At 42.1% G+C, this 144,179-nt stretch overlaps 4 protein-coding genes and 1 long non-coding RNA gene across 9 annotated transcripts; 2 read left to right on the forward strand and 3 right to left on the reverse strand.

Annotated features, from left to right (window-relative positions):
- Positions 1–12,831: 12,831 nt before the first annotated feature.
- Positions 12,832–15,670, forward strand: LOC133446414 (uncharacterized). Its single transcript, XR_009782836.1, has 2 exons — positions 12,832–13,141; positions 14,890–15,670. It is a non-coding gene; the product is annotated as an uncharacterized LOC133446414 (long non-coding RNA).
- Positions 15,671–18,948: 3,278 nt separating this feature from the next.
- LOC133445869 (poliovirus receptor homolog) lies at positions 18,949–111,016 on the forward strand. Of its 4 annotated transcripts, XM_061723369.1 has the most exons (9): positions 18,949–19,070; positions 47,484–47,822; positions 47,913–48,221; positions 65,960–66,056; positions 70,449–70,597; positions 83,068–83,188; positions 83,273–83,348; positions 86,059–86,112; positions 110,759–111,016. In XM_061723369.1, exons 1-8 carry the CDS (start codon positions 18,977–18,979, stop codon positions 86,068–86,070), a joined length of 1,197 nt encoding a protein of 398 aa, XP_061579353.1. In that variant the 5' UTR covers positions 18,949–18,976; the 3' UTR covers positions 86,071–86,112; positions 110,759–111,016. The 4 variants fall into 4 exon arrangements, 3 of the variants coding, with proteins under 3 accessions (XP_061579353.1, XP_061579352.1, XP_061579354.1); XM_061723368.1 differs by lacking the exon at positions 110,759–111,016 and having other exon boundaries at positions 86,059–88,283; XM_061723370.1 differs by lacking the exon at positions 110,759–111,016 and having other exon boundaries at positions 83,071–83,188; positions 86,059–88,283.
- On the reverse strand, positions 23,065–33,317 carry LOC133446265 (uncharacterized). The gene is made up of 18 exons (XM_061724275.1): positions 33,309–33,317; positions 29,222–30,647; positions 28,946–29,085; positions 28,641–28,845; positions 28,431–28,535; positions 28,069–28,259; positions 27,825–27,966; positions 27,057–27,701; positions 26,901–26,960; positions 26,403–26,617; positions 26,168–26,287; positions 26,047–26,094; positions 25,869–25,946; positions 25,707–25,784; positions 24,198–24,242; positions 23,998–24,062; positions 23,483–23,687; positions 23,065–23,271 (listed from the first exon to the last, which is right to left on the reverse strand). The coding sequence occupies exons 1-18, from the start codon at positions 33,315–33,317 to the stop codon at positions 23,065–23,067; spliced, it is 3,984 nt and encodes a 1,327-aa protein (XP_061580259.1).
- Positions 92,357–95,886, reverse strand: LOC133445870 (uncharacterized). Of its 2 annotated transcripts, XM_061723373.1 has the most exons (5): positions 95,756–95,886; positions 95,507–95,587; positions 94,387–94,698; positions 93,284–93,404; positions 92,357–93,184 (listed from the first exon to the last, which is right to left on the reverse strand). In XM_061723373.1, the coding sequence occupies exons 1-5, from the start codon at positions 95,757–95,759 to the stop codon at positions 93,085–93,087; spliced, it is 618 nt and encodes a 205-aa protein (XP_061579357.1). In that variant the 5' UTR covers positions 95,760–95,886; the 3' UTR covers positions 92,357–93,084. The 2 variants fall into 2 exon arrangements, with proteins under 2 accessions (XP_061579357.1, XP_061579355.1); XM_061723371.1 differs by lacking the exon at positions 95,756–95,886 and having other exon boundaries at positions 95,507–95,718.
- A 12,657-nt stretch (positions 111,017–123,673) lies between the features above and the next one.
- LOC133445867 (gap junction alpha-8 protein-like) lies at positions 123,674–128,281 on the reverse strand. The gene is made up of 2 exons (XM_061723367.1): positions 128,001–128,281; positions 123,674–127,464 (listed from the first exon to the last, which is right to left on the reverse strand). Exon 2 carries the CDS (start codon positions 127,447–127,449, stop codon positions 126,127–126,129), a length of 1,323 nt encoding a protein of 440 aa, XP_061579351.1. The 5' UTR covers positions 127,450–127,464; positions 128,001–128,281; the 3' UTR covers positions 123,674–126,126.
- Positions 128,282–144,179: the final 15,898 nt, after the last annotated feature.

Raw genomic sequence — 144,179 nt, forward strand, 5'->3', positions numbered from 1 at the left:
TGAGTATAGGCATATAATACAGGCAAAAAGGAACACAGTTGCAGCTGCAAAATCCAGGAAAGACAGCTGACAAAAGATCGCTGACTGTATAAATGCGTAAATTCATAGGGATATAAACATATATTTGAATATTCTGGGAATCTTAATCTTAAACTGCAAACCATGATCAGCAATATTAAAATAATAAAAGGCTCGCAATATTTCAGTTGATTTGTAATGAATCCAGAATGTATGACATTTTTTTGTTTTTGTGTTTGCATTACAGAAAATCACAATATTCTAATTTTTCTGAGACAGTCCTGTATATATTGGTTCTATAACTATTGTTGTTGACCGATAACTTGTGCTGATGCTGTACCAAAGAATTGGGTTTATTTATTTATTTTATTTTATTTTTTCAGGAGGGGGGTGTTTAGTATTTTAAAGTGACTTCTCAGAATGTTCGAGGGACGAAATTGAAAATCCCTTTTTTGCTATCCCCTTACAAATGCATCTTCTTTTTGATTTCTTCTTGATTTATTTATTTAATTGGTATTAGTTTTGGATTGACTGTAGATCGGATTTTGGGTGATGATTTGTTTTATTTATTCATTGATTGATTTATTTTTTATTTTCTCCTCCACCTCTTTTTTCTTTTTTTCCTTTTTTTTTGGCTCGTTCATACTGGTACTCATCAGGGAAAGCAAAGGGGTTTTGGCGGTCCCTGAATACGCGTTCTCTTCGGAGGGATCCTCTCACGATCCGCGCATCGAGCTCCACTGGATTCATTTTCCAAGAGAGCTGATTGGTCAGTGGGCGGTGCTTTTATACCCGGCGATCTGTATCTCGAACATAACCTGCTCCGGAGCAGGTTAGTGAAGGGTTTTATGCCGTCCACTAGGGGGCAGTATGAGCCTTACTGTCCTGTACAAGGAAGTAACAGGCTTCATTGTTGTGTGTGGGTTCACGTTCTTTAAAAGATGCACGTGGTGTTCGGTGGGAGCTCTCCTCATTATAGTTGTAAGTTCAATATATTGCTCATTGGTTTTATGCAACTATATGTTATAGGTTCTGTTACTTTGTTTTGTTATTTTATTTCGTGATTTGCTTACTTATATGTTAACAGTACAATGATTAAGATATATTCTAATGTTATTAAGCAAATTCCTATATTCATTTCATGTTAGATTCAGCCTGCTTATGTTTATTGTTTATTATTTCTGCAGGGCTTCTTCATCTCTGTCAATAAACTATATAATTGACATTGAGGAGTATATTTCTTCATGAAGAAGCCATGGTTGTGGTTAGATGCTCTGTGCCTGGCTGCGCCTTCACGACTCTCGACGTTTCTGAAGCTCTCGCCATCGCTCTGTTGAATAATCACGGACTTGGCCATCAGAACGCACCGCCTGCCGCTCCAGCCCAGGCCCCAACCCACCAGGCTCCTAGACTAGATCGGCCCACGGTCGACGTTGGCGTGTCTATTGAGGAATGGAACGTATTCATCCGTCGTTGGGAGGTCTTCTGCACCGGCTCAGGCATGGGTGCTGCCCAGGCACCTTTCCAGCTCTTCCAGTGTGCTGGACCTGAACTTGGAGACAGCCTGTTGAAAGCCAATCCCAACGTCGCTTCAGGTACTTTGCCAAATCTCATCGCCGCCATGCGCTCGCTAGCGGTCATTCCAGTCGCCACGTGTGTACTGCGCACCGAGCTGCTTCAGCTACGCCAAGAGCGCGAGGAGACCTTCCGCGCCTTCGCTGCCAGGGTGCGGGGCAAAGCAGAGACATGTGCCTACGTTACAGTGTGTGGGTGTGGCATCAATGTGGACTATACCGACCATATTATCCGCGATGTTCTCATCAATGGGATTTATGACTCAGACATACGGCGTGAGATGCTGGGGATGCCTGACATCCTCGATAAGCCGATTAACGACGTGGTTGCGCTTGTCGAGAACAAAGAAATGGCTCGTAATGCTCTCCCGTCGTCTGCCCTATCGGCCATGTCATCATTCCAGCGCTTGAAGAAGAGCCCACAGGCATGCCCCACCCCGACCCCAGGCCCGGTAGACAAGGCGAGACTCGCCTCATGCTCGGAGTGTAGGGGCACCTTTAATGTCTTCACAGAGGGGCCTCGTGGATGGAACACCAAGCCTCACCAGCTTTGTATTGACTGTTATAGGGCCCGCCGACGCAAGAGGCGACCTCAGCTATCTGCAGGCAGTCAGCAGGCCGCCATGGAGTTGGAGCCAATCTCCCAGAATTCGTCTATTCGGTCCGGTGCCAGCCGGCGTCGCAGGGGCCATGTCGACGAACCCGTCAGGCTGGAGCACCACATTTTCTCGAAGGGCGAATGGAGGCGAGCCAGGATGAGGGACCATCCTCGTGTGCTGATCACCATCTCTCTTGACAGGCCGGTCGCACTGAGTGACAGCCCTAGTGGCCATGACTCGGCCGGCGTGGTCGAGGTTTCTGCCATTGCGGACACTGGGGCGCAGTCGGACCTTTGGTCCTTGGAGGACTTCCTTGCCTGCGGTTTCTCACGTGATGACCTGCGCCCTGTCCGCCTCAGCATGTCGGCCGCCAACCGCTCCCCCATTGCTGTCGAGGGCGCCTTCTTCGCTAGGCTCTCGACGGCCTCCGGCAGCGGGGGTGCGTCGTCCTGCCGTTCCATGGTGTACGTGAGCAGCTCCGTCCGGGCCATGTACCTCTCCTATGACTCGTTGCTCAACCTGGGCCTCCTGCCTGGCGGCTTCCCGTCGGGTGGCATCGGTGGGGGACCTGAAGACGAGAATGGGCCGGATGTTCCTTTATCCGTCTATGCTATAAGGTCCACCAACGGTGGCTGCACCAGTCTGGGTGATCATCACGGCAACCAGTGTTTGTGTCCGCAGCGTACAGTCCCTCCGTCACGCCCTGCGACTCTACCGTTCCCTTGCTCACCGGAGAACAACAGCCGGATGAAAGATTGGCTACTCCAGAGGTACGCCTCATCCACATTCAACACTTGCCCTCATCGACCATTGCCGTGTATGGAGGGGCCGCCCATTGAAATACATGTAGACCCTGCGGCCACGCCGAAGGCATGCCACACCGCGGCCGTGGTGCCTCTACACTGGCAACAGAGGGTCCACGATGACCTTCTCCGCGACGAAGCCCTTGGTGTCATTGAACGTGTGCCATATGGCGAGCCTGTGTCGTGGTGCCATCGTATGGTGGTCACTCGGAAGCATGATGGTTCCCCCCGGAGGGTCGTGGACCTCTCACCTCTCAACAAGTTCTGCCAGCGTGAGACTTTCGCCTCCGAGTCTCCATTTCACCTTGCTCGTCGTGTCCCGAAGGGCACCTGGAAAACTGTCACAGACGCCTGGAACGGCTACCACAGTGTCTCCCTGCGTGAGTCGAATCGTCACCTGACCACCTTTATCACACCCTTTGGCCGCTGGCGCTACACGAGGGCGCCGCAGGGTTTTTTGTCATCAGGAGATGGGTACAACCGCCGTTTTGATGCTGTCCTCTCAGATTTTGAGCGCAAAGAACGTTGTGTGGATGACACTGTCCACTATGACACCGACCTGGAGCAGCACTGGTGGAGGACCATTGACTTTCTGACGTGTGTCGGCCGCTCAGGCATTGTGTTGAACCCAGACAAGTTCCAGTTTGCGGAAAGGGACGTGGATTTTGCTGGCTTCAGGGTGTCAGACACGACCATTGAACCACTCCCCAAGTACTTGGACGCCATACGGGACTTTCCTGCCCCGGAGTCTACAACGGATATTAGGAGCTGGTTCGGCCTGGTCAACCAAGTGGCTAACTATGCCCAGTTGCGCGACACAATGGCTCCGTTCAAGCCGTTCCTCAGCCCACGATGTAAGTTCTCGTGGTCATCCGAACTGGAGGAGGCGTTCCAGTCGTCCAAACGTTGCATTGTTGAAGCAATCCGTGAGGGCGTGGAGATCTACGACATGCATAAGCGCACCTGCCTCCGTCCCGACTGGTCCAGGCGTGGTATCGGTTACTTTCTGCTCCAACAGCATTGTAGCTGCACCTCGGGCATACCGGACTGTTGCCCGGGAGGATGGAGGATCACTCTCGCTGGTTCACGCTTCCTGTCGTCGGCGGAGCAACGTTATGCGGCCATCGAGGGAGAGGCCCTGGCCGTGGCCTGGGGTCTGGAGCAGACGCGGTACTTTACGCAGGGATGCGACAACCTTGTCGTTGTTACTGATCATAAGCCCCTGGTGAAGATTTTCGACGACCGCACACTGGATGAGATAACGAACTCACGTCTGTTCAGGCTCAAGCAGCGCACGCTCCCATGGCGCTTCGACATTGTGCACCTGCCGGGCAGGAGCAACTATGCTGCTGATGCTACCTCCAGGCATCCTTCCCCCTCGGACTCAGCGGATGGCCTCTCGCTGGGGTTGCCGGGCATGCTTGACGAGGTGGAGTGTGCGCATATGGCTTCCATCCGCAACGATGCGCAAGAGCTCGGGGCCATCTCCTGGTCCCTCCTTGCACAGGAAACGGCGGCTGATGCTTGCCTCGGCCGCCTTCTGTACTTGATCGAGCATGAGGACAAAGTCGACGTACATGACCCCGCCCTGGCCGGTCTGTCACCAGTCTGTGAGTCTGTCTATGTGCACGATGGCGTCCTGCTGTATTATGACCGCGTCGTGGTCCCCCCATCTCTTCGTGGGAGAGTGCTCCGGAATCTTCATGCCGCCCACCAGGGGGTCTCAGCGATGGAGCAGTATGCCCGTGCCATAGTCTATTGGCCCGGAATGTCGGAGGACATCCGTGCTACTAGGTATGGATGTGCGGACTGTAATCGCAATGCACCGTCGCAAGCGGCCACGCCCCCTGTGCCGTCCTCACCGCCATCCACCCCATTCGAGGCGGTGTTTGCTGACTTTTTTGACTATGGAGGCCGCCATTATCTGGTTGTCGGGGATCGACTTTCAGGCTGGGTGGAGGTCCTGTGCTCTTCAGCGGGCACTGATTTGGGTGGCTCAGCCGGCCTGGTTCGCCACCTCCGCGCATTCTTCGGCACTTTCGGTGTACCGGTGGAACTTTCTAGCGATGGTGGCCCGGAGTTTGTGGCTGGCCAGACACAGGACTTTCTCCGCTTGTGGGACGTCCGGCATCGTGTGTCCTCCGTTGCTTTCCCGCAGTCGAATGGGAGGGCGGAAGTCGCAGTGAAGACTGCTAAGCGCCTCTTGATGTCCAACACTGGCCCAACTGGCAGTCTCGATCATGACCGCTTTCTGCGTGCCATGATACAGTTGCGCAATACACCTGACCCCGACTGCAACCTCTCGCCGGCGCAGATTATTTATGGTCGCCCCCTTCGAGGCTCGCTTTCCTTCGTCAACAAGCTTGAGAAGTTCTCAGACCCTCGTGTCCGACCGCTCTGGCGCCAGGCGTGGGCGGCGAAGGAGGATGCCCTTCGGACCCGTATGTCCCGTACCACAGAGTCCCTGAAGACTCGCTCGAGGCCGCTCCGCCCGCTGGTGCTTGGTGAGAGGGTGTTCCTTCAGAATCAGCAGGGCCCGAGCCCTAACAAGTGGGACAGGTCGGGGGTGGTGGTGGAGTTGCTTGGGCATGATCAATATCGGGTTAAGGTGGATGGGTCGGGGCGTTTGACTTTGCGCAACCGGCGCTTCCTCCGGGGCTACACCCCGGCGGCCCCCTGTGCCCTGCAGCAGCTTGCGGCGCTGTTTCCTCCACCTGTGGCCCTGGGACACCAGCCTCTGCCTGTCTGCTCGGGCCCGGCGGCGCCCCAGGGGGTCGTTCTGCAGTCAGGGGATGGACCCCATGGCGCGGGCGTGGGCTCCTCCCTTCCGGCGCCGTCTGTTGAGGTGGCGTCGGACCGCGGATCCCAGGGCGACCCGGTTCCCTCTGCCGTCGTCCCGGACACGTCTCTTCAGTTGGCGGAGTCGCCGCCATCCCTGCCCCTGTCTGCGAGGCCGTGCCGCGCTAGGGGGCCGCCGAAGCGCTATGAGCCTGAAACTGGACATTGGACGCTTTATTGAGTCCTTTAATCTATTTCGGTTTATAGCTTGCCGGACTGGGGGGGGATGAAGGGTTTTATGCCGTCCACTAGGGGGCAGTATGAGCCTTACTGTCCTGTACAAGGAAGTAACAGGCTTCATTGTTGTGTGTGGGTTCACGTTCTTTAAAAGATGCACGTGGTGTTCGGTGGGAGCTCTCCTCATTATAGTTGTAAGTTCAATATATTGCTCATTGGTTTTATGCAACTATATGTTATAGGTTCTGTTACTTTGTTTTGTTATTTTATTTCGTGATTTGCTTACTTATATGTTAACAGTACAATGATTAAGATATATTCTAATGTTATTAAGCAAATTCCTATATTCATTTCATGTTAGATTCAGCCTGCTTATGTTTATTGTTTATTATTTCTGCAGGGCTTCTTCATCTCTGTCAATAAACTATATAATTGACATTGAGGAGTATATTTCTTCAGTTAGCTGTTCAGCATAAGTTACCATGGCGATGTACCCCGGTGAGAAGTGAACCACCGTCGTAGTCCTGAAAACCCAGGGTTAAACCTGAAGTTACCTCGCTAACCTCAAATCCCACTTCGTAGTACAGGCCCCAGATGTGCAGTAATTTTAAGATTTTCTTTGTGTTTGCACCTATACAATATTTTTTTTTGTGCATAAAGAATGCATTCATTGATGCTCAAATTGTTTTTATAAATAGTTTACTTTTACAAAGCGTGTCTCTTAAACCTTTATCAGTTGGTATTTCATTTTTAGCAGAGCAGAGGGGCTGTCTGTGGCCCTGCAGAGCAGCGCCCCTGCATCATGGTCAGCCTAAACCCAGCAGCTCTGTTTTCATTCTGCTGCTCCAGATGTGGATCGTCGTTGCAGCTACAGAGCACATTTGAGTTTAAGTCGTTTTTATTTATATTGAAGATAATATTTCGTTTATTTATCATCAGCCGTATGCTTTAAGCTCAGGGACGCTGACGGAGGACTACAGGACTGCGCTGGAATCAAAAGCTGCAGCTTCCTTCTTCTACATCCTCCTCATATCTTTAGCTGTAAGAAGAACTTTGTGCTCCAACCAAACCGTCGTCAAGCCCTCAGCCCCGTTGATAAATGAATCACTCACTCTTGATTTCTATTTATATTCCTCTCTGCTTTCCCAAGCGTCCCTCTTGGTCCAGTTTTATGCTGATAATATGCTGATAGTGTTATATTCATCCTCTCCTCTATGTGTATGTGCACTTGGGAGCTCTCACCACTTTCTGTGACCTTATCTTTCTACAGTAGGCCGTCTCTGCTCGACTGCAAGGTGGCATGGAGTGGATGGAGAACAAACAGAGGAGGACATGGAAGTAAATCTGTCATCGGATTTTGAAAGACAAAAGTGATTGAATTTCCAGCACTGAATATTTATGCATTGAAATTACGTTAAATGTTAAAATATTCAGCTGCAAAAACTTCAAACGACTGACCGAAGGAAAAAACAGGTCGAAAAATTACCAGGTGCTCTCAGATTTCAGAGGGGCAAATATCTCTTATTTTACAAAATTGTTGTCTGAAACTATCAAATTAAATGAACAGAAGCATTTCATAGCATAATTATAGTTTCTATATTGTGCAGTTTTTGCAGCACGTGGTGACTGAATATTCACCGCAGACCTACGGAGGAAGAGAATCAGTTTCAGAAATATCTTGGATGGTTTCTGTTGTTAAGCAGGTGACAGATACAATCTGGGCCTGTTGTGAAAGGAGAGACGCCAAAGCAGACATGCTACACCCATTAAATGACTTCCGTTATGGCAGCATGACATCGAACTTCAGACACAACTTTATTTCTCCAGCTGTGAGAAGATCAGCTGGAGGAACAACTACGCCTAAATAAGAAAGGATGTGGGATGTTCTTCAGCTTGAAGTTTCCCTGAGAGGTTTGAACCGAGATTCAAACTGTGAGTGAACTCAAAAGGGCACAAGTGACCCTAACCCTGAATTTTGCACATAAGTGGGAAATCATTTTCATTATTTTACACCTGTTGAAATGGATGCAACAACGAGGCTGACATCGAGAAGGGTCAAAGCAGAATTAACGTCTTGAGGAAGATTAGATCCTTTAAGGCAAGGCAAGGCAAGGTAAGACAAGTTTATTTGTATAGCACAATTCAACACAAGGTAATTCAAAGTGCTTTGCATCAACATTAAAAGCGGCAAGACACAATTAAACAGTAAATAACAAATAAAATGAAATAAAATGATAAGAAAAGAGGTAAAATAATAAAAAGCACAGGTTGTTAAAAAGTAAGGGCACTAGTACAGCAGGTACATCTCATTCTTACAATGACAAGAATTACGTTTATATACGGTACAAACGACCAGGTCAAATACAGTATTACAAAAGTAATCTGTAACAATTCGTACAGTGAATTAAACCAATTTGACAATTCTATGCCACAATGTCAGTAAAGTACAGCAGGTAAGTATTTAATTTAGGAGTACGCTTCAGTAAACAGTAATGTTTAAACCATAGTTATTGCTGTTGAATTAAATTAAATTAACCTAAATTGAAGACTACTTTATCAATCCCCAAAGGGAAGTGGTATCATCGCAGCCTACATTAGGATGAACGTGGTGAAAAACTTTGAGATTGTAAATTGCGGTTAGTCACCGGAGATCATCATGAATCATTGAACACTGTTGGTGACCTTACAGGGATGTGATGAGGGACGTGACGTGCAGCATCTGCAGGTATCGCAGGTGCTGTCTGAGTCAACAGGAAAGTTCCATCAGCCACCTCAACACATTTTCATGGCCACTCATCAAAACAAAAGTTTAAAAGTACCAGCATCGCCCGTAGATCGTCCGGGCAGAAGAGGATCCAAAAGATGTTGACTTAAAGGAACTGAAAAAAGAAATCTGGATCTGTGCTGGGGTCTCTGAAGTTCATGGTGGAAAAAATAAAGTTGCAGAAACGGACAACGCTGCACATCATCTTGCACAACACTGAGGTTTCACGAGAGCAGAGTGACTTCACCAGGAAACTTCTTCAGATTGACTTCATAGAGACAACAGGAAGTCATTCCTGCTCACAATTACAACCGTAAACATATCAGCTCCTTACAGTTACTGTTATACTTTATAGTGCAAAGCATATTAAAGCATGATCGAACTGAATCCACTTAAATACCATCATTTATCGTTATGAAGAGAAGGTGTGATGCGTCGGCTTACTCTCAACTTTGTGAAACAACATCTAACCACTTCCTTTCCTCTGAACCTCCTTCGCTTTTATACTTAAAGCAAATGTTCCAGTTGGTTATTTGCAGTCTGATGTTGATCATGGTCGACCTAAACCCAGCAGCTCTGCTCTTTATCCAGATGTTCCAGATGTGGCTCATCTCTGCAGGTACATTTCAGTTTATGATCTATGCTTTTATTTTATCTAAGGGCAGGTATCAATCATTATTGAGTGATTTTTTTTGCATCGACCTTCAGGGGCTCTGACAGATGAAAGGACTGCGCTGGTGTCCAGAGGAGACTCACACACGTTTACTTGCAATGTATCATATGAAAATGCAGTGCAGGTCATCTGGACCAGAGACAGATTTAGGTTTATATATTCTCTCAGGCAAAATCAGACCTTTTCCAATTTCTCTTCTCTTAGTCTGAGAATAGACCCCAACATCCCTTCAAACCTACGTATTTCTAATGTTCAGCGTGAGGATGCAGGACTTTATAGCTGTCAAGTGTCTGACAGAAACGGCTTCAGCAACATCAGGTGGAATTTAAAGATGTCTGGGAACAACAAAAGTACGTTAACCAAAAAGCATGTTTCTTGACATATACAAGCAAACAAATGCAAAGTCAATCTTACATGTACTTTGACTGAATTAAGTTTTTATTGTTGCAGGATATAGGATATTACGCGATATTATGTTCATAGTACCGCCTGCTGTTGGAGTGCTGCTGGGCTGCATCATGTTAGCCGTCTGCCTCTGCAGGTGAGTCACACCTTTCTGCTGCAGAATCACAAATGTAAGCTGAGAAGTTTCATGCCTCTGTCCTCTGGTGCGACGCGTGTCAGTAATTGTGCAGCTAATGTAAAATTACAATATTCAGTAATTTATTGCACATTAAAGTATCTCTTAACTTTATGGCGGTATAACCTCTGAATAAAAGGAGACTGAGTATATCTTCTTGACTTTAGAAAGCAGCAGATAAAATGTGTAAATCAAACTTTACAAGTTCAGGGTGAATGTTTTGCACCTGCTTGTTATGAAGCTGAAGATACGTCATCGTATTTGTGTTACATTTTAAAACATAATGTAAGAAAAACAGCAGGTTGCTATGAGTTGATGTAATTTGATCTAATTAAGTGCTAAAATCTGAGCAAAAGTGTAAGAGTCATAAGTCATAAGTGATTTAAGGAGTAAATTATAGACAAAATTTAATCTGTTGTACCTGGGTCTTGGTTGCTGTGGTAAACCTGGTCTCTTCAGACCGGCTTCTTCAGCCAGTCATAGGACTTCTTTCTTACTCAGCGATACACGCCCTTGATTGGCTCCTCTTTCCTCCCTTTTTTTCCTCCTGACTGGATTTCTGCAGCCTCAGACATTTAGTCAGCAGTTCATCAGTTCATCTTTGTTGTCTTTTCCCTGGATGGTGGCTTCATTTCTCATTATTTCCTGCCTCCTCTCCCTTCTGCTTCATGTATACTCCCTGTGGCCCGGCTGCTTTACCACAGGACCTCATGCTTTACTGGCAGGACACACGTGTTGACGGCCTGGACTTTGTCCTCACTCTGCTGGTTCTTCAGGATCGTAGTTCCTCTTGTAGTTCCCTTTTGCCTGGAGGATGTCATACTGGCTCATGTTGTTTGTAACTGTCCCTGCCCTCTGGTAGTGAATATTTTGTTCCTCTTTGATACCATTTGGGTGCATTTATCCAGCCAAAATGACCTTTCGACAGAGCCGGATTAAATAAATGGACTACACTAGGCAGACTGTGATTTTCGGGCCCCCCTCCATCGATGTTATTTATGAAATCTTAAACTTACCAAAGTTACTAATAAAACTTAATTCACATTTTACATAGCAAAGTCATAGTCAAGTTGGTTCTTTGTATTCCAAAATAAGTCATGTGTTGTATATTAAACAGTCTATCAGACTATTTTTTAGATTTTTATTATTTATACGTTATTACAATGCTCTATTAAATGCTATTAAATTATCCTTATCTTATCGATTGTGAGCATTTTGCAGAAAATCTTAATTAAATGTGTTGATTAAATTGAATAGTTAAATAAGAAGTAAAATCTACAAAGACCAATACAATTTGCAGTAAGACAAAGTGTGCTGTAGTATGTATGTCTGTATGTGTATATGTATGTATGTGTATGCGTATGCAGAGCCGTTAGAGAAATTTGCGAGGCCCTGTGTGAAATAGCCAGGGTGGCCCTCGCGCGTGAGCGTAGCGAGCGCGCGCGAAATTTTTGGGTTTTTCGGGTCGGATCTGGTGTCTCTATGCGCAATTTTAACTCTCCAATTAGCAAAATACTGGATACCTTCCCCTGCCTCATCATCATCTGGGCTTACCTCGACGCGGGGCCCCACGGCTGCTTGAGACCCGAGCGGATCGGTGATTTTTGTAACAAATTTATCAAACGTGCCTTTCAGAGAGGCATTAAACTCTTCCATTGTCTTTAGTTTTTTTCTTTTTTCATCCCCTGATCGAAATTTCCTGAATCTGTCTCGTTTTCTCGACAATGTGTGACAGTTTGTTCCACCTCCACCCGTCTGGATCAGAGCAGCTTGTGTCTGCGCTTGGTCTGATCATTGGATTGAACAACAGACACGCGTCATCATTGCACATATATTTATTGATATGCACAGACTAGTACACATTTAGGTCTGAAATGGAACGTGACTGTTGATATTTATAAAGAAAAAACAAAAAAATAGGGGAAAAAAAACCGGCCCATAGCGCCAGGCCCCTTGGGGCGCCAGGCCCCTTGGGGCGCCAGGCCCCGTGCGGTCGCACGGATCGCACATCCCTTGCGGCGGCCCTGTGCGTATGTATGCGTATATATATATGTATGTATACTAAATATAGTAATAATGCACATATATATATGCCTTAGGTTTTTACCGGCATGTTATCAACCATTAATATGTGTGCAGACAAAAAAAAAAAAAAAAAAAAAAATTTTTTTTTTTTTTTTTTTTTTTTTCCCCCTCTGTCTGGGCCCCCCCCCTGTCGGGCCCTAGGCACGTGCCTACTCTGCCTCTCCGTTAATCCGGCTCTGCCTTTCGATACCCCTGCTGTTGAACAGGTTTATGAGACAAAGGTGTTGGGTGTAATTTTAGATCATAATCTGTCATGGTACAAACAAACTCATTCTGTAGTTTGCAAAATGGGAAGAGGCGTGTCACTAGTGAGAATAATTTCCAAATTTTTATCTCTAGATGTTAGGAGACAGGTTTTGAAAGCGTTGGTTTTGTCGTAACTGGATTATTGTTTTGTAGTTTGGTCAAATACTTCAGTTAAGAATGTGAAGAAATTACAAGTGGCACAAAATAAAGCTGCACGTTGTGCTCTATTGTGTCCTTATAGATCTAATGTGTCCAGCATTCATAATAATCTAGACTGAAACACAATATCCTGCTTCTTTTTTTTTTTCTTACATTTCATCCAAAATAGATCAGTACATTTCAAAATAAGTCTTATTTTATTCTGCTGAGGATGAGCTATTCACTTCTACAGATCTCTGTGAACTGAAACTGCTTCAGTTAGTTCTTAGAAATGTATTTACCACTCAAAAGCAACATTCGATTTGAAGATTTGTGGCAGACAGCATTCGCTACGTAACTTATTTGTCATGCAGAGCTTGTACTCAGGGCTTGAACGTGTGAAGATTTGCTGCAAATGTGTGAACGGCTGGTTGATTCGATGGCTGCATTCAACCCGGCATCCACAAACAGACGGTGTATTTTTCATCTGTTGCTTGTTATGAACTGTAAAATCTTCCTGCAGTCTAGCACCTTAAAAATGTAATAAGGGTTTTGGTCAATGTTTTATCTCTGCAGGAAACACAGAACAGCAGCAGAAACTCAGGAAACAGTCCAGAACCAGTTTCAGTCTCAGTCAGAAGGACAGGTCAGATACTGTAAATTTACTCATCTTCAACCCATTTCTGCTTCGCTGGGTCTTTTAAAAGTGCTTTTTTATTTTCTTCCTCTAAACATTATGGTCTGCACTCCTTTCTCAACACATTTCTCGTTGTTAGATGTTAGATTCCTTCAATCTTGCCAAACATTTGATACACTTTACCTTTTACACCACAGAAATGTTACACAGTTTTTTCAGAAGTATGCAAATTAGATAGATACATGTAAAAAGCTTTATTTGTAAATCTGAGTCCATGGGTAGCCTGAACTGTAGGACTGTAGGCCTATGGAGAAAGTGCCTGTTACAGAACCTTTAACTACAAATGCGTTACATTTAGTTTAGCATTCACAGACAAATAACACATTCAACGAATGCATTCATGCCCAACACAGCTCCATTACCCACAAAACATGCTAAATGCATTTTCCTGCACAGGAGGCGCCTCATTTTACATCCAACTCTATTATTATTCCTTTTGGATACATCATTTTACTAACCTCTGACCTTTGCCAGGCAAAGAGATGATAAACATTTATTTAACAAAGTTGGCAGTCGCCCAGACGGAAGAGCAGGTCATCCAATAACCACAGGATTTGTGGTTTATACACTATTCCATCCTCGTTTCATTGGGCAAGACACTTCTATCTACTTGATTCCAATGTGTATGAATATTTTGTAGTGGACAGAGAGACTTTGGAGGAAGATGAAATGCCAAATTAGCCTCAGCACACCACATGGCAGCTGAGTCTACACATGTTTGCCACCACAAAGTGTGGCTTTTGTTGAGTGCTATCATCACAAACGCATAATTATCCAACTATTGCAGTCTTGTTGCCCAAGTTAAAGTTAAGCCTTTCAAAAGAGCAACCAATCTTCACCTGACTTTTAACTGGCCAAAGCTGACAGTGGGAGTGTCCAGAGGCCGCAATCACGTTGGACAACTCTGGAAAGAATTGGCATTTCCTGGGGAAGGTGGATCTTCTTGGGATTGGACCCCATTATAACTGTCTGCAGTTCTATGTAGTTATCTTTCACTTCCTGTCCTGTCTTTTCACTGTTATTCAACCTTTCTGGGTTCCCGTCTGTATGTTTCCCTGTCTGCTTTTCTCACTGTACCACTTGGCCCATATTCCAGTCAAAGCCGACCCGTCGATATGTCCTCTGAGTGAGTGCACTGATAGGGCTAAAGCGGTTCCAGTGCTAGTGTATTCTAAGTACCAGATTTGGCACCAGTTTATTTCTGCTTTCTGACTGCTAGCTGCGAGGAAAGCCTTCATGTAATGTAGTAATACAAAATGATTAAGTTGGGTTATAGCACAACTATATCATATAACTGAGGCCAAAAAAAGCTGGAAACTACATTTTGATTACTTCAAATTGACCGGCGACGGAGGAAGTCTCAAAAAGTGTTTCTATTACACTTTTCCAATAAACTGGATTATGGAAATATTTGGGAGTTTGTTGTGAGTTTTCTAGGGGTAATAGAAACAAACTATTGTTGATATTCTGTGGGATTTCAAGATTCTTTTGCAGATTTCCTGCTTCTGCTTTGATGTCTTAATTAATGGGGTTGAGGCCTGGCTCGGTGGTGCTCTCGGGCCGGTGGAAAAGCAAACCAGCTCTTTGTAGAACGTGTTTGGAACTGGCTCTTACACTGGCCTAGCACTTGCTGAGTTGGTCAAAACTCCCTATTAGATCCATAGGCCACTAACTGTAACATTTTCTTTAAACCCTAGACTGGCACGGACCGGAGGACAAACACCAAGCAGAGCAGAGCGTACATGGAGAGGCTGAACTCCATCTATGGTCCATCTGAGCTGAGGCACAGTTCACAGACATTAGGAGAGAAGGCAGTTTAAAACTATACTTTTTTTTTGTTTTAAAGCAGCAGTTTAAAAGGAAGGCCTGTGCAAGGACACAGCACAACACAACAGCATGGTTGAATCAAAAGAGCTGGACGTAGAGATGAATGAACCACTGAGGTGATTGCTCTTTCTTCATGAGCTCTGTAAGGTCCTCCTGGTTCACAGAACATGTGGCATCATTGAGGTTCCTGTGTGCTCGTTTAACCTCTGAGCCTTCAAAGATGGTCTGAAGGTAACCCATCAACCCCACAGTTGTTCTGTATAAACTCTATTTTTGATTTAAACAAACCAAACCTTGATGCTGTGTAATACAGACATGACCATACTCATGACAAACAGTTTAGACCAACGTAGGAAGTTGCAGCCATTGAACAAACTTACTACCCAGAAGAAACCCCTCCCCCTGGGTCAGAGATGCTTCATCATACAATGGAGGACATGATTGTCGGAGCAATTTGTAGTAAAACCGTGTTTGTAAAACAATTATTGTTATGAGCAGCATGATGAAGTCGTGGTGGCTTCTGATTGGTTCAGGGTGTAATAGCTTATTAAGTCATTAAGTTGGATCTGTGGATCCTTGGTTTTGACTATACGTCTTATTAATATTGTTTAAATATTTTTAAATAAATATAAAACATTTTTTCAGTGAAAAGATGTGTGTATGTAATCTCCATTCCATAATGGGTCATATTTAGGACTTTGGCCCTTATTTTGGGACATGCAGCACTTTGTGGTGAACCACAAATTCAATTCAAAACATTCTTTAATCCCCGAAGAGAGATTAATTGTTGCAGTAGTTTTCATGATGGAAGTCTCTTCAGAGATTCATTTTAGAGGTGGGCAGGGAGGATCTGATGTAGCAGTCTGTGCCACAGCGGATCTGAAGAAACTGCTGACTGAAGACGTGAAGAGGATGCTCAGGGTTGTCCATGATCTTCTCCATGTTATGACGCATCCTGTGCTTATTCCCGTAGGGGAGGAATATCAGGACTAGATCCCTGCCCTGTGAAGTTTGTTCACCAGTATTTGCTCTTATCAGATGATTGAAAGAAGACAAGGAATGCAGGATGTTTGTGAAAACAGGCCTTGACATATCCTACTGAGTTGATCCAGTCTGTTGCACAAACACAAAGTCAGTTGAGAAGGAGCTGTTATGTCAACTCAGGTACAACTACGGTAATCTTAGTACACATGGGTTCAGAATTCATTAAGTGGTTTGTGCTCACCACAGCACTGAGACTGTCCTTGTCAAGGTGTTCAATGACATCCACATAAATACAGACTGTGGATGAACCACAGTGCTGTTATTATTGGACCTCAGCGCAGCATTTGACACTGTTGACCATGATATATTACTAGAGCGATTGGTGAATTGGGTCAGACTTCCTGGCACAGTGCTTGACTGGTTTGAGGCTTATTTAAAGGACAGTAACTTTACATCAGAATCAACAAAAATTACACGCGGAGTTCCCCAAGGTTCTATCCTAGGACCCCTGCTATTTAACATCTACATGCCTCTGCTAGCTCAGATGAACAAGATAAGTTACCATAACTATGTAGATGACACACAACTTTACATTACAATGGGACCTGGAGACAATGAGCCCATACAAGCGTTGAGTAGATTCGTGGAACAAATCAACGAGGGGAAATGCCATAATTTTCTTCAGCTGAGGAAAAAAAAAACTAAAGTAGTTGTTTTTGGACTAAAAGAAGAGCATTTGAGAGTTAAACCACAGCTTCAGCTATCACAGCTACAACCCACTGATGAGGCCCGAAATCTGGGTGTAGTCATGGACTCAGAGCTGAACTTTCAGAGACACATTAACACAATTACAAAGTTGGCCTTGTATCACTTGAAGAACATCTCCAGGATTAAAGGACTGACGTCTCAGCAGGACCTTGAAAAACTCATCCATGCGTTTATCTTTGGTTGAATTTATTACTGCAACAGTCTCTTCACAGGTCTGACTAAAAAGTAAATCAGACAGTTACAGCTGATCCAGAATGCTGCTGTCTGGTTTCCCACCAGAACTAAGAGAGTGGACCATATCACTCCGGTTCTGAGGTTTTTACACTGGCTCCCTGTACCTCAGAGAATAGACTTTAAAATACTTCTGTTAGTTTATAAATCACTGAATGGTTCAGGACCAAAATACATCACACTTGTTGTTGCTGCCACAGCAACCATCCAGACCTTTCTGGTTTTCTGGTTTTCAGGTCTGATCTGTGTCCCCAGAACCAGAACCAAACATAGAGAAGCAGCATTCAGCTTCTATGCTCCACAGATCTGGAACAAACTTCCAGAAAACTGCAGGAATGCTGAAACCCTCCGTTCCTTTAAATCCAGGTTAAAAACTAATTTGTTTACAGCTGCTATTAACGGAAATATTTAAACTATATATATTCTGCCACTGCATTGTGACTTTTCTTTTCTCCTCTTCACTTTTCATATATACACACACTGACACACACACACACACACACACACACACACACACACACACACACACACACACACACACACATATATATATATATATATATATATATATATATATATATATATATATATATATATATATAAGCATATTTTAATAGCTTATATGCTTAGAATGGGAATGTATGAGTAGCTCAAACAACAAATACCTCAAAAAGAGCAATAAAACCATGGTTTATGATAAATATCCCAAATCAAAAATGTTTGCAAGAAATATCCATATTTAACCCACTTTCTTTAACATAGCCTACACACAAACTGTTCAAACTCTAAAACTATCAAAATCTGTATGAGTCACTAAAGACCCCATAAACTAATTTAATTTTGATATTTTACTAATTGCACATGGTTATTCTTTCCTTAGGTTTGTTCAATGTTTTACCATCTTATATATGATCTTTGCTAATTAAATGTAATCTAAATAAAATAGAAAAAAGGTGTTTTCTGTGCTAACGGACAGGCGGGGGTCTGAGGATCAAGACTGCTATAAACTATAACCAGCAGATGGTAGTAACCGTAGACATATATATGTAGACGCTCCATCGAGCGCTGAGTCGTACGTCAACGTCACCGCCATATTGGATGTGGCAAGACTGCGCTGTAAACTAATACAAGTAAATGGGCTTACTTTCATAAAGCGCCTTTCTACAAAGAAATTTACGTTTTACGTCTCATTTATTCATTCACACACGCACTAATATACTTGGGAAACAGTTAGGCACAAAATATAATATATTTAATTTTCTGAGATGGCAAAAATATTTATTTATCCCACACATAGGAGTAATTCATGTTATATTAGAGAACAAGGTAGTGCCGAAAAACAATATATAGCCTATCCCCCCTCACAAAAATAAGAAATATATATTTCCTCACCAACAAAGCATATTTTACATAAACATATTTTAAATTTTTCAAGTAACAAAATAACATATTTGAGTTTTATTGTCTGAAAAATGGTTCAAATGTGTTATTCTGTTATTTGAAAAAAGATGTATTTGTTTTGTTGATGAGAAAATATGTTTCTCTATTCTAATTTTTGTCAGGGGGGATAGACTATATATATTTTTTCGGCACTACCTTGTTCTCTGACTATAGCTGATATAACATGAATTACTACTATGTGGGATCAATAAAGTTCTTATTTTTGCCATCTGAGAAATTAAATATATTATATTTGGTGCCTAAACTGTTTCCCAAGTATATTAGTGCGTGTGTGAATGAATAAATGAGACGTAAAAGGTAAATTTCTTTGTAGAAAGGCGCTTTATGAAAATAAGTCCATTTACTTGTATTAGTTTACAGCGCAGTCTTGCCACAGCCAATATGGCGGCGACGTTGACGTATCACAGCAGCTCCATGGGGCGGATACGGATAGATGTCTAGCAGCGGGCAAAAACCCCTACGTATATTATATGTCTATGTGAGGAGATAGGACTGCAAGTTCCTAACAAGGAGATGTTCCTTATCCTTGTTTACGGACGGAAATCAATGGACTCAACCTGTTTTTTTGTCCTCGTCGTTGTTGTTTCCATCTTCAGTCACCAGACAGGTTTGTTCATTCGTCATTTTTCTACAATGAGTGTTGATGCGAGTATCCTGAAAGACGGAGCGGAACAAAAAGATCGGTGTCAGTGTGTATCTTGTACTTTATTATTATTATTTATCATTATTATTATATCAATATTGCTATTATAGTCATTTTCATCTTCAATTGACTATACACAAAGTACAAAAGACGCAAACGAGCAGAGCACAGGTTCACATGTCTATGCCTTTATTCTTTAATTATGTGGGTTACATTTTATAAAAATATCTTTTTGGAATTTAACATCTTATTAATTTCTTTAAAACACATTTGTGAAACAAAATATTTTTTAATAACAAAAGATGGGGGGGCGTACACGTGGACCCCACGTGTTCACGTTTAATCAAATGTCAGATAAATATGATCATTGATTCCTTTCTTCATAAGGATCGATCAAAAGATGTTCATTTGGAGAGAATTCTGGCGCACGCAGTTTATCAGTTGTACAATCTGTGATTCCATGGTCTTCTGAAGAAATATGAGGACACGCATTTATCTGGATTACTTACACCTGAGCTGGGCTGAGCCTTTTGTGAAACTGATGAAGCCAGGATGAACTGATGGCGCTATGTCAAGCCTGGATTTATCTCTTATCCTGGATTTCTGAATCCTACTTTTGTGAAACAGCACCCAGGTTCCTGGAGGCCCCTATGCAGCATGTTTTAGATGTTTCCCTGCTTCAACACCTGATTAATGGTCCTCCTCATCCCATCCCAATAGTATACAGCTGCAGGCTCGGAGGCTGCAGTTCCAGGACCCGCAGTTCCAGGACCCGCAGTTCTAGGACCCGTAGTTTTTGCAACAGCGCCACTCAATGAATTGGAGTTGTCATTGCAGAGGCTGCAGTTCCAGGACCCGCAGTTCCAGGACCTTCAGTTTTGCAAATTAAACGTTTATTACAGCAAAAGATTACTTAACATGTTCTTATTTAAAGCTTGTTTAAGTTAATAATCAGGTACGGATAATTAATAAACAAGCATTTTTATGTGTAAAGGTTTATTCCACCAGATTAATACTTTTACTTCATGTGTAGTAAATAAACAAGGATAATTAACAAATATTTTGATTTCTTGAGGTTAATCCCAGATTAATACTTTTACTTCATGTGTAGTAAATAAACAAGGATAATTAACAAATATTTTGATTTCTTGAGGTTAATCCCAGATTAATACTTTTACTTCATGTGTAGTAAATAAACAAGGATAATTAACAAATATTTTGATTTCTTGAGGTTAATCCCAGATTAATACTTTTACTTCATGTGTAGTAAATAAACAAGGATAATTAACAAATATTTTGATTTCTTGAGGTTAATCCCAGATTAATACTTTTACTTCATGTGTAGTAAATAAACAAGGATAATTAACAAATATTTTGATTTCTTGAGGTTAATCCCGTCAAATTATTACTTTGTATGGAGTTGATAAACAAATAATAATAGTTAACAAGTACATTGGTTTACTCCAAACAAATATTAATTACTTTGAACAGCCTACTCTGCAATACAAATCAAATAGGTTGCTAAGAGTTGCAAACAAATTGCAAATTTGTGATCAGCATAATTAGCTCATTACAGGTAAACTTAAGATGGAATCATATTTGGCCAGATACTATTGAGATATTTATAAGGTTTGAAAGGCACACAGCTGGGCCTCTAAGGGCAGATTTAAGATTATGTCTCTATATTTGTAATATAATCAAATAATTAATATTAACAACCAGGGTTCCTACACATTCTCAAACATCAAATTACAGTTTTTCACAATTGTTTAAACACATTTCCTGATAGACTACCTCACTTTCTCAAAACTCTAAACAAAAATTACAAAACTCACACACAAAATGCAAAATCCTACACTTCTCTTGCAAAAGCACACTCTACCTTCAAAACAGTGTTAACTCTTCACTAAATGGTATTTCCTTCTCAAATGCCAAACACATACATCATTTGAGTAGACATTTCTAAGCACACACTGAACACTGATGTGCAGAATGGAAGACACTATAGTATGAATGGAAAACACTATATGAATGTCTCAGTAGAATCATGCATTTGTATGTTCAGTGTTACACCTTCAGCTGTTGGATGTAATATATCACCATATAGTATTCTTATGTATAGGCTACTCAAATAGAAAACAACACACAATTCTTTACTGTAACAACAAATAATATTTTACAGTATTTGGACTCAAAATGTGCAGTCCACTGGACATCACAGCAAGCTGTGGATGAAAACTTGACAAAAAATAGAAACAGAACAAAAGTATTAGGCTGCATACATTGCCGCATGAAGCCTTGACAGGCCTCAGCAGTGACATCGCCACATGCGTCCTCCATGGCCTGCAGCAGTGGGATCCGTGTCTGAGGATTTCTCTCATATACCTTCCATCTCCAGGCAGAGAAAAACTCCTCAATTGGGTTGAGGAAGGGAGAGTATGGAGGGAGATATAGGACATCAACTTCTGGATGGACCCTGAACCACTCACGGACCAGAGCAGCCCGATGGAAACTGACATTGTCCCAGATAACAACAAACCTGACCACCTCTGTGTCCTCCATCTGGTCTGGCTGGACAATGATATTGTAGAGTCCAGGAATGCTAGAAGAAGTGCAGGGTTGTAGGGGCCAAGGGTGGCATGGTGATGGAGGACGCCGTGGTGATTGATGGCAGCACACATTGTTATGTTCCCTCCACGCTGGCCAGGGACCTCTGTGATGGCACGCTGGCCGATGATATTCTTCCCTCGGCGCCTTCTTTTTACAAGGTTGAACCCCGCTTCATCAATGAATATGAATTCAATGGCAAATTGCTGATTGCATATTGCACAACAGCCTTTGGAGTTTAGAAATGTGATTGACTGTGTGTTCTGTGTGAACAGCAAGGGAGGGAATTCAGGAAGAGTGTGCAGGGTATTGGGAATTGTGTGTAGTGTTGTGAGAAATGTGTGGTATGGAATGGGAAGGTGAGTCTAGAGCAGTAAATGTGCTTGGAGTTCAGCAGGATTGGTTCAGCCACCTGAAACATGAGTTTCAGGTTGTGCACATTGTGTCTGATGTTCCAATAAATGTGTTTAAACAATTGTGAAAAACTGTAATACACCCTACAATGTATAATTTGAGACAGATAATTATGATTTCCTATTACAAGATTAGGTAGTACACTGCAGCAGGTTTTATGGAAGCCTTTCTGAAGTCAAACAATACATTTCTATTCTAGCATAAATCTTAATCTAAACACATTAAATTACCCAGGTCTATTTTTTTAAGACTTTAAATGTTTCCCCATCAAATTCACAAACTCTTTTTCCAATCTTATTTTTTATTTTATTTTACACACACACACACACACACACACACACACACACACACACACACACACACACACACACACACACACACACACACACACACACACACACACACACACACACACACACACACACACACAATTCCAACTTTATACAGAATAAAAAAGCAACCCAAAAAATCTCCCTCAGTGTCTCCCTTGTTGGAGCAGTTGGTTTTGGAGCTTCCTTTTGAATTCCTCCTTTTCACTGAAATAGTAGACATAAAAATCACAGCTTTATTGACAGAAATGTTTAACATTTAAAACATTAAGTGCTACAGGAATTACAATAATTATGCACATTTCTTAATTATAGTATGTAACGCATTGCATAAATTGATTAAGACTTAATGTCATTCTGTTAGAAATATATTTATATTTTATTCTCTCACCTTGGATGTAAGGGTTGCCCAGCAAGGAACAGCTGTTCCGCCTGAAGCAAGGGCACGTTATGTGTCCTCGCAAGACCATAAATGATAGCCTATAAGAGAAATGTAATTTAATGTATCAATAAATGTATTAGTATTTTCAAAAATCTATTTTAAAAAATCTATTCCAGTCTACAGATACAAAACAGCCATTATACAGGTCCATAAACAAGTAGCACTATTACAGGCCTTTAATGGTGATCCCTACCTCTGGAAACAGAACCTCCAAGATGAACTCCACCTCATCAGTGAAGTTAGCAGTTCTTGCTTGGTGCACGATGTCCTGGAGATGCTGGAAGAGCCTGTCTTGGTGTTCTTCAGTGCAGAGGTAGACAGGCACCTCAGAAGTCGTCTTCCTGAACTGTCTCGACTTCCCGTTGAGTACATCCTGATAACAATTTTGTGGAAATTGTATCAGTGCATTATGTTGTAATTTCGTAAATGAAAACAGGCATGAAATGTCAGTTACATTTCATACATTCATTAAAGATACAGCTCAATAAATGAGTTGCATAGTTAAATTATGTCAGTTGATCATATTCCTAAAGACCCGAAATGAATCTTTAATTTAAGATCAAACATGAACATTTGCAAAATACCATCAAATGTTGTTCAGCCTCCTGGGACTGCACAATGAGGTCCACCAGCCTCTTTTCCTCTGCAGAACGGTCAATGGCTGCCTGCACAGGTTCTGGATGCTTCCAAGTGCTGGCATTCCCTCTTGGGACTCTGTAAACAGGGTTGTAGTTTCCCTGAAGCAATCCTTTGGCCTCTTCAGTCCAAAAGGCAAACCTCTGGCCATGCCTTTAAAACAGCAAGATAAAGCCTAAGTTTTGTATAGGAAAGGCTATGGGCTTGATGCCTGTGCTTTTTCTGATTCAAGAGAACTAATATATCTGCATTAATGTTATTACTTAGACGATGTGATCATACCATCCAGTCTTGAATATCTCTTAGTTCTTATACTGATATAATGTGGATTTTTACTTACGCATCAAAGAAATGCCCTATTAAAATGCTATTGATAGTTTTAGATGTTTTACATCTTCTGCCAGTGCCCATGTAAATGAAGTGTTACCAAAATTAATACACATGTTGTTACATGCTTTCATACCCTTGGATTTCGAAACGCTCCATTAGAAACAGACACCACCACTTTCGAATCAAAGGCATGTCCATCTGAAAGAAATGTGAATTACAAGGAGAATCTTCAGTCCATATTGTATTCCTTCTCTTTGAGATTAATAGTATTATGCAACAGAGACAATATTTTATAGGTTAACTGTTCTGTAGATAAATAACATTACAACTTACCTCTTGGAACTCAAACCCAGTGTTGAGGACAAGGGACAGGGTGTACTGGAACATAGACGTTGGAAGGTACTAATTTTATCATAATGTCCTTGGAAGCCTGTATATAATTGCCATAAAAGAGACCTTACCATCAGCATAAAAACACCACAGTCATTGTTCTTGGTCTGGCGTGGCAAGTTCCACATGTCCAAACCAGTCTTCTCAGTCCACGTCCCTGGATCAATTTGCTGGGCAAGTTTTCTATAGAGAAATATTGAAAGAAGAATATTTTGTCTTCAGTACTAAAGGAGAAAAATGTTTCAAAAAGTACGGATTGAGGTTTCTTTTGCCAACAAGGATTTAAAATAAGAGTTAAAGCTAGGGTCTACGATCTTCAGTTTAAAAAACGTTTTATTGATTTTAAAACGGTGCCTATTGGTTGGCTTCTTTGCAGGATTACAGCAGCTAGAAGACATTTTTTTTTGGTTCTTTTTGCTGATCACATTTCATAGTTAACACTTTTGGACCATAACAACCTTCTAAATGATTTTAATAAAAATTACAATATGTAAAATCGTAGACCCTAGCTTTAACATCACAGATAAGGTAGAAAGAAAAAAGTTCCAAAAGACAGAACTGTGACATGCAATGATACATGCAATCAGAACATAGTAAAACCTTTCAAGTAGAGGCTATGGGAACGTAGCCAAACCATTAGGGTTGGGTATCATTTCTTTTATTTTTTTTGATTCTGGTGCTGAAAATTAAGTTTCAAAACACTGCTACTTCCTAAATGGTGTCAAAATCAATACTTTCATTATTTTTTCATTGAAAATAATACTGTGCAAACACCAAATTATCAATTTTAAGATTAATCATGTCCGACTCGCTTTCTTCTGTCAGATGTACCTCTGAAAACCAGCATCACAGAACAAAAATATTGCTGCACCACACTGATAACAGTATAAGTAAATGGATTCTAATAATTTCAATGCAGTGAATGATTAAGACTAGGCAGTGTTATACAGGTTGTAACCACTACCACTCAGCACTCAGTTTTCAATACCCAACCCTACAAGTAATGGAAAAAGAGGCTATAGGAACACACACACACACACACACACGAGCGACGACGTAACCCCCTGTCAGCAGGCTTCGCCTGGCCGGGGGTTACCAGTAGAGGCTATAGGAACGTAGCCATTGAAATAATTTCATATGAACCTGGCATGCAATTTAGCATTGGTATGTCTTATCTGCAAACCTAAACAGGGCTCTGTAATCCGCATCTGCAAACCCGTACAGATGGTTTTGGTACTGAGAGTCTAAGAAAAGCAACTCTCTCAGTAATGGCCGCATGACCTGTAATGTGTTAATAGGTTAAGAGATGCACAAGAGTTAATAAATCATAAGGAGGAGTTAAGCTGGATTTCATTCTGTTTGAAAAGCAATAAAGAAGAAAATTTAGTTGGAATACACATCAATCAAGGAGCACAATTACCATATCATCAAATGACAGTAACATTGCCTTACACAGAGAACGTAGTGGTCTGGCCCATATGCGTTGGTCCAAGCAGGGAAGACTAAGAAGTCTTTCATGTCTAGATCCGCCTAAAATTTATGCAAAGACATCTTGTCATTAAACATAATATTTTTTATAGTATACATTTTGTTATTTTATGTACACTGACTCACTGGAAAGTAAAGCATGTTGGGTGGTGTAATCTTCCATGTAGGAACTACAAACATGTCTGCTATATAAATGTCTTTTCCCTACGGAAGAAATAACATTGAAAGTAGACAAAAGATGAAACAATACATGAACAAATATATGTTTCATTTATGCTTTAGTCTTTTATGTATATTTACTTACATGTAGCAGAGCTAATTCGTTGATAATTGTCATGCAGGCATTTCCAATCTGCAAGAAACAAAACTCATCAGTGAAAAAGCATAAAAGTAAATACAAACTTCTTCCCATTCCCATTACTCACAGTTGAATCCATGTCTCTGAGCAACCCCAGGCTCCAGAATTCTTCACGTGTCAGACATATGTCTCCTTCTTTAACAATATATTCTGACCCTGGCTTTCCCTTGTCCAGCACATAATTGAGCTGCAAATTGCAATTATTAATCATAATTAGTTATTAATTATTTATTCATTTTTAGCCAGATAATGCTGTACTGTCCAATTTAACCAAGAAATTATACTTGGACGGTTTAGCTAACCAGTTTTTCCTGGACAGGGTTCCAGTCCTCTTCCCAGAACTTCTTTGTTGCTGCCGTTATGGAGGGCACAGTGGAGGCTGCTGCCACACCTGGGGTTAATGTTGAGGGCACAGTGGAGGCTGCTGCCACACCTGGGGTTAATGTTGAGGGCACAGTGGAGGCTGCTGCCACACCTGGGGTTAATGTTGAGGGCACAGTGGAGGCTGCTGCCACACCTGGGGTTAATGTTGAGGGCACAGTGGGGGCTGCTACCACACCTGGGGTTAATGTTGAGGGCACAGTGGAGGCTGCTGTTAGGGGCACAGTTGTCACTGAAAATACAGTACTTACATAATACATAATGTATATTACCAGTCATTCATGTGAAGGCATGTTTTAAAAAATCAATATCACAAAACAAAGAAATTACTGATCATGATATGCTGTGAGCCTCTAGCCATACAGAAGATAATTAAGATGACAGGACAAGAACACCCCCACTTCCATCCCATTTCTCACCAAGTGGTTCATCAGTGTCCATTGGAGCAGTGCTAGATGCATCTGTTATTACTGGGTTTCCTGAAAACAGAATTAAATGAAGTGCACATTTCAACATTTCTATTAATAATGTATTGCATTTTCATAGAAATGCATAGCAAAACTTTGGACACTTACCCAATACTGCCTGGCTGTAGCTGTTCATAGATACATCATTTCCTCCAAATGCCCTTTTGATGTTGTCAAGTCTTTGTTTGTTTTTGTTCATATTATCATGGTGAAGGATATTCCTCATGAGGAACAGATGGGTTGATGGTAAACTCATGTTGAGGAAATAATTGTTCTTTTTCATCCTTGAAAACAACTGTTCTGCTACTTGACTGTTGACCTTGCCAGCAAGCTGCGGGACAAGGCCAAGCTTCCGCAGCACATCTCGATCATCCTTAGTATTATCCTCGTGGAATCTGTCATAAAGAGCATAATGCTGTGCTGAACCGGTGATCGGATGACCACCACTGTCTGGGACCTGCTTCTTACAGGTCAGCCAAGGTAGTGTCACCGTCAGCTTTCCTACTTTTGCCTGCTTTATGTTGTCTGGAGTTGGTGCAGATAACCGTCCTTCAAAAGGATTGAAAGGCAGTCTTTGAGGTTCTCTTAAATTCATGTGTGTTGCCAGTCCACGTGCAAAGTCATATATCACAATGTTTGGCATGTGTTTCCAAGAAAGGAGAAGATCTGCAAAATCACGTGGGCTTTCCGCTCGGATGTTACATTTAACACTGTAGACTATGCCACAGGGACACATAATCACAGCCCAGCCACCTGAAATGTAAAAAAATATATATCAATGAAATAGTTTATAAAAAAAGATTTACTCTGGTATGGTATATTAATTATTAACCAATAATAGTAGCTTGAACATGTACTGTATAAAATTAGTTTTACCTGACGCAGCCCAAATCTTTTGGAAGACCTTGTCGTAAGCCTCTCTTGACTTCATTTCATCTGACAATCTCTGGAGGAGATCAGTGCGTGACCCAGATGAATCCAATCCACACTCCCTGCATAATGTACGAATCACTTCAACCTACAAAATATAATATGTTCAAATGCATGGAGAGCTCCTTATTCAGGGGAGATCATGGCCTTAATTCACTCCTAAAAGGGAAAAATGAACAGGTATTTTTACCTTCTGCTTGTACAATTCTTCTGTCAGCCGGTCTTCAGAGACAGTTATTTCCCGGACCTCAGCTTGTTTTGATGGATGGATTTTGTGAAATTCTGTATTGATTACTTGGGTTGAGCGGCGAGTATTTCTTCCAATCCATGGTGCCCAAAAGTGAAATGAAGGAGGAACAGCAAATGGGTTGTTTTGTTGACCTTTATGAAATGACAAGAAATATGTCAATACATTCAAGAAATGAAAGTTAAGTCACATCTTCATAAATATATACAACATGTTTATATCTCCATGTGGTTGCTGATATTTTGCAGTCGTTGGAAAAGGTGCAGCATGTAAACTAAGTGCTCATTAGTTTTGTCTTGCATTACTTGTAACAAATCCCCGGCCGATTCTTTCCATTGAAAGTGCCTCCCAAAAACTTTCAATATCAACCTCTCCATTGAAGTCCTCAGGAGGCTGGGGAAGGTCACTTACTGAACAAATAAAGTGAAAAGATTGCACAAAAAGTCAATTCTTAAGAGTAATCTCATGTTCATTTTACATCTTAATATATATATATTCCCTGAGACCATTCTTACCTGACAAATGGAAGGCTCCCTTCTTGTGGAGGTCCATGATGACCACAGGTGGATGATCTCCACAGGTTATGCATGAATAATTGTATTCATGTGCTGTAAGGGCTTCAAAGTGGAGATAACCATGGAGCACCGAATCAGCAGAGGGGAACTTCACACCTGTTGTCAACTCCAAATACTCAACCACTCTGCTCACTGCAGTGTGGACCTTAGAGAGAAATATAATAAATAAATATTAAAACAGATGTACAGTTGTAATTAATGTGTACAATAAAAATGATTTCAATTACAGTTTGATCAAATATTACCTGGAGCAAGTTCCGTATGCTTATGCACAGAGGGAGGTCGAGTACAACATGATCATCAAAGTTGTGTAGACCATCTTTCCACTCTTGATAGCGGAAGTATGCTCCACATTGTGGGCAGGATTTAAAGTAGGTTGAGATGTCTGGAAATCCAAAGATTCAACAAGACTTACAGCACATTTTACAACACCTTGAATAATACATTCGAGAGCAACAAATCCACCATTATAGATTGCAATGAGATATATAGATTAAGAACATCAAGCTTATCTGGCCTACCTTGAACAACCTGCGTGGTGGTGAGAATTTTGGCCTTGCAGGTAATGAGGATCGGGTCGCTCAAGGGCACCTTTCCTGCACAGTGCTGGCATATGGTTTCCTGTGGAATGAGGTGCCGCGGATAGTCCTTTTCCACTGATGGAAGGCGAACATTTTCTGGGAGAACAGCAGGCAATTTTTTGTTTTGGAGGATGTACTTGATCATGCCTTCCATTTTTTTTTCATCATTAGGTGGATACAGAAGGTTTTCCCTATTGGTTTCATCATAACTGTCCTCTGTTGCTGTGCTTGGGAATGTCTCCTCGTCGGTACTCCGTACTTTTCTGAATAAGTTGCGGTCTGTTTCAAATAAGTGCCATTTAGCTATGTATTTGTGTGGGCATGATCTCTTTGAATGTATGCAGGGGCAGTGCCATGTATTCTTTTTGGAATCATAAGATACCATGACTCTGCCCAACCTACTGTAGTATGTAACTGTGGGTTCGTAAATTGAAATGCATTTTCTTGACTGGGGTGTTCCAACTTCAGTGTACACAGACAGAGGTATTTTTTTGACATTGGCAAGCTTTTGTCGAGCGAGGCAGAGCTGTTTTTTGTCCTCCCCAAACCACTTGCTGGTAACCATCTCTGTGAGTGTTGTTTCAGTAAGAACAGGATGGGGAGCGTATGTTGTACAATATGGTACAGATTTGAGGTGAACGCATTGGTACGATGTTAATCCGCTCCTCCATGCAAATTCCATGTTCCTCTGGCACTCCGCAGATTCGCAGGAAACATGCTGATTTTCCCCCCATACCTTCATTTGGACATGCAGAGGAATACTAGCGCCACAAGGAATTTTTGCAACAGCATAGATTCCATTGATGGGATCTACACACTCACTTCTAAGAGTAATGTCTGTTTGCTTTTTAGTGTGCTTCCTTTGAATGTGCCTTTTTAAGTTTTTCATGTTAAACTTAAGATGGCAGATGGGGCAAATTTTGGAAGTCTGCTTCTTCTGTCCACGCAGGGGGGTTGGCACTGTGGTCGGTGCTGCGGTGGATGGTGCAGCCGTGGCCGGTGCAGCAGTGGATGGTGCAGCGGTGGATGGTGCAGCGGTGGATGGTGCAGCGGTGGATGGTGCAGCGGTGGCTGGTGCAGCGGTGGATGGTGCAGCGGTGGATGGTGCAGCGGTGGCTGGTGCAGCGGTGGATGGTGCAGCGGTGGATGGTGCAGCGGTGGCTGGTGCAGCGGTGGACGGTGCAGCGGTGGATGGTGCAGCGGTGGATGGTGCAGCGGTGGATGGTGCAGCGGTGGATGGTGCAGCGGTGGATGGTGCAGCGGTGGCTGGTGCAGCGGTGGATGGTGCAGCGGTGGATGGTGCAGCGGTGGCTGGTGCATCAACATTGTGTGGTGTGGTGCCAGTGGCGTGCGGTGCAGTGGCGTGCTGTGTAGCAGCAGATGTTACAGGCGCAGGCGCCAAAGGTGTGGGTGATTTTGGTGCTTGGATGCCTACTACAGCAGGGTGCTTTGCCTTGCACGAAGCAAGGTGCTTGATAAAGTCTGCCCTGCGTAATAATATTGACTGACAGTGGATGCAGTGGTAGTGTAGGTCAGATTTGCACTGTAACCCACATCTGTGGACGGTGTACCCTGGAACAGAACCATGAATTGTAATATTATTCTACAATCAACATCTGAATCATGTAGTATCTGTCACAAACACATCACAGAAGGATTAGTTTTGATTCATTGCTTAAATGGAACTGGTCTCTACAACTTTACCTTCATGTGACACTGCCCTCTTAAAATGGGCCTCCAAATGGCTTTTCACCTTGCTCAGTTTGGTGGGATTGAACAAGGATGATTGGCAGAAAGGGCAGTGAAATTGATTGCAGCATGTACGGCACCTTTGCAACTCTGGCAAAGAGCTCCCTCTTTGTATAGTAATATGCATCTAGTAAATGAGAGAACATAATTGGTTAAATTGAACATTCTTACATGATTCCACAGACACAAGTAAGGAAATCAAAATGAGACATTTAGTAATTTTTTTTATCACGAAAACATAAAATCCCTCATTCACATTGACAGTGTTGCTTCTACATTTTCATATGACAATGTACTAAAGTTGAAGCCAACACACCAGTTGCAAAGGGCGGAAATAATGAGAAGTCTATATTAACTTGAACTGATTTTGCTACAAAGTTACAAAGTTGAAGTTGCTACAAAGTTTACTACGACGGAGTATTAGGGCCAAACTAAGACAAAACATTTGTTGGAAATTACGATAATAAAGTCATAATATAATGAGAATAAAGTCGTAAAATTACGAGAATAAAGTGATAATGTTGCGAGAATAAAGTCGTAACAGAATAAAGTCATATTATGAGAATAAAGTCGTAATATTACGAGAATAAAGTCGTAATATTACGAGAATAAAGTCGTAATATTACGAGAATAAAGTCGTAATATTACGAGAATAAAGTCGTAATATTACGAGAATAAAGTCGTTATATTATGAGAATAAAGTCGTAATATTACGAGAATAAAGTCATAACATTACGAGAATAAAGTCGTAATATTATGAGAATAAAGTCGTAATATTACGAGAATAAAGTCGTAATATTACGAGAATAAAGTCATAACATTACGAGAATAAAGTCATAATATTACGAGAATAAAGTCATAATATTATGAGAATAAAGTCGTAATATTACGAGAATAAAGTCGTAATATTACGAGAATAAAGTCGTAATATTATGAGAATAAAGTCGTAATATTACGAGAATAAAGTCATAATATTACGAGAATAAAGTCGTAATATTACGAGAATAAAGTCGTAATATTATGAGAATAAAGTCGTAATATTACGAGAATAAAGTCGTAATATTACGAGAATAAAGTCGTAATATTACGAGAATAAAGTCGTAATATTACGAGAATAAAGTCGTAATATTATGAGAATAAAGTCATAATATTACGAGAATAAAGTCATAATATTACGAGAACAAAGTCGTAATATTATGAGAATAAAGTAATAACATTACGAGAATAAAGTCGTAATATTATGAGAATAAAGTCGTAATATTACGAGAATAAAGTCGTAATATTATGAGAATAAAGTCGTAATATTACGAGAATAAAGTCATAATATTACGAGAATAAAGTTGTAATATTACGAGAATAAAGTCGTAATATTACGAGAATAAAGTCGTAATATTACGAGAATAAAGTCGTAATATTATGAGAATAAAGTCATAATATTACGAGAATAAAGTCATAATATTACGAGAATAAAGTCGTAATATTATGAGAATAAAGTAATAACATTACGAGAATAAAGTCGTAATATTATGAGAATAAAGTCGTAATATTACGAGAATAAAGTCGTAATATTATGAGAATAAAGTCGTAATATTACGAGAATAAAGTGGTAATTTATGAGAATAAAGTCGTAATATTACAAGAATAAAGTGGTAATTTATGAGAGTAAAGTCGTAATATTACAAGAATAAAGTGGTAATTTATGAGAACTAACAGGAAGAGCATCTTCTCCCTGTGTTAAAATGAGGAATCTTTATATATTCCTCATTATTATATTTATATATTTATAATATATTTAATATTAGGCCTACGACTTTATTCTCGTAATATAACGACTTTATTCTCGTAATGTTACGACTTCATTCTCGTAATATAACGACTTTATTCTCGTAATATTACGACTTTATTCTCGTAATATTACGACTTTATTCTCGTAATATTACGACTTTATTCTCGTAATATTACGACTTCATTCTCGTAATTTTACGACTTTATTCTCATATTATTATGACTTTATTTTCGTAATTTCCATTTATTTTTTTGTCCTAGTTTGGCCCTAATACTCCGTCGTAGTTTACAAATACGCTCAGTGAAAATTTGTCACTCATTCCATTGTTTCTTTCTAACTAATCCGGGACGAGTTTAGACGAGTTTACTCGTCTTTGACCGCCAAAAGACGAATATACTCGTCTTGTATACATGTTGTTCAATTTGCTTTCAAATCATCCTACATTTAGACCGCAGTTTAAACAAATAATTTATAACTTTACATGTTACTTACGTTCGTCATCGAAGTCCAATCTGCAATCTGCGACCTGCAAACCTGCAATGACAACTCCAATTCATTGAGTGGCGCTGTTGCAAAAACTGCGGGTCCTAGAACTGCGGGTCCTGAAACTGCGGGTCCTGGAACTGCAGCCTCCGAGCCTGCAGCTGGACCCTTCTCTCCCATCCTCAAGGTCTACATCACTCTGTTAATGGAAGTTATTTGTATCCGGGTGTCGGGGAGAGCTATCAGGACCATAGACATATATACGTAGACGCCCCATCAAATAACAAAATCACATATTTGAACCATTTTTCAGGCAATAAAATAACTGAAATAAATCAGAAAAATGGTTCAAATATGTTATTTTGTTACTTGAAGAATGTCAATTTGTTTACATAAAATATGCTTTGTTGATGAGAAAATATGTTTCTCTATTTTTATGTTAGAGAAAAGTAAAAATTTACACAATAAACTCACAGATATTTTATTTATTTAATCTACTCAATTTAATTGTAAACTTTGTTTGTGCTGACGGAGCTGCAGAGTTACTGGCAGATGTTTACGGTGGAATATCTTGTTTCAGATATTGTTTCGATGGCAAAATCAGAAATAACTGCCACATCTAGACCAGCGGTTCTCAACTGGGGGTCTGCGGCTCCGAGATGATAATAAAATGTATTTTTTAAAAGATCCCCTGACATTTATAGAAATAGATTATTATTTTATTCAAATGTGACCGAGACCTTTATCTACCTAAACTACAGTGTAACATGACCTTCTTTTACTCATTATAAGTGTATTTCGTTGTATTTTAATAATAGGGTTGTCCTGAACAGGATTTTTTAGCTCTCGATCCGATCCCGATCACTTGAGTTTGAGTATCTGCCGATCCCGATTTTACCCGATCCGATCACTTTTTTTTTTGGTTCCCGCTACAATTCCGATACTTTTTCACGATCAGATACACTTTGGTAATGAATTAAAGTTATAGTATGCAATGTTTGAGAGCTAGCAAGATTTGAAAGTGGCACCTCCTCTAAGCCCCGCCCCCTCCTCCCCCTCCCAGCTTAAATCATGTAAAAACTCTAACCAGGTCCAGGACCAAAGGCTTGGCAGGGGGGGAAAGAACCAATCAGATGCCTTCATGCCACCCACGCCCCCGCCCCCCTGTCCCATGCGCGCACTCGCTTCCAGCCCCCGGTGTCCACTTCCCACGAGTCCTCCACGGCTCACAGTGTCCCAGTGTAACCCCCCTCCCTCCCATCTGCCACGGACCCCCAGTATGTAGTTATTATGTAGTTAGTTATTTCCAGAGCGGCTCGGTCCCGCTGTGTGTGAGAGCGGGGAGCAGAGCGTCGGTCCGGGCTGCTGCTGCAGGACTCTCCGCCCAGCAGCAGCAGCCCGCAGGGACACGTGAAGCCGCACTGAAGCGCGGCAGCAGCCGGCTCGGAAGCTGTATGGGGGTCCGTGGGGATGGAGGCGTCTCAATCCCGGCGAGAGCGGAGAGCGCGGGTGCGGCTGGTGGAGCGCTGCGGTGCTGTGCAGGCTCTGTTGCCACAGCTACGCTGTAGGGTACGCCGTAGCCTACGCCGTAGCCTACGCCGTAGGGTACGCCGTAGCCGCCGCCGTAGCCGCCGCCGTAGCTGCCGCCGCCATAGGGTACGCCGTAAGCCTGAATTAAGGTTCTGCGTCAAACCAACGCAGAGCACATGCCGTCACCGTGACGCCGTCATGAACCCTTCGGACTTCTCCATCACTCCATTTCGTCGCGGTGCAGTACCCCCCGCGACCGCTAGTTAGCGATCTTTTCCTGAATGGTTTATCCGACTTTTTCCGGTCACAGTAAATCAAAGAGATAAGGACAACTATTGTGCAAAAAACCAAAACAAAAAAAATCACACATAAACGAAGAAAAGAGCCCTGAAAGTTCACGACTGCTTCAAACCGGAAACCGGAAATGCGTTGCTTCCAAGTGAACCAATCACAGCCCTCTCCGTCTCCGTGTGGTCTGCGTCGCCTCGATGCGTAGTTACAACTTTCGAGAGGTGCACGTCAGTGACGGCGTCAGTGACGGCGTCAGTGACGGCGTCAGTGACGGCGTCAGTGACGGCGTCAGTGACGGCGTCAGTGACGGCGTCAGTGACGGCGTCAGTGACGGCGTGTGGCCTGCGTCGACGCGTACCACACGCCGTAGGCACGGCGTCGTTTTGACGCGGATAATTTGGATAATAGCAGTCCGGTAATTATCCAATCCGGTTTTTACATTGAAAGAAGTAAAATATGCAATATTGTGTGGGGCAAACACAAGTCCTGGCAGTGATGAATTGACGTATCAAATCCTGAAACATATGGACGAACAGGTCTTGGATGAAATTGTTTTGTTGTTTAATGCAGTGTGGGAATATGGGAAGTTGCCTGTAGAGTGGAAGCATGCAGTTGTAGTCCCTATTCTGAAACCAGGCAAAGACCCTTCAAGCCCAAATTCATAAAGACCTATAGCATTGACTTCTGTTTTGTGTAAAACTATGGAAAGGATGGTTACTAATAGGCTAGTCTATTACTTGGAAAGTAGAGGGCTATTTGTCGAATATCAGAACAGGTTTAGAATTGGCAGGTCAACAATGGAATCAGTAGTAGCACTGGATCATGAAATTAAAAAACTATTATGAATAAGGAGATGTTAGTGAGTGTATTTTTAGACATTGAAAAAGCATCTGACACTTTATGGAGAAAGGGGTTATTGATCAAATGTATGACATGGGGGTTAGGGGCAGAATGTTGAACTGGATCAAGGATTTTTTGTATAAGCGAACAATAAAGGTAAGAATAGGGGGTAAGTCTTCAGAAACAGCAGAAATAGGGAAAGGAACTCCTCAAGGAAGTGTTATCATCCCAGTCCTCTTTAACATTATGATAAACAATATAAGTGTGAAGGTGGGTGGGGGTTTTGGTTTGTAGCTATTTGCTGATGATTTAGCAATATGGAAAAGGGGTAGAAATGTTACATTTACTGTGAGACAGGTACAAAGGGCTCGATTCTGTTGTGGAGTGGGCAGATAAATGGGGCTTTAAGATCTCAACATCTAAAACTAAGTATGTGATGTTTGGGCTTAAGAGGAAATTACCTGATATTGAGTTGCGCCTATACAGCTGTCCTTTAGAGAGGGTTAAGGAGTTCAAGTTTTTGTGTGGGAGAGTGTTAAATGTAATAATGTAATGTAATGCTTCCACCTGCCTGCTGTGTGCTGCTGACGTCCCTGACTCCCCCAGTCTGGCCTTCGGCAGGAGGGTCCCCCCTTATGAGCCTGGTCCTGCTCAAGGTTTCTTCTAGGGCTGCACGATTTTGGACAAAATGAGAATCACGATTTTTTTGCTTAGAATTGAGATCACGATTCTCTCACGATTTTATTCCAATATAAAATGTATTGCACTTATTACTTTAACTTTGCAACAGCTGAACAAAAATATAATAACAATAAACATCTCTTGTCTTCTTTACACAAACCTTTGAATAATTTAAACAATAATAACAATTTTGAACAATATTTGTTCCTCCCTGAGTTGAACACCCTTTCAGAAAGGGGACTTGTAACAGATCCTGTAGTTCTGAGGCAACAAATTATTCCTCTGGCTGGGATGAACCCCCCATTGCCTTTTGCTGCTATTAAGAAGCTGCCGATACAAAAGGTAAACGTTACAAAAAATATGATGGTGCCTGATAAAAGACTGGCATCAACTTTGTAACAGCTGACATTGAACATAAAAACAATAAACATCTCTCTTGTCTTTAAATAATTTTAACAATAACAATTTTAACAATATTTATGTGCAATATGTGTCAGGTGATGAGAAAGGTAGATGTTTCTCCAAATGTAATCCGCAATCATTAACAAAATATAACAAACATGACAACATGATAGTTGACCATGACAGGACTACAACAACCTAGAACATAGGCCTAGTCCTTTTTTTATGCAGCCATCTTTAAAAAAAAAAAAAAAAAATCTTTTTTTTTTTTTTTTTTTTTTTTTTAAATCGTCGTCATTTGGAAATGAGATTGTGTTCAAGCATGAATCGAGATCGCGATTTTTTAACGATTAATCGTGCAGCCCTAGTTTCTTCCCTCCTAAAGGGGAGTTTTTCTTGCCACTGTTTGGCTTAAGGCTTTTCTCCCACTATGGGAGTTTTTACCTGCCATTGTTTATATAATAATTGCTCGGGGGTTTATGTTTATGTTTATGTTTATGTTCTGGATCTCTGGAAAGCGTCTAGAGACAACATCTGTTGTATTAGACGCTATATAAATAAAATTGAATTGAATTGAATTCAAAAAAAAGAGGAACCATGCTCTTAATTTACCAAGCGATGATTAGGTCAGTATTCGACTATGGCTGCATTGTTTATGGATCTGCTGCCAAGTCACTGTTAGATAAGCTGAGTGTTGTTCAAGCAAAGGCACTGAGGATCTGCTCAGGAGCATTTAGATCATCCCCAGTCCCTGCTCTGTTAGTTGAGATGGGGGAAACAGCATTGAGCCTGCAACGTATAAAGTTGGGATTGCAGTTTATGTCAAAAGTAAATGGCAGTGGCCGAAGTGTGCTGGATTCAGTTTTTTCCCAGGGCATATGGGGGCCGTCAGGTAAGAAGAGCAAGAGGCCTTTTTTGGAACAGGTTGCGCATCGGGTTGGTGGCTGGGGTATAAGAAAAGGTGTGATTGCGGAGCATGTGTGCTGGGCCCCTGTTCCCTTTTGGCTTATACCAGAACCAGAGGTGGACTTGGTTTTGTTGTCTGCTATTAAGGATAAAGATTGTAATGTAAAAAGCTGTGTAGAAAAGTATCTGTGTGAGACAGTGGATTCTATTGTGCAGATATTTACAGATGGTTCTAGGGATCCAGAAAGTGGAAGGGCTGGTTTTGGGGTGTATGTGATGCAGTTAGGAAAGGAAATGTGTTGTCGTGTTAGTAATTATGTATCTGTGTTCACTACTGAATTATTAGCTGTACTTTGGGCGTTACACTGGGTGGAGGAGAGTAAGCCAGAAGAAGTGGTGATTTGCTCAGACTCTGCAGCAGCCCTGAAAGCCATAAAAAGTAATAGTTGTCAGTCTAGACCATATGTGCTAAGCGAAATATTATTACTGTTGTTTCGACTTGAAAAACTGCAGTGTATGGTGAAATTTATGTGGGTTCCAGGGCGCGCCGGAGTCGTAGGGAATTAATTAGCTGATAGGGTAGCCAAAGCAGCACTAAAGCGAGACGTTGTGGATGTTGAGATCCCACTAGGAAAGGCTGAGTATAGGTGTAATATCAAGGAGGGAATTGGGAGAGAGTGGCAGGAAATTTGGGAGGAGGAAAGAGGGAGGCACTTAATATTCAGCCGAAGGTCAATACTTCATATGATTATTCTGGAAGTGGTCTAATTAACCTGATTGAGGCTGGGGCACTGTGGGCTACATCAGAACTGATTTGTGGTAGGGAAACATCCAAGTGGGTTGTGTGAGTGTGGGAGGCCGGAAACAGTTCAATATGTTCTGATGGAATGTAGAAAGTATTCTGCAGAAAGGAGTATTTTATATAGAACCCTGTTAGATCTAGGTATATCTTGTTTTTCTGGGAAAAACCAGAGCTGATCGCTGCTGCAATTCTCGTGCCCAAATTCAAGACCAGCTGGACAAGTGACGACTACACCCTGAGACTCGGTAAGTGCTGCTTTTTTTAACAATGATACGGGTGGGTGGGGTACATTCATGGCTGAAACTGTTGGCACCCTTCAGGATTATTTATTTATTTTTGAAGTTTTTTAAATAACCCTATTATCCAAAGCAGCTGAAATGCAATGCAATGCATTGTACAATTTTTCAGTGTTGTAATGTCAGTGTTTTTGTCTTTTCCCCATATTCATTAGGCCTTGACTACATCAAAAGTCACTTGAAGTTTAGTTTAGTTTAGTTTATTTTTATTTTATTTTTTTTATTATTCCTGGGGTCCTGAACATAAAAATACAGTACAGTGCAGTCATACAGTAAAAAAACAACAAAAAAAACAAAACAAACAAAAAACAATCAGACAGGCTGCACAGACCTAAAAGGACAAAAACATAAATTTGATAATAATACTGATAAACAATTAAGTAAATACAGACAAATTAAAAATAATTAAGAAGGAAAAAAGACAATCAGACAGGCTGATTGTATAACAGACTATACCAGATACAGAGCATACTCAACGGACAAATAGCATAATCCACAGAGTACCAACAAATAAACTAACATAAACAGACTGGCATAGCCACATGTGAGGACATACTTCTCTTAGTTGTTGAGATATTTCTTAGAAAGTTTTTTGAAAGTTATTTTATTATTTACAGTTTGTTTGATATGTTTATGCAGAGAATTCCAGAGAACAATTGAAGAAGGACCAGGCTGAGGGCATTCAAGCTGAGAGCTCGCCTTCTTCTTCAGAGGAGGACTTCTTCTCTTCAATCAAACAGGCCAGTTTCCAAGAAGATGCCAAACAGCTGGAGACTTACATTGGCTCCCCAGGTGATACCATGGATGCACTAAAGACTTTCCCAGCTACCTGCAACCTTTCCCTGAGGCTCAACACTGCACTCCCAGCCTCAGCTGCATGTGAGAGACTGTTCAGTGTAGCGGGACTGATCTTCCGTCCAAGAAGGGCACGTATTGATCACAAGAACTTTGAGAATCAGCTTCTTTTGAGGCTCAACAAAGCATTCTGGTAGTCTGATCGGGTATGCTGTCTTGGGGTCTTGATCGTCAGTTATGACAATGGGGAAACCATGTTATATGCAGTAGGATTTTAAGTTGTGTTTTTTTGTTGTTTTTTTTGATGGGACTAACATACTCTTAGTTTGAATGCAAAATTGTAGCACTCTCCTACTCTGTACCATTTTCAGAGCTTGTTAAGAGCTCTTAAAGGAGCATGAGGCTCCTTTAAGAAATGAGACTCATAGCGCCACGACGACCGTCGGGGGTACTGCAGCCAACAGCGAAGCCGGCACGGGAGAACGGGGAGAACGTGCATGCAGCGTCATTTGACGTCACATCCGCAGGACAGCGCAGGAAATTCGAGCCCCGAATTTCCTGCGCTGTCCTGTTGGCTGCAGTAACCCCGACGGTCGTCGTGGCGCTATGAGTCTAAAAGGGGCCTCATGCTCCTTTAAGGGATTTGTATGTAGTGATGTAGAGCTCATTCTCATTGAAGTTTTGGTCTTGACTTGTCAGCTGTGACTGGTATGGGGTTCAGGGCTGAATTTTTCAGGCAGGAAGATTTTAAGTTTATTTTTTGATGGGATGAACATGAATACCTCATACTACTGTTTGTGCAGAATCTCTCTCTCTCTCTCTCTCTCTCTCTCTCTCTCTCTCTCTCTCTCTCTCTCTCTCTGTCTCTCTCTCTCTGTCTCTCGCTGTCTCTCTCTCTCTGTCTCTCGCTGTCTCTAGAGAACATGTTGAAACTTAGTTGTTGTTTTTCCAACCTGGGCCCGGTTTTGAATACAATAAAGTTTGAGAAAGAACTTGCTCCTTGAGTGACTTTGTCTTTGACAGTAATGGGTTAATGATTGTGTTGTATCTTGGGCCACTTGTAGAACTAATCAGTGTTTAAATTGAGCTTTCAATTCATATAGTGGCATCTGGCTGGTTTTTTTCAAAGGTTACTTTATACTTTAAGTAGTTTTTGGAGCACATACTTTTTACTTTTACTTGAGTAAAGAGGTCAAGTTGATACTTCAACTTTTACCAGAGTATTTCTAAACTGCAGTATCTATACTTCTACTTAAGTAACAAATGTGTGTACTTTTCGATATATGTCTGCACCGTACCCACGGCACGAATGCTTGTACGGTTACAACCCTTGTATGTATGTATGTATGTTTGTATGTATGTATTTATTTATGTATTCATTTATGTACTGTATGTATACGTAGACATAACTCATGGAAAAAAAGCTAAAAAGAAGAAGCCAGAGGAATATGAGAAATATAAATCGGTGTGTGCAATAAAAATAACGATCCAGCACGAATATGGAGACGAAACTGAATGACAAGAAGCTTTAGTGCAGTCACTCACTCAAGAATATTTTTTGCTGCTGCTTTTGCTGCTCGGAAATCTGTCACAGTTCCTTCTGCTGCTGCTCAGACAATGGATTATCCCAGACGGAACCTGGGATGCCTCAAAGTTATCGGATGTCCATCCTGGAATGGAGAAACTGGATTTCATCTCATTCACACAACAGATTCTTACTTTTACTGTCACGAAGAAGATATAAAGTAAATAAAGTAAAGTCAATTTTTATTCATATAGCACCTTTCAAGCTAAAAAAAAAAGTGCTTCATTATGAAACAGAACAAAACAGGAAACATAGAAAGAAATGGAACAAAGTTGAAAAAGGAGGAGGCAGCTGCTTCAAAGACTCTGTCAGCTGCTGTTTGCTTCACAATGAGCACACCCTGATCACTTGATCTCAGAGACCTGCTGGGGAGGAAAAATAATGCAAAAGTTCTTTTTATATGTGAGGAAAGCACTCCAAGGGTCATCACCACCGCCCAGGAGATCACCGGCTGCCCTCTCTCCTCACTGGAATACCTCCACCACTCCCGTTGTCAGAAAAAAGCCCAAAAATATAATAAAAGACACTTCACACCCCGAACACCCACTGTTTGAACTGCTGCCATCTGGGAGACGATACAGACTCATGAAAACAAGGACAAACAGACTCAAACACAGCTTTTACCCAACAGCAATAACCACTCTCAACAAAAGGAGCTAATGTGCAATAATAAAAATGATTGTATGTTGATGAAAGTTCTTGTAATGTCCGTGTGTTGATGTATGTGTGGAGGGGTTATTTCATTTTTTTTTTTTTTTTTTTTTTTTTTTTTTTTTTAATTTTATATATGATGCACTGACTGGAGAGCACTTTTAATTTCGTCGTACCTGGTGACAATTACAATAAAGATCTATTCTATTCTGATATAAACTGGTGCCTGATCATTTTACTCTATATGTTAAAGCCAGAATTTTAAAATGTACTTTGTAGTGAGTGGGGTATGGAGGATTTTTTGTGCCAAAATTAAATAAATAAATACATCATTAATTAATTAAAATGGGAATGAAATATATCATTAATTAATTAAATGTGTCATTAATTAATTAAAATTAGAATGAAATATGTCATTAATTAATTAAAATACAATTCATTTTAAGTAAAAATATATATTATTTCAGCATTTAATTAATTAATGACACATTTAATTAATGATTTCGTGTTACGTGTGAATCATGAAATGTAAAACTGCATTTAATTAATTAATGACACATTTAATTAATGATTTTGTGTTGCTGAATCATGAAATGTAAATGTAAAACTGTCAGTTTCACTCGTCAAACTCAGTGGGCGGGGCTAACGCGAATCCAGCAGAGGAAGCAGAGGAACTTCCTCTGCTTTACACGCTACATGCTCGGGGTCAGCAGATCCTACTTCCACATACTCTGCAAGGTCGAAGATATCGCTCACCAACTCTCTACAAAGTTCACGAAAATCCTCCGAACTCACAGCTGCCATGTTTAGAAAGTGTTCTTCTTCCACCTCCAGTTTCAGACCAAAGCAGTGAATTCCACTGGATTTGCGTTAGCCCCGCCCACTGAGTTTGACGAGTGAAACTGACAGTTTCACATTTACATTTCATGATACAGCAACACGAAATCATTAATTAAATGTGTCATTAATTAATTAAATGCAGTTTTACATTTCATGATTCACACGTAACACGAAATCATTAATTAAATGTGTCATTAATTAATTAAATGCTGAGATAATAAATATATATTTTTACTTAAAATTAATTGTATTTTAATTAATTATTGACATATTTCATTCTAATTTTAATTAATGACACATTTAATTAATTCATGATATATTTCATTCCCATTTTAATTAATTAATGATGTATTTATTTATTTAATTTTGGCACAAAAAATCCTCCATAGTGGGGAGCCAGTGCAGCTGGATTTGTATTGGGGGAGGGGGTGTTATTTATTTTGATTTAACCACAGGGCATCATTTTACCGTATTTTGCGGACCATTAGGTGCAACGCATTATAAGGATCAATATCAATGAACGGATCTAGTTTCATATATAAACACTGGGTTATAAGGCGCATGATAAAACATATAAATCGAAAAAAAACAGTCTGGTAAGTCGAACTTTATTCAACTCGTTCACAATAACTCAGAATATCGTTCAGTTGTAACTAATACAGAAAAATACACTTGCATTTTAAATCATTCGTCTTCCACAAATCCACCAATAAAAAGTGTCAGAGGTAAGCATCGTACTCCGTCCTGCTCTCTGATTGGTTCATCGTTGCCAGCGATGGCAGACACCGGAAGTTAGTGTGAGGTTGGAACAACGTTGCATTTCAACATTTGATTATAATTAGATTATGATATAGATTTGAAAATTGGGTTTACGCTAAAACCTTAACGATGGCTTAACGTCTAATTTGACGGTAACATCGACTAAATGTTGGATGATTGTTGCCTCCCAGCGCTACATAATTAGTTATCTAACGTTGTCTGACGTTACAACCATATCCAACAAAGAGCCGACTTTAATGTGTCTGAACGGTCTGACCATCAGTCAAGCGGAGAGGCTTCGTCGCTACCAAAGTATCACTAAATCTGCACTATTTTTGAGCTCAGTGTACCACATAAAACTGGTTAGAGGTCAGTAAGCACAACAAAATTCATACATAAAGCGCCCTGGTTATACGGCGCACCGTTTTTGAGAAAAATTAAGGATTTTAAAAGGATATTTTATTTCATCCAACTCCAAGATAAAAGTAAAACCTTTCACCTTCTTTCAACAGAGATAACATGACCTAAACAGACGTTTTTTTCCGTTGCAACATAAACCCACAGGGATTTGTAGGCCTACTGTATGAAGAAAACAAGATTTCATCAGACGTACTGTAGCAACAGTTTCTGCACAGACATTCTTTTCCAGTATTTACCCCTTTCTTGTTTGTAGAGTATTGGATGGTGGATGGAAGTTAGCAGGCAAAAGGGTTTAAAAGGGTTTAAAAGTTATTAGTGAAAAAAATACACATAACAGTAAATGCAATTTCTTTTTTTTTGTCCTACTGCCTTTTAACCAAAGTTGTTTCTTTTTATTTTTTTTAAATATTTTTTTAAAGGTGACCAATTATGGCATTTAATGTATATTTTAAACAGGCCTTGAATGTCTTAAAAACAATCTAAAGCTTGTTTTTTCTACATAAATCATAAATCCAGCCTGTGGGCCCTGTCACTAGTTTTACCGCTTCTAACCTCTTTTTCTGCGCCTCATTCTAAGGGAAGGGGGGGGTATGATAATGAGGCTCTGTGCTGATTGGCTCCCTGAATGACGTGTAGCAGGGGAGGAGCATAAACCTCGCTCCGCCAGAGCAGCCCGAGCCTGTAAATTATCACAACACTGAATTTTCACAAATGGAAACTTTATTGTTAAAAAAAAAAAATATGAGTTGTATATAAATAACATTTAATGCACTATTTAAGCCGGATCTACCCGGCGGATGCTGAACGCTGGCCCCGGAGCCACGCCGGGCGCCCGGGAGCAGCGCTGCTGGCGCAGCGCGCATCACCGCGGCTTTAACGGGGGAATCTGACCGGTTCCGACCGGCCGGGACCGCAGGAACCGGCCTGGACTGGTAGCAGGGACTCCCGGGGACCGACCAGCGGAATTTCAGCCGGATCTGCCCGGCGGATGCTGCGCAACGGGCGCCGCAACGCCACGGCGGGCGCACAGATCGCTCCGGAGCGCATCCGCGGCGCATCGTCGGTTATCGGTGATCAAACCGACAGATTTGCCTGAAAATCTCGGAGGGTGAAGCTGGTCCAGCCTGGGACAGACCCCCGAGGACCCAGCTCCCAAACCACCCGGGAACCTGGATGATTTAACCTGGATCCGCGGCGCCGCGGCCGCATCCGACTGGCTGAAGGAAGGACCGCTCCAGCAGCGGAGAGAGCTGGTTGTGGGCGTGGTTTCAGCAGCGGAGGCTGAACCTATGGAAATCTGCTCCCGTCGTGACGTCACGACGGGAGCAGATTCTAATCGGCTCAAAAAAAAACCATGTGACACTGGGGGACTCAGTGTCACATGGCGGGGGTCAGAGACCTTGCAGAAATTCATGGTATTTTGTCTCCCCTGTGCTGGAAGGGTGAGGGGAGACCACTTTATATATGTTAAAACAAGAAAAAACGTGTTTTTCATAATAGGTCCCCTTTAAAGTGTGAGTTTGCATGTTCTCCCCATGCTGGCCTGGGTTTTCTCCAGGTACACCGGGTTCCCTTCACAGCACAAAAACATGCATAAGTTGATAGATGAGTCTAAATTTCCTCTAAGTGTCTGTACAGACACTTTATTTCCTGTACGATAACATCTGAAAACTTTAATATAGCATATTAAACAGCAGTGAATATTTGTATTTTCATGCAGAGGCTTCCTCTGTTTCAGCTCCAGCTAGTTGTGTTTCAGGCCCTTGTATGGTCTAGTATGAACCTTTTTTGATATGGGGAAAAAAAAAAAAAAGAAGCTGAAACATTTCTCTTGATTCGTGTGTTGCGGTCTCCACACAAATAACATTTAAATAATATGGCTCGAAATGGAAACCTCAACATAAAAGGACACCAACAAAGAGCACAAGTTTAACAGCTTTTATTAAAGCAACCTCCCAAAATAAATTACACTAAGCATAAATTATAATACTCACTATAAAGCAAAAGGGGACCTGGAGACGCCGGCTGGACTAAGGAGGATGGGGGGGGGCACAGCCCACCCCTTTAAAGGGACGTCGAAGCCAGACCCCCCTCCCTAACTCAAAACCCAACTAACTAAAAACAAATAAGCATACAACCTAAAATAAGGACTACCGGCCATCTCCAGGCCCAAACTAAAATAAGGATCAAACTAAACAAAAGCTAACAGAAGAGCATCTGGGTTTGGTGTTGCTTGGTCTGTGTCTCCTGGCACACTGAGCAGAGAGGAGTTATATAGGCAGATGGAATGGAGTTGATTAGGTGAGGTGTGCCAGTCCGGGTGTGGTACATCTGAGATGGGAGGAGACAAGATTAATTAGATAATGGGCAATCATGGTGTGTGTTGTGAGAGAGAGAGAGTCATGGCCACACGCAACACCGTGCTTATTATGTTTACCAAGAGATGTAGGAAAGAAAAGAATTGTTTAATCCCTTTTTAATAACTTATTTTCATTAGCTCATTGAAACAAGCTGAGTTATATGGAGACAGTTATCAGACCAGGATAGGTTGGCTCAATCACGTCTAGTGATGTGCGGATCAATACTGAAATATCGATACTTCCGCTGCCAGATCTATAAGCTCTAAAATCGATTCTCAAATGAAAATATTGATACTTTTGATACATGAGTCATCTGTGGTAATGTATATCATTAACAGGAATACGGTGGAAAGTAACTAAACTATTCAGATTTTGTCTAAATGACACGCTGCTGGTAGGAAACTACTTTTTTCATTTTCATTTTTATAGTAGTTCTTTGTTTATTATTCTCATTCATTTTAATGGTTTTAAATTGTTTCAGTTAGGATCTTTTTTAGTGATGGAAACATCACTCTGGTTTTTCTGTTGTTGTAACAGCTCGCCATATTGTGAATGAGGACGCTACCTCAGTATACTTCTGAGTTTAAAATAAATAGCTAAATAAGTGACTGATGTTTTGTATTCTTAAGCTATCTAAAATACTGTACACCATTTTTTTTTTTTAGATTTACCGGACACATTAAGTATATTTGCACACTGTATCGGTATCGAGTCGGTATCGCCGATACCCGAATTTTACTCAATATCGGATCGGAAAGGAAATCGGTGGTATCAAACATCACTACTCTAAACAGGTTTCCAGGTGATTTGAGACCAGAATATGGGACAAACCATCAAACATGTTCACACTCACTCATACAGACAAAATAAATTCATCACCTTTTTGACTGTCGAAGGATAATGAAGTACCAAAACTCTGTAGCTGTGAGGTGACAGTGTTGGCCATGTCACCTCTGTGCTGCCTCTGCGTTGATTCCTTGATTCCTTGATTCCAAGTAACCCGATAACATGTCTTCCACTTTACAGAGCACCAAAAGATTGATGAAAGCGTGACCGTGATGTTTGGAGAGTCTACTATGTTGCCCTGCGTACTGCGTGACAACAAAGAGAGCCTAGACCAGATTTCATGGCAGAGGAAGACGAGGCAGGAAGCCCTGAATGACGATTTCTTAACAATCCAAACTGAAGGACCTCAGTTTGTCAACGAACCTGATCCCCGCTTTGAGTTTATTGGGAACTTTGCTGTCAAAGACGGGACATTGAGTTTCTCTGGTGTAACTTTGGAGGATGAAGGAACCTACACCTGCATCTTCAGTTTGTTCCCCAGCGGATATCAGAAAAAAGTGGTAACTTTAAATGTGCAAGGTATGATGACACTTTTTTTTGTTTTTGTGAAGGTGTAAAAAAAAAACAACCAAAATGCTAACGTTTTGTTTGGTTTTGTAACTCTCCCAGTGCCTCCATCCACAAGACTGGTGCCCGAAACCCCTACTTTAGGGGACAAAGAGGTTACCTTGGCAACCTGCATAGCTGCCGGTGCAAAGCCTCCCGTTAAAGTGCAATGGGACACCGATAGCTTGGGAGACCAAGTTAAAACGGCAAACACAACGGTCCTGCACAGCAACGCAACCACCACCACAACTATCTCACTGCTGGGAAAACCGACTCTCCAGATCTACAGACACATGGTCCGCTGTGTCGTCACCAGTGAAGAACCAAGCATTCTGGTAAAAGAAATCCTGCCCTACAACATACAGGTGCACTGTGAGTACTTTAACGATTCCATATATATCAATCTTTTAGTTCATCATTTGTGTTCAAAGATATGATCATGTAGGATCACTCGGTTACTTTTGGAGTTGCAGTAATAAGTGTTTAATTTTACATCATTGAAACAAATCTTAAGACCTGCCTTGAATGTGCTCCAAATATTTAATCCAAGATCACTTGATAACATTTCACCAGCTTCAAAGCACAATTAAAGAATTAAGGAGGTGGGATTCTGGCGTTTGTAGGCTCTGCTTTACAGACCATGAATTTATCTTTGAAATTCCAGTTTGTGACCATTGAAAGCTGATGTGAAATATATGTTGGATGTGATGTGAAATACATTCTTGATATCAGGCCTCATTGTCCTTTACCAGTTTGTGCTTTAACATTTATTTGCACTAGTTCAGCATTTTGTCACACTAGTTGAAAAGGAAGTTGTGCTAGTTGTAGGGGTGCAATGATTACAACAATCAATAATAAAAATAGTCACCAACCAATTTAATTGTTGACTATTGTAGGCAACAACAAAAATTAACAGAGTGAGGCATCATCTTCCTTTCTATCTTTGCTGAGAATTGCTTATGTGCGATAGCTTGCAGACGCTATTGTCACCACATGTGTTTTTTTCCAGAGTGAGGCGTCTTCCTGCCTTCATATCTCTGCTGAGAGTTACATGTGCACAATACAACCACCAACCATTGATAGACCGATAGAGGCTGGCTCCAAAGGCTTGTCAATCTTAGTGATGTTCGATACTACCGATTTCCTTTCCGATCCGATATTGAGTAAAATTCGGGCTGGTATCGGCGATACGGATTCAATACCAATACATTGTGCAAATACAGTATGTGCCAGTAAATCTATTTTAGATAGTTTAAGAATACAAGACATCAGAGTCACTTATTTAGCTTTTTATTTTAAACTCAGAAATATACTGACTCATTCACAATATAGCCGAGCTGTTACAACAACAGAAAAAACTGTTTGAAATAGGTTTTTCCATCACAAAAAAGATCCCAAGTAAAATAAAACCATAAAAAAAAAAACATAAAACCATTAAAATAAATAAGAGGACAATAAACAAAAATAAGAACTACTATAAAAATGAAAATGATAAACATAGTTCCTACCAGCAGCGTGTCATTTAGACAAAATCTGAATAATTTAGTTACTTTCCACCGTATTCCTGTTAATGACATACATTACTACAGATGACTGAAGTATCAAAAGTACCTATTTTCATTTGAGAATCGATTTTAGAGCATACAGATCTGGTATCGGCAGTATCGATGTTTCAGTATTGATCCGCAAATCACTCAATCTCCATCGACTACCATGTTAAAATGTTCAACTTTAGAGCAGAATTAAACATATTTATAGCCTTGCTAGTTTGGGCAGGGGCTGTACTAGTAGCATCAACGTCCCATCTAGTCACCTTTTTTACACACTTTACATTTAAGTAGTGAGTTTCAGAATATCTGACATGTTAACCAGATAACACATGATTCTGATTCCTAGTGACTGTTTACTGTGTTTACTAGTGGGAGTCAAAAGTGTTCACTAGTGAAGAAGTAAAGGACAAAATGCTCACAGGTTGATAAGTAAAAGTCTCTGTCAGAATTGTCATTTTGTAAAAACTGTATTTTTTGATTGTATAAGTCGCATAACATGCCTATTTAAGGTATATCAACCATAATTGCTATTACCACAATATATGGAAATAGTTTGGGCTTTCTGCTGCAGCTTGAACAACAAATAAGGTAAAGCCCACCCACTATTGCATTTGTCTTTAGCAGATAAAGCCGTTTAGCTGCACCTGTGTTACATACTTGACTCAAGCGAAGTATATTGTGTCCACCTCGTGAAGAATCTGCTGGACACATCAGTTGTCGCCACACTAGTTTACATATGGGGTGAGCCAGTCAAAATTTGCATCTTACGAGTTAAACAGCAAAAGTACACATTAGTTTGCATGCCATTGCGTGCCTGCAGCTGTTTCAATAGTTTATGGAAGAATATTAAACGAGTTGTCATGTATAACTAATGTAGCCCTTTAGTAGTTAAAAAAAAGTCCAACACGTCGGGCCCTACTCTGTATACGTTTGGGAAATAGGCTGAAGAGTGAGATGAATTGCTGACCACTAGTTAACTTGTGAGATATACAACGCTGTCACTAATTTCCTTTGTTAGGCTAGTTGGACTAAAGAAAATAGGTCTAACGTAGGGAAAAGTGTGCTACTCCTCAACTATAGTGAAAAAATATCCTAACTAGTCAACTAGTGGACATTTTGTTCAAATATAATGTCGTAAAGCTAGCTAAATAGTTTGATGGAATAGCTCTTGATCAGGGCTGCAACTAATGCCTCTCAGATTAAAAAACTTGAATGAGGTTGTGTTAATGATGTGCTAAGTAAAACATAAAAGACAAAAACGATGGACACTTCATTCAAAAGTATATATTTTAATGAACTTTGTGTCCAGTTGCTGTGGGGCTTCATTGGCCGTCATCGTCACCCATCACTACTTCACTGCATGCAAATGAAGATGGAGGGGGAGAAATTTGAGAAAAACAGCTAAAAACATAATATTCAAATATTTTTCTTTCAAATTTAGTTAAATCAGTAGGCTATTATTTATAACTACTTCTTTTATTTACAGGGCGGACACTTGAAATGATCAATTTAACACACAAAACCACGTTAGTGTGGTTTCAAGTGTTTTTTATCTCCAAATATGAGCTTCTAGTTCTGCAAGTGTGAGGATGTGTGATATCAATCAAACTTCTCAAGAAGCAGCCACAGAGAGTTTATGTTAACGCTGTGAAAGATTACGTTTAGAACGTGCTCGATGTTGCTGGCAAGGAACTGGCGTCGCGTGGTGATGAAGGACTGAATGTTCTCAGAACAACAGAGACGAAAAGGAGGAGTGTAAATGTAAGATTCTGAGAGGGTTTTTAATTATTTTTCTTCAACTGTTGCTGCTTACTGGCTATTTTGACTTTGAGATGGATCCTAACGGCTTGTTTACATGGTTAATTGTTAATTGCTGCCCCCGAGCCCACTACTCCACGCCGAAGAGGAAAAAAGAAAGTGTTCTGATTAAAATAAGGAAAGTTGGACTATATAACAATTGCGTTCATAAGGATAAAGTTTAAAAAAGAAAAAAAAAATTAAAGAAATAGTCCCTTCTCCCCGTGTGTGTCTGCCTGTCATGCACGGGTACGTGCGCTCATGTTGTTTACTTCTAAGCCGGAATTATGGTTCTGCGTCACACCAACGCAGAGCCTACGCCGTAGGGTCCGGCGTAGGTGCGCGTCGCCGCGTACCCTACGCCGTAGGCTCTGCGTTGGTGTAACGCGGAACCATAAAACAGCCTAGAGCAGCTCTGAGGGGAGACGGGAGGGAGGAGGGGGAGCGGGGGCTGCCCGGCCGCCATCCCGAGTGTCTTGATGATTTGCTGAGCCTACCGTTAGTTTTTAAACTGTAAAAAGTGGGGGGGACAAATACATCATTTTGAAAAGTGGGGGGGACATGTTCCCCCTGCCCCCAGTGGAAATTGCGTCGTGCGATCGTGGCACTAACGGGCAGCAACGACATGCTGCCACTCACTCGCTTTATTCTATACTATTTTTATACTTTTTCTACTTTTACTGTGACCACCAAATAATCTCGTTTCACTGTCCTCTCTCCACATCATCCACAACTTCTAGATCTCAGATCTCAGCGAAATTCAGTGGCACGGTGGCTCGACACGTTCATTCATTCTGACGCATTCATCCCTAACAGGCTGCAGGAAGCCACTGCGCATGCTCAGTAGGCTCATCCATATGGATTTATGGGCGTGTTGAGGGCGGGATTCAGCTGCGCAGCTTTCCAGGTGGACTGTGATTCATAAAGGGAACATTGCGTGGAAGTGTGCGTGCACGCGGTTTTATAGATCCGGATTTTTTTTTGCGCCCGCCATTTTCGGCTTTTGGGCGTACGTGCACTTTTAGTATGAATCCTACGCACTCCATTTTAAATGAGGCCCCAGACCTCTAGAATCACTATATAGACAAGTTTTTTATTTTATTTTATAAAATAAGGAGCTGATGAGAGTACCAACAGATGGTCACAGGTTGGGCCTACATTTGCAAGATGAGTAACTCGGGAGACAAGGAGATCTGAGAGCCTCAGCGCCGAGGACGCCATAAACTGGCATATGTCCGGAACCACAAAGGATGTTCCATTGTTTGAACAACCTGCCACATAAATGACAAACCGGCGCTGAAAACACGGCCATAAAGGCCTACTGACTCGTGTCACTCTAAATGTTCTCTGAATAAGAAGCAGCTGGCAGATAATCTGACCAGCGATGACATGTTTAGTCGCATGCTCTCGCTCCGTCGCTGGCTGTCGCGGTGGTAATAATAATAATACATTTTATTTATAGGGCGCCTTTAATGGCACTCAAGGTCGCCGTACAACATCAAATAAAATCGTTAAAATAATTAAGACAGATTCATAAAATAAAAACAGACTGCACAGAAGCCGTAGCAGAGCAGCCACAAACAGGAGGAACATCAAGTCTCATAAGCCAGTCTGAAGATGTGGGTTTTGAGGAGGGACTTGAAACGGGAGAAGGAGTCAGTGTTCCTGAGGTCAGCGGGGAGGGAGTTCCAGAGATGAGGGACAGAGTGGCTGAAAGCTCTAGACCCCATGGTGGACAGACGGACTGGGGGGACGGTGAGGGTGATGGAAGAGGCAGACCTGAGAGACCGGGTGGGGACATTGATGTGAAGGAGGTCAGAGAGGTATGGGGGAGAGAGGTTGTGGATTGCCTTAAATGTATGGAGCAGGATTTTGAAGTTGATCCGGTGTTTGATGGGGAGCCAGTGGAGTTGGTGAAGAACGGGAGTGATGTGGCTGGTGGAAAGTGTTCTGGTGATGATGCGGGCTGCAGCGTTCTGGACCAGTTGAAGTTTATGGAGGAGTTTGTGCGGCAGACCAAAAAGAAGGGAGTTGCAGTAATCCAGGCGGGAGGTGACAAGGGAGTGTACCAGGATTGTTGTTGGGAGTGAGTGAAGGGCGGAGGCGGTTGATGTTGTGGAGATGGAAGTAGGTGGACCGGATGGTGTTGTTGATGTGGAATGATAGGATGCTGTCAAGGCAGTGGTGTTCAGAAAATGACGTGGCCTTTATTGACAATTTGGAGACGTTTTGGGGAAAGCCCGGTCTGATTAGAAGAGACGGCATTCATCCCACCCGGGATGGTGCAGCTCTTGTCTCTAGTAAATTGGCCAGTTTTATTAGACACTCCCCCTGACAATGCAGGGTCCAGGCCAGGATGCAGAGCTGCAGTCTTACACATTTCTCTGCTGCTTCTCGAGGACCAACGCCTGTAGGATTGCATTATGTAATTGGCGACTCTAAAACTGTAGGATTGCATTATGTAATTGGCGACTCTAACCAGGTGCCTAGCAAAATAGAAGTGGTTGCAGTTCCCCGCCCTCCAAAAGTTCACCAGGTGCGGCGGTTTGGAGGCGTTAACCAAAATAACCTTGTAAAAATTAAAACCAATGCGCATTTGGTACCAACAGGAGACCGAAAAATTAGATGCGGACTACTAAATACACGATCGTTAAGCTCCAAGTCTCTGTTAGTAAACGATATAATTACAGAGAGCAGGAGTGATATTTTCCGTTTAACACAAACTTGGCTACAGGAGGAAGACTGTGTTAGTTTGAATGAATCGACTCCGCCCGGCTACTTTAATCATCATATTCCTAGAAACACTGGCCGAGGTGGAGGAGTCGCAGCAATTTATAACTCCAGTCTCCAAACAAAAACTGAACCTACCGGTAAGTGCATAATACATTTGAAAGCCTCACGCTTAGTGAAATTTCCAAGCTGGAAATCAGAGAAGCCAGTTTTGTTAGTGGTAGTGTACCGGCCCCCTGCTGGTGCTTATCTAGAGTTTCTGTCTGAATTTTCAGATTTCCTATCTGGTTTATTGATCAGTGCAGATAAATTCATCATAGTGGGTGACTTTAATATTCATATGGATGTTGAAAGCGATAATCTTAAATTAGCTTTCAGTTCTCTTCTAGAATCAATGGGTATCTCACAAAAAGTGGACAAACCGACGCACTGTTTTAATCATACCCTCGATCTCGTTCTTACCTACGGTGTTGAAACTGATGATCTGTTGGTGTCACCTGTAAACTCCCTTTTATCCGACCATTATTTAATAACGTTATTTAATAACGTTTGAATTTAATATTGTCGATGTTGAAGTGCAAAATAGGAGGTATTATTTTAGCAGATGTTTGTCTGATGAAGCTATTGCTAAATTTAGGGAGGCCATTGCTCATCTTACGACAGTGGAAAATAGTGAAGTAGTCGAGTACAGTGACCTTTCAACGTTTGAATTGGAGGATGTTTACCACATCGTTCATCAGCCCTTATTTTAACAACACCCACCAGGTGATGAAATACAGACCAGCTGTTAAGCTGTTGTATGTTTGAAGAGCAAACATTTGTTATGTCTACAGTACATTGAATTTCAGCTAATCAGCAGGATGTGCCAACAACAACTTATTGCTTTCAGTCGGCAAAAACTGTTGTTTTTTTTTCCCTTTTTAAATATTTTTATGTTATATATATTTTTAGTGTTTCAGTGATATGCAAATCAATTAATTTTGTTTATACTTATATACATACATGTGAATTATTTTTATTATGTTGGGATCTGTATCTGGACGAAAATGCTTCTGGAGTTTTATAAAAGCACTGGCCAGGGTTAGTTTCTGTTGATGACATAGATGAACCACATCAAGGTTCTGCCTCTGCCCGGCGCCCAGCTATTATCAGGGTGCATCTCAATGAATGATTTGGGGGGGAAATCTCCCACAATTTGGATCATTTTCATTTTAATCTTATGAAAGCTGTCTTTGTGTTAATATATTATTGTACAGCAGGAGTTGGCAGCGGCTGGCCAATAGAGGGCGCTAGGGCGCTCTAAACAGAGTGCATGATTCGTAAGAATTAATGAAACTGTCAAAACTTCCAATTTTTTTGTATAATTATTGAAATACCCAGTAGCATGTGTAAAATAGCATTTAATCAGCATTGTGAAAATAATTCCACAAAGGGCGCCAATTGTATTGCCTCCAGTATAAACTTAGGAAGTTATGGCACTTTTCCACTAGTACCTACTCGACTCTATTCAGCTCGGCTCGACTCAACTTGGCCCGGTTTCTTTTCCATAACAATTCAGCACCTGGTGCAGAAGTAGGAGGTTGGAGCGAAGCTGCTGTGACGTATTTGATTGCGTGATCTAAACGAAGAAGACAACAACACTAAAGATGTAGAACCTGGAGGAGATGATATATGTGCTGCTTGGTCTGTGGCTTGTGTTCGATATCAAGTTAAAAAATTAGAGTGAGAGAAGATTCAAGCGGCAACGCTTTTTTAATATTTTTTAGTTTTTTCTTGGCGCTGCACTGCTGAAAAGTCCGTTGGGAGCCGCGAGCAGCTATGAAGTGACAGAACTCCTGGTAGATCTGGTCGTTCCTTATCACCCGTCTAGATCCCTTTTTAATTCTCTCCTCAGCCACCAGGTTTATGAACATCTGCACCTCAGAGTTGGATCACAGAGCAGACTTTTGCGCTGCCATTGCCTGTTGAATAAAATGAACAAGAAGCCGTCAGAGTCGCTCTTTTGCTGATGCCACATCCTGACTCCGACCAATCGGTGGCCTGTAGTGTGAAGATGTCAGATACAGCCCGACTCAGCCGCTTAGAACCTAGGCAGAGTAGTTACAGAAAAAGTATCTACTCGGCACGTTAGACCCCTGGTGGAAAAGAACCAAACCGAGTGGAGGGGAGCCGAGCCGGGCTGAGTAGGTACTAGTGGAAAAGTGTCATTAGACTCTCAAGAGGCACCATTTTTCTACATGACAGCATGCAAAATGACAACCCCAATAAGTCCTAACTCTGTAAGATTTCTCCTTCAAAACCGATTTGTGCATAGAACTTTGATCGAGAAGCTTCGGGTGTAACCCTGATCGACCTGTCTTCACTATCAAAGAGTCTGCAGCCGAGAAGGGAAAGCAGTACGTGAGAGGCTTCTCCCGTCACTGGTAGACCAGAAAGGCTTGGCAAGCTGGATGCAGCCATGCTGATGCTTTGTTTTGTTTTCCGTGTAAGCTTTTTAAAACGACTGGGAGATCCCGCCCGGGCAGGTACAGGAGTAAAAGATATGAGGCATCTCTCTGGAAAAATAAAGAAGCACGAGAGCGCCAAAACACGCATGGATAACTCTGTGAAGCACCATGAAAAATCCCCTATTTGAAGGTTAGATGAGTAAAGCTTTATCTTATTTTATCTTTAAATGGAATTAATCACATCATGCGGTAGAGAAACTGTTAGTCACTATGTTTTTTTTTCATTTTTCCCAGACATAGCAAAATGGAAAGGGGAAGTACGATACTCTTCCGTAGGTGCAACATCACCATCCCCAAAACCCTCCAAGGAGCAGCAAAAATAAGTTTTCAAATACATCGGAATTTTCTCATACCATGCTAATGTTGTCCCACGCCGCTCCCTCTAGAATTCCTGACCTCCCTGAAGCAGCACTGGCCACTACTGCTGAGAGTTATGTGATGCTGGATAAGGCCATGCTCAAAACAGAGCTGTCCCTCGTTCTTCATCAACCTCCAGATCATTTTCTCAGAGATTTTCGGCCTCATGATCGTCATGACGACACCCATGACAATGGCTGAATCTGAGAGCTGACACTACTACTACTACTATAGAGGGTATGCAGTGACGTGACTTTCCCACTTGACCAGCCCCCTTACTCGCACTGAGTGGCAAAAACAGCTGCAACTAGTGGAGAAGGCGGGATAACAGCCGATTATCGGCTTAAATTAAAGGCAGTTGGACTTGACAGTGACCCGTACAGTTACCCCAAGAACCAGTGGTCCATGGACATTAATATTTGGCCACGAATCGAGTTTCTGATATTTATATGTATTTAATTTTTACGCCTGGGAAATACAAGAGCAAAGCTTGAAGGCATACAAAAGTCTTGACGCTTGGTCCTACTTCAAGGCAGGATTTGTTGGTGAAATTAAATTGATGAGGACACCCAACTTTATGATTTGACAGTTTAACGTTAGCTACCCAGAAATCCAACATTACCTGATACAAAATGGGAACCGCAAATCCACGTTTCGGTGCCTGGAATCCAGTTGTTTCTGCGAATTGCAGCGATCCATTTGTCTCTTTTAAGCTTATTTTTCGGCAGTCTGTAAACACCCTGAATTCTTGCTTAATCTATGAGTACAGTCAATCGTACAACAGCTCTTTCCCATTTTAGATGTTTTCGAGTGCTCAAACTGAAAGTTTACGCTGCCACTCAGTCTTTCTGCCACTCAGTGGGCGTAACCCGCTGTGAAGTCGCATCTGTGACGTCATGCGCATTCCCTCTATTATTACTACTACTACTACTGTATTTAGCAGATGCTTTTTTCCAAAGCATCTATTCATGAGAAACTCCATGAAGCAGGATCGTCTCAATGCTCTGGCAATGATCTCCCTGGATAGGAAACTTGTCAGGGACTTTCCTGACTTTAATTAAACGGTCATTGAGCGGTTAGCCATGCGGAAGTTGATAAGTGCAGAATTCCCCCACAAATGAGAGCAGGCTAGAGTAAAAAATCCAGCTTAACGGTCTGTCGCTGACCAGGGTCGGCCCATGTTTCCTGTCAGTCCTCCCTGACTCTGATATATGTGTTATTTCTATACTACAATGGCTTTGATGACCTTCATTATCCAAGGCTTTTTATTTGGAAATGAAAAATCTGATTGTAGTGACAACCTTCACTTTCAGTTGTCTGTTGTTTACGCTGGCTGGAGTTCAGGGTAAAACCACTAGACAGGAACATCTAAGCCACAGTTTTCCATTACGCAGTAGTACCACACCATAACCTTTGACTGGAACAAATAGCACCAATGCGCTGACCTGAATACAGATGTCAGGGTGTAATTTTAGAATAACTGCAGGTCCAGATGTAATTTGAGTACAGAGCAAGTGGTCATTAGTCTTAAGGCGGGGGTTGGCTTGATTGCTTAGTTCGTGGGAAGGACCGCTTCTGAATAAGCATCATATTGACAGCCCAACAGAACAGCAAAATAGTTTTATAGTGCTAAGTTACACTGTTTTGGACACCACTTTAATTTTAGAAGCAAAAACGTAAACAAAGAAAATAAAAGTTTTCTATTCTGATGAAGTGCATATCTTTTTATGATGGCATAAACTAATAATTTCAAATATGTCACATTGCCTAGCTGCAGGGTGTCTGGGGTGGTTCATGTTCTAACTGCCATCAGAGGTTCACACGGTATGCAAGCATGAAACTGGGTCTGACACAAAGCTGGTTTGATGAACTCAACAATGGGCCCATTGTACTTCAGTCACCATCAATCAAATGGCAACAGGCCTGAATACAAAATTTTTTTTAAATAAGCCTAACCCTGGATTCACACTGAAAGCACCACAGGCACCATAGGCGTCCGGTTGCCATTCATTTTCTATGAAAAGCGCGTTGCCGGAGGCGTCGGAGGTGTCAGAGGCATTGGAGGCATCGCAAGCAGCGCGTTGGAGGCGTACAGAGCGTCAATTTGAAGTTGAAAAATCTCAACTTTATGCAAATGAGCAGCGGCGACGCCGAGGCAGCGTCCAATCACAGAGCGGGATTCCTGAAGCAAGAAGCCTCAATGCAGATTGTACTTTCATGTACACACAAACGTACACTCATTCACATGCATACATGAGCAGAGCTATGCACTAACAAACTTATTGGAATTAATATATTTCATCCAGCAAACTGACATTTTTGCTGATTTGACTGCCGTTTTTACCTGAACTGATCACGTGAAACACGTATCTGATGGTTGAGGGGCTGGATGGTCCGAGCAATTTTATTTGCTACATCGACCGTGCTTATTGATCACAAAACACAGTTTAAACAATATGACCAGATCCACTATGACCCGGTGTGTCAGTGTTCACCGCAGACAGACTGCAGCTTCACCGGGACCAACGGCTCCCCGATGGTTGCTGTTGATCCGCGGACCAACCTTGTTAAGAAGAGCATCAAACTCACTCTTATCTATGCGGAAATAACGCCGAAATATAAAGAAGGCTTCCCAAAGTGTGATCCATGGTGAAATGGGAAACTGAAGATTTGCACGCTATATATAGATATATGTGGACGCAGCTTGAAAGCACCGCCCACTGCAGGCGTAGACAGGCTTTCAGTGTGAATCTACCATAAGCTATGAGGCCCAAACCTCCCACTTCCTAGCCACCTTTTCCAGCTTTTACAGGATATTGAAATTCTTGAAAAGTCTGTTCATATAAGTTATATTCACACTAATGCCCCTTTTACACTAGTACCTACTCGGCTCGCCTTTACTGTTTCAATAGTACCGGTTAGTACCTCCTTTTCTGGCGCCTACTTCGCCGAGGTCCCAGCGCAGCTGAGTCGGGCTGATAGGCTGCAGGCCAGGGATTGGCTGGAGAGTAATGTCCACTATGTTCCACTACTACCTACTCAGCTCTACTCAGCTCGGCTCGGCTCGACTCAACTCGGCCAAGTTTCTTTTCCATAACAATTTAAGCACCTGGAGCAGAAGTAGGAGGTTGGAGCGAAGCTGCTGTGACGTATTTGATTGTGTGAAGACAACAACACTAAAGATGTAGAACCTGGAGGAGATGATAGATGTGCTGCGTCTGTGACTTGTGTTCGATATCAAGTTAAAAATGATGAAGAGTGGTAGCCGCGAGCAGCTACTGTATGAAGTGACAGAGCTCCTGGTAGATCTGATCGTTCCTTATCGCCCGTCTAGATCCCTTTTTTAATTCTCTCCTCAGCCACCAGGTTTATGAACATCTGCACCTCAGAGTCTGAATCAAAGTAGAATCAGAACAGACTTTTATGCTGCCGTTGCCTGTCGAATAAAATGAACGAGAAGCCGTTAGAGTCGCTCTTTCGCTGATTTCCGCCTCCTGACTCAGACATCTGACTCCAACCCCCCGACCAATCGGTGGCCTGTAGTGTGATGATGTCAGATACAGCCGACTCAGCCGCCTAGAACCTCGGCAGAGAAGTTACAGAAAAAGTATCTACTCGGCAAGTTAGACCCATAGTGGGAAAGCACCAAGGCGAGGCGAGTCGGGCTGAGAAAGTACTAGTGGAAAAACGCCATTAGTTTACAACTACTTTCGAAAAATGGCAAACAGACTAACTTCATGGTGCAACAAGGAGGTCCACACGTTTCCACACTGAGGTGGTACCGAACTCTAGTGGAAAACGGCCGAGACCGAGGCGAGTACAGTAGGTACCAGTGGAAAAGGGGCTTAACTGGACAATTTACCACGACAGTGTCTAACATTTTAGTTCAAGTCGCATGTTTACAAAATACACATTCATGTCACATTCATCATAACTGCACACCTTTCATATCACATTCGTCACCTTCTGCTGCTGTCTAATTATGTCTTGTTTGCTGTTTGGATTTACATTGTATAGTCTATATTTCTCTAGAATAATGTATTTTTGTGATCATTTAAGTACTTTTATTTACTTTCTTCTTTATTGTTAAATATGCACACAGTCTAAGGAGAGATTCAGAATCATGTGTCACTGCAAGCTGCAACGACACACGTGACATTACGCTTTTGAATCTTGAATCATTGTGTTGTGTATGTTAAACTCTCATCGTTCAAGTATTTATGTATCTTTTTATTGGAAAAAACAAATATGATACAGTACTTGCAAGCATAGAAATATTACCCCCTCCCCTTTTTTCTTTAAAGGTCAATAAACAATAAACCACCAAATGAAAGAACAAATGATGTCATTTAGTGAGTCAAGAAGGAATTTTGGCCAAAAAAAAAAAAGTTTGAGAATGGTGCTGCGCCCTAAAAAAGCTGCTGTTTCACAGTGAGTTATGTTACATGCGCCCCACACCCACCCAATGACACGGTGTTAAATTTCCCTAGAAAGTCCCTTTCAAGTCTCCAAGGAATTACTTGGACTTTTTCTTTGGACTGATTTCGTCTGATTAGTTTGAGTTACTGTTGTATGTAATTAAAAGTTACCGAATGAATGTGTGATTAAAAAAAAAAAAATACACAAAGAATTAAAAATTAAGTACTTTTAAAGGTATTGTGACATCATTTTTAACATGCTGTTAACACTATTAAAAGTCTTGGCCAACATCCCTCAAATGTGACTAAAAGAGTGTAACAAGAAAAACTTCACTCTAGTACTCCATTCCTGGCTTTTTATTACAGTGTTTTTTTGCCCCGTGAAAAACGCTTCCTTTCCCCCCTTTCCTGTCAATCATTGCCCCGCTCCTCCTCCTCCCAGCCTCCTCCAGCCCAACCATACGCTCACAGCGGCGTCGGAGAGTTAAGCCGGGAGCGACAGGCGAAGCATGCACGGAAAAGCAGCAGTCCACAGCAAACAATCATAAAAATAAAGGCATGCAAGCAGCAGTGTCTCCTTATCTTAAGTCCAGTCAGTGGCCGCGGGTCTTCTTAGCAGTTTTCCTCCGGTGACGAGAACAAAAGACGCTCTAAACAGCTCCGTGTTAAGCCTGATTTATGGTTCCGCGTTAAATCGACGCAGAGCCTACGCCGTAGGGTTCAGCGTACGGTGCGCGTCGCCGCGTAACCCTGCGCCGTAGGCCCTGCGTCGGTGTAACGCGGAACCATAAATCAGCCTTTATGGTGCGCTGGAGAGGAGAGGAGGCAGGAGCTGGATGGAGGGGGCGGTGATTTAGCGGGCCCTTACGTCACGGCCCGCCACCAAACCAGATGCGCCGTTTTTGCACAGTTATGCGGAAAATCCCAGAAAGCACACAATACACTGAATGTTAAAAGTTCGTTGTTTTTTGGGTGTAATTGATGTCAAGACACCCAACAAAACACAAAAAATCAAGAAAAATGTGTCTTTCATGTCACAATACCTTTAAAAGAAACTGGGTTCAAAAAATGGATAGAAAATAAGGACCTTCAGTTGCAGTCATCCTTTCTTCTTCCTCTTTTTATTTAGTTATAATTAGAGCTCTGTTGTCCCAATGTGCAAAACATCAGATGATTATAGGATCGCATGACAACACATGACATGTTTCACCCTGTTATTATTAATTTAACGGAAGCTCTGCCAAAATGCACATCCAGGCAGGATTAAGCAAGTACCGTATTTTGCAGCCCATTAGGCGCACCGGGTTATAAGGGGCATGATAAAACACATATAAAGCGAAAAAAAACAGTTTGGTCAATCGAACTTCATTCAACTCGTTTACAATAACTCAGGATATCGTTCAGTGGGTTTACTCTGAAAACCTAACGTTGGCTTGATGTCTAATTACAGAAAGGTAACACTGACTAGATGTTGTATGATAGTTGCTTGTCAGTACTACATAATTAGTTATCTAACATTGACGCTGCAACCCGTATCCAACCAAGGGCCAACTTTAATGTGTCTGAACGGTCCGACCATCAGTCAAGTGGAGCTTCTTCGTCGCTCCCAAAGTCGCAGTAAAACATTTTGATAGATTTTTGAGCTCAATGTACCACATAAAACTGGTTTAAATCAGTAAGCACAACAAAATTCATACATAAGGCGCCCTGGATTATAGGGTATTGAGGTTTGAAAGCATTTTTAATGAAAAGCTTGCCTTCCAAGTCCATCCACTGCATATAACTCTTGTTGAAGTCTGGGCCACTGCACCACCGTTATTCTGTCCTAATTGTTTTGGTTTGAATATCTTTTAAAAAAAGCAGTCCCAGACACGTATTTCTGACCTTGGAAACGGTGCCACATGTTCAGTTATGCAAATCGGCCCGAGGTTCAGTTATGCAAATAAGATAAGATAAGATAAGATATCCTTTATTTTCTCCCTCAGTGGGGAAACTTATATTGTTGTCAGCAGTACACACATGTAGGGGAGGGGTAAAAAGACTGAAGAGTCAGGAATAAAAAATATATAAAAAATACAGAAAGATACGTATAAAATATGTATAAACACAGGATATGAACAGTATATACAGTTAAACAGTGCAGAAAAGCAGGTGGAGTGTTGTGAGGTAGATTGGCAGATATTGCACATCTTATGTTATTGCACATATTATTGTCCACTGGCTACTGAGAGCAGGCGTGGTTATACAGTCTGATGGCTGCGGGGAGGAAGGATCTGCGATGCCTCTCGGTGGTGCATCGTGGGTGACGAAGCCGGTCACTGATGGAGCTCTCCAGGGCTCTGACAGTCTCATGAAGGGGGTGGGAGACATTGTCCATGACCCATGATGTCAGCTGCTGGCAGACTCCAGCATGGTGCAGTATGGGTTAGGGTTTGGACGGTGCGTAGCCGTGAATACTCACGGATGCAAGTACTGATATTTTTGGCAGTATCTAGTTTCTCCAGTATCAGAACATCTCTACATGGGTATAAAGGTTGATGGCAAGTGCTTCTTTAATGCTTTCATCGTGTTATAAACACTCACAACTGAGCTGCGTGCTTTGAAAACATCCTCCATGTGTAAACTGATTGGCTTCCTTGAGCTGGCACTTGTGTCAAAGTGTGAAAAACGTTAAAGCTTTGATGGCGGTAACGTTGCCACGGTCGTGGACAGAACCTACAGTTCAGTTCAGCAATGCGTGATGTCACCAGTGTCATAGTGACGTGTGTGTGTGTGTGTTAGCTTTTTTTTTTCCTGCAAACTATTACTTTGTTGTTTTTTTTTATTTCACTGACGTCCTCAAATGACAATTTTAGTATTCATCACTGAACAGCAGCTCGGTTCAAGGGAGGACACACTCGCAGCTCAAGCCCTCTTGGGAAACATCTAAAACATGCAGGACTGCGGCCCACAAGGCCGGGATTTTCCCAACCCTGATCTAACTTGACAGTTTCAATATTTGCATGAAGATAACAGCTGAACTGTGCTTATTTTGTTTTAAACAAAGAGTCAACACAACAGGTCCTAGCCCCGCCTTCAACTGTCTACCTGACTGTTGCTTTTATTCTGGTGTAATAAGTCGTTATATCAGCCAGACACTGTTGCACTGTGTAGGAGGGTTATTTTATGAAGTCATCAGAGTATCATCAGAGTATCATAGTTGAGTGTCAGGTTCATAGTGGAGCTCTTTAGGCTCCCATCTGTCTAGCACTCAACAATAAGCTCATTCTACTTCATCCGTAGGCGTCAATACAGAAAGAATTCCAAGTTATGTGAAAGGCAAAAAAAAAAGATATTTGCTCAGGACTCTGCAGTCTCTCAGAGTTCTGTTTTCTCAAACAGAAACAAAACAATGGGTATAATTAGAAATATGTAACTAGAAATGTTACTGTACAGCATGTTGTTTTTTATGAAATACAACCTGGGTCATAGCATTTTCATAAACCAGTGCTAAAAGTCCGTATAACTTTGATTAGGGATGCCCCGATACCATTTTTTTCACACTTGTATTGAAAAAGTATTTTAATTTGTGTACTTGCCGATACCGAGTACCGATACAATACTTCTACCACAAAAATAAGTAGGCTAAAAATGCAATGAAAAATGCAATGAATTGGAAGACAGGTTTTATTTGCAACATATAAATTCAATAAAAATAAATAAAATGATCAGTGGCTGGTCATCCAGCGCTATATAACGGGTTAGAGCCTCCGTTATTTTAACGGCCCGTGGGTCGTCTCTTGCCATTGTCTGTCGCTTCGGCAGAACCTGAGCTAATGTTGGCTGTTGTGTTCTTGCAGTAGCATTAACAACCTCCGTATACTCAGCTTTATGATGCGTCTTGAGATGTTTTATCAAGTTTCTGGTATTAAACAACGTATTCTCCTTCCCTCCTCTTGACACCTTAGCAGCACGTACTGTAACTTGCAGTCTGTCTTGCTTCTGTCGTTTTGAAATATGTCCACACTGCTGACGTCCCGCTTGCATTGATTGTCGCTATCTAGTCTGAAACGGCGCTGCCAATCTCACTCATGGGTATCACTCTCTTCTCATCACAAAGCTGACTGCGGTTCAACGTCGCCTCCTAGAGTCACTAATCAGTAACTACAACAACAATGAAGTGGTATCGGAGAATTTTTGCGAGTACGAGTATATGAGAGCAGTATCGGTATCGGGGCATCCCTACCTGTGATGGTACTGTGGATCTGATCGTTCCTTATCACCCGTCTACATCCCTTCTTTAATTCTCTCGTCAGCCACCAGGTTTATGAACATCTGCACCTCAGAGTTGGATCACCAAACAGACGTTTCCGCTGTATAATAAAATCGCCGCGAGTCGCTCTCGCACTGACTCCAACTTCCTGATTCAAACGTCTGACGGCCCCGCCCCCGACCAATCAGTGGCGTGGAGGCTGATGACGTCAGATATAGTGCCGGCTCAGCCCGGTTAGAACCTCGGCAGAAAAGATACAGAAAAAGTATCTGCTTGGCACGGCTCCACCCGCCTCGGCCTGTAGTGGAAAAACGCAAAACGGGGGCGTGGCGGGTAGAAGCGCGCTGAGTAGATACTAGTGGAAAAGGGCCATATGTGGAACACAAGTGGACCCAGAAATAAATGAATTAAAAATAAAAATAGTCTGACTTGATTTGACCTTCTGATAACAGAACAATAACAGTTTTTCACTTTTTCTGATGTGTTTTTTTTTTTACAGACTCCCCGAGGGAAGAGAACATAACTAAAACAAATGAAGGAAACACATTTGCATGCAGCGCTGAAGCAAACCCGGCCGCAAGCACGACCTGGAGAAGGTTTGAATGATGCTAAATATACTTCCAACATTACTCTTGTCTGCCCTGAAGCAGCTTTGAGCAACAAGTTGTAAAAGACGTGCCACCAGAATGACATTTGTGCTCTCTGTTGTTTGACGTGTCTTGACATATTGAGTGATGCTCTTCAGGTCAAAACAACCTGGGGCTTCACAGTGATTCAGGGTAACTGAAGCAGAGGCTGCACCTGTTCAAGAGTCAGCCAGGTGTTTTTCCACCTGCCTCTAGAGTCTACAGCAACAAAAGCTACCACAGCTTTATTTCTCTTTAAAACATTCCCCGGAGGACTTAGTTGTCTGTTTAGGGTCCCCTACCTGTCCTCACCCACTCAGCCAGATGTCCTCACATTATATATAAACACAGTTTGATGCTATTCATAGTTTTATCAGGGGCAGCATGTTTTCCTGCCCGTGTTGCCTGGAAACCCAAACTGTTACGTTTACACTTGTTGTTACGAGCTTCTTCACCATTCAACACATCTGCTGAGGTTGAAAACTTCCATCTACGATTACCTTCGGAATTTCTGAGAAGGTCCCATGCTATGCAGTTTGTTGATCATGCAGCATATTAGTTTACTTTGATCATATGTGTTCGATGGTGCTGCCAAACCCTCCAATTTACCGTGTGCAGCGGTGAGCACCCTGTTTGGCCACCTCCTCCCTCCGCTCTCCCTGACTAAATCAGTCATTGCTGCCACTCGTGTCCCACGGTTATAGAGACAATTAATAATAATAATTCATTTTATTTAGAGGCGCCTTTCAGGTCACCCAAGGTCACCTTACAAGAGATCCTGTTAAAAACACACATTTTATAAATTAAAATACAATTAATACCAAAAAAACAGCAACAGACAGATAAAAAAGTACATAAATCTATAAATAAAACAAACTGGTGTAGTGTAGTGAAACAGTGTCCATTTAGAGTGAGTGAGCGAGTTTGAATTGCGTCAGAGGTGGGCGGGGCTTACCCCAATTAACGATCGCTCTACATTGATTTAACAGTCAGTACGTTTACATGCACTAATAGAAATTGGAATTGTTGCCTTAATCTGACCAATATTGAATTTTTAAAAGCCATTTTTACACCTTAGCCGGGCTATAGTCAAACCAAACTAAAGCTCTTGAGATTGAGCTTTTAGTGGCAGATAATGCGTCTTAATCCGAGTTATTCCGGCATGTATACCAACCCACGCTTAGCCGAGCTACTGGCCGCCCTGGGACTCCCCTTTCTGGAAGTGACAAGCCGTCGGAGGGGGAATAATAACAGTCACAACATCACGATATCACAACAACACGGTAACAGAAGAAGAAGAGGGAGACTTGGTGTGCATTTTACCTGCAACATGATCCTCTTAGTATGTACGAGATTTACAGAGCTGCTGCATCATTAGCGTTTTGTCGCATGTTGTTGTGCTATGCGCTTGTTTACTAATTGTACCGGAAGAACGCCAACGTGAAAGTGCGTGTGGCGCCGCGGAGTTGAACGCACCTCACTCAATAATCGATCGTCTTCTTGTGCATGTTTACTTGGATTTCTGGGAAACTCCAGTTTAATCCTTAGCCAGATTATTGCCAATAGCCTGATTTAGATGTGCATGGAACCACACTGAGTGATTGATCCAACAGCACAAACACAGAATGAAAATCGTTTTAGTAGAAAAAAAGTTTAAAGCGCTTTATAAATGAAGTTGGTATGGAAATATAATGTGATATTTTGATTACTTACTCCTATTTGATGGGAGTGGAAATGATTGTGTTCAGTCAGCATTTGATATTGTCTCATATTGATCACTCGTTCCTTAAATTAATCGAATCTAAATTGTTTTGTGGCAGATTTTGTTTGATTAAACAGTTGAAATGACAATGAGACATTTGAAGACGATTTTAAACCAAAATATGTATTTATTTATTTTTAAATCATCTCTTTAAGGACACTATATGAACAACTTACTTCATCCTTTTAAAAAAGATTACTCTATATAGTGTTCGAATTAACAAATAAACAGCTTACATGACATTTTAGTTTCTTCGCAGTCTTGTTCAATTTTCAAATTAAAATTGTACATTAACAAAAAAGTTTATTGAATTCAAATTGAAATAAATGTAATTCAATTAAGAATAATTATAACAAAAACAATCTTAAGATGCTCACCTTAAACAGCTGCAGTTGAATAGTTAAAGAGGAGGAAATGATGGATGAATTAAATGAGTATATGTCTTAAAAAGGAGAAATGGGAACAACATGTCGTTAAATGTAATTATCAGTGCTTTTGAAAACGCTAACCGAGCTCACGCTGGCTTTGTGGCTGTAGATGCCAGCGAAGTCTAGACAGACATTCCCCGTCTGTTTCAACACCCATAAACAAAGCGTCCTGCAACCTATTGGATTAGTCTTTGTTTCCACAGCGTTGAAATCCTTCAAAATCAGCTGGAGTTTCCATTTGTTGTCCTCGATTATCCGGAGGGATAATCAGGGTTCCCACGCATCCTGGAAAACGATTGAAATCAGGATTTTCACCCTGACTTGCACATGTACAGTGCCTTGCGAAAGTATTTGGCCCCCTTGAACTTTGTGACCTTTTGCCACATTTCAGGCTTCAAACATAAAGATATAAAACTGTAATTTTTTGTGAAGAATCAACAACAAGTGGGACACAATCATGAAGGAACTCCAACCTCCCCCGCCAAATCAGACTCAGCTTCTTATAGTCGACAGTAGAGTCTGTTCTCCTCTATGGCAGTGAATGCTGGACCCTCAAACCAACCCTAGTGAAATCCCTGGACGGGTGCTACACCAGGATGTTGCGTGCAGTGCTTAACATCAGCAAGAATGCACATGTAACCAACCGTGTCCTATATGAAGGAATACCAAGGGTAAGCGAAAAGGTTGCTGTAAGGAGAATGAGACTTGCAGGGCACTGCCAAAGACATACAGAACTGTCAGCCAGCAAGCTGGTGCTGTGGGAGCCAACACGCGGGCGCCGGTCAAGAGGACGTCCTACACCAACATATGTGGACATACTCAAGAAGGATGCAGGGGCCCAGAGTACCAGCGAACTGGAAAGATGTATGGAGAATCGGGATGACTGGAGACAACGATGGACGGCTCGTCTGAGGACGACCTAGAGAGCGCTTTAAACGGACCTCTGAGACGATCACAGTGCAGGTGCATTTATTCGGAGACGTGATTACACACAGGTGGATTCCATTTATCATCATTAGTAGTTTAGGTCAACACTGGATCATTCAGAGATCCTCACTGAACTTCTGGACAGAGTTTGCTGCACTGAAAGTAAAGGGGCTGAATAATTTTGCACACCCATTTATTTGTTAAAAAAGTTTGAAATATCCAATATATTTTGTTCCATTTCATGATTGTGTCCCACTTGTTGTTGATTCTTCACAAAAAATTGCAGTTTTATATCTTTATGTTTGAAGCCTGAAATGTGGCAAAAGGTCACAAAATTCAAGGGGCCCAAATACTTTCGCAAGGCACTGTAGCTAAGAGGCTAAGTTGTGATGTTGCAAGTTACGCAGACGATACTACTACGAGAACAATTTTTACTGACACTGGTACGGTTTATTCCGTACAACTGTTAGTGGTGTGTCCAATGTCACGATTACAATCGTACTTCGAACACTACAAGCCCATCAGAAATAGAGTATTGCTTCTGCTGTCTGGAGTCTCTGCAGAAATGTGTAGCAGATAGCAATGTGCAGATGCTGCTACCTGCACAGAAAGTCAAGACACTCATCAGTCGATAAAAGGTGACATGCCAGATCAACACATTGATGAGTTCTGCAGAGGTTTTGGCTGACAAGCAGGAAGTGGGTTGTAAATTGATCGATACGGCCGAGCAACTTGTTCTGCAGTTTAAGTTGTTTTCATAAACTTTATTTTGCTCAGTTTTTTTCATTAGATAACTGATTCTGCAGCCTTACGCTCCAAATTATGTTTATTTTGTAACTCATAACTTATCATATTCATAAAACAAATGATGCGAGACAAAAAGAAGCCCAATAATGTAGAAAAGTTGTGAATTTCAATACATATGAACTCAACAGTTTTTGTTTGGTGGCGACACATGAACGTAGCTCAGTTACATGAGGCGAGTTCTTGATAACTCCTGTGTTTGTGTCATTAAATATTTGATCTTTGCAGGTCCTTTTTACCACTACACCCAGCTGCATCAATAGAAATATATTAGCAACTGAAGAAGAGCAACTGTAGAACATATTATTGATCTTATTCTGAAAATCCTAAACCATTATAACGTTGGTTATGCAACGAAAAAGAATAAACTCTTGTTGATGAGAGCAGAGAAATTTCTAATGAGGTTACCAAATGTTTTAACTTAATCATTTCCTCTTTCAGGTTGGATAAGCCTCTGCCTGATTCAGTGAAACAAGAGGCCGCAACGCTGCAGTTTCTGACAATGACGGATGAAGTGAACGGCCTCTACGAATGTGAAACAAACAACCAGTACGGAGGAACACGATCCTATCTCTTGGTCCACGTTTCAGGTGAGTTCAGTCGTAGTTACATTATGCTGTTAAGGGTTGTTAAAGTTGTACCTTCTTTTGATGGCTCTTATTTGTTCCATTAGTACATTTAAAGAGAGAAAATGTAGCTCATTTAAACAGAGATACGGAGAAGAAAAAATGAAATGAAAAAACAAATGATTACATTTTTTTTTAAAAAGGATCTATTTATAGAAATGGTCTCTAGGTGTATGTAATATCCCCAATATTGGTGCATAATATGTAAAATCCCATGTGTGTACACACCGATGTAGCTCCTCGTGGAAGAAACATCACTGGGGAGTAGGATATCACGGGAACGATCTTTGATATCAGCGGTGAAGGAACATCAAGGGGCCACTTTGTTGCTACAAAAGTGTCACGGGTTTGGTGAGAACCCAGAAGCAGCACAGGCAGACGGATATCAGTCGGTAAGGTTGTGCTACAAAGGAAGTGCTGGTTCAGTTATTATAAGGTTAATAATAACTGTCTTTGATAGTTATTAATTAATAAAGAAGATGACTCAGGAAATAAAGTAAATAAAGTCTCAAAGTAGCTGTTATTCCACACGTGCCAGCCTGTTGCCAGGGATGGCGTTACAGAACAACAGTGGAGGAAGGAGTCCGAGCACAAACCTTTGCAACCAGCAGTTGCAAGTGTTAATAATAAACACAAACAAGTTTATTTACACCAGTGTTAAAAGATAGAGACACTTGGGATAAATTCCGATGCCTAAACCTAACTTAACTACTAACTAAATAATAAATACAAACATCAGATCATCTACGTGTTTTTGTCAGTGTGTGTGACAACGTCACGAAAGACGTCAAAGAGAGATAGCGGATGCTTGCTCTTCAAAACTGTGGGGGAAGGTTTCCTCCACCCAGCCGTAACTGAAACTTTTGGATTGATAAAATATTCAGAGATAAACACAAAATTGGATAGTGAAAGTATAAGCCTGTCCACGCGTTTGCTGAAATGTCTGTTGTCAGTTGAAAGAGGAGCTTGTTTTGGTCACAAAACCCCCAATGTGAAAGAGCCCAGTTGTTTTATCATGGGCATGCCAGCTGTGCCAGATCCATGTTGTGATTGTGCTAGCCAAAAAAAGGAAACACCCCCTGCACACCCCCAAGAACCTCCCTGAAAAAAGAAATCGCGAAAAAAAAAAAAACTTTTCGTAGAGACATCATTCAAACGTTTTAAAACGTGGGCCGATTGGGAGAAAAGGACCGTACAACCTCATTATGCTAATTATTATTCAGTCTTGTGGGGCTTGTTACTGTGTCAACAAAAGACTTATGCATTACTATGACTGCAAAGCAGGGATTTGTGGTTTATTGGCCATTTTTAACCACCCCAAAAACAACCAGAATTACCTCAGACGGAACCAAAACAACCCTGAACACAACCAGAATCACCATTAAACCCAGAACAAAACAAGAACCACCTCAGACAGAACCAGTGACAACCTCGAACCCAACCATAACTGGGGCTGTGGTTATTGGCAATTATTAACAACCCCAAACACAACCAGAATCACCATTAAAGTTTAAAAGTTTAATAAAGTTTAATAAATTGACCGATACAGGACATGTGTCCTTTACATCGGTATCAAAATAACTCACAATAAAAACATAGGACTAAAATTTACATTCAAAACATTTCATAAAATCACACACAGATTAATTAATTCCATTTTGCATCACCTATCAGCTCTAAAATCGTACAAAAAGTCTTTGTTTGACCAGAACCTATCCAGTCTGTTCTTGAAAGAGTTCACAGACTGGGCCTGCACGACTTCCTCTGGAAGTTCATTCCACTCTTTGACCGCGCGCAGTGTGAAAAAGTTCCTCCTCTTCTCTGAGTGACACTTTTGTGGGAACAACTTCAAAGAGTTTCCTCTCAGTTCATATGTACTGGTCCAGAACTGAACAATAGGTTCGGCTGTGGCATCATATATCTCATGTACAAGCTTGTATACTTCGATCATGTCCCCTCTGTGTCTCCTGTATACAAGGGTTGGCAGTTTCAGAGCTCTTAAGTCTCTTTTCATAGGACAACCCTTTCAGACCTGGGACTAGTTTCGTAGCTCTTCTCTGAACACCCTCAATTTTTTCAATGTATTTAACTTTGTAAGGGCTCCAAACAGAGTTAGCATATTCTAAATGAGACCTCACCAGAGCTTTATATAATGGTAACAGCACTTCACTATTAAAGGTATTGTGACATCATTTTTAACATGCTTTTAACACTATTAAAAGTCTTGGCCAACATCCCTCAAATGTGTCTAAAAGAGTGTAACAAGAAAAAATTCACTCTAGTACTCCATTCCTGGCTTTTTATTACAGTGTTTTTTTGCGCCGTGAAAAACGGGTCCTTTTTCCCCTTTCCTGTCAATCATTGCTCCGCTCCTCCTCCAAACCTCCTCCAACCAACCGCTACACACTTCTGCCGTCTTCACACACACGCGCGCACACCGACCACAAACACCGACACACAGCCCAGACAGGGCGACTACAGCCCGGGGATGAAGTCCAACCGGGACCAGAGGACCGGGACCGCAGCTCCCCGCGAGCAATACGCTCACAGTGGCATCGGAGAGTTATGCCGCGTTCCATTTGTCCTCGGAAGTCGGAATTTCCCAGTTCCCAGTCGGAATTTTCAACTGGAACGCCCCTCGAAGTGGGATCTCCTACTGGTAAAGTGGGAGAATCTTCACCACCCCCGAGTTCCCAGTTCCCAGTTCCGATTTCCGAGGTAAATGGAACGCGGCATTAAGCCGGGAGCGACAGGCGAAGCATGCACGGAAAAGCAGCACGGCGAAGCAGACAGTCCACAGCAAACAATCATAAAAATAAAGGCATGCAAGCAGCAGTGTCTCCTTATCTTAAGTCCAGTCAGTGGCCGCGGGTCTTCTTAGCAGTTCTCCTCCGGTGATTAGAACAGAAGAGGCTCTAAACTGCTCAGTGTTAAGCATGATTTATGGTTCCGCGTTAAATCGACGCAGACCTACGCCGTAGGGTTCAGCGTACGGTGCGCGTCGCCGCGTAACCCTACGCCGTAGGCTCTGCGTCGGTGTAACGCGGAACCATAAATCAGCCTTTATGGTGCGCTGGAGAGGAGGCAGGGAGCTGGGTGGAGTGGGCGGTGATTTAGCGGGCCCTGACGTCACGGCCCGCCACCAAACCAGGTGCGCCGTTTTTGCACAGTTATGCGGAAAATCCCAGAAAGCACACAATACACTGAATGTTAAAAGTTTGTTGTTTTTTGGGTGTAATTGATGTCAAGACACCCAACAAAACACAAAAAATCAAGAAAAATGTGTTTTTCATGTCACAATACCTTTAAGATCTAAAAAAGTTCTTTTTATTATAGCCAACATGGAATTGGCCTTCTTGACCTTATCTGAGATGTGGGTTTGGAATTCTAATGTACTGTCAATCGTGACCCCCAAGTCCTTTTCCTCCTGTATTTGTTTGACCACTATGTCTCCAATTTTATAGTTTACATTACTGTTACCTTTTTTTGTAATATTTAGATGCTTACACTTTTCAGGGTTCAGTCTCAGTAACCAAGTATCACTCCAGGTACTCACCCTGTCAAGATCTGATTGGAGTTCAACTCTGTCGGAGTCATTTGTGATGATTCTGAATACTTTTGTGTCATCTGCAAAAACATATACATCTGATTTCACTGAACTGGGTAGATCGTTTATATAAATGACGAAGAGCACAGGGCCTAACACGGAGCCTTGTGGAACTCCCGACGTCACTCGTCTCCACTGTGAGGCTGCTCCATTTACCACTACCCGCTGTCTCCTATCCCTTAAAAAGTCCCTTACCCAGTCTACGACTCTCCCATCAATACCATAAGCCTTCAGTTTCGCTATGAGTCTTCTGTGGGGAACCGTGTCATACAGACACGGTTTAAACATACAGAACCACTCCAAACACAGCCTGAACCACTCCAAACACAGCCTGAACCACCCCAAATACAGCCTGAACAAAACAAGAACCACCTCAGACAGAAGCAAAACAACCCCAAACACAACCAGAATCACCATTAAACATGCCGAACTACCCAGAACAAAACAAGGACCACCTCAGACAGAACCAGTGACAACCCCGAACCCAACCAAAACAGGGGCTATGGTCGTTGGCCATTAGTTACCACACCAAACACAACCAGAATCACCATTAAATATCCAGAACTACTCCAAACACAGCCTGAACAAAATAGTAGGACATGCCCACATCAAATTTTCCTGAAATTTTCTAGTTCTACGTGCAGTCGTGTTGAATTTATGTAAATAAATAAGGTAAGGCCAGTTTATTTATATAGCACAATTCAACACAAGGTAATTCCAAGTGCTTTACATCAACATTAAAAGGGGCAAGGCATAATTAGACAGTAAATAACAAATAAAATGAAATAAAATTATGAGAAAAGAAGATAGAATAATAAAAAGCACAAGTTGCTGAAAACTAAGAGCAGTAGAGTACAGCAGGTACACATCTCATTTGTGGTTTTCATCATGGTCAGGTCATCTTCTCCCGCTTTATCCGTTTCCCCGGTCGCGGGGGCAGCAGCCTCAGCAGGGATGCCCAGACTTCCCTTACCCCAGACACTTCCTCCAGCTTTTCCGGGGGGAGTCCGAGGCGTTCCCAGGCCAGCCGAAAGACATAGTCTCTCAAGTGTGTCCTGGGTCTTCCCCGGGGTCTCCTCCCGGTGGGACATGCCTGGAACACCTCCCTAGGGAGGAGGGACATGCCTGGAACACCTCCCTAGGGAGGCGTCCAGGAGGATCCGGTACAGATGCCCAAGCCACCTCAGCTGACTCCTCTCAATGTGGAGGAGCAGCGGCTCGACTCCGAGCTCCTCCCGGGTGACCGAACTCCTCACCCTATCTCTAAGGGAGCTTCCAGCCACCCTGCGGAGGAAACTCATCTCGGCCGCTTGTATCCGCGATCCTGTCCTTTCGGTCACTACCCAAAGTTCATGACCATAGGTGAGGGTAGGGGCGTAGATTGACCGGTAAATCGAGAGCTTCGCCTTTCGACTCAGCTCCCTCTTCACCACGACGGTCCAGTACATCGACCGCATAACTGCGGACGCTGCACCGATCCGTCTGTCAATCTCACGCTCCATTGTTCCCTCACTCGTGAACAAGATCCCGAGATACTTGAACTCCTCCACCTGAGGCAGGACTTCTCCACCCACCCGGAGAAGGCACGCCACCCTTTTCCGATGGAGAACCAGGGCCTCGGTCTTGGAGGTGCTGATTCTCATCCCTGCCGCGTCGCACTCGGCCGCAAACCGCCCCAGCGCATGCCGGAGGTCCCGGTCTGATGAAGCCAACAGGACAACATCAACTGCAAAAAGCAGAGATGAAATCCTGAGGTCCCCAAACCGGATCCCCTCGGGCCCCTGGCTGCGCCTAGAAATCCTGTCCATAAAAACTATGAACAGGACCGGTGACAAAGGGCAGCCCTGCCAGAGTCCAACATGCACTGGGAACAAGTCTGACTTACTGCCGGCAATGCGAACCAGACTCCTGCTTCGATCATACAGAGACCGGACAGCCCTTAGTAGAGTGAGTCCATACTCACTCAGCACCCCCCACAGAATGGCACGAGGGACACGGTCAAATGCCTTCTCCAGATCCACAAAACACATGTAGACTGGTTGGGCAAATTCCCATGAACCCTCAAGCACCCTGCAGAGGGTGTAGAGCTGGTCCAGTGTTCCGCGACCGGGACGAAAACCGCATTGTTCCTCCTGAATCCGAGGTTCGACTATCGGCCGTATTCTCCTCTCCAGTACGTAGACTTTCCCGGGGAGGCTGAGAAGTGTGATCCCCCTGTAGTTGGAACACACTCTCCGGTCCCCCTTTTTAAACAGAGGGACCACCACCCCGGTTTGCCACTCCAGCGGTACTGTCCCCTTCCTCCATGCAATGTCGCAGAGGCGTGTCAACCAAGACAGCCCTACGACATCCAGAGACTTGAGGTACTCAGGGCGAATCTCATCCACCCCCGGTGCCCTGCCACCGAGGAGATTACGAACCACCTCGGTGACCTCGGCTTGGGTGATGGATGAGCACGCCTCCGAGCCCCAACCCTCTGCTTCCTCAGTGGAAGGCATGTCAGTCGGGTTGAGGAGATCCTCAAAGTATTCCTTCCACTGTCCGACAATGTCCCCAGTCGAGGTCAACAGCTCCCCACCAGCACCATAAACGGTGCCGGCAGAGTACTGCTTCCCCCTTCTGAGGCGCCGAACGGTCCTCCAGAATTTCCTTGAGGCCGACCGAAAGTCTTCCTCCATGGCCTCCCCGAACTCCTCCCAGACCCGAGTTTTTGCCTCCAAGACTGCCCGAGCCGCGGCTCGCTTGGCTTGCCGGTACCTATCTACTGCGTCAGGAGTCCCACCGGCCAACATAGCCCGGTAAGACTCCTTCTTCAGTCTGACGGCATCCTGTAGTTCCGGTGTCCACCACCGGGTTCTAGGATTGCCGCCACGACAGGCACCGGAGACCTTGCGTCCACAGCTTCCAGCCGCCGCGTCGACAATGGAGGCAGAGAACATGGTCCACTCGGACTCGATGTCCCCCGCCTCCCCCGGGATCCGAGAGAAGCTCTAAGTGGTTTTCATGAAGTATTTAATTTAAGAGTACGCTTAAATAACAAATAAATGAAATGAAATGATAAGAAAAGTGGTAAAATAATAAAAAGCAAGTTGTTAAAAATAAGGGTAGTAGAGTAGGCTACAGCAGGTAGGTATTTAATTTAGGAGTACGCTTCAGTAAGCAGTAATGTTTTTAGGCCTGATTTAAAGGAGCTGACAGTTGGAGCAGACCTCAGGTCTACAGGAAGTTTGTTCCACCGGTGAGGAGCAGAATAAGTGAACGCTGCCTCACCTTGCTTGGTTCTGGTTCTTGGGAACCACAACAAACCAGATCCAGATGAACCTCAGGGGTCTGGGAGCTTCATAGGAACTAACAGATCAAGCATGTGTTTTGGTCCAAGACCATTCAGGTCTTTGTAGACCAGCAGTAAGATTTTAAACTCTATCCTTTGACTCACTGGAAGCCAGTGTAGTGATTTCATGACCGGTGTAATGTGATCCAGTTTCCTTGTGTTTGTAAGGACTCTGTTCTGGATCAGCTGCAGTTGATATAGATCAAACACGGCAGTGGCAAAGCTCTGCTTCCTCTCCAGGAGTACACAGCGTGCTAAAATTAGACGTAATCAGTTTGTCTATTTCCTGGGCGACAATTGAGATTCAGCAGCCTTTACATCTGACGGTCTCCTACTCTAGTCGTTAGCAAGCTGCAGCTTAACCCTCGAACACCCATATATCATAATTAATGCATGAATTACTGGAACTTCTCCACCCCACCATGATCAATGAATAAAACACACACTGTATTCATAATGATACAAAAATTATTTTTTGAAATTGGGATGTTTTTTCTTTTCAATATATCATCTAAAATAGAAAAAGAAAATCATTTTTCTCCGTGTATTATTTCACTTCTGGTTAAATAAGGAGGACAGCTGGATGTTTCCCAGAGCACATCTGACTCTGGTCTGGTTCTGGTCCCTGGCTGAACTGCTGCCCCACCCTCTCTCTGCAGCTGAGCAGGAAGCACACCTGGCAGCAGGAAGATCATCTGGGAGGTGACGCTGGATTGCTTCATCCCACTCATTAAGTTAAACAAACTTCAGAATGTCATAACCAGTTCAGTTCATCCATCATGGTGTCATGCAACTATCTAAACTGTGTACGTGACTCTGGAGAAACCGGAGAAATAATGAAGATAAATTTGCACAGCTGAACAAGAATTTGAGGCGTGTTGCTGTGAGAACTTTACACGACCTTTTATATAAAACACGCTTCTGTGCTCCCCGGTTACGTCAGGAATGTAAACCAGACTGAAAACACACCTGAAGCAGTTTGTTCTTAGCTAATTGCAGCCTACCTTTTGTTGCTTGGAACCAGAAAGAGGAAAACTCAAGTCAGAAAAGTGTGGAATGATACAGAAAATAGTAATTTAAGAGACAAATAACAGTGATTATCATGTTTACCGTATTTTAAAATAACAATTTAAAATGCTTGTGTGCTCTTTTGAAAAAGGATTTTCCTCCTTCATACTTGGAGCCTCAGGTTCTGAGAATACAAGACATTTAAATGTTTTTTCTGGGAGGTTGTCTGCCAAACAGAACAGGTCCGTGCATACATTTTACTTTGAATCTCCAATAAGAAAAACTTTAGTTGAGAGAAGTTGTTTGTATACATTTCTAACTAAGTGTCTTCTTTCTCATATCAATGAGCATGCATGTTTAAAATACCCAACAATTTATGCAGTGGCAGGGTGAAATGAAGTGGGATGGGGTGGAATTGATTTTTGTGCAAGAAAGGTATTTCACTAAATGTGGAAAAAAAATTTTACCAGACAAATGAATGAAGAAAGCACCTGGTTTGATCTCAGCAAGCAGTTTTATAACATTGTCAGAAGACGAATGGGTGAACATATGCCAAGTTAATGGCTGCGAGTGAACGCTGGCGCAACCTGGTGCCGCTGCTCGCCGCTCACCTGGCGTCTTTTTTTCCGTCTTTTTTCCGGCGGTTGACGTCTCCAAGTCTGCATCCACAATGTGGGCCGGTAGGACATACATCCTGCTTGTCTGTGCCTGGCTCTTTCTACTACCTGTTCACCTACCAGTGACAGGTCTGCTGCAATACCCGGCCACTGACCTGCTCCGGCTGCGGTGTCACCTGCCTGGACCTGCGCCGGAGGCTCTCCACCTTCACCTTGACTTTCTTTGTTTAACCGAGACATGGCAACAGCCCAACGACTTATCCCAGCTGAATGAATCCACTCCACGTGGCTCCGGCCGGGGAGGAGGTCTTGAGTAATTCACAGCGAGAACTGTTGAGCTGTCTGGTCCCACTCCAACCATCATCGCCACAGTCTATCGCCCCCCCAAACCCAATAATCAATTTTTAAATGACTTTGCTGCCTTCCTCACCCATTTATCATCTCTCTCACCACACATAATAATACTGGGTGATTTCAATATCCACATGGACAATATTAATCTGCCTCTCACCAAAGACTTCAGCTCTTGTTTAGAGAGTTTTGGATGTCAGCAACACACTACTTTTCCCACACACTCCAAAGGGCACATTCTTGATTAAATCTGCTGCTCTGGTGTCACTCCCTCCGACCTTACAGCTAATGAACTTCCCATAACTGACCACTTTCTCCTTTCATTCACAGTGAAACTCACTCTCTCCATTTCTAAAAAACCACGCCTCATTTCATTCCGGAATTTAAAAAACATTAAACACTCTCACTTCATGTATTCACTTCTTCTGCCTCCCTGACATCCACAGTCTATCCACCCCTGATGACCTGGTCTCTCATTACAACTCTGGACTCCATAATATCCTTAACTCCCTTGCTCCGTTAAAAACCAGATCTGTTTCTTTTTCTGTCTCTGCCCCCTGGTTCACCCCCGATCTTCGTCTCATGAAAGCCAAAGGTCGGCAACTGGAACGCCTCCATAGAAAAACTGGTCTCACTATTCATAAGGAAATGAACAATAATCACATATTGTGTTATAAGGACGTCATTGTCAGCACCAAAACCCACTACTGCTCCGGTATAATCACTGCCAATAAAGGAAACTCCAAGTCACTCTTCTCCCTATGTAGTGGATAGTTTTTGGGTCCCCTACATAAACTAATTTTCTATAAGTAATAACACCTTTACCAATTGGACTGAAAAAGAGACACTAAGAGTCAGATCACCTGGTGTTCCGTTCAGTACTGCAAAGGTTTATTGTAAGAATACAATTGCACCATTCACAGGAGGGCTGGCTTCCGGAAACCAACTCTGAAAACTTTGTGGATTGTCTCCTCTTTTTATACTGTTCAAGAAGCCAGGGCCGTCCCCCCAGGCCTCACCAATTTTCCTCCGTTAGGGTCCCATTTGCCGTTTACTGGAGGAAATAAAAACAACCTCTCACATGACAGATTTCTCTTCAATTCAAGCCCAAACAGACTTTATATTTATGACACCCCTGGTATATGTGTACAATTTAGCGCGTATATGACATTTTGCTCATTCATGTTGACAGTTGGCCCTGCACCTTTACGTCTTCTGTAGCCGGAATTCAACTCCTCTCTGCTATCAGGTGCCCATCACTGTCCAACACACTCCAACATACTCTCCCCCTGTCTCACACCGCCAGCCACATGCCCTGGAGCAGATAATGTTTTCTTCATATTCCCTTCCTCCGCTCCACACCTAATAGACGCATTGTTCAGAGCAGCTACATTTCTTCAACCCATACTGAGACGGAGAGACACACACACACACACCCATCTGTCTTTCTCTCCCCGAGCTTTCATGCCGCTACACAGCGTCTTTCAAGGCCAAAGTTTACACATATCATTCTGAGGTAGAAACCTTTCAATGTTAGACTTTAGCATTCAACAAAAGATATTAATTATATTCTACTACACCTACTCAACAATATCACCCAACCCCAGGACTCTCTCCCCTCCCACTTCTACACAACCTCTTTCTGCAACTCCATTATGTCATTTTCCAATGAAAAAATCAAGACCATCCACGAGCACCTCGGATCAATTTCACCTCAGCTCCTCAGCCGACTTTCATCCGTCCACACACCCATTCTCCTCCTTCCATCTCCCCACTCTCTCAGAAATCACAAAACTCCAGAAATCCAAGCCGTCCACTTGCCAACTGGACCTCCTCCCCACACAACTTGTTAAAGCCTGCTCCCCCTCCCTGGTCCCCCTCATCTCTGCCATCATCCACTCCTCTCTCACCACTGGAACTGTCCCTGCATCCTTCAAAACTGCTGCCATTACTCCAATCTTGAAAAAACCCGGTGCCGACCCCTCCAACTTCAACAACTTCCGTCCGATATCCTATCTACCCTTCATCTCCAAAATTCTTGAAAAAACAGTTGCTTCCCAACTCCATTCTCACCTGTCCCATAACAACCTGTATGAACAGTTCCAGTCCGGTTTCCGCCCACTTCATAGCACCGAAACAGCACAAAATCACCAACGACCTTCTCATGGCAGCTGATTCTGGACTCCTCACCATCTTCATCCTCCTTGAACTGAGTGCTGCCTTTGATACCATCTGTCACACCACCCTTCTCAACAGGTTATCTTCCATCGGCATCACCCACACTCCATTGGACTGGTTCACATCATACCTCTCTGGCCACACTCAGTTCATTCAACTCATGTCCTCCATCACTGCTGGTGTGCCCCAGGGCTCTGTCCTGGGGCCCCTACTCTTCATCATCTACCTCCTTCCCCTCGGCAATATCTTCCACAAATTCAACATTCATTTCCACTGCTATGCTGATGACACCCAGCTCTACCTCACCACCAAACCCTCGTCTTCTCTCCCGCCCACCTCCTTTACTGACTGCATTTCTGAAATAAAAACCTGGTTCACCCAAAACTTCCTTAAATTAAACAGTAATAAAACAGAGGTGCTCCTCATTGGCACCAAATCCACTTTATCCAAACCCGACAGCTTTTCTCTTACCATCGACAACTCCACTGTTTCACCCTCCCCCCAAGCTAAGAGCCTGGGTGTCATCCTAGACAGCACACTATCTTTTAAATCCCACATCAATAACATTACCTGGTCTGCCTATTTCCATCTACGTAACATCAATTGCCCCCGCCCCTCCCTTACCCCCCACACTGCCACCATCCTTGTTCACAGCCTTGTCACTTCCCGCTTGGACTACTGCAACTCTCTCCTCTTCGGCCTCCCTCACAAATCCCTCCATAAACTTCAACTGGTCCAGAATTCAGCTGCCCGCATCATAACTTGTACCCCCTCCATCCATCACATCACTCCTGTCCTCCAACAGCTCCACTGGCTCCCGTTTCAGTTCCGCACTCAATTCAAGGTCCTCCTGTTCACATTCAAGGCCATCCACAACCTCGCCCCCCCATATCTGTCTGTTCTCCTCCACGTCCACACTTCCTCCCGAGCCCTAAGATCCTCTTCCTCCATACAACTGTCTGTCCTCTCTAACCGCCTCACCACCATGGGGAACAGAGCATTCAGCCGCTCTGCTCCTCGTCTCTGGAACTCATTATCACCCCAATTCAGGAACATTGACTCATTCACTCACTTCAAATCACAACTCAAAACTCATCTGTTCAAGACTGCCTATCTCATTTAATGTTAATTTCTTCTAATGTTCTTACCTCTGCTTTTTTTAAATGCTTTTTGATGGGTTTTTTTTAAATGTATTCTGCGGGTTCTATTTTTTAACTTGTTGTGTACAGCGACCTTGAGTGCCTAGAAAGGCGCCTTTAAAAATAAAATGTATTATTATTATTATTATTATTATTATTAACCATTTGCTGCATTTGTCATTTTCTGTTTTGTTTCTTCACAGCAGCACCAGGAGGCTGTTCTGTCTATGGGACATTATTTTGGCTTCTCCTCATCTTGAATGTCATAGCAGCTGTTGCAGTTTTCGTTTTCTGGCGTTTTCGTAAAACTGGGACATTTCCAAGGTACCGAGCCCTTACATACAATTCTCCTGTAACGCTATATGCAACCACATATCGTAAATATCATGAAATGGTTTTTCTCGTCAGTGTTTTTAGTTGGAAAAGCCGGGGTCAGCGAGTCCCGACTTCTTTCAGTCCACAAGACGAAGATCATCATGCAGAGGTACAACCCAGACCTATGAGTCGATTTATTAAATCATGTGTCTTCACTCTGCACCTTTTCCTCTCCAATGTAAATGCTTGTGCCTCATAAGTTGTTGAATACAATCAATAAACAATTACTTACATGTTTTAAGTGTAGTTTAAGTTTTAAGTCCACTTCAGAAGTTGTTGAGATGGTAAGTTACAGTGAGAAGTCTGTCTGTGTGACGTTTGCATGTTTTCCACATCGACTGAAGCCCCTGTGGTATCACTCTTAAGTTTTCTGAAGAACGCTTTTCAAATATCTTTCCTCGTGTTGTTTGGTGCTGTGTTGGGTTTACAGGCCCATGAAGACGGGCTGAACACGCCCACTTTGTCAATCAATGTTGGCCATTTAAGCTTGGCTGCCTTTGCTTGGGCTAATTTATGATGCAGATTAATGTAACTTTACATTTATTCTTATCAAATGTGTCGCTACCAAAACAGCATCTGAAATAAGTGCTGCTGGAGATGAACAAGAAATAGTTTATCCACTAGGACTGGCTGTCATGTGGCTCACCGCTGCCAGGGTCAAACACGTTGTAGTCATCTGAGCCCACCGCCATCATGGCCTGATACACTTTCACTTTGTATGGATGCTGAAGTGATCCGCTGTGGTTCACGGATCCTTCAACCAGTCCCCGGTTGCTAGTGAACATTGGCAACAGGAGGCCCTGTTTCTAATGTTTCGGCTGTGAAGCCAGCAAGGACTGTCGAGATCAGACGATTCACAGTTAGCACAAGCTGCCTGCTCTTAGCCGAGGTTCAGTCTCAGACTCTTCCAGATCAACCATAGCCGGTCACTGTCTGTAAAATTTGCATCTCAACAAAAACAGATTCTCTTTAAAATATGAACGACTATGCCCGTTAGGTCTTTTATTCATGGTTCAGGAGCCAGTAAAGCTCTAATAACGGCCATTTTAACATGATCAAAGGAGATTTACTCACCTTTGGAGTTTCCCCCTACTGGTCAGTCATGGTACTGCACTCTTTCCCACTTCGTGTTGGCCTCAACCCAGAAGAAGGAAAGCTTGTGTTTTTGGCCTCTAGTGGCCCTTGCAGACAGGAAGGGGGTAGAGAGAGAGAATGGGGATGACATGCAGCAAAGGTGTGCAGGCCAGGATTCAAACCTGCAACCACTGCAGGAAGACTGTAGCCTCAGTATATGAGCCGCTTGCTTTACCCACTTCGCCACCGAGCGGCCCCTATCTTTGTTTTTAGATTAGATCCTGTAATTATCTCTGGATGAAGAGTGGGTGTTTTAACGTTCGCTGGATAATGTAAATGTAAGGGGAAGCGTTATCGAGTGGTACTACCTAACATGACGACCCACTGTCGGTTTGGTCGGCCTCGCTGGCTTCACCTGCATCAGGAGAGCTAGCTGATGTGGGTGGTGTTGGCAAATAGCGTAGCAGCTTCCCTAAATCATGTTGCACAAATATGAGCAGCAGTATCTCCCTGCCACCCCTCGGGTTCTGTTCGATGACTGCAAATAACTTCAGGCTCTTCTCTTTGCCAATGACCCGAGTTTCAGTTCTTGTCATTATAGTCACCAGTTGAATATTATGGTTGCTGTAAGAAGGAGGCGAGCTATAGGCATCGGTTAATGTAAAAAGAGAAGACTACACGCCTGATCCGGGTGTTAAAGGGGCTTGGTTAGATCATAAGTAGAGATGATCCGATCACGTGATCGGAAATCGGCCCACGTTCTTTCAGACTTGATTGAAAGCAAACGTTACATCCCGATCAGGGATCGGATTTAAATTATTTTGATCAGCGCATCAAACAGACAATGGAAAAAACGCTAAACAACTTTTATTTGCTTATTTATTTACAGGCCTGCTGGGTATTTTACGTTGAGTTTCTCTATTTATTTAATTCAAATTTATGTTTAAATTTGCACTATTTTTACTTGATTGTTCAAGCTACCTCGAAGAGAACTGCTCTGTTTAAGTGCTAAATGATAAAATAAGGTGAACAAAATAAAAATGGGGAATAACCTGGATCTGTTTATTTTGCATTTGTTCATTATTTTAAATGTGTTATGAAAGTATCGGACCCGCCCCCCCCATTCTTATATCAATTACTGACCGACAGGTTTTGATGACCTGAAGCACCAATGCACCTACAGCGTTTAGGGCTCTGAGTGAAAGAACTGCATTTACGTATCTGTGATCTGGGTCACATGTGACCACATTCCTCTACCGGTTATAAAAACCACACAAAAAGTTTGTTACCAGACCCACATGAATCCCTTCCCCCAGCCGGACCCAGCCAGCACACTAAAGAGAAAAGACTGAAGTCCCAGACAGCGAAGAAGTAATAAAACGTTTATTTGTTATTGAGTCCCATCGTGACATGTATAAAACATTAAAGTAGCTGGAGTCGCAAGCAAACCCACACAGAGAGGCAGGCCGGCTGCTGATGCCCAAATGAAATGCCTCTTTAAATGGGGTAATGTGCAAGTTACTTCCAACCTTTTGAACATTTTCTAGTAAACTGGAGATCCTTTGTCCATTTCTGCTCCTCAAAGAGTCCGTTTTTTATGGATGTTGTCTTTTATACAAAGTCATGGTTGCAAACGTGTTTTGGAAATGAAATAATTGCTGTATATTAACAATGAATTTATTGTTCATAATTAAATTGTCAGATTCAGATTGGAGTTAATCAGATGTTTGAATTGACTCTTTTAGAGACCTCTTTGACGGCAGTGGATGCTACAAGACGTCAGGACGTCGTGTCTCCAGGTCTCAGCAATTTCTCCCACAACATACTCTTCTGTTTACCACTCTTACACCTTTACACTCTGAAATTATTTATGTATTTTTTACTATGCATTTAAAGAGGTACGTTTTTCAGTCACAAAAACAGTTTCACAGCAAAACTGTTCAAACTGCAGTTAAAAGTTTCTTAGTTGCAGGTAAAATTAATTTGTACTTAAAATGTGACTCTAAAAGTTTTGTTTGTGGATTTGAATTTCTCGCAGATCCAAAAGATTTCTGTGTCATATTGAAAGGTTTGTTTGTATATTTTAAAGTTTCATCTGTGAGCACAAAAGCTTTGTGAGCTGCTGGGTTCAGAACACCGGGCCGGACCCGAGCTGGTCGATGAAGACGCTTCTTCTGAAGCTTCACAACACGACAGAAGTGTGAACGCTCATTTCACGCCGTCTCATCCTCCACGAACATTTAAACTCCAGTCGGATCCCGAGAGATGCGTCCTACGTCTTTCAGCTCGGGTCCTGTGTCGGAAACTGAACCCAGCAGCTCGTAAAGTTTTTGTATTCGCAATTGAAGCTTTTAAAATTCACAAGTGAAGCTTTTGCATTGGGTTTGGATCACGAAATATAAATTATTCATGAAGAAATACTTTTAGTTTACATTTTACCAATAGATTTACTTTACGTGCAACAAAATGTTTCTGTACATGTAACATGTAATTGCAGTTTGAGTAGTTTTGCTCTCAGACAGGGTTTTTTTTTTATATACCTCAACTGAAACAAGAAGTCAACCAAACACTGTCAACATTGAATTTATGGTAGGAAGAAGACGGTTTAACCGCCTTTTCCTCTTTATCCCTATCAGCCACAACATTTGGTACAAGTGGTGGTTTTTTCTGTTGCTTCTTCCGTTACTTTTTTTTTTTTTTTTCTTGTGCCTGACTGAAAAGGGCTACAGTTTGCCCTCAGGTGTCATAAAGTTGGATATTTTTTACACCATATCACATTCAACATGGTTATAATTCAAATGTTTCCTTTGACAGGTGTTGAAAGGAAAATCTTTGTTACTGTTTTATACCAAAGTTCAGCAAATTAACAAACACCATCACCATCTCTGCCAGCTCAAGTGCAGCTCAGAAAAAAACATCACTTCATAACACCAAATATTAAGCCTTAAAGGAGACCTATTATGGCATTTAATGTATATTTTAAACAGGCCTTGAATGTCTTAAAAACCATCAAAAGCTTGTTTTTTCTACATAAATCCGAAATTCAGCCTGTGGGCCATGTCTCTATTTTTACCGCTTCTAACCTCCTTTTCTGTGAGTGATCCTGAGGGGAGGGGAGGCTATGATAATGAGGCTCTGTGCTAATTGGCTGCCTGAATGACGTGTAGCAGGGGAGGGAACAAAGCCTCGCTCTGGGCAGATGAGCAGCTGCTGCGTAAACTATTAAACCATGTCCCATGCGATGCGATCGAACTTCAGTGACAAAATCAATTCAATTGCTTTATTTTTTTTCTATTGGACTGTCCTAACTGGCCGCGAGTTTAACGGTTTCAGTGTGGACAGAGAGCGTCCGATGTCACGCAGCTCGACGCGATAGTGGGACGCTCTCATTCAGTTATGACACGGTGTAAACGGATCTTAAGCCTGAATTTCGGTTCTGCGTTAAATCGACGCGTACCCTACGCCGTAGGCTCTGCATTGGTGTAACGCGGAACCATAAATCAGCCTTTAGTTCCCTGACCGGGTCACCTCGTCTTCACACTAATTCACACAGGAAGATTTAATTGAATTCTAAACAGGTACACCACAGTTATTATTAGTCACCTCCGATTCCTCATCATTTCATTTCTTATGTTACAAGACAAATGAATCATGTTAACTGTAAAGAAATCACAACACTGAAGGCTCACAAATGGCAACTTTATTGTTAAAAAAAAAAGTTGTATATAAATAACATTTATGCACTATTGCCTTTTTGGTGACGTAACGAAAATGCACAAATCTGAACTGCTCGTAAAAGTCACATGACACTGGAAGGATCCTCCGGGCGGGGTGAACAGAACCTGCAGAATTTGGTTGCTTTCCATCTTCTTTGAGTTGGCAGGGTGAGGGGAGACCTATGGAGCTAGAACAGTCTCATAATTCACAAATGCACAGGACAAGTTTTACAAATGCACGGACCGATTTGCAAATACACACACAGTTTCACACGTGCACAGAACAATTCACACGTGCGTAGGACAAGATACACAAATGTATTTTTGATGCACACACAAATATAACCTGATTTACAAATGTTTTTTTGTCTGTGAGTTGCGCTGGATTTGTGTGTGAGTTTTGAGACTCCCCTGACGTGACTAGATCTACAAATAGGTTTTTTTTAATACGGAAGGATCTGCAACCAATCAGATGTCTTCATTTGTTCCAGCCAATCATAAGAGCAGACCTACGTGGGGGACAATTCACTCTAAACCAATCAGATTAAAGGGGCGGATACACCTGCTGTTTGAACTGCGTTAGCGCTGTTCACATAGAAAAGGGATTAATATTTCAAGTTAGTGGAGTAAAGATAAATAAACACCAACAGAAGATAAAATATAAATAGACAGGATGGAGAGGAGATCTGTTGCTTTTCTTGTGATCCCGGTAAATAAAACAGCGCGATTGGAGATGGTTTGTCGGGCTGTTCAACCAGAGCCGTCGGGAGAGCTCTTAGTCCTGCCGATGCAGAAACTGATGATGAAAAACAGCAGAGATTTTTGTATATTTGCTCTGTTTGGTTTCACGAAGTATTACTGTCCCGCTGATTCATCTCAGAACCAGACAGACAGCAGAGAGCTGCTGCGCTGCCTGACGGGGACAAGCTGCAGCAGCAGGTGGAGCAGCACGCACATGTCAGGAGATTAATTGACCGAAATATCTGGAGTAAAGTCGGTATCAGTCGACTGATAACCGAAGAACCTCTGTATCCAGCTCAGATGTTTGATGATCGGTGGACTAAACCCCGACCAGCACCATCACGGCTGCATCTTCCCATGAGCATGACTCTGCACCGGGAATGTGTTGATCTGCCGCCGCTGTTTTGACACATGTTTGTCTCTGTGGCGATGTCACATTATAAACGTGAGGATAACAGCTGCTTGTTTCTGACCTCCACGTCTGGTCACTGTGGTCAGCTGGTCTGACCGGGACCAGCGCCACCCACGGCCAGAGCCAGAACGCGACTGCAGCAAGATTCACCCCCGTCAACAGGCTTGTTCTCCTGAAAGACACCTGTAGTTCAAATACATAAATATCTCCGCTGTTTCTCATCATAAGTTGCTGCATCGGCAGGACTTGGAGTGCAGTCTGCTGGCGGCTCTGGTTGATCAGCCCGACAAACCATCTCAGATCGCGCTGTTTTATTTACCGAGATCACAAGAAAATCAGAGCAGTGATATCCTCTCCATCCTGTTTATTTATCTTGTATCTCCTGTTGGTGTTTATTTATCTTTACTCCACTAACTTGAAATATTAATCACTTTTCTATGTTAACAGCGCTAACGCAGTTCAAACAGCAGGTGTATCCGCCCCTTTAATCTGATTGGTTTAGAGTGAATCGTCCCCCACGTAGGTCTGCTCTTATGATTGGCTGAAACAAATGAAGACATCTGATTGGTTGCAGATCCTTCCGTGTTAAAAAAAACCTATTTGTGGATCTAGTCACGTCAGGGGAGTCTCAAAACTCACACACAAATCCAGCGCAACTCACAGACAAAAAAACATGTGTAAATCAGGTTATATTTGTGTGTGCATCAAAAATACATTTGTGTATCTTGTCCTACGCACGTGTGAATTGTTCTGTGCACGTGTGAAACTGTGTGTGTATTTGCAAATCGGTCTGTGCATTTGTAAAACTTGTCCTGTGCATTTGTGAATTATGAGACTGTTCTAGCTCCATAGAGACCACTTTATATACCATATTTTCTGGACTATAAGCCGCTACTTTTTTCATAGGTTTTCAACCATGCGGCTTATACAAAGGTGCGGCTATTCTGTGGATTTTTATTCCACCACTAGGGGGCGCTCTAACCGGAATTAGAATCAAAACTAAGACAAAATAAATGCAAATAAGAATACGCTACTTCTTCTTTAGCAGATAGAAGGTAGGTAGAAGCAGATTTCAAACAGATAAATAGATAAATTAATACCGGTTATTTTCTCTTGGTTCTGTCGTTAAAAGACACTGTTAGGAAAGGATCTATTTAGGTACAAACATGTACAGGATTTACAGTTTAAAATCGTTCTGTACATGTAGTAAATATCTAATCTAATAACATAAATATCTGCGGCTTGCATATCTTTTTTTTTTTAAATAGAGCGGATGCGGCTTATATGCTGGTGCAGTTACAAAAACAGTTCAGAAAAGTACTTTTTTCTTGACCTTATTTCATGATGAACAGCTGGACAGTGGCCGTTAAAGGTGAGAAGGAGAAGTACAGCGTACAATGAGGAAGAATGTGAAGGATTTAGTGATGTTTTTGTTCCCAGGTTGTAGATCATTTCTCTGAGGAAGTTTTGTTGGTTTGGGCTTCTCTTTTTGTTTGAGAGAATTTAATGCTACCATAAACTCCCGTCACTGGAGAGTTGGTTGGAGCCGCTCGTAGATTTAGATTCTTTAGATTTAATTATAAAATATGTGTTTTTGTGAAATAGAAACATTTGTAGATTGTGTTATGAGGCAAACATGAATACTTTAAACGTGCCTTAAATACATAAAATAAAAGCATAATAACACACGTAGAATACCAGTCTGACAAAGCAGTGCTGAAAAACCCAAATATCCCCCAAAACAATCCTTCAAATGATCTTCATATTGCTCAAAAATGACCCAATTCACTGTTTTCTTGTTTCTGTTTTTGTCATATTATTAAAACATTTCATGTCATAACCCTGCTGGCATACATTTATTTTAGTGAAATCTCTGATACAAGAATTTTATCGCTTTATGTCCAGACGAAGGAAGGCAAGTAACACAAAGAACCTGTGAAAGGAACTTTCAACTCACTGTCCTCTTTATACGGTACACCTGGCATACCGCATAAAGTGGTGTGTGTGTGTGTGTGTGTGTGTGTGTATATACACACGTTGTGTATGTATATATATATACATATACACTCCTGCACCAGGTACACCTGGCATACCACATACTGTAAAGTGGTGTGTGTGTGTGTGTGTGTGTGTGTGTGTGTGTGTGTGTGTGTGTGTGTGTGTGTGTGTGTGTGTGTGTGTGTGTGTGTGTGTGTGTGTGTACGCGCACACACACAGCAGGTGTACCAGATAAAGAAGCCTGTTAACCCCTCAATGCTTGATTTACACTAATTTAATTAAATAAATTCTGAACAATAGCTACAATAAATAGAAGGATAAATAAAGTGACCAGATAAAGGTACAAAATATTTAAAAGTTTTAAAAACCAAAAACAAAGTTTGGAGGATTTTTGTTTTACATATATATTAATACTGATCATATATAAAATAAAATAATAAAAGTATAACTATAATATGATTATGATATTTTAATATAAATATGATTTCATATATCGGGCATTATGGGGTTAAAGCAGAACGTGAAGTTTTGTAAACATAGTTTGGGTTGTTTTGTAAACATTGCTGAGTTCTTATGTTGAAATGTTCCTGTCTGTTCCTGCCTGAGTTGTTATCTGATACCTGCAGATTATTATTATTATTTAATTTCACTCCTTTGTTTTATATTTTTCCTGTGTTTTTTATACATAAAAACCATTGCTGGAGACTAAAAATCTGTTTCTGTTTTTGATTTTCATTCATTCTTTTCCCTGTATTTATCCTGCTCTAGATGTCTGGCTTCTGTGCGACACGGTCACACGGATCTCTCGATACCGTGGGCCAAACAGGAGCAAAAGAAAACCGCAGACGCAGGGTGGTTCCGGGTTATGCAAACAATACCGTGAGCTCAGTTTTTAAACAAAAGAGCAGTGAGAAAGAAGCGCCTGGTATCTATAACAGCGTCATAGCCTTGTATCGCGTTACCATGACAGCGGTCGTCACAAGGTCATTCTCATGGGAACATTTGACAGAAGACACAATCTTCAGCAGTTCCTGATTGAAAGTCTTGAAAATAACTACATTTTTCAATGATAAAAATAAAAAAAAATACAATTTTAACTTTTTCTTTTTAGTTATAAAGGGAAGTTTAACTAAAAAACAAACAGAAAAGATGGACCAGCACTAAAAATGGTGCTGTAAAAGCCTGCATTTCTTTTATTTTACTTCACTTTTTATTGCACAAACCATCCAAAGCATTTGTTCAGTTTTACCAAATAAACACATTTAGTTATTCATAGCAGGTTCCCTCTTTGCTGTCATTCTATAAAACTGAACAAGAAATGTAACTTTATATTTTAAAAGCTGGTTCAGGCCTGCAGTCAGACGCTTATTTTTGTCAGACATTTTGTCTGTCATTAGTTCACATACAGCTCAGGTTTCAGGAACCATAGAGACGAAGTAATGGAACAGTGTTGGTCTTTCTTCCTCTGTGGTTTTGCCTCTGGTTTTCACACCCCTGCCCTCTGCTAGTGGCGCTGCAGCAGGGCCGAGGCAACATCAGTTAAAGCTGTTTTAAGTGTTTGCAGCACACCGCTTCCATCCACTTCATGTTGGTGTCTTTCAACGGTTTATACAACTCACTGTCCTTAACTCCAGGATGTTTCGTCAACTGCGTTGAGAGCGAGGAAAAGGACGCAGCCCCAAAAAGTTGAGATCAGATATGCATCCCACGCTGAATCTGAGGGCGGTCTTTTTATCTCTCTGCCCCCCCCGCTCCTACTTGCGTTGCCTTGGTTTCTTTCCATTAAATAAAGTTATAAGTACAATTATAGATTTGATCAAGCACAATGCTCCTTGTTAACATTCAGTTAAATAAGTCAGATGACTGTTTAAGGCACTTAACTGGTCCTGCCAATGACCTGAATGTCAGTGAGTCCGTTGCTTGTGATGGCGGTTCTGATGCCGCTCAATTTCTAGACAGTTGTCGTAGATCGGTTCCTCGCGCTCAGCAGATTGAAGGACTCGCCTGCAAGGCGGAGAAAAAGAACACACTTTTAATTCGGTGACATTAAAGGAGAGAGGAGAGGCAGAGAGGGATGCGTCATAGAGAAAGACGTATGCATACATGGCTCTGCGTCTCCGGGCTCGTCTCTTGATAATCCAGGCAGGTAAAAAGATCAGCAAACACAGGCAAGGGACACCGCTTGCTGCTGCGATAATGATGATAATAATGTGTTTGGGTCCCTCTGTTATGGAAAGAAAGAAAGAAAGAAAGAAAGAAAGAAAGAAAGAAAGAAAGAAAGAAAGAAAGAAAGAAAGAAAGAAAGAAAGAAAGAAAGAAAGAAAGAAAGAAAGAAAGAAAGAAAGAAAGAAAGAAAGAAAGAAAGAAAGAAAGAAAGAAAGAAAGAAAGAAAGAAAGAAAGAAAGAGGGTTAGGGGTCACTCAGCCAACAGCAATAAGACTATATTATGATACATATATATATATATATATATATATATATATTGTAGAACTTTCCAGTGAAATTATTGTTTTATATAAGTGAGAGATAGGACCATTGTTCTCTTATTTATGGTGATCATCTTTGATCGCCATTCTGTATGTGGAGCATGCGCAGTAGAGCCCTGCGCTGGACTGTTTTCTTCATCCCGCTCCCGCTGCATTTCTGACCATTACCGGCCGCAACGTGTGTGTTACACTCCCGCACAATAATAGAGATGCATCCTAGACAAATCTATCTGATTTAATGTTAACATGATAATTGTGGAGCTTGATGGATAATTGACCGTTCATAGGTCACCTGACAGAAAGTTAGATGCAAATCCATCATTGTCATCATCGCACGAGCTATTTCGCCAACGAGAGTAGGCCGTGAGTGGCTCAAATAACACTAAGAAATAACATAAAATAAAGAAAGTTAACGAATAAACAAATTAATTTAACAAATAAATCGCTCGGCCACTACATTGTGGGGGAAGAGAATGCTGCTGACCGACTGCGGTCCAAATCCCGTGCGTCTCTCTTCCAAGATGCTCCCACTGACACTAAACGCAGTTTCTCCAAATATCTGACTGGCCTTGCTTTGTCTTTGTTTTGTAAAGACCTTGTTAGACTACTACTTGCCTGACTACTAGCGCTAGACTACATTTCGATCCCAAAGTGGTTTTTTTTAGCCACCAGCAGCAAAGTTCAAACCACCCGCTCCCGCAAGATTTGCATTGAACGCACCTGTGACCACGAGAGTCCAGCTCTGGTCAAAGAGCCCTCGGACGGTAGTTCCCCGACAGGTGTAATTCCCTGCATGTGACCTTTGAACCCTCTCTATGGTGAGTGCGTACAGTTCGTTCTCAGACGTCGACATTTTCAAGCTCAGGTTTAAAGCTTTTGCGCTTTTGCTCAACTGCTTCCCTTTGGTGCGGAAGGTGAAGACGTTGTCGCCGTTCAGCTCCCAGGTCAGCAGGCGGACCGTGGCGTTGGGCCTGTTCTTGCAGGGCAGGGTCACCGCGCTGCCGGCGGTCGTCGAGATGACGATGCTCGATTCTGAGGGAAAGAACATTTCTGGTGAACTAGCTCATTATCAGCATTTGCAATCGGTTTTACTTTTCTTCAGAACTGCATTGCGTAACTCTTGCGTAACAACCCAGGAACCAAGCAGACAACCTCAAAAACTCCAAGCGAGCATGAAATTCCAGGTGATGGTTTAAAGAAAATACTAAAATAACAAACCTAAATATAAAAGGGCATGGAGGACAACTAAAGTAAAAACATCAACAAAGGCTCTTAGTTTTAACCTTTTGCTTTGATTGCATTGTGAATAATAAATGTGGTTTGACAGGTTGGATCAATGGGAGCAAGATGAGATCTCAGCTTTCTTTCAGGATGTTCATCTGAGCTTCACCACAAACTGGAAATAAAAAAAGCTTTTTAGTCATCCAGATCAAATGTACTTCCCCTTAGCGAGCACTGAGATTAGCTACTAATGGATGAACAACCCTCCCTTCCTGCTGTGTAATAGCACTTAGTCGTGCCTTAAAGCCGAGTGCAGAGGACACAGTACAGAGATTCATCACTTTCCCTTCTTATTAAACCAAAAACAAAAGCCAAATACGCCACAATAATAATAATAATAATATAAATGTCTCACTTCACTAGGAAAAGAAAAGAGTCAAGAACAGAGCAGGAAATGACTAAATCTGTATGAAGGTGAGAAAAATCGACCGACAAACAGAAGTAAACGCCTCTGCATCGCCCTTCATATACGAATTATATCAATTTAGTTATCAAATGCTCTTCCTCAGACAGAAATCTCTTTCTCTTATGCACATTCGTCAGTGTAAGTAAATACTACCTGCTGGCAGGAAAGTCCAGAAGATGCAACACATCACCGTCCCACCGATGGCCCAGTATGCAGAAGAGCCAACAATCCCACCTGGAAGCAAAGACATATCTAACTCTGGTTTTAACATCTTCTAAAGTACCACTAAGATTAAAAATCCCCTGATGACAAATGTTGTTAGGCAGCAGTGAGATATATATACATATATATAAAAAAGAAATGAAACGGTCAGAATTCGAGCTTAAAAAACGGTGTTCTCACCCATATCATCCAATTCTTTCTTATTTTCAAAAGACGAGCTTTGAGTTTGAAAGTGTAAACCTGTAGATATCACTTTGACTGTGACGATCGATCACATCCTCTTTGACCTGCTTTCACTCCACCCAAGTACACTTCCTCACCGGTGCTGAGCAGCATTTGCGGCACAATCTCGTCTTGCTCAGATTTTATCTAAAAGTATCACTGAGTATCACTCAGAATTCAAAGTGTCACCGACTGACGAAGACGTGGGGTGTCTGGATTCGTCTGACCCGAGCCCACACAGAGAACAGAGACACGGTTTTCACACAGGAAGTTAATACCTACACTATGGCTTAAAATGCACGAAGCCTTGTGAGTGATCTGCTTTCTTTTTGCTGTTTCTTGATCGGTTCTTGGAAGATTGTGTTCAATATACAATATCTCTGTTCAAATGTTGTCTTTCTTTTTATCTTCTTGAGGTTTACTACGGAACTTTTTTTCCTGTTGAAATTATTTTTTAACTTTTTTTTCTTTTCTTTCTATGCTGTTTTGGATGCTGCTTTGCTTTATGGATTTTGATTTGCCAATGAAAGTTGTTCACATGCGGGAGAAGCTGGCTTAGCATCGCAACCATCAGTCGATGACGAGAAATGCTGCCAAGTTGAAGGGGAGAAGGTCGAGGATGTGGGTCAGGAGGAAAAACACAATAGGAGGGAAAGAGATATGAACATTTCCCCCTCCTTCATAATCTTTGGACAAGCTTGCATCTATTTCCATCCATGCTGCCTGCTGAGAGTTCATCCAATGGATCCACGACGGCCTCAGGAGATTTGAACCAAGCCTCTTTCTCTCCTATTAAGGTCATCAACTGATGTCTATTTTACTTTTTTGACGTCTTATATATGTTCCTAAATGATATACACTTCAACATATGAGTGTCCCTTTTGGGATTAATAAAGTATTATTTAATTAAATACTGCCCAATTAGCAAGGCTAGAAGAACAAAAAAACGTGATGGTTTGAAAACTTTAAGGCCTGAATGCAGTTGGGATATTTACGGACACTTTCTCTGCAGGACTGTGTTTAAAAACTAGACCCTCTGAAAAACCACAGACCTCAGCAGAGGTTTCGGTTTGTCCTGGGCTTTTGAAACTTTTCGGCGCCATGCTGAAAATGAGCAGAAGGAACACGCCCACTTCAGTCCACCTAACGCTAGTTTCCAGTTCACCTGTGATGTTAACTAACGCTATTTTACATTCTTTCTGATCAAATCTGTCAAACGCTTATGATGTCACTACTGAAATAAAATTTGAAACAAGTTAAAATGTGAAAGAGCGTTGGATCGTCAAGAGTATCGCCTGATCTGTACCCATGAGGAGCCTGTAGTGCTTCTGTGGCGACGACTGTCAAGGTGCCGGTCCAGTTCTGAACCTCCAGATTCAAATATTGGTCCAGGAGTGACATCAGAAATGATGCAATGCATACATACAGTACAGATCAAAATTTGGACACACTTTCCGATTTGTTTGAATGAGAAGGTGTGTCCAAACTTTTGGTCTGTACTGTATGTATATATATGTGTATATATATGTGTATATTATTATATATTCTATTGTTATATTATTATTATGTTCTGTTTTTTTCTGAATTAATGGACAACCAGGTGAGCATACAGTTTAGTAGGTAGAGTTTATTACTCTACCTCTCATTTAGGTGTTTTTTTTGTTGCACAGACCATAAAAGTACACAGCAAACAAAACACTCCTCTATTCCTGAAGTATAGATTCCTGCCAGCCTGCTTAGTTTGCACATGTCAGTGGTGAAATAAATTTGTTTACAGACTGCTGTTATCTGTTTTAACAAGACGTCCAGTCTACTCAAAACCGGTTTCCCCCCCGCACCCCCGTCTATTAGGCCAATTTATCAACGAGACGCAGTGACGGTGTAGAACAACGATACTTGTATGCAGGGAACTATGTGGTGGCGCCAGCTGAATGAACACTTGGAAGATTACTGCAGTAATATTTTCCGTGTTGTTCGATGCATCGCTGTCACACAGGCAAACCATAATAGATCATCATTAGTGCAGGGCCTTTTTTGGCCTATTACATCAGTATTCAGTATATATCCGTTGGAGCTATAAATAACAAATATATTAACAAATTTGTCACATACCACCGGCACCGGTTTAAAAAAATATCAGCCAAAAAAAAACATATCAGATGATATTCACTCTGTTTGTGGCACAGTTGTCTTCTAAATGTTGCGTAAATGTTATCGAACTCTAGTTGTAGTTGTAGATGAGTGTAAACATGGGGTCATACAGCTGTTTAGTACATTTTGTTGACACCAGTTTTATAAACAAGCTTTATGCATTTTAAATATAGCCAAAAATCTTTCTCCCGTTTTGAGGCCAACCCAGGAGTTTCAAAGGTTGTAGTTCCTCCACTGGCCACTGGGGCCTCTCCATTGACCCCATGTTAAAATGTCTCAATTAGCATCAGAAATAAACATACTTAGATACATTTTGGCATCTATACTTTGATTTTACATCCATGAATGCATCAGGAGGGGATGAATCTATATAAAGCAATCAATTTATAAAAAATATGGGGAGTAGACTTATGATGGAACTCGCTAAGCCGACAGCTGTCATCATTTTCTCGTCAGTCATTGTTGTGCCATGAGGCTTCAAGAGGCAGTTAGTACTAATCCAGCATTAGATAAAACACACCAATCATTTATAATTGCTCAACCTTAACATCTAAAACAATATCCATTGCAAATGTTTACCAGAAACGTTGACATAAGGTCGTGTTCCAGGTTGCCTGTTTGCTCCAGCTATTTGTTTAATGGTGCCACGTGTACGAGGAAATACACGCTTCACTACTTTTCATAATGCATTGTGGGATATATTGAAGGTGCTACATAGGGATTAACAGATTTCACTACATATTTGGACACCACTAAAGAATGGCAACAGTTTGACGTAGTGGACAAAAGTGATTGAGGAGTGGTTTCAAACCAAAGGCTGTATAAAACAGTGGACAACGCATTCGGTCACGTGACCCACTGGTACACTGGAACACGCCCACCGCACATCAATCAAACTTAGCTTTGGCTCCGGCGCTAGTGGAAGCTTGTGATGTTCTATACCACCGATTTCCTTTCCGATCCCATATTGAGTCAAATTCAGGCTGGTATCGGCGATACCGATTCGATACCGATACATTGTGCTCTGTAAATCTAAAAAAAGTTGTGTATTTTAGATAGCTTAAGAATACATCATATCTAAGTCACTTATTAAGCTATTTATTTTAAACTCAGAAATATACTCATTCACAATATAGCCGAGCTGTTACAACAACAGAAAAACCAGAGTGTGTGAAAAATGTGTTTCCATCACAAAAAAATATCCTAAGTAAAAAAATGAAAACCATTAAAATAAATGAGAATAATAAACAAAAATAACTACTATAAAAATTAAAATTAAAAAAGTAGGTCCTACCAGAAGCTTGTCATTTAGACAAAATCTGAATAGTTTAGTTACTGTTAGGATTTCATGAAATTGTTTGAAGGGTTTTTCTACAAGATTCTACACTGGTGGTTTTTCTCTATTTGCAAAGTTATCTCCTATTCAGGAGTTCAGCTATAGTTCAGCTGTTTTCTCTATTTGCAGGGTTTGTGACTGGGCTGTTGGGATTGTTCGGATATTTACTCTTCGTTAAGTGAAGACAATGGGGAGAAACAGATATTTTAACATTGAGGGGTCTAATCCGTTATCTGGGTTGACATCCTAAGGAGGAAACAATGAACAGACGCTGAAGGTCTGATATGTTTTGCAGAGGGGGTTCACGTACAAAGAACACCTCCCTTTTTAGTATAAATACGACTGGATCCATGACCACAGGGTGCATTTTCTCTCCTACCTTTGTGGTTTGAGAAAAGTGTACCTCCGGCCGGAAAACATTGTGCATGATATAATATAAGCTTGTATTAACTTTGATTCTATTTCACTGGTTTTCTTATGGTGCCCCAGACAAACAAACACTAAGGATCTTTCATTACTTTACACCGTATTCCTGTTAATGATACAGTATATACATTACCACAAATTACTGAAATATCAAAGGTAGCTATTTTCATTTGAGAATCGATTTAAGAGCATACAAATCTGGTATCGGAAGTATCAATATTTCAGTATTGATCCGCACATCACTAGTGGAAGCAGAAGATGGCAATATCGAGTCATGGTGGTGCATAGTATTGATGCTTTCCTGCATCAGTTGGGAATAATTTAGCTGGTTCTGACTGTGCAAGTTCTTCCATTTGCTAGATGAACACATGAAGCATCCATATTTACTTCTGTAAAGACCACGCACTGCGTGACGTCATGTTTTCCTCTGCACACGTCTGTCTCTTCAGGGGAGCATACCTTTTCAAACTTAAGTGTGAAAGTTCCAGTGACTCAATGGAACTCTGGCTTCCAGCGAGTCAAAGGATAGAGTTTAAAATCTTACTGCTGGTCTACAAAGACCTGAATGGTCTTGGACCAAAATACATGCTGGATCTGTTAGTTCCTATGAAGCTCCCAGACCCCTGAGGTTCATCTTGATCTGGTTTGTTGTGGTTCCCAAGAACCAGAACCAAGCAAGGTGAGGCAGCGTTCAGTTATTCTGCTCCTCACCGGTGGAACAAACTTCCTGTAGACCTGAGGTCTGCTCCAACTGTCAGCTCCTTTAAATCAGGACCTAAAACATTGCTGTTTACTGAAGCGTACTCTTACATTAAATACTTACGTGCTGTACTCTACTGCCCTTACTTTTTAATAACTTGTGCTTTTTATTATTTTACCTCTTTTCTTATCATTTTATTTCATTTTATTTTTTATTTACTGTTTAATTGTGGCTAGCTGCTTTTAATGTTGATGTAAAGCACTTTGAATTAACTTGTGTTGAATTGTGCTATACAACTTGCCTTGCCTAAGTGTGATGAAGGTCTCATTAAAAATAAATAAAATGGGATTTGAGTATTAAGACCCGCAGTGTAGCTTTTGTGGGGCTTTATATTATATATATATATATATATATATATATATATATATATATATATATATATATATATATATATATATATATAATGTATGTATGTATTTGTGTGTGTGTTGATAGATAGATAGATAGATAGATAGATAGATAGATAGATAGATAGATAGATAGATAGATAGATAGATAGATAGATAGATAGATAGATAGATAGATAGATAGATAGATAGATAGATAGATAGATAGATAGATAGATGTATAAATGTGTGTGTGTGTATAAATATAAGAAGCTTGAGCAAATCCATTTTTCTGCTCTGAATACACTGCTGCAGTCTCATAATTAATCTCGTAACCTCATTTACTGGAATAATATATCCATAATGGTCTATATTATCCAACAAAACTATCCATTTAGGCCCATATGTTTTTCAGTATTTCCTTGCTGGTTTTTGTACGCTTGTATTTTAATATTCCGCCCCCATGTGGACACCGCCGGTATCGCACCTTCGGGCAGCATTGCGCTGAAACAGGAAGAAACATTACGGCCATAAGCTGTAAAAAACCATGGGTGCGTCTGAAATGCCATACTAAAAAGTATACTTAAATTTGGCACACTTTTGAGTAAATATCAGTAGTATGCATTAATTCAGACGTACTATTTATTTTTTTTTTTTTTTTTTTTTTTTTTTTTTTTTTACCTTGTCTGCACACATATTATTGATTGATACCATGACGGTAGAAACCAAAAGTGTATATATGTGCATTATTACTGTATGTAATATATACATATATATACGCACACATATGCGTACACATACATAAATATACACATACAAACCCAGTGTTTTTGTTTTTTTTTTTTTTTTTTTTTGGGGGGGGGAGGGGGTGCGGGGGGGGGGGTGACGACATCCACTGCCAATCCAGGAAGCAGGAACACACGGAGACACACGTCAAGCACTGGAAATCTGCAACAAAAAACCACAAACAAAGCACGAAACCGGCACGGAGCCATCCAAAACACGAACAGCAATCGACCTAAATCTTGAGATCTGATCGCAGTCTGAGCTAAGCTATCGCTACCGCTACCTAAACCCAAAAACTAGAGAGCCAGCATGCAGGTGAACAAGCCAGTGTGTATGTCTATCTGTGTGTGTGTGTATGTATATGATCATGCATGTGTGTGTGTGTGTGTGTGTGTGTGTGTGTGTGTGTGTGTGTGTGTGTGTGTGTGTGTGTGTGTGTGTGTGTGTGTGTGTGTGTATGCATGTGACTAAATGACTATATGTGTGTATGTGTGTGTGTGTGTGTGTGTGTGTGTGTGTGTGTGTGTGTGTGTGTGTGTGTGTGTGTGTGTGTGTGTGTAATAAACCAAACAAAGCTCCACCTGAAGTGTATCTATAGTGGGGGAGGGGGGGGAGCAACCCCGCCACCCGCGAGACCAGAGGCCGACAAGGAAGAGCCCGGAACCCAGGCCACCGGCAACCCCACAGAGGGGAGAAGTAGGAGGGAGGCAACCCACCGCCTGCGAGGCCCCCCCCCCACCCGGCGGCGGCCGAGGGGGCCCGCGGACGGGGCCCCCACGGCGCGGAAAGAAGCAGCCAGGGATCCCGCGGCGGCGGACCGCGACCCAGGCAATCCCCGGCCACCCGGTCCGGGCCGGACACGCGGCCAGGAGGCCCTCACCCTTCAGGCCAACGACCCCCACCCGGCAGGGGGCCAGCCTGCCCGGAGAGACAGAGCCGCCCCGGCCACCGACGCGGGCAGGCGCACCCGTCCCCCACGAAAGTGGCCCTCCAAGACCAGAGGGGCGCCCCGCCGTAGAGGCAGCGGGGGGGACCGGAGACGGGCCCGGAGAGAGGGAACCCCCCAACAAGGCGACACCCGCGCTGGCCTGACAACGGAGGGCCCCAGACCCAGGCATTCCATTCATTCATCCATTCACCTATCCGATACCTATACTAATAATAATATAATATACTATACATAATAATAATAATAATACTAATAATAATACTAATAATAATAATAATAATAACCATCTTTGTATAATATAATATTGATAAATTATTAAGTTTTTGATGTCCTGCCAATGGAGGCTCAAATCCTCCATGGCAGGACCCTTCCATACCGCATTCTCACCGACACAGACATACAATCACGCACCGTTTCCCCCTCCCCGGGGGGGTCCAGCACCGCCAGAAGACACCCCAGGCTGCACGGCGGGCCCCGCCAGGCCCGGGTAACCCGACCCACCCGTCCCAGGCCCAGGCCGGTGAGGGAACGCGGGTGATGTGGGACCCCCTCCCGCCCCTTGTGTTGAGTGCATGTGATTAATGCCATAAAAACAGGGAGGAGGGAGGGCCAAGTATCGATTGACACCGACCCCCCCCCCTCCCGAACTACGTGTCCTTGTCAAGTGTATTTATAAAATGTTGAATGTGCAGTGTCTATTTTGCTGTTAAAACCGTGAGGCGGGGAGTGCCAGGCCCCGCGGGACAGTGCCCCCCACGACCCGGACCCCCCGCCTTTCGCCTATGTGCGTATGAATCGTGTAGGGGGGGCAAGAGGGGGAGCGGAGGCCGAAGCCAGGAAGCAGGACCAGCAAAGCCGGCCCTGATAAGACACCCGCGTCCCCCCACCGGCCGTCCAGTAGACAGGGGCCGGCCCCCCGAGCCGGGCAAGGGCCCCACCGTACCTCCAAGGGCGCCCCCGGCGCCGCCGGAGCCCCCAGACGGAGGGGGAAACGGTCCAACATCCTCCCATTCATACTGACAACATAAGACATAGATACCTGGGAATGGTGCCACCCCGCCGTCGCGCCCGCCCGTGCACCCCCCGGTCAGGGGAGGCCCGCTCCCCGGACCCGGCCCCACCCCCCCCGAGGCCACCCCGGCGGACACCCCAAGGGTCCCGGAGTCCCCACATCCGCAGGGGCACTTGGCCCCCACCCAGCGACGGAGGACCAAGGCAGCAATGCCCCCCCAGCGCAGACAGCCACCCCCCACCCAGGCAGGGCCGGGCCCTCCGGGTGGGACCCCCACGTCCACGGCCCCGCCCCCCCCGGGAGGCCCGGAGACGCCCCAGCCACAGCCCCCCGCCCGAGCCCTCCCCAGCCACCCCCCCCCACCGCCATGAGGTAACCCCCCCCACAGGCCCCCAAGGCCCCCACCGGCTAGGGACAGGGCCCCGCGGCCCCCCCCACCGCCCCCCAGGGGCCACCAGAGGCCCGCGCCCCAGACCCCCCAAGCCGACCCCCAACCCCAAGGGCTACGAGATCACCACCCCCCCGCCCCCACTAGGTAACGAAGCCAATAAACGGGGACCACAGAGAGTGCAATTCAGCCGAATGTTGTTCAGTGGAGGCAGACATTATCTCACTACTAATATGATCTGATAAAAGATTCCTAAAATGGTTGATACATAAACTGGATTTTTGTTTCCAATTTACTAGAATGGTTTTCTTTGCGATACATAAGGCAGTGAGAACCCGGTGTGTCCAATTAGGATCTATTTGAGTGTCTCCCAGGTGACCTAATATACATACCGTGGGGCACACTGGGATTCTGTGGTTGATCCATGTGGATAAATCCTCACAAATCTCCTTCCAGAACCTCTGTACCGGTGTACAGAACCATAAAGCATGCATATAATTATCTGGGGTGTTCTCTGTGCACTGTGAACAGATATTAGAGGTGACAAAGCCCATCTGGAACATCCTTTGTCCAGTATAATGTATTCTATGAAGAACTTTGTACTGTATAAGTTGTAGGTTTGGGTTTTTAGTCATAGTAAACGTATTTAAGCATATTTGTGACCAAGAAAACTGGTCGGTATTAAGAGAGAGATCCGCCTCCCACTTAGAGATCGGGAGAGAGACTGAATCGTCCAGTTTAGACACTAACCTGTAGAGTTTTGATAACAACTTTAAAGTGCTTAGATTCAATAAATCTATTATCTTAGCGGGAAGTTGTAAATCTAATTGGCTAATTTTGTATGTTTTATTTATTATTGCCTTAAGTTGTTGATACTCTAAAAATGTATTCCTGCTAACTCCGTATTGAACAATAAGTGTATTGAAAGGTACAAACTGTCCTCCTACAATTACGTGCTGTAAGTACCGTATTCCTTGATCTCTCCATTGAACGAAGTTAACCATCTTTTTATCATTTTTCACGATGTCTGGGTTGTTCCATATGGGTGTACGGTCACATGGAAAAAGTGAAATTTTAGCTATTTTAAGAAATTCCCACCAAGCTGATAAAGTTGTGCTAATATTAATGCTTTTGAAACATTGATGACGTTTGATACTTTGACTAATAAATGGTAACTCTGAGATTTCTAGTTCATTACAAAACACTTGCTCTGAGTCCAGCCATTGACTATCTAAAGGATGATCTTTTGACCATTTTACAATATACTGTAACTTACTGGCTATGAAGTAATACTGAAAATTAGGTAATTCTAAACCTCCATATTCTTTGGATTTTTGCAATGTCTTTAAACTAATACGTGGAGTTTTATTTTTCCACAGAAATTTTGATACATATGAGTCCAACGATTTAAACCAGGAAAGAGGGGGTTTGCATGGTATCATTGAGAAAAAATAATTTACTTTTGGTAAAACCATCATTTTAATGGTGGCTATTCTACCCATGAGCGAAATGGGGAGAGAGCTCCATCTGGAAAGATCATCTTCTATTTTCTTTATAAGCTGAACATGATTTAATTTTATTAACTCTGACAGCCTAGGGGAGATGTTTATGCCTAAATATCTAATGTTCCCTGATTGTAATTGAGTATTTGTTATATTCCTAAAATTGCAGTTAACACACAAAACTGTGGATTTAGACCAATTAATAGAATAATCAGACAGAGATGAAAATCCCTCTATAAGTGCAATTGTCTGTGATAGTGAAGATCGTGAGTTCTGGAGGAAGAGGAGTACGTCATCCGCATAAAGACTTATTTTGTGCTCTAATATTTTACATTGTATACCTTTAATATTTTGATTTTGTCTAATAGCTGCTGCTAAAGGTTCAATAAATATTGCAAATAATGAGGGAGAGAGAGGGCAACCCTGTCTAGTGCCTCTTTGCAAGGTAAAACTTGTAGAGATTTGATCATTTGTCCTTACACGTGCCTTGGGAGAGCTGTATAATATTTTTATCCAGTCAATGAAAGATTTGCCAAATCCAAATTTATGCAAAGTTGCCAATAGAAACTTCCAATTTACCTTATCAAATGCTTTTTCCGCGTCTAAGGATATAATAGTAGTCTCCTGTTTATTGATACTCGAATAGTCTATAATATTTAATAATCTGCGAATATTAGTAGACGAATGTCTACCTTTAATGAAGCCTGTTTGATCCGGATGTATAATAGAAGGGGTGACTCTTTTCAGACGTTCAGTAATGGCCTTGCTAATTATTTTAAGGTCTACATTTATCAATGAAATTGGGCGGTAGCTCGATGGGAGCAAGGGATCCTTGTCCGGTTTTAATAAAAGACTAATATTAGCAGAGTTCATATTTAAGGGTAAGCTTTTATTCTCCCTAGCATTTAGAATCATTTTATAAAATGTTGGTGCTAATATGCTCCAGAATTCCTTGTAAAATTCAGCTGGGAAACCATCTGGGCCCGGAGCTTTATTATTGGGCATATGTTGAAGAGCTTCATGGAGTTCTCCTATTGAGAGCGGTGAGTCTAAATTCGTAACCTGTTCCTGATGTAACTTCGGCAGATTAATGTCTCCAAGAAACTCATTAATGGATTGATCAGATGGTTCAATTTGTGACGAGTATAATTTATAGTAAAAGTCTCTAAAGACTGAATTTATTAAACAGGGGTCATGTGTAACTCCCCCTGACTGGTCCTTAATGGATGTTATGGTTGTTTTTTCTTTGTTTATTTTTAATTGATTGGCTAAGTATTTTCCCGATCTGTTAGCATGTGCAAAGTTTTCCAGGCGAAGCCTTTGTACTAGAAACTGTGTTTTTGCGTCAATTATTTTATTTAATTCTATTTTAGTTTTCCTTATTCTGTTAAGGATACGTTCGTCTGCAGAGGTCTGGAAGGCCTCCTCTAGCGTCTTTATTTCACATTCTAATTCTTTTGTTTTTAAGTTGTCTTTTTTTTCTTATTTGAAGAAAAGGAAATTATTTTGCCTCGCATTACTGCTTTTCCTGCTTCCCATAGAACGCTCGCTGATATTTCCGGCTGGTCGTTATTTTGTAAAAATATATCCCATTCTTTCTTAAAAAAATTAATAAAGTCGGGGTCTTTGAGCAATGATGTATTAAATCTCCAAACTTTGGAGGATGATACGCTCCCCCTCTTCCCCAGAGTGAAAGAAACAGGTGCGTGATCGCTAATAATGATTGGGTGAATTTGTGATTCTGAGATATCTCTCATCAGAGAGCTACTGACTAAAAAATAATCTAACCTAGAATATGAGTGATGAACGGCTGAGAAAAAAGTGTAGTTCCTAAGGGTTGGGTGTAGAGAGCGCCATGTATCGCAAAGACCCAGATCATTCATGTATTGCTTAACAATACTTGCTGACTGCCAACTCCTGTGTCCGCCTGCATTACTGAGCCTGTCCACTCCAGGGTCCAGAACCATGTTGAAGTCTCCTCCGATGATGACTGTGTTGTCTAGGTGAGCAGAAAGTGAGGTGAAAAAAGAGTGAAAAAACGAGGAGTCATCAACATTTGGACCATATACATTAGAAATACATAAATTCAAGCTTTGAATTTGCAAGACTAAAATTAAATATCTACCCTCTGAGTCAATGTGAGTGTCCTTTACGGTGAAATTTACTCTTTTATTAATGAGAATTGCTACCCCTCTTTGTCTGGAGTTGTAACAGGCGGAGAAAACATGCGGAAATTGTGCCGTGGCCAATGCATCTACCGAAGCTTTAACTAAATGAGTTTCTTGCAGTAGGACAATGTCTGCCTGCAGAGTTTGTATCTGGTTAAGAAGTTTTAATCTCTTTGCCGTGTTCCCGGCTCCGTTTACGTTCCAGGTGACAAACTTTAATTTATCCATAATCCAATCATTGAAAGTAACATTATATGTAAGTGGTAATGTTGCATGAAAAGCTGTTGTATGTGTGTGTGCCATGTTATTCTAGATGTGTGAAATGTGTGTTTGTACCAATTTACCAAACCGAGAAAGAAAGTGCAGCAGAGTGGGACATAGAGGGAAAAAAGAAAAAAAAAAGGGGAAAGGGAGTGAGGTGGGGGGGAGGGAGATAATTCTAAACATGATAGAAAAAAAAATAGAGAAAATAAAAAAAAGAGAGAGAAAGGCAATCACCAGTGTGAGCCTATAACTTACCGAGACTAGCAGAGCAAGAATTATTAATACATTAATATATACCGAGAATATTTTATGAAACTATATCTAATCTAATCACCAAGTGTTTATGTAACTATATCTAACCTAATCACCAGTTAGTAAGAAAGAAAGAGAGGAAAAGAAAGTAAATTTTGTACTCATCCTTTTTAGAAGAGCCCGGGCGTGATGTTGGAGTCGCGGTACAGTTGTCCGTTCACGTACAGCTTGTCCACGGTGATGACAGCACGAGATCCCTCCGTCATGAACCTCCTCCGGACCGGGAAGAGGACTCGGCGACGGTCCAGGATCTCCCGGGGGAACTGGTCGTTCACGGAGAACGGCAATCCGCGTAGCTGTGGCCCCCGTCTTCTCACAAGCTCTTTGTCTTTATAGTGTTCGAATTTAGCAACAATGGGCCTGGGTCTCTGGGCTTCGGGTCTTCTTCCTCCTAGGCGATGGACGCGGTGAAACGTGATGGAGTTCGTCCAGGTCTTCTGGAAGCTTCAGGTGGTTCCGGATGAAATCCTGGACGGATTGTTCAGGATCTTCATCAGGTTTCTCCGGGATCCCCGAGAACACCAAGTTGTCCCTCATGGAACGAGCTTGAAGGTCTAAAACGGCCTCCTTTAAAGATTTATTTTCATTTTGGAGTCGGCTAAAACCCTCTGACATGGATTTCATCGACTTCTTCAGATTGGTGTTTTCAGCCATCAATTTTTCCACCTGCTGGTTACCGTATTCCACAGCTTCTCTTAATGACTGGAATTCCTTGTGCAGGACTTCCACCAGGGATAAACGGGAGTCATGGGAGGCCAAGCGGGTGTCAATGGACCTCAGAATGTCCTCGGTGGTATTTCCTGGAGGAGAGATTGCTCCAGGGGAATCCTCAGGACGGGAACGCTTGGGCGCCGAGGAAGCGCCGGAGGACGCGCCCCCAGACTTCTTCACCATGACAAATCTCTCAAAATACTCGTCTATAGATGCGTCTAAAGATTCGCTTTGCTCCAGGTTGGGTTCGGAATTATATAATCTAACTATAAACTACCCTTTCGTTATTTTAAACTGAGAATATAATCATTTTTAAAGCATTTATTGAAAACGAAAGTATTACCTCGCCATGTTGGATTCTGCTGCCTCGTTCTCGCGATACTACCACATCTCGTGGTGCGTTCGCTGCTGCCTGGTGCGTTCGCTGCTGCCTGGTCCGTTCGCTGCTGCCTGGTCCGTTCGCTGCTGCCTGGTCCGTTCGCTGCTGCCTGGTCTTCAGACGTACTATTAAGAGCGCACACGGCACTTCCTGAGGTAAAATATTGACTCCACTGTTATGGGGAGTATTGGATCTCAAGTAAACCCTCCTTGCGCATGCGTAGACGCTCTCTGAGGGCTCTGAAGTTGGCTTCTAATAAGTTTGAAGTGGAAAATAAAATGATTATGATTAATGTTATGGCAATCTATCAACAAAAAATGCCATGTGAGGGAATTTGAAGCCATTTCCAACTCATGCTGGTTCCGAAAGAAGTGGTCCAACTGGGAGCTGCGTTCAACACTTTATTTTGCATATGCAAAGCTTCAAAAAACACCTACAAAAACCCAGGTGTTGACGAGCCGGTGTATTATCAAAAACAACAACACACTAAGCTGCTGGTGATAGAACAACCATACGGACCCACACAAACTCTTTGTCCACAGTTGAAAAACTGTGTGGCTTCCCAGCTCCTAATTCCCCCGCCTGATCACCTGTGTCTCCCTTATCTAACCTCTGATTGACAATTACCTCCCATGCCCACAGGTGCGCAGGTGATGTAATGACAACCTCCACCCACACATACATAGACACACAGCTCAACTCTAAATTTGCTACAACAATGATTTTAAACTACTTTTGCGGCTATTGAATCATTTTGTATATGGGGATATTTTATGAGTATGGTTGGCTGAATTAGAAAAAGAAAAAGGAAGCGACACCAAAGTTTATTCGTTTTTTTTGAGCATCGACACCACCTCGACTACTTAAACCTGGATTAAGAATGAATGAAACAGTTTTTCTGATTTATCAAAACTGTATTATATTTGTAAGAATGTAAAAAGGGTCATTTCCAATATTTTTTTTTATTATTATTATTTTATTTATTTATTTTGTGAGCAAGAAAATCTAAGACTTAATTGAATCCAAACTGGAGGAGTTTAGTGGGTTTTGAACTCCAGACCACCCGTTTGTGGTCTCAGTGGAGCTCCACCTTCTCCACATTTGACTGTTTTCTGTTTTTTTCATAACCGACATGGAGGGATCAGACTAAATTTATAGCTGTTTTTCAGTTGCAGAGATGTTTTTGTTTTGCTGGTGGTTAGTTACATAACTGTGATTTATTTATGTATTTTTCCCTCCACCACATGCAGTTAGTTGTATTTAAACCATGAGAGATGCAGCCTGAACTGAAATCTCAATGTGATGTTTAGTTTCGTCCAATAATATGTATATTAGACCTAAAGATCACCGTATAAGTGTTTATTAATGTCATGTAAGGGTCGCTGTTGTAAGGGAACATGTCAGTTATGTTGATTCACATTTCCACAATTGACTCCTTTTATGGGATAACTTGCTGTTTTCTTTGTTGTCTCTCCTTGTTTCTCTCTGCAGGCTTCTAATCGTAACTAAAGTACGCATCACAAGCAACAGCAAAGAAACAGCAGCGCTTCTATTAAGGACGTCTATAATAACTAACTAATGTTGCTTTTTGAGGCAAAACGTAGACTAAAGTCTAGGTGACTTACTTAGAACGGTAGAGTACAGCTTACCTACCTCTCGTCGACCATTTCGTCAGGTGTATCTGAAGGTGCGTTTCTAAGAGCGGGAGTGTCGGCTTCCAGTCACAAGACCGCAACTGATTTGAACCTACTGGATCACAGATGAGTCGGTTCAGGCCCGGAGTTCTACCCGGTTCATCCAGAACTCCCACCGGTGGAAACACACCTGAACACTCAAGAAGGAACTCTCACCAGGTTCATGTTGAGAGGGAAGAGTTGGATCGTTGGGTGTTTATAGATTCCTCAAAGAATAGTCTTCCGTTCCTCCAAGAGTAAAAACAAATACAAAAAGTTGAGCGGAATTAAACAAAGCTGGAAGCTTCCTGCCTGAAACCCATGGGACCTTCCAGTTTGGAGTTTGTATATTGTGCATGGGTTTTCGCCAAGTTGTCTGGTTTCTTCCCAAAGTCCAGAAACATGCATGCCGTTGGGGGGCGTCATCATGGTAGCCAACAAAACTATGAAACCGCCTAAAATAGGGATGACCCGATACCATTTTTTTCACGCCGAGTACGAGTATTTTAATTTGTGTACTTGCCGATACCGAGTACCGATACGATACTTCTACCACAAAAATAACTAGGCTAAAAATGCAATGAAAAATGCAATAAATTGAAAGACAGGTTTTATTTGCAACAGATAAATTCAATAAAAATAAATAAAATGAGTATAATAACTATTTTAAACAAAAAAATAATCTTTCTGTGTAAATAAAAAGTCTCCACACTGGCACTGTTATGGGGGTATTATTGTTCCAATATTATTTGTGTGTGCGTATCTCAATCTGTGTGTGTGTAATAAGATTTTGAAGACAGCCAATCGAGAGCTCCCGGCTTATTTTTTACGCACACACAAATGTGAATACAGACAAATGTGAATACACACAAATCTTATTACACACACACACAGATTGAGATACGCACACACAAATAATATTGGAGCAATAATACCCCCATACACTGTCTTCACATTTAAGAAAATATCAAACATAACATATGAATGAAACATCATATCACAGCTCGAGTGCGTCGAGAAGACGGCGAAATCCTTCTTCTTCTACAACTGACAGAGGTCATCCAGCGCTAGATAACGGGTTAGAGCCTCCGTTATTTTAACGGCCCGTGGGTCGTCTCTTGCCATTGTCTGTCGCTTTTGCAGAACCTGAGCTAATGTTGGCTGTTGTGGTCTTGCAGTAGCACTCGCAAACTCTGTATACTCAGCTTTATGATGCGCCTTGAGATGTTTTATCAAGTTGCTGGTATTAAACGACGTATTCTCCTTTCCTCCTCTTGACACCTTAGCAGCACGTAGCTTGCAGTCTGCCTTGCTTCTGTCGTTGTCCCTTATTTTGAAATATGTCCACACTGCTGACTAGGGATCGGAACCAAGAGCCGTTTCTTGTTGAGAACTGGTTCCCAGTGTTGCAATTCCTTGGAATTGTTTGCCTATTTTGCAAGCGATTCCCTTATCGATTCCAGTGGGCACGAATGACGTCACCACGCACGTTGCCTAACTACGCAACGTGCGTGGTGGCGTCATTCGCGCCCAGGAGGAAAACATGGTGACAAAGCGGCACAAACGCTCGAAAGTTTGGTTACATTTTACCAAAAAGGATGACAACAGGGCGACAATACTTGCAATGTTGACATTTCAACAAAGGGAGGAAACTGTTAGGGCTCAGGAGTTAGACGGCGTGTGGCAGGAAGAGCCGCACGCTCGGCCACGCGGACGAGCCGGGCCGCTCCGGCGGACAGCTGCAGCTCGTCAGCTCATCTATGGAGAAGTTAAAGAGCATCTACCGCTACCTTCTCCTTTCATCAAGGCAGGGAAGAGTATGACCCAGGCCAGAATAGATGAATGTCACCGAGCAGTGACTAAGTTTGTGGTGTTGAATATGTTACTGGACATTCATATTTAGTTCATTTCTACAGAAGAATATTTATTTTATTATTATTATTTTATATTAAATAAATACGTATTTTATATTACAAATAATTTTGTGGCGACCCCCTGGCACACCATCGAGGAGCCCAAGGCTGGGGGCGTCTTAAGACCTCACTTGTGTTTTTTTGTTCAAAGATATAAAACAAAATTGATGCTAATCCACCTGTTTGTTCTACTTTTTTCCAAATGAGAATCGATAAAGAATCGAATCGTTAAACAGAATCGAAAATGGAATCGATAAAATCTTATCAATTCCCATGCCTCCTGCTGACATCCCGCTTGCTTTGTCGCTATCTTGCCTTTAAAGCAGCACTATGTAACTTTTCCACCTTAATATCATATTTCCAGAGTCATTGTGATGGTACATCAACTTCCAACAGGTTTAATGAACCTCTGTCATGGTCTGGGGGGTCTGGGTCTGTTGACTGCTGGTTGGGTAACGTATTGCGTCACGCATCGCGTCACTTCCTGGTGTTGCGGTCTGCTGCCGTCTCACGGCGTTTGCAGGCTCTGATCTCTCTTGTCTAAAATTTAGATTGTTTTCTGGTAAAATAGCACTTTATCTGGTACATTACTGTCTTTATTTCAACACTCGCTCATTTTCTCTTCCGCAACTTTCACTGTCACCAATCACAGATACATTTTCTGTCCGTTAGCCTCCGTTAGCATCTTAGCATGGGCTCTCCGTCTCCCACCGTTTCACCTCTTTGCTGCTCAGTGTGTGAAATGTTTAGCTATTCCTCTGCCTCCTTTAGTGAAGACGGTAAGTGCTTAAAGTGTAGCTTATTTGCAGGGCTGGAGGCGAGGCTCAGTCAGTTAGAGGTCCGGTTCGGCCAACTAAACCATAGTCCGAGAGCCTCCTCAGCTAACCAGGCTAAGCTAGCGGCGGACCGGCCCGTAGCAGCTGAGCGTAGCCGCTCCCCTGCAGCTCCCGAGCAGCCGGCCAGTCAGGACCGGTGGGTGACGGTTCGGAGGAAGCGTAGTCTTAAAGGGCTCACGGAACACCACCACCCGCTTCATGTGTCTAACCGTTTTTCCCCACTCAGCGACACACCCGTTGAGAAACCGACCCTGGTGATTGGAGACTCTATTGTGAGACATGTGAGGCCGACTTAGGTGCATCCCGGGGGCCAGAGCGGGTGACATAGAAGCAAATTTGAAGCTGCTGGCAAAGGGTAATCGTAAATATGGTAAAGTTATCATCAATGTCGGAGCTAATGACTCCCGTCTTCGCCAGTCGGAAGTAACTAAAATGAATATTGTCTCGGTGTGTAACTACGCCAAAAGTATGTCGGACTCCGTAGGTTTTTCTGGTCCCCTCCCCAATCTGACCAGCGATGACATGTTTAGTCGCATGCTCTCGCTCCGCCGCTGGTTGTCTCAGTGGTGTTCAGAAAACGACGTGGACTTTATTGACAACTGGGAGACATTCTGTCTGAGCCCGGTCTGATCAGAAGGGACGGCATTCATCCCACCCGGGATGGTGCAGCTCTTATGTCTAGAAATCTGGCCAATGTTATTAGACCCTCCCCCTGACAATGCAGGGTCCAGGCCAGGATGCAGAGCTGCAGTTTAACACACTTCTCTGCTGTCTCTCGAGGACCAACGCCTGCCAATAAAACTGTAGGATTATGTTGCATTATGTAATTAGCGACTCTAAAACTGTAGGATTACATGATATTGGCGACTCTGGCCAGGTGCCTAGCAAAATAGAAGTGGTTGCAGCTCCCCGCCCTCCAAAAGTTCACCAGGTGCAGCGTTTTGGAGGCGTTAATCAAAATAACCTTGTAAAAATTAAAACCAATGTACATTTGGTACCAATTACAGACCGAAAAATTAGATGCGGATTACTAAATATATGATCATTAAGCTCTAAGTCTCTGTTAGTAAATGATATAATTACAGAGAGCAGGAGTGATATTTTCTGCTTAACAGAAACATGGTTACAGGAGGAAGAGTATGTTAGTTTGAATGAATCAACTCCGCCCGGCTACTTTAATCATCACATTCCTAGAAGCACGGGCCGAGGCGGAGGAGTCGCAGCAATTTATAACTCCGGTCTCCAAACAAAAATTGAACCTAAGTGCAATTATAATACATTTGAAAGCCTCATGCTTGGTCTGAAATTTCCGAGCTGGAAATCAGAGAAGCCAGTTGTGTTAGTGGTAGTGTACCGGCCCCCTGCTGGTGCGTATCTAGAGTTTTTGTCTGAATTTTCAGATTCCCTTTCTGGATTATTGATCAGCACAGATAAATTCATCATAGTGGGTGATTTTAACATTCATATGGATGTTGAAAGCGATAATCTTAAATTAGCCTTCGATTCTCTTCTAGAATCAATGGGTATCTCACAAAAAGTGGATAAACCGACGCACTGTTTTAATCATACTCTCGATCTCGTTCTCACCTACGGTGTTGAAACTGATGGTCTGTTGGTGTCACCTGTAAACTCCCTTTTATCCGACCATTACTTAATAACGTTTGAATTTAATTTTGTTGATGTTGAAGTGCAAAATAGGAGGTATTATTTTAGCAGATGTTTGTCTGATGAAGTTATTGTTAAATTTAGGGAGGCCATTGCTTATCTTACGACAGTGCGAAATAGTGATGTAGTCGAGGCCAGTGACCTGGGTTCTACCTCTGCAGATGTTGATTTCCTTGCTAGTAACACTGCTGATTTGTTGCATTCAGCTTTAGATGAAGTTGCTCCTTTGAAAAGGAGGGTTTCTAGCCACAGGAGCTTAACTCCCTGGTATAATTCAGATATCCGCATGTTGAAACAAAACGTGCGTAAAATGGAAAGGAAGTGGTACTCTTGTAGGTCTGTAGACTCTTATCGTGAATGGAAAGATATTCTAATAGTATATAAAAAAGCCATTCGCAAAGCCAGAACAGCTTATTATTCAACGTTGATAGAGGATAACAAAAGTAACCCACGTTTTCTGTTCAGCACTGTAGCCAGGCTGACAAAGAGTCACAACTCTGTTGAGCCGTGCATTCCTGCAGCTCTCAGTAGTGAGGACTTTATGAGCTTCTTCAACAGTAAAATCGCGAGAATTAGAGAAGAAATCAACCAGCCGGTTGTAGGTGTTTCTTCAGCTTTAGCGACTTCCCTAGGCTCTGACTTGTCTCTAGACTGTTTTGATCCTATAGACCTCCCTGAGCTGACCTCACTCGTCAATAGAGCTAAGTCAACCACATGTATGTTAGACCCCATCCCGACTCGACTATTCAAACATATTTTTTCTCTTATTGGTATGACAATACTGGACCAAATTAACCTATCCCTAAGTTTAGGATATGTACCACAGGTTTTCAAAGTCGCAGTAATTAAACCTTTACTTAAAAAACCTTCTCTTGACCCAGACACCTTAGCTAATTATAGACCAATTTCCAACCTTCCATTTGTATCTAAAATTCTGGAAAAGGCAGTTTCAAGCCAGTTATGTGACTATTTGTATAGAAATGATCTGTTTGAAGTCTTTCAGTCAGGGTTCAGAATGCATCATAGCACAGAGACAGCACTGGTTCGAGTCACGAATGACCTCCTTATGGCCTCAGATAAGGGATTAGTTTCCATACTGGTTCTACTGGACCTCAGTGCTGCTTTTGACACTATAGATCATGGCATTTTACTGCACAGGTTAGAGCATGTTGTTGGGATTAAAGGGACAGCTCTATGTTGGTTTAAATCATATCTATCTGACAGGTTCCAGTTTGTTCATGTACATGAGGTTTCTTCAGAACAGTCAAGGGTCTGTTATGGTGTTCCGCAGGGTTCAGTGCTAGGGCCAATCTTGTTCAGTTTATACATGCAGCCATTGGGAAGTATAATCCAGAATCACGGCATACACTTTCATTGTTATGCTGATGATACGCAGCTGTATTTGTCTATGAAGCCGGATGAAATAGAACTGTTAGTTAAACTTCAGGCATGTCTTAGGGACATCAAGGACTGGATGTCCAGAAATTTCTTGCTTCTAAATTCAGATCAAACAGAGGTTATCATTCTTGGTCCAGAGCATCTTAGGAAGGGATTAGATGGTGTTGCGATGGCTTCCAGTGCAACTGTGAGAAACCTTGGTGTTATTTTCGATCAGGATTTGTCGTTTAAACCATATGTCAATCAGGTTTGTAAAATAGCCTTTTTCCATCTCCGTAATATTGCAAAGATTAGGAAAATCCTCTCGCAGAGTGATGCAGAAAAACTAGTTCATGCGTTTGTATCTTCTAGACTAGATTACTGTAATGTGTTGTTAGCAGGATGTCCAAGTAATTTGCTGAATAGGCTCCAGCTGATCCAAAATGCAGCAGCACGAGTACTGACAGGAATTAGCAGGAGAGACCATGTCTCTCCAGTGTTAGCGTCGCTCCATTGGTTACCCGTAAAATTCAGAATCCAATTTAAAATTTTATTACTTGCGTATAAAGCCCAAAACGGCTTAGCTCCGCATTATTTGCAAGACCTGATAGTGCCTTATGTTCCTGTCAGAGCTCTCCGTTCTCAGAGTGCAGGTTTACTCGTAGTTCCTAGAGTATCCAAATGTAGATTTGGAGGGCGGGCGTTCTGCTATCAGGCACCACTACTATGGAACCAACTTCCAATCTGGGTTAAGGAGGCTGACACCACCTCCACCTTTAAAACTAATCTTAAAACATTTCTGTTTAGTAAAGCCTATAGTTAGTGTTTAGTAAACCTCTAGCTGGTGTTGGTAAATCTCTAGGTAGTGTAAACTTTAGTGTGTCAGAGTCGCTCCTGTAGTTTCTTGTGCTGGCCCCCCTTCTCCTCCCTTTTCTCTCTTTTGTCCATGTTGCAGCATCCTTTGCCGGACACCGGAACCTGCAGTGTGGGAGTGAGGGGGGCAGGGTAACGGCCCCTTTTGGGCGGGGGAGAAGGTTTGTCCCTCAAGACTCCTCTCCCTGGCCCTGCCCCTTTTCAACCTTTCCCCGACCCTGCACCCCAACCTGGGACTTGATGATTGGGCCGGAGCTTCGGGAGCTGCGTGCTGGCCTGCGGTCCCCATCCCTGGTCATCCCGTTGCTGCTTCCACCTGCCTGCTGTGCTGTTGCCGTCCCTGACCCACCAGTCTGGCCCTCGGCAGGAGGGTCCCCCCTTACGAGCCTGGTCCTGCTCAAGGTTTCTTCCCTCCTAAAGGGGAGTTTTTCCTTGCCACTGTTTGGCTTAAGGTTTTTCTCCCACTAGGGGAGTTTTTACCTGCCATTGTTTATGTAATAACTGCTCGGGGGTCATGTTCTGGGTATGGGTCTCTGGAAAGCGTCTAGAGACAACTCTGTTGTATTAGACGCTATATAAATAAAATTGAATTGAATTGAATTGAATTGAATTGTATTGCCTTCACTGGCACTATGTAACTTTGAGGAGCATGGTAGGAACCCTTCCACACTAAAAAACTACAAATTTTTACGGCTTTAACTGCTTTACGGCATACGTCACTTCCCCCTCCTTCCCGATTCGTAGTCGAGACCAAAATGGGTGGGGCGTGGAGCGAGAGCTCAGGAGAAGCTGGTAACCCGTTGCTGCGTTGTGGCTGCAGCAGCTCCACGTAACAGACGTGGGGAAAAGATCGCTAATGGTTTAACTTTTCACCGCTTTCCTGCTTGGAGGCAGAACCACGGAGGCCGAGTATATGAGATAACAGAGTAAAAGAGTCGTCGGCTCGGTTGGATCGCGGCTGTAACGACCAAACATAACCTTCCACACATTATCACAAACAAACACGCACAGACGGGCGTCGGATCAAAACACAGGTTTATTAAACCACAAACAAACAAACACAAAGACCGGGGTCGGATCGGGTTTTATTCCCCACTTCTCCAGCTAAACGCAGTTGCTGGCCAGCTCTCTGCGGTGCGATTAACCCCAATCTTCAGATAAAACTAGTTTGTTGAGGAAAAGATATTAACTGTATTTGTAGCTGCAGAGGAAAAAAATAATCTCACGAGGAAAACCAAAATATTGCTCATGCATCGGAGTCTTTTCAGCATAATACAGCAGTCAAAAAAAAAGAAAAGAGAAGTAAGAGGGATACAAAACCTGTACTGTATGTTGTACTATTATACAAATTTGGCGAGTCAAACATTTACTAAAGCAGCTGCCAAACACTCCTATACAAGGTAGCCTAAGACGTGGGTTGTGCAGAACTGCGGCAGTAAATCCTCATCGGAGCTCCACTCTTTGATAGGGATTTCATATGGATCCAAACCGTTAATAATCATTATTTTCTCCATATACCGCTCCTTGGCTCCCTTGTTTAAGGTATCCCGGTAAATTCCAGTTCCTTTCCAGCAGTTTAACATCTTTTTTTTGCGTTCCGTCTGTTCACTTGGTGAAACAGAAAAGTAGTTTTGAAAGTCCGTCCCGTCTTCTCTCAAAACAAATGCACGCAACGGTGACAGGCTCTTTCCGGCAGTACGCGCTAGTGCTCATGGGAAACGTAGTGTTCTTTCTGGTAAAGCACTACCGCTTTTGTCCAAAGGAGCCGCCAAACTCAACAAAAGCTGAAAGTTACATTGTGCTGCTTTAAATGGCGCTGCCAGTCTCACTCATGGGTATCACTCTCTTCTCATCACCACGCTGACTGCGGTTCAACGTCGCCCCCTAGAGTCACTAATCAGTAACTACAACAACAATGAAGTGGTATCCGTGCATGGTATCAGAGAGTATCAGCAGTATCGGCCCTGATACCGATACCAGTATCGGTATCGGGGCATCCCTAGTTTAAAACGTACATCACTGGGGACATTCTGGCTGGATTCCTACTGAACGCAATCAGAAACACGTGAAGCCCACTGAACTGTACACGTGACTTCTGAATTGGCGGAAATGCCCTAGTTGGTGCCACATTTGTAGATTTACCTTGTCCATCCATCTGGTTAATTCGGTGCGGTTAATTCCTGCAGCAGCATATCAGATGGTGACATTTGGAGAAACAAAGATGAACTTTGTTCATGTTATTTCATGATGACGTTACTTTCATGAGAAATGGATGTTGTTATTTTTAATGTAGTATTTACAGTCTGTGCCGGGGAGAGTTTGGGCCTCATAAAAGTCCTTCTGGGCCCGATTTAAAACCGTGCGATGGATCCCAGCTTTTCCTGCTAAACTGGGAGAGATTCCTGTTGATAAACAGTATTTTTGCATTCAGAGAGAGCTCTCTCCCGCCTCCTGAAAACATGGAATGATCAGAATGTGCTTTTGCCTATAAGCGACACATGGACTCGTGCATCACTTACTGCAATCATTCTGCATTCAACCACATTTGAAGGCCAGAAGTTAACGTTTTATTAAAATGCTTGACAAGGAAATAAAGCGATCTCACTACTCCGATAATGTAACCGCATTTTTTTGTTTCCTTATCTGAAAAGAGATTTAATTATTTGAGTTTTCTACTGGGAATTATTCTGTATGGAGACAAACCCAAACATTTGACCCATAGAGGTATAATTTATCCCTTTCAGAGACGGTGATTAGGTGACGAGGGTTAAGTGTAGGTAAGTTCACTTGCAGATCAGCGTATGTTTGTTTGTTTCCTCACTACAGCATATTTATGCAGTGTATTTTTGGTTCATTTGGGATTTGTTCCTTAAGCTTTTCTTCCGACTGTTTTATGTTGTCATGATGCCTCTCGTCTGTGTGGGTGCCACCTTGTCCTGTTACTGTATAATTGTGTTTTGTCTCTTTGTTTGTTTTTAAGTCATCTGCACGACTGTAAATCTGACACAAGTGTGTCATTATATGGTCGAGCTCGTCTGCAGGCTTGATTTCTCTTCAGATGGTTATTTTGGGTCCAGGAAAGGGCAAAGATAATGTTTTCCACACACTAGTCACTTCAGGCTGTTAAGTGCATTTGTTCATAGTTCAACATGGCGTTTTGAAATGCTCTCATGTCGCATCTGTGCTGCACCTGAAAATAAACTACGTGGCAGAGTTGTCTGCAGCGTTTTCTTTACTCTTCTTTATGGAAAGACTCCACATCACAATAAAAGGTCCTGTGGCGCCATCAGGTGGTCTCTGGGCAACAAGACAACGCCTTCATGAACATGCAGCATTAAACATTAGTAATGGCAACAAATAACATCCACACTCGGGTCCATAATAACATAACCGTATGATGATAATGAAAAACAATATTTATGTTAAAACAAACACTTTTTTCATATTGTGTGTGGTTTTGTTATATTTGTTCTGTTGACTCGATAGGTATCTTTTAAACATAAAATAGTATTTTTGGTCATTTTATGTTTTGGTTCACGTATAACATACAAAATAAGAGGTAAAGTCTCATCTAAAATCTCTCATCAGGCCTGATCTTTCTTTGAAAGGACTTGCTGCTGATATATCCACCTGAATATTGATTTATGAGCATATTCATGTAGAGTCCAGCCTTTAACAAGCCTCTGGTGGCATATGCACACGACAAAAAGATTATTTATATAAAATGGATTTAAAATAAAAAACCAGGGAATGGGAGAAGAGGAGGACCTGAATCAGGAGCCACTCGGTGCCCTGAAATCAGGAACTTTATTTATACGCAGTTGTAGCATTTATTCTTTGAATGATTCTTTTTTTTGCTTATTAATTTTTCCATTTATTTTTAAAGCTGCCCGGAAAAACTTCCCAAAAGTCCAGTAACCTTAAATTTGAGCACATATAAATAATTATAACCATAGGCTTTCTTATAGCAGTAGCAAACACACACACACAAGGAATTAATGTTAAATCATATGGGCTACTAAAATTTAGTGTTAAGAATGGCGAAATGACACATTTATAATAAATATATTATATATCCCTTTTTTTAAATTTTCAGCGCAACTATGAAAAACATAAGTGGAAGAAAACAACAGAAAAGTCAGTCTTCTCTGGGCAAGTTCCCACATCCTCCTCCTCCCTCTGGTTTTGGGAAACAAAAAATGTGTGAAATGAATCAAGATAAAAGAATTATTGTCAACATTTTTAATCCTGATTTCCTTTTACATTAAGCGGAAGGACACACCGGGAATAGTATATAATAGTCCTTTATTGTCAGTACACCTTGGAAATGCAAGGACATTCATGGGGCTCCCACTGAGCTACACGTATAGAGCAGGGGCATAAAAAGATAAACAGTACAGGTGAAAAATATTTTAAAAAAAAAAACATTTTTAAAAAACGTGTCACGACAGAAATCATTTTCCACATTTAGGAAAAAAAATATTAACAGATTTTTTAATTTTATAGGGAAGAGAGTAAACCTGAGATGAAAATGTAGCAAAAATGTATTTTAATTTGTATTATTTAATTTCATCATTTAATTTCCATATTTCCTTTCACTCTCTATCTTACTTTGTGTACTGTCTGTTTCCTACAACGTGCTTTCCACATTGTACCATAACATTACTGTTTGTAAACTTGTTCAATTTTACTAATAATATAATACATAAATAAATGAATAAATAAATAAAACTGCTTGCCCGTAGCAAGATGGCCGCCGGAGAGGACGTTTGAGTCTGCGCCGTGAGATTTATTTATTTTTTCTGTTCAAAGAAACTTTATTCAACAGTGTATTTGAAACAAAAACTGAAACAATGTCAGATTGATCCTCTTGGGATTTTAATTTACAAAATACCGGAAAAAACATAGGCTGCGTCCGATACATATTACTTTAGTTTTAATATTTAGGGCTGGAGGGCTTACCTGATAACTGCACAAAGACGTGTTTGTTTTGATGTTGCAATCAGACTACTTTACTAGAGGAAATCATACCAACATATGCAGACAAATGACGTTTAAATAAATGTATGCAAGTCAACCGAGCTTCTGGTATGGAAGCAATGCATTTTAATTTGAATATAGTCCCTCATATGCTTCCATATTCTGGAACTAACTTTTTTAAAATGTTTTATTATTTAACCTTTATTTACCCAGGCAAGCAATTTAAGAACAAATTCTTATTTACAAATGCAGCCTGAACAAAGAGCATAAATACTTTGAGGGGAGAGGGGAAGGGGAGTGCTAGAAATAAAAAACAACGTCATGTAAAATTGCATAATAACAGTACAATAAATATGTACTATATATATATATATATATATATATATATATATATATATATATATATATATATATATATATATATATATATATATATATATATATATATATATAAAATAACTGAGGTGAACAGGTTTTATCTGGATGTACCGTTACATATTACTTTAGTTTTAATATTTAGGGCTGGAGGACTTAACTGCACAAAGTTTTGATGTTTCAACCAGATTACTTTACTAGAGGAAATCATGCCAACATATGCAGAAAATTACGTTTAAATAAATATATGAAAGTCAACCGAGCTTCTTGGTATAATAAAACTGACCTCATTCACTTATACTGCAATCTTTATCTTTTACAATATTACTGTACACTGCATGCAGTGTTTATTTGTCTGCCGTTTCAATAAAACCTCTCACACCCGCTTCACATCGAGTTGTGGTGATGCATGAATGTTTACATGATGCATGAACGTTTACATGATGCATGAATGTTTACATGAAGCGTGGTCGTCGTGTTCATCTCTGATTGACATCTGGCAGAAACGCCCCCTGGCGGTGATTGCGGGAGCTGCAACTGAAGCGTTGGAAACTTGTAAACTGCATTGCGAGCTGCAGGTGGTGCCAAAGGCATGGATTTGGGAAGGCATGGTCCCTGATAACACACTTGATAAATCATTTCATGTGACTTGCAATAATATGGTAGTAAAAAGGATCATATTTCACCAAGAAAAAGAGAAAAACTGACACAACATTTCTTGACCACGTGTGACTTTTAATTGCGTTGGTTCATAGTCCAAAAGAAGATACAGCCACGCATCTATCAGCAATGAAGACTACAAGTTAGTAAAATGATTGTTTGTTTTTTGTTCGTTTTTTTGTAGTTTTTTTCTCCCAAATATTAATAATGTCTTCTTACAAGCATACAGGTAATGCAACAGCCCTAAAATACAAAAAGAAAAAAAAAGAAAGAAAGAAAAAGTCTTACAATACAAGTCATGATGTACAAAAAAAAAAAAAAATCAGTGTTGTGCTCTGATCAAAGCTTTGTTGTGTGCTTGTACGAGTTGCTGCATTAAAACACGGGATGTGAGCAGATTTTGGGGGTCACAAAGGGTCACAAAGTCGCCTCCTGACGATGAATTTTTCTTTAGCCGTTTGATCATACCCCCAAAATCCACAACTGAATTCTGTAGCGGCTGAACGCTGTAGCGGCACATGCTTGAATGTATGCCCGTATTGTGTAAATGTGTTTATGCCCACAAAATGCAACTTAATGCATAAATAGTGTTTCAAAAGAGGAAAAAAAAAAAGTCAGCCTATTACAGGAACACAGTTTTGCTGGTGGGTGGGCTTTGTGCGTGCATGTGTGTGTGTGGAGAGAGGGCACAAACACAAATCAAATTATTAAAGATCAAAAAAAGCAAAGAAAAAACAGTTGACATTGGCCCCACAGCAATATAACCATCAAGTACAATCTGACAACGATCCACATATACAGATAAGGCACAGGATTTAATGCAGTTCGACTAAACAAAGCCAGAGAATGTAACCATCTGTGATATGAACCAAAGGCAAACTTTAACGTGCTTCGCATTTACAAAACAAAAATAAAAAAAACAACAAAAATTAAAAAAAAAAAATAAAAAAAAACTTAACTCTGCTCGATGATCAATTTTGCTCCATGAACCAACTTAATTTTATTGGGTTTGTGAGATGAAGGTAATGGCATCACATTCAGAACATCAGTGACAGTGTAATTAGTAGATACAGCCGCTGTGCTCGTTACGTACATCATTAGACATGCGATAAGGCAAATATGTACAGTCAGACTCCCACTTTTGTTTGTTTCAATCTAAATTTGCAAGAGAGTTGCATCTGCTGTGTCTTCTTGTGGGATGAGGATCTTTAACTGAGTTAAAAGTTTTTCATTTTTAGGTTTTTATTTTCTGCTAGAGCCAGGTCAAGGATGCTTGTTTTCATTGATGAGAGTGGTTTCTTTTATTGTCTCGCGTCCAACAATACTTTGTGCTGATGGTGCGTGATCTTTATCGCCCGGATGCCTGTTTGTACAGCACGAAAAGGGAGGATTTGGCCTGAGGTCACTACTATAGTTCATTCTCTGATAGGGCGACATGAACCCCGCTCTCTTCCATGGACAGCTGATGTCACAGTGCACATTCCTTAAAGGCTACATAACAGAAGCAGGTCCAAAGTGAAAAGATGTGGAATCACATTGAAAAAGACATTCAACATGTGGTCTTCTTTTTATGCATTTTTTTTTAGTTTGTTTGTTTGCGTGCTTGTTTTTTTTTTTTCGTTTTTTTTGTGTGTTTTTTTTTCCTCACAAACTCAGCTCTGGCTTTAGCACCTGGTATATAAACACGACAAGGAGAGAAATGCTCTGAAACTGATGCACGTCCCCCCTTCACTTGAGAGAATCCTATGTAAATGGATGCATAGATGAGGTTTTGTAAGGGTTAAAGGTTTGCAGAGTTGAAACCTCCGGATGTGCAAACGAGGTACACTCGTCTCTACATGAAAATGGACTCTTCCTCCCGTTTCAGAGATCCGTGTACAGTACCTGTAAATGTACCAGTGGTCGTGTGTTTCCTGTGCGAGAGCCCTCTTACCCGCAAGGCTTGCAGCCGTGTGCTGCAGATGAAAGTCATTGCCTAACTACAGCAATATTACTGATTTACAGGCACACAGGTATATTATAATTCTCTTCCTCCTATCTACTCAAACCTCATGTACAAATGTCTATTCCTCCATTGTATGTGATTATAACTCTTTCAATAGAAAAGATGTCTAAAAACTGAACATGGATTTTCGTCAAGTAAAAACCACCCCCCGTGCCTCCGCGCGCGTGTCCGTGGCATTTTTGTCAAATGCGAGAACACTGTTGTTTTAAAAAAAAGATAAAAGAAAAAAACTGCTCTGTACTCCTCCCTTTAACTCTACTTTTTTATGAGATTTTATTTGAATCACAAACACTCAGATCTTTTGTTTCTTTATTCGTCGCCTGGTAAAACTGCGTCGTTTTTTGCTCCCTAATCTGTCCCTGTTTTTTTTTTTTTTGCTTTTTCATCCGGCTCTGGCCTCCCTGTTCAAGAGTGTGCAGTGTCTTGAGTTGGTGTGTTTTTCTCTCTCGGATGCGGATGCGTTTTACGTGTGCGGGAGTGTATGTGCTTTTCTCTCACAGGTTCATACAGTGAGATCGTCTGACCTGGCCCTGCTGCTGGCTTTGCTCAGTCGGCTCAGCGGTCTGGTGTCTTCTATCGTATCCGTTGCCTCCATGCCCGCCTCGGCGGGAGCTGCCTCCTCCCCGTTCACGGTTTCCTCTACAACCTCAACATCCTCCTCGGCGGGCTCCTCCACCCTCTCTGCCTCCACCCTCTCCACCTCCACCCTCTCCACCTCCGCCTCCACCACGGGTGGTGGCTGCACCTCTTCGGGCTCTTCCTCGTGTAACGTCACGCTCGCCGTCTCGGTGGTCTGGGCGTACGAGGGCAGAGTTTCGTCGTACACCTTAGTGATGTCCTCCATGGGCAGCACCTCCTCCGGCTTCTCCTCCAGCGCGTGGAAGAGCGTGGCCCCTCTGCCGGCCTCCATGCCCACCTCGGCCAGGGGGTAGAGGTGGGTCATGGGGGGGGCCTTCTCCTCTTCCAGCAGCTTGTAGCCCTTCACCCTCTGCAGGGAGGGGACGGCCAGAGGGGGCAGGCTCTTCCCCACGGACGAGGCGGGGGCCGACGCTTCGCTCGGGGCCGCCGCCGTGGCGGGGGCCGGCACCGGCTTACGGAAGACGAAGCGGATTTTCTTCAGGCCCAAGTGGCTGATCTCCACAAAGTTGAGGAAGAGTGAGACACAGGCCACGGCCAACATGAAAATGATGAAGACAGTTTTCTCTGTTGGGCGCGACACAAAGCAGTCCACCGTGTTGGGGCAGGGCCAGCGGCTGCATTTGTATAGCGGTAAGATTCTGAAGCCATATAGGAAGTACTGGCCCACCACAAAGCCAACTTCAAACAGTGTCTTGAAGATGATGTGGCAGATGTAGGTCCTCAGCAGGGTTCCCTCCAGCCGGAACTTTTTGCTTCCTTTGGTGCTGGTCTCCTTTGTGGTGCGCACACTTCCCTGGTCGGGCGCCAGAGGGAGACGCTCCTCGCTCAGTTCCTGCTGCCGGCTGAGTTCTGCCTCCTCGCGCTCTTTGCGCTTCTCCTCCATGTGGACGTGGTGCACGGCGTGACCCACATACACCAGAGATGGTGTGGACACGAAGATGATCTGCAGCACCCACAGACGGATGTGGGAGATGGGGAAGGCCTCGTCGTAGCACACGTTCTCGCATCCAGGCTGCTGCGTGTTGCACACATAGTCAGATTGCTCATCGCCCCACACAAACTCGGCCGCCGTACCCAGGATGAGGATGCGGAAGATAAAGAGCACCGTGAGCCACACCCGGCCGATCACCGTAGAGTGCTCGTTAACTTCCTCTAAAATATTACCCAGAAAGCTCCAGTCACCCATGATCGGTCCGTAGCACTGCAGAGTGAAGGGTGGGGTAGGGAGGGACACGAAGGGTGCAGTCGGACAGGGAGGGAGGGTGGGGTGGGTAGGACCGACAGGGGGGGGAGGGCAAAAAGAGGGTGCCAAAAGTAAGCGATGCAGCAAATGAATACGCCAACTTAAAAACATTTTTAAAAAATCAAACTCAAGCCACGATGCGATGCAACTGTGTGTGCTTTCCGTTTGAAAACTTTTCCAGAACTGAAAACTTTCCATTCGCGATCCTTTTTTCCATCACAGTTACTAACACCGATTTTTTAAATAAATAAATAAATATCAAATCAAGAAATAGTCTCATGAAACGTCGACTTTCAGTGGCAGGTTGTTTCCTTCTGTACTGAACAGCTGCTGTTTCTCAATTTTTCTCAACTTGCTTTTAAATTAGCAAAAGTGATTCCTCTCAAAAACATCAGCCAAAGCCCTTCCGATAAAACAAATAAAATATAGATCAGTAACATTAACTTTCCTCTTCAGTAATGTATAGGATAAATGTAATCAAATGGGCAACTTGCCACAGCTGCGGCTCCGGCGAGGTTGAGTCCTGTCCCGTTCTCTTGGCACCCAGCAGGGAAAAGTGAACTTTTTTCTGCCCTCTTTCCCACCTAAAGCCCTGTCCTTGTCGCCCCACTGAGCAGATGTGAGTGAATCGGCTCTGATGGTTGGTTTTTAGTTTGCTGCAATATTTAAGCTTGGAGCCAGACGGCCTTTATTTGCCGGGCGACGTGTGGTGACGCAGGAGACAATAGGATCAACAAAGCCAGAGTGGGGATGTATGGGAGCAGGCCTCAAGCTCCCACACCAACATGGACACTGCACTGACGGGCCACCGGGTCCATCGCTGAACGCTCCAGCTCCTTGCACGTATATATATGTACCGTCTACAGAAGCACTGGCACAATAGATGCAAATGCAGCCGATGCCTCCGGCCGCACTGCAACATTAGAGCAGGTCAGTGGCGAACTCTGAGCCGGGGCGAGAGTGAAGGAGAGTTTATGTCCTTGTGTTTGTGCACCACCACTGGACGCTGGCATTTATACTGTCCACAGCAGAAACTACATAGCTGCAGTTTCATGTATTTGTGTGTGGAGCTCAAAATATGACCAATCCTTTAATTTAATTCATATTAATTAATTACCTGATTCAACCAGTTTATTACACCTTTTGTTAAAACATCTGAATAAATAAAAATATTTAAAATACAAACAAACATCTGAATAAATAACCTTTGACTGCTATAAACAGTGTGTATCTTTGCCTGTTTATTAAAAACAGATTCAAAACTACACTAATATATATATATATATATATATATATATATATATATATATATATATATATATATATATATATATATATATATATATATATATATATATATATATTTATTTATATACACACCATGCTGTGGTCCAGGATTTAATACCATTTTCAGACCATTACATCTAAAGCTAAAGCTAAATTCATTCATGACAAAAAATACAAATAAATGCAAGAAGTAGAAACCGGATTAATTAATGATAATTGTGATAATTAAACATAAATAAAAACTAACCAAAACAAGTTATTAGATAATGCAACTAAATGTGACAAGTTATGAGACATGTTTGACAGCTTGCCTTAAACTTGATAACTGATAATAAAGTGCACTGCAAAAAAAAAAAAGAAAAGAAAAGTGCATCTCCAATATTCAATCTTTAACTAAAAAGAGCTTTCGGCCATAAAGCAGGATATGTCGACGGCCACGTGTATATATATAATAGTTTATCACCATATCTGTGTTTCATGGATGGAATGTGAGGCATGTGAACCGCTGGGTGACAAGACACACCGAAAAGTCTTTATTAGGGAGCTTAATCAAACTTTCCCAGCTCAGGATAGAAAAACATTCAGCAGGAATTTGAGTTTGATCTCTGAATCGGTCCACGGATATTTGAACAGAGCAGAAGCCGCCGCAGCGCTCGGAGGTTTGTTTCCACTGGCTAAAGACAGAAGTGATTCTAAAAAATCAGAGTACAGAGTTCACTTCACATGCACAAGCGCATGCATTTGTGCTGTCAACAACCTCGTCCCACGTTTTGTTTTTTCCACCGTAGCCTGCCACCGCTGTGAAGTCATGCTGCCATCCCATTTGTCACACCCGAGTCGTCCATGTTTTAACTAAGTCCTGCACCCCTTAGGTACTGTTGCTAACGCGGACGTCTGTCAGCGATGTTTACAGTTTTGTGATGGAGACCGCTTGTGTGAAAATGTTGTCCCATGTGGTTTTAGACACATTTCTCTGGACACAAAAGGACCTTCATCCAGGAGCATTCAAATGGGAGTTTCAGGAGCAATGTCTGTGCAGCCAAAAACTACATAGATGCACCACATTTAAATAAAAATGGGGGCAGCAGATGCACAAAGTGAGTTGTTCTACCCTCGTGTAAGAAATGAGAAAAACACTCCCATCTTGTCAACGATACGGCATCAATTCAACGCCAAATGTATTGCGAATCAAAATCTTAAAGCAGCACTATGTAACTTTTCCACCTTAAAGGGGACATATTATGAAAAACAAGTTTTTTCTTGTTTTAACATATATAAAGTGGTCTCCCCTCACCCTGCCAGCATAGGGGAGACAAAATACCATGAATTTCTGCAAGGTCTTTGACCCCCGCCTTACAGAATCCCCCAGTGTCACATGATTTTTTTTGAGCCGATGAGAATCTGCGCCTAGGGTGACGTCACCCGAGGCGCAGAGGTTTGGCCTCTGCTGCTGAAACCATGCCCACAACCAGCTCTCTACGCCGGCTGGAGCGGTCCTTCCTTGAGCCAGTCGGACGCGGCGCCGCGGCGGAGCGGATCCGGGTTAAATCATCCAGGTTCCCGGGTGGTTTGGGAGCTGGGTCCTCGGGGGTCCGTCCCAGGTTGGACCAGCTTCACCCTCCGAGATTTTCAGCCAAATCTGTCGGTTTGATCCCCGGTAACCGACGATGCGCAGAGGATGCGCCCGGGAGCCGATCTGTGCGCCGGGCGCCCGCCGTGGGGTTGCGGTTGTATGATCTTTGCAAGGGCTAAGTATTTAGCTTTGCTCCGGAGCCCCGGCGCCGCATACAGAGCTGCGGGGGCTGCTCACGGACCGGACCGTCGAGGAGCCCCGGGCTCGGGGCTCTATTAGTAATACATATTTCTTCTGTGGTTTCAGATCTTTCAAGCACCTGGAGCTGTTCACATTCAGAAGACGCAAGGTCCTTCCTTGAGCCAGCAATAGTGCATACATTTTATTTATATATTTTAACAATAAAGTTGCCATTTGTTAAAATTCAGTGTTGTGATTTCTTTACAGTTAACATGGTTCATTTGTCTTGTAACATAAGAAGTGAAATGATGAGGAATCGGAGTAAATAACTGTGGTGTAACTGTTTAGAATTAAATTCAATCTTCCTGTTTGCAGACGAGGTGACTAAAGGCTGATTTATGGTTCCGCGTTACACCAACGCAGAGCCTACGGCGTAGGGTACGTGTTGATTTAACGCAGAACCGTGGACACGCTTTGCTACGCAGCCGCTGCTCTTCTGCCCGCCCGGAGCGACGCTTTGTCTCCCCCCTGCTACACGTCATTCAAGCAGCCAATCAGCGCAGAGCCTCATTATCATAGCCCCCCCCCGCCCTGAAAATGAAGCACAGAAAAAGGCTTTATTATCTGTAAAACTATAGACATGGCCCAGAGGCTGAATTTCTGATTTAGGTAGAAAAAACAAGCTTTAGATTGTTTTTAAGACATTCAAGGCCTGTTTAAAATATACATTAAATGCCATAATATGTCCCCTTTAGTATCATATTTCCAGTCATTGTGATGGTACATCAACTTCCAACAGGTTTAATGACACCTCTGTCATGGTCTGAGGGGTCTGTATCACCTTCACTGGCACTATGTAACTTTGAGGAGCATGGTAGGAACCCTGCCACACTAAAAAACTACAAATCTTTACGGCTTTGACTGCTTTACGGCATACGTCACTTCCCCCTCCTTCCCGATTCGTAGTCGAGACGAAAATGGGCGGGGCGTGGAGCGCAGAGCTCAGCAGAAGCTGTTGCTGCGCTGTGGCTGCAGCAGCTCCACACAACAGACGTGGGGAAAAGATCGCAAACTTTTCACCGCTTTCCTGCTCGGAGGCAGAACCACAGAGGCTGAGTATCTTAGATAACAGAGTAAAAGAGTAAAACAGTTGTCGGCTCGGTTGGATCCCGGCTGTAATGACCAAACATAACCTTCCACACAGACACACGTGTCGGATCGGGTTTTATTCCCCACTTCTCCAGCTCAACGCAGTTGGTGGCCAGCTCTCTGCGGTGCGATTAACCCCATTTGCAGATAAAACTAGTTTGTTGGGGAAAAAATATTAACTCTATTTGTAGCTGCAGAGGAAAAAAATAATCTCACAAGGAAAACAAAAATATTGCTCACGCCTCGGAGCCTCTTCTGCATAATATAGCAGTCAAAAAAATAGAAAAGAGAAGTAAGAGTGATACAAAACATGTACTGTATGTTGTACTATTCAGTGGTGTAAAGTAAAGAAGTACAAGTACTTCGTTATTGTACTTAAGTAAGATTTTTGAGAATTTGTACTTTTATTGATACATTCATTTTTCTGTACTTTTACTTTTACTTCGTTACATTTTCAAGGAAAAAATCGTACTTTTAATCCGCTATATTTAAAATTGGACACGTCGTTACTCGCTACAAATTAAAGAACAGCACAGCGGGGGCTGATTTATGGTTCCGCGTTACACCGGCGCAGAGCTACGGCGTAGGGTACGCGACGACGCACACCCTACGCCGTAGCCTACGGCGTAAGGTGTGCGTCGATTTAACGCGGAACCATAAGGCGGACGGGAAGGAAGGGGGGCGCGTGAATATACCGAGAAGGAGCCGCAGCTCCCGGGAGAGTTGCGCCGCAGAGGCGGGCCGGAAGGCCGGAGGAACCGCCGTCGCGCCGAGGGAGCAGCAGCAGTGATGAGCAAAGGGAGAAATTAAAATGGGGTAATGGAGACAAACGCTAAAGGGGTCAGAATAATATCACCATTATTTAGAGTTGTAAGCAAATTCTTGGATTCTTCATTTCTTTGCAATCCTTTTGAAAATAATTTTGTACTTTGAATTTTGTACTTTGTACTTTGTACTTTGTACTTTGTACTTTTTACTTTTGTACTTAAGTACATTTTACACCATGTACCTTTGGTACTTTATTATATTTAAGTTGAGGTACTTTTATACTTTTACTTAAGTAATGTTCTTAATGGGTACTTTTTACTTTTACTTAAGTAATTTTCAAGCAGAAAATTTGTACTTTTACTTAAGTACAATATTTTTGTACTTTTTCCACCACTGGTACTATTATACAAATTTATTGAAACACATGGCGAGTCAAACATTTACCAAAGCACCTGCCAAACACTCCTAAACAAGGTAGCCGGAGACGTGGGTTGTGCAGAAGTTCGGCAGTAAATCCTCATCGGAGCTCCTCTCTTTGATAGGGATTTCATATGGACCCAACCCGTTAATAATCACTATTTTCTCCATATACCGCTCCCTGGCTTCCTTGTTTAAGGTATCCCGGTAAATTCCAGTTCCTTTCCAGCAGTTTAACATCTTTTTTTTTGCGTTCCCTCTGTTCACTTGGTGAAACAGAAAAGTAGTTTTGAAAGTCCGTCCCGTCTTCATTCTCTATCAAAACAAATGCACGCGACGGGACAGAAGTTTTCCGGCAGTAAGCGCTGTATATGTAGTATACTATGTACATGAGTGTACTGTGCTGATTGGCTGCCTGACGCCAATGACGCCAATGACGCCAATGACGCCAATGACGCTATACACCGCTACGAAAAAATGGCGGAAGCTCCGGCCGGCAGAGTTAGTTGTGGGCGTGGTTTCACGAATCGAATCTGAACGGCTCGTAGAAGCCACTTGACACTGGACGGCTCATCCGGGCTGCTGTACAGACACTGCAGAATTTGGTTGCTTTCCTCCTTCTCTGAGTTGGCAGGCTGAGGGGAGACCACTTTATATATGTTAAAGCAAAAGAAAACGTGTTTTTCATAATAAGTCCCCTTTAAATTAACAACTTTGTGTCTGGTGCTCAGCAGCTCCATAATCCGGGGTAAACTCATGACGGTAGTGGCAATTAACGCTAGCCAGATGTAGCTCTATTTCTCCAATGCAATGCCTCCATTGCTACATAATGATAACAATTAAATAATTTTAGGTTATGTTAATGTTAAAAGCACTGTTGCCTTAATTTACATTAGCACAAATGTGGACATCCTTGTCAATCTTTTGGATTTTTAATAGGCAACTTTATCCAAAGCAGACATTTAGCTCTGTTTTATTTGGATTTAATAAATAAGAATAAAATAAACTCAACTTTTCATGGTCTCGGCATCTCCAGACACATCCTTAAAATCTATTATTGGCATAAACTCCATGAAACAGATGAGAGCTCAGGATTTTCTAGTGTTTTTCTGTGGAGCTGAAAGCTGCAGATGTCCGAGTTCTTGTCCTTGTGTAACTGATACTCAAAAGCCACTGGCTCGTTTGTGTTTGAGAGGCAGGTTTAACCTGGAGGTCAACTGCCAAGTCAGAGGAAAACATGAACACTTGCATGCCAGGAAATGTCCCAGGGTTCTGATTGTTACAGTTGTTAGCAATACTGCTTCAAAAGAAAACTGAACAGTATTTAGCTCGTGCAAGCAATGACTGGTAAAGGCAAAGAGTACCACTTGTTTGTTTGACCTTAATGTGAATACAATTAGGCAGAACTGTTTTAAACAGTTTGTTGGTTTTTGGTGTTGGGGTAGGTGACGTTTCTCTGCGTTTCAAAAATGGAAATCTGACCTCAGGGGACGTCCCACTAGAAATCTCCTTCTAGAAACTCAGAAAGTTCAACGATTTTTTGGTTAGTTTGTTCCTGTTTTATTTTGAAAGCCTGTGTCCTTTTGTTTTAGTTCTGCTGTTACTTCCCTTGTTCCCATCTGCCTTGATTGTTTGCACCTGTGTCTCGTCAAGTCCTGCCAGTATATCTTGTCTTTCCCTTCCTCCCTTCTGGTCCGTACAGTTTCTTGCCTTTATTAATGTTTTGTTCATGTACTTCATCCCGGTTTCTTGAGTTCTTGCTCTTTGATTTTGAGAGCATGAGTTTGAGTTTCCATAAAATTAAGTATTTTGTTACTGGAAAATGAAACGTCTAATTTTTTTTCTTATTTGAGGAAAAATTACATTTTCTGTCTCTATTTATTATAGGCAGGAAATTTAGATAATTAAAATCAAAAAAAAGTGCTGTAACTGCATAATTCAATCCCGTCTTCAGTGCTCTACTCGTCTTTTACACGAGTGATGAGATAAAATACTGACTCATTAGTAGCCTATAACATGGTACCTGCTGGTCGCATCTACTATCTGTACGAGTGTGTTTTAAAACTATTGTGATGGCAAGTATAGTTAAATTAAATTACCTCAATGGTAATTATCCCCAGGAAAGGTGCTAGAATAACTGATATATGAATGTGTTTGTCGATCTCTTGGACCTCTTTTCTCACCACAGATTGTTTGTTCTGTTTCATTATCTTGACTTTCTGGTTCAAGTATAAGCCAATGCTTTATCTTGACCTTTAGGTGTTTTGCACCTTTTTAATATGGGTTAGGTTAAAGGCATCCTTAAATGCAGAATGAACGAACAGAAGAAAAATCTCAACCAAATTCATATTCGATGTGACCACCCTTCTCTTTTTTGACCAGCCCAGATCTTTAATGTTTGTAGGCTCAAATTCTTGTTTTATGGTGGATAATTAACCATCGTTTAATCAGCACAAAAAAACAATAATCCTGACTGAATCCCCAACTTCATTTGCAGGAATAGTGCCTCTAACTTGTAAGGAATCCACCAAGCCTCACTGGTTTTCTTTCCAACTACGTGAATAACTGGACTGAAACTGAGTGTTCAAATACCAAGAATAAGACTTGAGAGATGATGAGAAATATACTCAGATTTCAGTATATTTAATTAAAGAGTTGTATGCAAAAGGGTCAGATCATACATGAAGTGTCTCGATGGAGAAATGGCAATGAAACAGAGGAAGCATCATGACTTTAAGGCACAAATGATGATTCGTTATTAAGATTTGAATAGACAAAAACATCTTAAACGTCAGTTTTAAAACTTTTTTTTTTGGAGCAAACTACCAGTATGTACATTCAGCTGGGCCAAGGCAAAATTTTCCATCACAGGTACCTTGGCCCAGATTGGCATCTTTCAGTTTTGAAGGGAAGTAAAGAAAACCATAATGTGTCTTTATTTACATATACAGTCCTCAACATTTCTTTGTTGCTTCTTCAGAAAATCTTCAATACATCTTGAGAACTTGTCGTGCTGCACGACCTGTGACCCAGCCACCTTCCATAACCTTAACTTGGTAGCAGAGTCTGTTTCTCACCCAGTTTTAAGCCTCTTACAAAGCTGTTTCTGTTCATGACTATTATTCAACTTAGAAATTAATGGTCATTAATCTACATCGGGTATAAATTATTAGTTGTATTCCTGACTGTGATTCTTCAAAAATCCCCAACTTTGTGCAGGTGCACTGACAAGAAACTGATGCATTTGATCTAGATTTCTCCTCTGTTTACTCACTTTGCATTTGTAATAAAAAGAAACGATTCAATTTGATATTTTTTTAAATGATCATTTTATAACATTTCTTTACAGCAGCCTAAGACTTTTGAGCAGCACTGTAATGGTAATGAAGCAGCATGATTGGTATGTGCAGACATGTCTAAGATGTCTTGGGCCTCGCGTGGTCATGTGATCCAGAGCTGAAGTATGACAGAAATATTCATCTGCAGGATGCACGTTTCAGCATGCACACATCTGCACATCTACGTTTTCCTGCAATCTCTATCAGCATCCTCAGCAGACACACCTTCAGCATATTAGAGCCATGAGCCAAACTCAATGTGTATATATTCATTATCTGACTTAATTTGTGAAATGTTATCTTATGCAATTACAATTATGCAAATCTTTTCACACCTACAGTACAATACATTTTGCAAACTTGTTTGAGTTCTTACTATTTCTGTGATAGAAAACTAGAAAAAGCTCTGACTGAAGACATTTAGGAATTTCACACCTACAGATTTATGTGAAATAGCTTTTTTAATGGCACTTGATTGTAAATTCGTGTACATCTGTTATTCAGATATTAATCTCTGTTTTTAGTATCTCAGAAGATGGAGATCATGCAAAGTAACAACGTTGTCTTTGTCCATCATTACGGTCGTAGAGATTCTGCAGAGTAAGTTTATAAGATTTACAAACTGAGCTGCAGTAAGACATCTATTTGAGTAAAGAGCTGTGGGGAAAGTACTGTAATATTACCAGGAAACTGCCGTTTTAATGGAGGTTTATGGCTGATTTCTACAGAGCAATGTCAAACTGCTTTTATTAGCAAGACTGACGATGTTGGCGTTAGATTTGAACTTGGTTTTTATTGGCGTATTCAAGGCTGGATGCAGACAGTTACCATCCATCCATCCATCCATCCATCCTCCCAGTTTCTGTCCCGGCTTCAGGGTCACAGGGGTCTGCTGGAGTCTGTCCCACCTGTCACAGGGCTAAAGACGGGGTACACCCTGGACAGATTACCGGTCCATAAACAGGCAATTATTTATTTAAATGATTAAAACATTACAGAGTATGGTGGTCAGTAAAGATGGCGTGAAGATCCCTGATACACACCATGCGTTTTTTGGTGATGCCGTGGTTACACTTTATTCATGTTAAGTCTACTGATATGTTAAATTGCTGGCTTACTATTACTAATCAGCTTTGTGGACGGTAAAGTGTTACAACATGGATGTGTGTGTGTATGTATATATATATATATATATATATATATATATATATATATATATATATATATATATATACACTGTATACACACACCAGTTGTGCAAGTTCTCCCACTTAAACAGATGAGAGAGGCCTGTAATGTTCATCACAGGTATATCTCAACTATGAGAGACAGAATGGGGGGAAAGAATCAGGGAAATAACATTGTAGGATTTTTAGTGAATTAATTGGTAAATTCCTTGGTAAAATAAGTATTTGCTCACCTACAAACAAGAAAGATTTCTGGCTTTCACAGACCTGTAACTTCTTCTTTAAGAGGCTCCTCTGTCCTCCACTCGTTACCTGTATTAATTACACCTGTTTTAACTCGTTATCAGTATAAAAGACACCTGTCCACAACCTCAAACAGATATACCAATCTTGAAGAAAACAGGCCTCTCTCATCTTTTTAAGTGGGAGAACTTGCACAATTGGTGTCTGACCAAATACTTTTTTGCCCCACTGTATAAACACACACACACAGGAGAATGGTGTTCTCGTTATCATGCAATACAGTGTGCTAAATTCAACAGCTTATTATCAAAAAGACCAGTTGTGCATCAACAAATGTAATTTCCATGTGTCAACATTCAATACATTTAATATAAACCCCGCTTGGACGGTGTTATAGTTTATTTGAAGAAAGATTTTGTTTGCCGGTCTGTCTAAACTGTTGAAAACTTGCTCTTCTTGCAAGTCACTGATGCGACAACTTAAAGGAAGCTGCAGAACAATTACTTGGCATTCAGAAACGTTCGACAGGACAATTTATTTACAATTACACAGCTAATTTCCCTCTAAACAATCTGACAGCCAGCTTCCACAGCTTTAGTATTCCCAGGAGCTGATGTGGACTGCTGGACCACTTAACAGTCAGGCCTGTTGACTATGATTAAATGGACGTATAAAGATACGAGGCTAAACAGCTCGGATGTGACAACAACAAAAAAGGAAATATTTTTACAGAAAAGTGCAGCTACACCATCGAAAACAAAATAAACTTTTGAGGAAAACAAAAGACTTCTTAGCAAAAAGATGGGTCTGATCATTAGGTCTGAGCGTCAGTGACTGCGTTTACATGCACTCAATAACCCTTTTAAAACCAGAATATTGGCAATAACCCGAATTTGCGCGGCCATGTAAACACCAATAACCCCTTTTGAATAACCCGAATTTGCTCATATTCGGGTTTTTAAAAACCTGAATATGACCCCTGGGTTACTCCTTTTTAAAACCCGAATATTGGGTCATGTAAACGCCTAACGGGATATCCCCATCAAACGGAACATGAATTTGTTTTCTGTGCATGCTCTGTTCACAAGGAATTCTGTTCTTTTGAGTCCAGGAAGTACTTCTAAACATGGAGAGACGCAAGACCACGCCACACCTTTGGAGTGAAGAGGAGACTAATCACTTCATAAATGTAATGAAGGATATGAACATTTTGGCATTTGTAGACGGTAGAAAGTACGGGGATAGCGAGATTTAAAAGAAGGTGAGCGAAAAGTTGCGCGAAGCAGCATTTGTTTTGAATTTGGATACAGGAAGAAGAAGTGGAAATGACGGGAATTGCGGGAAATGATGTTCTCCGTGCGTTGCTGGTTTGATCCAGATATCCCGAATGATTAATTATCATGTAAACGGAATATTCCGAATGTTTCAGTAACCGGAATATTCGCAATAACCCAAATTTTGACTGGAGGTAAACGTAGTTGGTATGTTGACAAGCGAAAAAAAAAACACACCTAGCGCCGATTAATGACTTGTTATCAGACTTGTGCTGCTGACAAGATGGTGAGATGATGCATTTATATGAGTCGGGGGTTGTTGGAGCAGAGACACAAACACGCAGGGCCCGGATTCAACGGGCTGCAACTTTAAAATACTATTAAAACTGACTAATTATGACTAGTCTAGAAAAGATAGCATCTGATCGTGGGCGTGAAAACTGGTCCAACAGCCACGTCACTGGCCAGGACCCCGCGTTTGGATGATGCAGTAGTCGTTAAAGATCTGTTTAGTAAAAACATGACGGATTATTTTGTCTCATTCGGTTTGTTCTAATCAATTCTCAGATTTGCAGTGAAGAACATCCCAAACGGGTAATCAACCCCATCGTTGATCGTTCATTAAAAGAAGCCATAGCTGATTTAATGGAGGTTCATGTGTAGGCCAGCCCCTCGCTGTCGGTCAGCCAATCGTGTTCATGATTCGAGGTGACATCACTGGGCCGGTGGACTTCAAAGCCCGCCTCTTTGCTCTCTGATGTGTAATGTGGTGGCAGCTTTGGCCTCCGGCCTCAGCTTCGCCCAGCCCATAACTTTTCACAAATAAATTATGTGACCCTGAAGTAAAAAAAAAGCGGTGTGAATCCCTTTCTCTGTGTGTTGAACCTCTCAGACTGTCATGGCATCCAGCAGTGATAACAATTAGCCTCCATATGTCCGGGAGCATCTTTTTATATGAAAGGTTCCCCCGGTAGGAAGCCCAAAATGTTGGCCCAGCCCATTGTTGTGGACGTAGAAGGTATGTTCAGAGCTCTGTGTAGGCATCAGGGTGTATCCACTGAGGTGGGGGACCATGGTACTCCCTTTAAAGAGCTGTGTGTTGGTATAGTGGACGCTTGCATGTTAAGCCCCACGGTGGGCCCGTGAATGGCACCGGGATTTCACACAAAGACATGATGTCATGATGCGGGGTGCGGACTCTATTGAGAACATGCATCGAGGCGTGAGGCCAGATTAGACCTCCGAAGCAGGGCACCAACTGGACCTTAATCAGAATGCTAACACGCTAACAAACATATCGTACGGCGATCTGCCTACAGCGCGATGGTGCCACACGCTTCCTGCTCGCGGGGCCTTTGAGAGACAGGAAGTAATGCGATATTACTTTTGTAACGACCTTATCAATGCGATTCGATTTAGGACATCTGTTTGATCTAACAATATGCATTATGTGACTCAAACGCAAGCTGGCAGGGGGTCGGTTTGAGTTGGCCTCCTTATTGCCGCTCACACAATGAACATCTCCCACCACTCCCAGAGCAAAAACACTGTTAGGAGGAGTACATCGGGGTTGTAAAATGTACGTTTTTTCCCCCATTTCCGAAGTATACAATAATATTAAAAGGCGTAGTTTTCAAAACATAAGAAACTAGCAGAACTTCCGTGGTTCTGGTTTAACCTCATGACAGGATTGTGTCATGGCTCCAATGCAGACAGAGGTTTTACTAACTAAATGTAGCTCTTATGTTAAGTCGATTTTAAAATGAAATTAATAAAACTAACAGCCCTGCTAGAAATAAGCCTAATATTCCTAAATCTAGTCAAATTTTGTCTTTATTATGAGCAAAAATATCTTCCAAAATATCTTAGCCAATAGAGTAAGAAAGATTTACCTGACTGGAACTCTTAAAATTGGCAAAATAGTCTGAAAAGTCTTCTTTTTTTCTTGAAACAAGGCTTTTTAAATTTCTAAGAAGTTCGTTTTTGCAATGTATCCACCGGTGATGTACAGCTCAAGCTCACTACAATTCAATCATACGTTCATTTGTAAAAGCATTTCGTAGCCAAGCTGTGGTCCGTTGATCTCACGGCTAAATACTTACGATCTTAAATGGCCTTTTTTATATTTTAGAGAGACGAACTTGCCTTTTTCTGCAGTCTTCTCAGAGCACACGGATGTGCAGGAAGACAAAAACAAAGAAGAATGAGGAGGTTTTGATGGACAGACGGCAGGAGAGTTGCATGTTTTTGTGACGTGGCTGCAGGAGAACCTCTCTTGGAGCAATTAGCCGACTTAATCAGCCCATTAAATATGAGCAATCATTGATACAGAATCTTTCAATGCCCACGCGTCGTATAAAACCGCATGAACAGGCCTTTCTTTACTGCTCAGACGGGAATGTGCATCAGTGGTGTGTGTGTGTGTGTGTGTGTGTGTGTGTGTGTGTGTGTGTGTGTGTGTGTGTGTGTGTGAGAGCTGTGATTTCAGCGTCATGGTGAGGCACACGAAGGGCACAACAGCTATAATTACAGACTAGTCGACATGTTGTAAAAATACTCAACCAACTACCAAAATAACTGTAAAGAGGTTTATAGACGGATATAAGACTGTAGACCGCCCGCCTGCAGTACCTGTTGGCAACAGAGGGCGTAATCCTGTGAAGGAGTGTTTCTGTGCGCCAGATGTTGAACATTTTGGTCCGCGTCGTCCACCAAGGGTTCGCTCAACTACAGTACCTGCCGATGCTGCATGTGATACCTGAAGTTGTTGCCAGGCAACGAACACAAAAGTCTGATTCTTAAACATCTCTGGAGATTTCAGTCAAGCCTTTTGTCCGTCTGCTACACTTCCCGCTCTCCACAGACAGTTACTTCTTTCTTTTGGGATTTTTTACTTTCCTAACTAATCTGCAGCGAAATAACATAATATAACTGAACTGAGAACAATTTATGACCTCTGAAAATCTAAAACATATAATTAAAAAAAAGCATTAAAAGCAATAGCTCTCAATGCTCCAATCACCACCATGAAAACAAATAAATAAATGTATAACAGGTCAGCTTAGAAGGCACTGGCGTGATAATGTTTAGATAGATAAATAAATAAAGGACTGAAAAGTTATGAAATTCCCAAAAGATCCCAATTTCACAAGAAACATAAGAAGCAAAAAATCTATTTAAAAATAAATATTTCAAAAATAAACAACCCTTTACTGCCTGACATGAAATAATACACAGACTAAAATTATAAACACTCCCAATTTGTCTTTAACAGACACTATATAATCATTTGTTGCATCATGAAAAATAAATCATGTACTTTTATGTATTATTCTGTTTCTTTGTTGTTTTTTTATTGTAATCTTTATCTGTTTATTGTTGACTGGGATTGGGATACAGCAGTCTAAGAAATGAATGTATTAAATGTGATGCAAAACCATGTTTGTTTTTTATCTACATTGTGCATTTAAGCAGGGTTAAAGTTTACTATTTTTGAATAAAATGAATTTCTCAGTTCAGCAGTTTTAAAACAAACACCAGTTACCCAACTGCACTTGCTTGTGAAGTTCATCAGTGATATATTATACTTTCATTCTTCTGTATGACTAGTAGCATTTAGATTATCCTTTCATGCGGGTGTTTCCGTGTCTTTTTCCACCCTCTCCTGCTGGTCACGTGAACTTCCCAGATGGATCGTCTGCGTCATGCAGTTTCACAAACACAGAAGAAGCATTCGTGGCGGTTTGAAAGCGACGGCATCAGCGATGCCCTTCGCAGATACAACCTGACCCGAGGGCGGCGCTGCGTGCCGTGACCTTGCACAAACTTGAATGGCATCAGGCTTATGCTTAAAGACAGATGCACTTGTTTGTTTAGCGCCTTTAAACATGTGTCAATACATATTTGTTTCCATATTTGTGGGTTTCATCATTTCTTTTTGTGCCTTCATGACCCCCTGCCTCAGCAACTTTCTTTTAGTTTTTGAACCTTTTTTTTTTGTTCTTTTACCCCTTTCTTCTCATGGGTCAACTGCTCGGAGCTGCTGATTCTGTTCTGAACGATAAAATAACACTTAACAGCTTTCTGATATTTGTTGCCACTCTACACATTTTTTCTCACTTTTGAAGTAAAACATTCTTCCATAAGCAATTTCTCATTTCCTTACAGAAACAAGAAACAAAAAAAATGTTCACAAAAGGCCTCAGATATTGGCCGCTTGGCCACCGGTGACAGCTTTTGCTCCTTCAGCCAGCGGAAACTGGGGAGAAGACTGATAAAAGCTGAGCCGGGCTGCAGGACCCAATCATCATAAATTCAAGTTGAAATGTGTTCCAGGCTGTCATGATTTAAAATTTGAGATTATGCTTCATGCACAAGCTCTTTCACATTTTCTAAATGAAAGCACACACACACACACACGCATTCACACACACATGCACACCCTGCAACATGTGTCACAACTGGTCCCAGGCCACAGCATTGTGTTTCTGAGGGCTGAGTTCTTGTTGCCATTGTGTTTGGGAGGTCAGATTTGTTGGGTTTGGACCAGGCCGCCGTCCTTCATGTTCTCAGCTGCTCGCACAGACGACAGCCTCGCGGGACAGGGTCATTTAGAGAGTGGAAGTGCGAAGCCGGGCCTGTTGAACACCCTTTACTCCAGGAACAGGCACTAAAACTCTCACATGGGGGGCGTGGTCGACTGACAATGGAGTGAGTCGTACTTTCGAGCAGCTCCGCTCTTAATGGTATATAATTGATACTTTGAGGAACTTAATCGCAATAATTCCATATGCCACATGCCCTAAAGTATGTCTAAGGACCACACGAACCGCAGATATCCCACTAGAACGCCTATCGCTGCCCAAAATAGTGAGTCTGTTGAAGTCAGAAGTTTGCCGAGTGGAAAACTAGCTAGCCAAACAACGGATGCTAATATGGCTGCCAGCCAGGCAGAGGCAGCTAACGTGGTGACTAGCCCCACTAATGCCGACCTGTTGGACGCTATTCATAGGCTACAGGGCTCACTGGAAACCAAAATCACCGTGGTTTCCAACAACCTGTGCTCCGTGCAGACTACGCTGTCCACGGTGATCGACAAGGTGCGGGACATCGAGGTAACTGTAGCTAGCCACGACGCGCGGCTAGCAGCCCAGGACGCCAAGATCAAAGCACTTCAAGCCGCCCACGACGACACACGCAAGACCATGCTGGCTAACGAGCTGAGATCGAGACGTTTCAACGTTAGGCTCGGGCCGAT

Source organism: Cololabis saira, chromosome 6 (genome assembly GCF_033807715.1).
Source record: "Cololabis saira isolate AMF1-May2022 chromosome 6, fColSai1.1, whole genome shotgun sequence".
In the NCBI taxonomy this organism is placed as follows: domain Eukaryota; kingdom Metazoa; phylum Chordata; class Actinopteri; order Beloniformes; family Belonidae; genus Cololabis; species Cololabis saira.

Excerpts from the sequence above, each read along its gene's own strand:
- LOC133445869 (XM_061723369.1), top strand. The coding sequence starts at position 18,977 with ATGTTCCTTATCCTTGTTTACGGACGGAAATCAATGGACTCAACCTGT. Across the intron at positions 47,823-47,912 it reads GGTAACTTTAAATGTGCAAG|TGCCTCCATCCACAAGACTG; the intron begins GTATGATGACAC and ends TAACTCTCCCAG. Across the intron at positions 83,189-83,272 it reads AAAACTGGGACATTTCCAAG|TGTTTTTAGTTGGAAAAGCC; the intron begins GTACCGAGCCCT and ends TTTTCTCGTCAG.
- LOC133446265 (XM_061724275.1), bottom strand. Across the intron at positions 25,785-25,868 it reads CCAACATGCTTTACTTTCCA|GCGGATCTAGACATGAAAGA; the intron begins GTGAGTCAGTGT and ends CATAAATTTTAG. Across the intron at positions 24,063-24,197 it reads CTGGGTTTGAGTTCCAAGAG|ATGGACATGCCTTTGATTCG; the intron begins GTAAGTTGTAAT and ends CATTTCTTTCAG.
- LOC133445870 (XM_061723371.1), bottom strand. The coding sequence starts at position 95,624 with ATGTTAAAACCAGAGTTAGATATGTCTTTGCTTCCAGGTGGGATTGTT. Across the intron at positions 94,699-95,506 it reads CTGGACTTTCCTGCCAGCAG|AATCGAGCATCGTCATCTCG; the intron begins GTAGTATTTACT and ends TCTTTCCCTCAG. Across the intron at positions 93,185-93,283 it reads GCCCGGAGACGCAGAGCCAT|GCGAGTCCTTCAATCTGCTG; the intron begins GTATGCATACGT and ends TCCGCCTTGCAG.
- LOC133445867 (XM_061723367.1), bottom strand. The coding sequence starts at position 127,449 with ATGGGTGACTGGAGCTTTCTGGGTAATATTTTAGAGGAAGTTAACGAG.